Source organism: Micromys minutus (assembly GCF_963924665.1).
Source record: "Micromys minutus genome assembly, chromosome: 22".
In the NCBI taxonomy this organism is placed as follows: Eukaryota; Metazoa; Chordata; class Mammalia; order Rodentia; family Muridae; genus Micromys; species Micromys minutus.
In genome coordinates this window covers 7,469,862-7,579,657 of record NC_137957.1, presented here as the reverse complement: position 1 = coordinate 7,579,657, position 109,796 = coordinate 7,469,862, and the positions used below count along the sequence as shown (strand labels likewise).

Below are 109,796 nucleotides of genomic sequence, written 5' to 3'. Positions count from 1 at the left end.
TGGGCTGCAGGGCTTGAGGTTTTAGCTAAGGGAAGCATGGGGTGATGGGAGAAGGCAGAAGGGGGTGGAGGCCATGGCTCAGAAACTGGCCAGTGACTAGGGTCAGTTAGCCACTAAGGGCCAAGGGTGAGGGTGGTGGCCTAAACAAGCAATCCTTAACAGGCCAGACAGACCAGCTTTCGCCAGTCACACGCCTTGATTCTTAAGGGTACCAACAGAAAGGAGCCTAGAGATCATGGCCACAGAGGTGGAGGCTTGGGCAGAGGCCAGGGATGAGAATGGCCAGTTCCTAACTCAAGAACAGTACCCTCCGTCATTTGGCACTATTTCTGAAGGTTGCAGCATCTTTGCAAGCTCAGGAAATATACTAATATCCAGCTTCTAGAGGCAAGAAGGCAGCATCCTTAGCGGCTTCAAAACGACAGTCCATTCAGTGGGTCCATTCAGTGGGTCAGTGTGCACACAGCACTCCCAACAAGGCTTTTATACAGCTGCTGCAGCCAGTCTCTGGGTTTCTGTTGTTTTAACTTTTGAGCTCCATCTGGGGGAGGGGTTCTTACCCGCAGGCTAGCCTATTGCACTCTCCCTCCCTCAGCCTCCCAAGTGCTGGAAACAGTTGTGGGCACCACCATGGCTGACTTGAGAACTTCCTTTTATCCTGAGGGTGTCTTTTTATGTCTCTACTAACACATAGTAGGTTTTCTATTTGTTTCCCACCCCCAAAGCCCCCTCCTCCTTCTCTTCTTCTGTTCTTGTTTTGAGACAGCTGGAGATACAGAGAAATGCACCACCACTGCTTCTTCTGCTTCAAAAACGGGCCAGTGAGATGGCTCAGCAGGTGAGCAGGCTTGCCACACGCCTGAGCTTGAGCTGCAGGGCGCCCGTGGTGGGAAGAAACAGCAGGTGAACAACAGCTGTGCAGATGATCGCCACAGTCGTGTGTGCACACACACAACACACACCAAGAAACAAATTAAATTAAATTATTTAAATCGGGGTTTCTATTGTCATGCATTGACATAGGAAAGTAAGAAGGTGACCGCCAGAAAGATTTGTGGTTGATCTGGACACATATGTTTAATCCCAGCACTGAAAAGTGAGTTCCAGGCCACCCTGAACTACAGTTTGAGACCTGTGTAAATTTCTTCCTCCTAATTTCTGGGGAACTATTAATGAATTGATGATCATCATGGAGTGTTTAGTCAGACAGTGAGCCAGCACTTTTCTATTTAAGATGTCCAGATTATGGGGGGGGGGGGGGAAGCAAGAAGTAGAAATAGCACACTCTGATGAAACTTGTATTTCATATTATTATATGCATATCAGAAATATAATAAGAAGCATGCTTATAACAACAATTGTTAGTAATTTGCCTGAAATTAATTAATTAATTTTTAAATTTTTCTTTCTTTCTTTCATGTGTATGGGTGTGTTTGTTTGCAGGTGTATCTCCTGCCCTCAGAGTCCAGAAGAGGGCATCTGGTACTGGAGTTATAAATATATATCTGAGCCACTATGTGGATGCTATGGCTAGAACCCAGGTCCTTTGCAAGAGGACTCTGCTCTTAACCCCTTTTCCATTCTCTTTACATTTTAACTAAATCTTGCTGTTGTTCACAACGTGGAGAGCTGTGTGGTTTCATCTAGCAAACTTCTAGGTTATCTAAGGCAGGAATTATGAAACTCCTTTCATAGACTATTAAAAACGAAAGGAGATAAACTGTATTGCAATCGCTCCCTAACATTGTTATTGTCGCTCTCAGCCCAAGCCCCAGAAGAGCTGGACTACATATCCCACAATGCGAGGCGGCGTCTCTTCTCCATTACCTCATTCCCTGTCGCTCTCACCAATCCCAGCCTGTCCAGGGGTGTGGTAGCCGGCTATCCTCGCGACTTTTGAGGTCCCTCCTGCCGGCCTGCTTCTGTCGCGAGACTTCCTGCTCCTCCGCCGCTCCCCTCATCGTCGCCGAGCCGGGGACCCGGACCCAGCCTCTCCCCTATTCGGTCACCGGCCCCGGCTCCTCCGAGGCCTCAGTCCCCCAGCCCCGCCTTGCCGCCGCCATGGCGGACCCTAAATACGCCGACCTCCCCGGCATTGTGAGTACAGGGCCGGGCCCGGCTCCCCAGACCGCGCCCCCAACCTCTCGAGGACCCCCAACAGAAACCAGCCCTTGACCCTTCCCGCTGGCAGCCCCTTCGTCCCAAGGGTTCCCGCCGCTCGCCCTTCGACGGCCGCAGCACCTTCTGGACTCCAGACCCGACTGGGCCGGGCCGTTGGACTGCGTTGGCTCCCCTCTCAGGCAGTAGCCGGTTTCTCCGCGCAGAAATCGCCTCCGGGCGCTTACCACTTGTGCCCGAGTGTTTGTACCGTCCATGTCAACAGTGCCCTTGTCGCCCCCAAATTTCCCGATTGCCCGCTCCAGCATCCTTACTCCAGCCATTCTCACCAGGCCATTTGATGGCCTTCATCTTGCCAGGGAAGAGGTTACTGTTGCAGAGTCCTTGTGCCAGTAGGGAACTCTGCATTGTGAGCACCGGTACAGGTGCTTGCTCCTCGTACACAACGGGCATGTACCCTCCGTTTGTGCTGCCCTCTCTGTATTCTCAGGTTTGGGGGGAGGTGGCATACAGGACCTTGAGAACTAAGGTCCTGAGTCACTCTCAACCCTTGTACAGTGATATGCAGGGCCTAACCCAAGGATCCCCTACCAGATTAGGACAAAATAGTTACTAAAGACTTGCCTCTCAGCCATGTTCAGGGTAACGTCTTCTTTCACACTGGTCATTTTATCCCAGGTCCCAGTTTATACCTGTGATCATCCCACTGAGAGAAGGAAACTGACATACAGTTGACAGGGGAGGTGGAGGACGGAATCCTTGAGTTACAGCCTGGTTGTTTGACAGTACCTTGCTCAAAGGAAAGGGAGCAAGAGATGAATGCTGGGTAATGAGTCTGGGTGGTCACCACTTCTCTCTGCAGGCCAGGAACGAGCCAGACGTTTATGAAACCAGCGACCTACCTGAGGATGATCAAGCCGAGTTTGATGCGGTAAGACTGTGTGCTACCTCAGGACCCCTCTGGACTCTGGCCTTTCCCCCCAGATACAGGTCCTTTTCCTTCTCTGGCAAGCCACAATGTTAAGTGGGTATGCCAACCCCAGCCTGGGTGGTATATAGGTCCCAAGGCTTTCAAGGCCTTTTTAGCAGCTGGCAGCCACCAGAAAGGAGAGTCAAGTCAGTGAGATTACAGCTAACAAGACCTGTAGTTTTATTAAATACAACCGAGAAGCCTCAAAGCAGCTGCATTCTGGACTAGTGATTAGTTAGGCCCTTGGTTCTAATCCGTGCACTGAGTTATAAAGCTTGAACATAATAAATGGTTTAAGGGTAGAGTGGGCCTTTTTTATTTTCTAAGATATCTCATTAAAGTAAGTTCTCATTAGTACTTAGCAAGAACTTGAATTTGAACTGTAGTAGCCATTAGGGAAGGTGTAAGCAAATGACTTGGAAACTAAGAAAAAAAAATAACATGCCTGGTCAGACCAAGATAGTTTTGAGGAATAACATAAGTATCATTATCAGCACAGAAGAGACAATGGTAATATATTAAGTCTGCTCTGTGTGCTCTAAGGCGTCAGTGGCAGGGAGTGGGGGTAGGGGACGTACTTTAACCAGGGATTTATTATCACTTAAAAAAATACATTCATTCTGTTTTGATTTTTGCCCAGTGCAGAGGAAGAGATGAGCCCTTTATGTGACAGTAGTGTGTGTAGAGGAAATATAGGAGTTAGGATAAGTGTATGTAACATAAGAAAAAGCCCAAAGGGAATGAACAGAAAACAGGATAGTGCCTTGGGTCCAGATGGCCAAAGTCATGGGGACCTTGTCAGCAGGCCCAGTGTGTGTGTCTGTCAGTCCTGTGGCCATGTCTGTGGGGCTGGTTAGTTCTGGGGAATGTTGGCTGCTGCCTTACACTGGTATGGCTCGACGTGCTCACTTATTCCTTGTTCTCCCATGTGGAAGTGCTCCCTTCTCTCCACAGTGTGCTCCTTGTGGCTTCTGTACTCGCTGGCATGTCAGTCTGCCCATTGCTCTTCCCCCAAGCTTAAGTATTGATAATGCAGATGGTGTCATTGCCCACGTACCCGAGTGTTGCAGTAAATATTAAAAGAAACGTGGTCTTTCTCTCTGTCGGCCCGCGGTCTCATCTGCGGGCCCTGCACTCCATGAGGTGTCTCAGCTAAGTCTGTCAGTTGAGCAGGGGAATACAGATGAGGAGTTAACTCAGGGATGGCTCAGAGCCTCTGCCTATACAGTAACAAGCGCAGAGAGAGAATAATCCTGTCTGCTAGACACTGCTGGAGCCTGAGAGCTAAGTCACGTCTCTGGCCCCTACATGTCCCTGTGGGTTTAGGAAGGCCACGTTCGGGAAGTCAGCTGCATAATGGCTCTGCTGCTGCTCGTGATGCTGCCGTAAATGTGCAGCCTGAGAGGCATCGCCAACCCAGAAACACTGGCTCTGAGGCCCGATTGCCAACTGGACTCCCGTCCACTTCTGTTCTGTGGCTGAGCCATGAGGTCTTCAGTTGCTGTGGGACCTCCAGATTGTTTCAAATTAAATTGTACATTCATGAAAAACAAAACAAAACAAAAAAAAAAAAAACCCAAAACCCTTTTTAAGGCTGGGTTGTGAAAAGTTCCCTACTTTTGCCTGTCCCTCAGTTCTCTTCCGTGGGGACAACCAATATGGCCAAATTGTAAATAATTTTAGGGGTCTGCAAATGTTAATTTATTTTTTATTTTATTTTTGAAACAGGTTCTCATTGTATTGCCCTGTCTGGTCTCGACCTCCCCGTGTAGTTTTATGTAGCACAGGCTGGCCACATGCTAGGATTAAAGACATTTGCCACCACACCTGGCTTCCAGGTGTCAATCTAAAGGAGCATCAAGTAGAATATCCCAGTGGCCCTTCAGTATCTTTAATCTTCCTCTGATTTTTCTACTGCTGAGAAAATAAAAAAAATAAAGTTCCGTGGAAATAAATACTATTCTTTAGACCTTAATTGCTAGTTATGCTTAGACATTTAAGTACTATGATGCCCATAATGGGAAGGGTGGGACAGGAAAGAAGTAGATTTGGGATTTTTGGTTTTTCCAGATGAACCAAATTTTTATTCTATTTCTTAAAAATAATTTTAGCAGAAAGTAAAGTATTATATGACAGGAATGGGCTGGAACATAGCAGAAGCTAGCAGTCCTTCCCTTCACAGTATGGGAAGATCTGTATCAGTCACACCCTGGCTGGCCGAGACAATGGCTTCTCAGAGTGTCCCCTTTGGAAAACCACCTCCCAAATTGAATGCCCTCCCATGGCCCATAGCCTGCCTTGGGTCCTGAAGCACTCTGCTCCTGGCTTAAGAGAAAATTAAGGACACCTCAGTAGAACAGGACTCAGCTTCTCCCTCCCTGTATGATGTAACTACTCCTGAGGCTATGGAGAAGGAAGATTTCTGAGTCTACTTGGTGCCCCCCCTAATTGAGGCATACCCCGCCCCCACCCCAAATTAGACACCCGTCTGAGGTTTGCTCTCTGGAGGTTTAGAGTACCAGGTAACACAGTAAGCTGATTGTGTTCATTGATGTTGCTGCACTTTACTTACCGGAGTTTTTCCTAATGCTTCCCCCATCCTCCCTCCTCACCACCCTGCCTGGACACTAGTTTGCACAAGTAAGGCCATTCAATGCTTCTTCTCTGCATGTTTGTTCTTTTGCGGTCTTGCATGCAATGCTCTGCCACTTTGCAACTGTCGTAGCTAATTGTTTCAAATTCCAATGAGTCCCTGTGTGGGCCTTGCTGGCCTTATGTTTAAAGATCTTTAATCAAAGTTTGGAAACACAACTGTGTTGCACGAATCATTGTGATCATTGTCTCTTCACCTTGTGAGGTCTGCAGAATAAAACTGGAATGAAGGAGGGAGTCAAAATATGGAGGCCTTTACATGTAAGGGTGTAGCCTTGGAAGAAGTCGAAAAAAGGAATTTTTATGAGCTGGCTTTCAGCCATTGTAGACAAGGGTAGAGAGCAAAGGGGAAAGCCAGACCCCTGTTTCCACTTCCTTGTTTGTCAGTCACCTGACGAGAAAGACTCGTTTTGATATTCTCCGATGCTAAGCCTTTGACAAGAAGCAGGATGGGAGACGTGCTGTGTGCGACTTTAGGATAATATGGATTATCTGTGCTTCCGAGTCCGTGTTTCTGTATTCCTCTTCTAGAAATGATGAGTTGTCAGCATTATGCTGGCCTGTCCTAGACAGTTTTATTCTACAGCTCTCTCTGTGTTCCTTGTCACCATGATGCTGAAGGCCCCCTGGCTGATGTATTATTGCATAGAGCCTGAACAGCCTCAGCAGAGTGGCTGCCGTCCCTGTCTGGTTTAGAACCTCAGGTCTAATTTTCTGAGGCATGGCCACTTGGCCAAACAACCATTAATGAGCGGGAGTGGGAGCCATGGTCCAGGTGAGTGGGACCCAAGATCAGATCAGGGACTTAGACTTTTCTAATTTCCTGTTGTATATCAAATTTCTATGATAACTGTTTCTACTACATCTTATAGGAATTGTGTCCTAACCCTCATCATCCCTCAACTTCCTCGAAGATAGACTTGGTATAGACAGTGCACACCACTGCTCATCCCTATTGTGGTTTCTTTGCTGGATTGTTTTGGTTTTTGCCCCTTCCCTCTTGGTTTGAACTTCACTTTATGGCCCATGATCTCCCCCTTCTCCTTGAGTTTTTCCCTAGCTGTTTTTAGCTTGATGAAAGCAAGTCAGAAACAAGCATAGTATCTTGTGGTTCTATATGTGTGTGCCTGTGGGTGCTTATGCCCACTGTGTACAGACATCCTAGGACCTTGGAGTCACTGAACATGGGTAAAAGAGGCTAAAAGAAACAGAGCCGCAGCCAGGCTATATGACCAGTTAGGAAGGAAGTGCATGCTTGTCTCTCACGTGGGTTTTTCACACACCATGTCAACCAGCCCTCCACCTGCACACCCATCCATCAGCAGGGCTAGAGAGGCAGGGCACGCAGGTGGAGTTCCCTCCTATAGTACTGAGGCCTTCAGTCCTGCTGTCTCTGTGGCTTGCACTGAAGTAAGACTTGCTTGAACACCCATCCTTCCCCATGTCCTGCTCTGCGAACCTTGGGACAGGGCTTGGGAAAACATGTTCTGCCCATAGGCTAGTAGCTGCAGATCCTGGGCTCCTCTGGGGTCCTGTGCTGTCGAATAGTAGCAGAGGCTCCCATCACCATCCAGAGCTGTAGCAGAGAGACTTACCAACCATTCAACTAGAGAGTCCAGACTTTAGCCATGGGAACTACTAAGGGAGATCCTCAGCCATTATCAGGTTCCCAGAATCTATCTTCTCTGCATCACATCCTGCATCTCTGTAGCTTCCCCTCACCTGAGCCTTCTCTTCCTGCACTTTCTGTTCTGCACCAGCTTGTGACAGCTAACTTCTCCTCTCCAGCGCTCCCTCACGGCTGCTGCTAAACGGCAAAGCTCCATGGCATCCTCAGCACCAGAGAGGAAAGGGTCTCGAGGTCTTCCTTCTTTTGGGGCAGATTCTGACCTCAGCTAGAATTCTTGGCCTCCAAATTTTGCTAGGCTCTCCTGGGGCCCTGTGGTGCAGTGTTTGAAGACTCAAATAGTGCATGTGACAGTTTGCTAATAACAATTTTGTCTTTTTTTTCCCTCCCTCATCCCTCTCCCCCACACCCATTCCTTTTTAACTCTTGATTTTCTCACCTCTGGGGAAACCACAAGGAGCTGGTAAGAAGCCCAAACTTTCGTCTGCTTTTTAACGGGGTGTGCTGCAGTGGGCAGTTGTTCTCTGTCTTTACTAAACCTTTGACCTTCTGGTCAGTCCCACACTCAGCACCCTTTCCTGTCTCACAGACACTGTAGTGGCATGGCAGATGAGGTGCTGGTGGACTAGGCACCATTTGACACCAACATATGCAGCCCGCCTGGCCCAGGCTTTGCTTCTACAGCAAACTGCTGAGAACCACTGAGCCTCTCCTCAGTGTCGACCCTTTGGTGTTCCCAGCTTTCCCTACTTAAGAACAGAGGCTAGACTGTTCCTCACAGAGCACCTTCTGCAAGGGCTCTTGAGTGTGGCTGTGGTGTGACTTTCCTTTCCTTTCCCTTTTTCTTTTGTGTGTGTGGCAGCAGAGGTCCAGCTCAGGGCTTAAGCTTGCGAGGTTAGTACTCCAGCACTGAGTGACAGTCAGCCTTTCCTCACTGTTTCTTTGCTTCTTATTTATTTGTTTATTTTTTAAGATGGGGGTCTCATCGTATAGACTAGCTTGACCTGGAAGTCTGAGCAGCCCAGCCTGCTTCTGCCTCCTGGGTGCTGGATTAAAAGTGTGTGCTGCTTTGTCTGGCCATCTTTTAAAAGTTTTTTGTTGTTTTAGTTGATTTTTTTTTTGTTTTGTTTTGTTTTTTTTGTTTTTTTGTTTTTTGTTTTTTTTTGTTTTTTTTGCTATTTGGTTGTTTTTTTGAGTAGGGTCTTATCTTGTGACCCTAGATGGCCTGGAACTCATGGTGAAGATCAGGCGGTTTCAGACTTGCAGCTATCCTCCTGCCTCAGCCTCCCAAATACTGGGATTACACTGTGAGTCAGCAGGCCCAGCTTGCTGTACCATTAGCCTAGCTGGGATTACAAGCATGTGCTACCATGCCTGTCTGAAAAGGGGTCTCTGACTTGTTGACTTTTATGGAGAGAAACCATGTTTCTAAGAGCCAGCACCATAGACAGTACTTGCCTGTCTGGAGCTGGTGTTCTTAGGCATTTTAGAAACCAAAAACTTACACAGCTACTTGGCAAATGGGGATTCAGATGTCTCTTCTCTCCAAGACCTGCATACGGGTCACTGGGCCCTTTTCTTGTCCCTCTGCCCAGCAGCTGCTTGAAGTGGAGAGAGAAGCTGCTACTTTGTTCTCACCTTCTCTTCTGTCCTCAGCTTCTGAGGCTGCCACCCACCAGGTCCCTCCTGTGACTCAGTGGAGAGGGAAGGATGAGCCTCTTCTAGCCATTGCGTTCTCTCCTGTCCTGTCTCTCCTGCTTCCCACATACCCACACACAGTCAGAGGTTAACTCAGTACCTAAGACATGGGCCCAGGCCTGGTTTATTTCTTCCCCAGGAAGGAAGGTAGGTAGGAAGGAAGGAAGGAAGGAAGGAAGAAGGCTTTTCTAAGGGACTCTTAACATGCAACAACCAGATTGAGTGTCATTTCCTAGATTCAGGGAGATGTTAGCCCCTAACAAGAGCACTCCTAGGCACCTCCCTTCCTTTAGCACTGTAGTGACCTTCCCTGGTTGGAAGAGGGACATGCTGTTGTGATGTAATTGTTGAAGAGCATGTTGATATGTAAGGTCCTCAGCCTCAGTTCTAGGTTACAGTATTTCCCCTCTGCATGTGCCGGACTTGAATGTGTGGGTGTAGCAGAAGGATCTAGTAGCAGGGGCACGGGCCATACTTCTCTGTGCTGAGGGCCTAAGATGCTCTTGGGATACATGTAAAATGTCCCTTCAGAAACAACCCGCTGAGCCCTTGCTGCTTCTCCTCCTTATCCCCTGAGCTGTCCCCACAGTAGCCCAGAAACCAGGCTTTTAGGTACACCCTCTGCCAACAGTCCTCTTACATGTATGAGTTGTATCTTCCACAAGATTAAACCTGCCATTTTACATTCAGAACTTGCCTTCCCTCTTCCCGTCCAGCAAGGATGGGAAGTCAGCTCTAAATAGACTTGATCAGCCAGGAAAAATTTACTTTTGGGAGGGGAGAGGTTAGGAGAGGTGAAGTTTGTTTCTTACCCTGAGTGCATGATGTGTGCCGGATAAGAGGGAGGGGTGGAGGGAGAGGAGGCTTATGTACAGATTGGGTGGGGGAGGTTACACTGCTTCTGTTCCTAGCCAGATCAGAGTGTTAATATTTATACTGCTGAGGTCCCAGCTTCACCAGGAAGCTTCTCTTTCCCAGACTGAGCCTTCGTGGGTGGTTTGGAATGAAACCCACTCCCCTTCTTTTCCCTTGGTAAAACAGGGCACAGGGTCTTCTTAGTAGTTTGGGGGCTTTATGGGATAGAAGAAATGCTAAAGTGGAAATAAGGCTGCCCCTGGCCTGAACCCCTGTCTCCTCAGGAGGAGCTGAGCAGCACAAGTGTGGAACACATCATCGTCAACCCCAACGCTGCCTATGACAAGTTCAAGGATAAGAGAGTGGGGACAAAGGGTCTTGGTGAGCGGGGGCTCGAGGCTGGGGGGAGCGTATCCTGGAGAGTGAGCACGCTGCCTGAGCTTTCTGGAAAGACCCTCACAGTCACCTGGGTCTGGGCTTAGACCAGCCCGCTCAGTAACCTTCTTCTCTTGGCAGATTTTTCAGATCGCATTGGAAAGACCAAGAGGACAGGATATGAGTCTGGAGACTATGAAATGGTTTGTTGTGTGATAAGCATGGGCGGTGAGCCTAGAGCAGGCCTGCAGGGGGGTGGGCAGTGTTAAGTTGTGGGCTTTGTTTCTTTTTTTTTGTTTTGTTTTAATTTTTTCTTTTTATTTATTTATTTATTTATTTATTTATTTTGACTTTGGGGATTATTATAATTTTGTTGGTGTTTTGGTGTTTCAAGACAAGAGTTTCTCTGGATAGCTCTGACTGTCCTGGAACTTGTTCTAGACCAGGCTGGCTTCAGACTCAAAAGATCTGTCTCTGCCTCCTGGTGGGGATTAAAGTCATGTACCATCACACCTGGCCTTGGTTTTTAAATATTTATTTTTATTTTGTGCAAATGAGTGTTTATCTACAAGCAAGCATGTATATGTACCGTGTGTGCCTGGTGTCTGGAGACCAGAAGAGAGCGTTGGACCCTGTAGAACTAGGGTTACAGAGGGTTGTCACCCGCCATATGAGTGCTGGGACTGAAGGTCTTCTGTGAGGGTAGCCAGTGCCCTTGGCTGCTGAGCCTGAGGGCTATTATAGTCTTAGTCTGAGTTTGTCTGGGTGGCTTCCAAGCAGGGTGCACTGGGGAGTGTTTTGCTGTCTGCTATAGTTCTGGAGTCTCCAGACCTCTCTTCTGTACGAGGGCACTGAGGCTACAGGTGTTGGAGGGATACCTTATGACAGGTCCCCGGTTTGGATTAATTCCTAAGGCTCCCTCTAATGGGAGAGGTAACATCACCTTCCTCCTTGCTCTCTAGCTTGGAGAGGGTCTGGGAGTGAAGGAGACACCACAGCAGAAGTACCAACGACTCCTACATGAAGTCCAAGAGCTGACAACTGAGGTGGAAAAGATCAAGGTAACCGTCCATACACTGGCTTCTGAGTGCTTGGGCTGTGAGTTTTCCAGAATTGGGGATACAGTCTTTATTTAATGCCGTTAAGTTCAGGGTTGTTCTGCAGTGGTGGCTGGGAAGATTGAGAGCACTGGCTGCTCCTCTGGAGGACCCAAGTTTTATTCCCAGCACCCATTTAGGGCCTCAGCCATTTGTAACATCAGTCCCATGGGATCTGATGTCCCCTTCAGGCCTCTGTGGTCACTGCATGCATGTGGTACATAGACTGCATACATGCAGATATATAGGGTCAATGCAAATATATAAGGCTGTGGCTTCCTTTGAGGGTGTTGCTCTTTTTTCTCACTTTCCTGTCACTGCTGTCCCTTCCTCCATCAGACAACCGTGAAGGAGTCAGCCACTGAGGAGAAGCTCACCCCTGTGGTGCTGGCTAAACAGCTGGCAGCTCTGAAGCAGCAGCTGGTGGCTTCCCACCTGGAGAAGCTGCTGGGGCCTGATGCTGCAATCAACCTCGCTGACCCAGATGGAGCCCTAGCTAAGTGAGTGCCCTCTTACCCACTGCTGAGCGGGCTGTGGAGGACTGAGGCAGAGGAGATTTAAATAGCTCTCATCCTTTGGATCTCATAGTGTCACCTGTTCTTCCCCAGGCGCTTACTGCTGCAGCTGGAAGCAACAAAGACCAGCAAAGGCAGTTCAGGGGGGAAAGCCACAGGGGGGACCCCAGATAGCAGCCTTGTCACTTACGAACTCCACTCACGGCCTGAGCAGGACAAGTTCTCGCAAGCTGCCAAAGTAAGTCCGAATGTAGGCTGGGAGCCATGGAGGGAGAGCCAGGCCTGGGGACGGAGAGCTGGGAAAGCTCCTGGTCCTCTCCACATCTCGCTTTCTGTATCCTCGCATTTCTGTGTTTTGAGGTAGGTCTCATGTGGGCTACAATAGCTTTGAACTCAGGATGAACTCCAGATCCTCCTGTCTCTACCTACCTAGTGGTCCATCTACTTCAAATTTAAATTTAAGATTGTAGCTAGGGATGTGTTCCAAGAAAGGAGCCCTTGCAGGGATTGGAGGGTGGCAAAAATCACCTTCTTCTCTTCCTCCTCCTCCCCCATAGGTTGCAGAACTTGAGAAGCGCCTGACAGAGCTGGAGGCCACTGTCCGCTGCGATCAGGATGCTCAGGTCGGGTGCTCAGAGCCCTGAGTACTGATCCCTTAGTTCACAGTGTTCCAGAGTCTGGGAGAGGTCAGCTAGGGGGTTTACCAGCTAGACCCAGAAATTATCCTGTGGCCGTATGAAGACCACTGACTTTGTTCCTTGTTTTCCACAGAACCCCCTTTCTGCAGGTCTACAGGGAGCCTGCCTCATGGTGAGTGTGTAAGGAGCAGTGCTGTGGATTACAGAGGGTTTACAGTCCTATGTTAATTCCAGTGAGATGTTGCAGACCTTTTTATAGTTTGATTCTTTTGCTCATGACACTTGTCCAAACCCTTCCTTGACATAGGAAACGTTAGAGCTGTTGCAGGCCAAAGTGAGCGCCCTGGACCTGGCAGTTCTGGACCAAGTGGAGGCTCGGCTACAGGTATTAAGTAGAAAGCTAGTTGGGTTCTAAGTAGCTCAGGACTTGAGAAGCCCTGACAGGAGCCCTGTCACCTTTACCACCTGTGCTTTCAGAGTGTCCTGGGAAAGGTGAATGAGATTGCTAAGCACAAGGCATCTGTGGAGGACGCAGACACACAGAGCAAGGTCAGGAGCTGCTTCTCCATCTCTACCGCTGTGCTCCCCCCCCCCCCCCGCTGTGCTCCCCCCCTGCTGTGCTCCCCCCCTGCTGTGCCCCCCCCCGCTGTGCTCCCCCCCTGCTGTGCTCCCCCAGGCTCCTCCTCAGGTCTTATCCCTTCCCCAGCCTGTGATGTCAGTGTCCCCTCTGCACCCTGCACACTTCCAGGTGCACCAGCTCTATGAGACCATCCAGCGCTGGAGCCCGGTCGCCTCTACCCTCCCTGAGCTGGTACAGCGACTTGTCACCATCAAGCAGCTGCATGAGCAAGGTGTGGGCTGGGTCCTGGCCGAGGGCCGTTGGTTCCCCTCTCACCTCAGATCCTGCTCTTAGCCTTGCCTTTTTCGCTTCTGCAGCTATGCAGTTTGGTCAGCTCCTGACACACTTGGATACCACCCAGCAGATGATGGCGAGTTCCCTTAAGGACAATACCGCTCTCCTGACCCAGGTGTGTGGGTCTTTTTCCAACCCTACCGAGGGTTCTGTCTTAGGGCTTTGAATGTCAGTTCTGTCTTCATAGTTGCAGGACCTTTGTGCCCAGTGTGGTTAACCTTTTTTTTTTTTTTTTGGCAGAAATTGGGGGTGTCAGACAGAGTCATAGTGTATTGGACTGGCCTGAAACGTGTTATGTAGTCCAGGCTGGTCCCACATTTGTGGCTGTCCTCCTTTTCCTTCCTCCCAAGTGCTGGGATTACAAGAATGTGCTACCATGCTTGGGCCCCCCCTCCTTTTTTTTTCCTGAAACAGGTCTTGCTATGTACCTAGGTGTCCTGGTATTTGCCTGAGTGGCTCTCAAACTCACAACAAAACAAACCCTGCTACTTTAGGCTGGAGTTAGGCCTGAGCATGTCTTGTCTCTACTTTCTTATTAAATTTTAGTGTGAGTGTGTAATTATGTAAGAGAGTTATGTGTGTCAGTAGGAGTGTGTTCATGTGTGTGTAAGAATGTGTGCCTGTGTATGTGTACCTGTGTATGTGTTTGTGAATATCAGAAGCAACACATATTTTTGGAGCTTGACTTTATGTAGTTTTAGCTGCCTACAGTGGGTGCTGGAAACTTGAGTCTTCTGCAAAAGTGGTGTATGCTCATAACCCTCGAGATACCTCTTCAGGCCTTTAACCTTTCTGAGACAGTCTCGTACAGAAATTCCAGGGACTCATTGCTCTAACTAGATTTAGAGTTGCAGATCCCCTTGTAACGTACACATAGGAACATTGGAGTTGCAGACAAGCACCATTATGCCCACTCCTTCTTACATTTATTTTTATGTATATAGGTGTTTTATCACCATACATGAGCCTAGTGCCCACAGTAGCCAGAAGGGAGTGTTGGAATCTGTAGGGCTGGTGGTATAGACAGCTGAGAGCTGTTATGTGGGTGCTGGGAATTGAACTCAGGACCTCTGAAGAGCAGCCAGTGTTCTTAATCTCTGAGCCACTCCTCCAGACCCTGGCCCACATTTTTACATAGGTGCTAGATCTATATTCTGGTCCTGATGTTTGCAGGGAGTCATCCCCTGCCCTGTTACCCTCTTCCTCCTCCTCTTGCTGCTGCTGCTCCTTTCTAAAGATTTGATTTTATATGTATGAGTGGCTTTTCTCCATGCACACAGTGCATCATGTGTGTGCCTGATGCTTGTTCCCCTGAGAACTGAACTTACAGATGGTTGTGTGAGCCACCGTGTGGGTGCTAAGGACTGAACCTGGGTCTTCTGGAAAAGCAGCCAGTCCTCTTATCTGCTCAACACATAGCTAGTACTAAGTTTCTACTGGATGAACTACGTTACAAGCCATCATCAAAGAAAAGTGTGCTGGTACACACCTTTAGCCCTGAGAGGCAGAGACTGGGATTTCTTGAGTTTGAGGCCAGCCTGGTAACTATATTGAGTTACAGGTCAGTCATGGTTACATGATGAGACCTGGTCTCAAAATAAATGGAGAAAAGAACAGATGTGGTGTAGCACACACCTTTAATCTTAGCATTCAGGAGGCAAAGGAAGGGGGCGTCTTTGAGTTTAAAGCCAGCTTGTTCTACAGAGTGAGTTCCAGGACAAGGAAAGAAACCCTGTCTTGAAAAAAAAAAAAAAGACGTGTTTGGTATATTTTTCTTTCAAGCTTTCTAAAATTCTGAACCCATGAAGACTTAATTTCATCTAAGTCTTATTTGTCACCTGTCCTTTCATAAAATAAGTAACTAGCTCTGAAGGCGGGGTGGTCAGATTCTTACCATGCAGACCCTGACCTACAATTCTCATATATACCCCATGTGGGTGCTGAGAATTAAACTTGGGTCCTCTATAGAGTAGCCAGTGCTCTGAATTTCTGAGCCTTGCCCAAGTTGCCATCAAACTATGACCTTGTCTTTTTTTTTTTTAATTTCAAGATAAGGTCTTTTTGTGTAAACCCTGGCTACCCCAAGTCAGATTCTCAGAGCTCCATCTGCCTCTGCTTTCTAAGTGCTGGAATTAAAGGGCTTGCCACTATGCCTGTGGTGCATGTGATTTATGTGGGGCTAGGAACTGAACCCAGGGCTTTACGCTTGCTAGGCAAGCACTCTAGCAACTGAGATAGTTCTTAGCCACTCTATTTCTTTTTCTTAAGAGTTTCTTCTGGGTGTTACTCATCTCAGACAGCAGAGCCAAACAAAAATAAGACTTCTCTTCCCCTTTTGTAGGTCCAGACAACGATGCGTGAAAACTTGGCCACAGTTGAGGGGAACTTTGCCAGCATTGATGCTCGGATGAAGAGGCTGGGAAAGTGAGCGCCACTGGGAGTTGGGGAGCGGGGATAACCCTTGCCCCTGAGCTTTGTCAGACGCTTGCCCTAGACTGCCCTAGACATCGTAACTCAGTCCCATCCCACCTGACAAAGGCAAGGGTTCTTCTTGCATGTGGGGTGTGCACCCTCCCCTGACAAATAGAGTGGGAGTCGGGGGCTATTATCGAATGAGGCTGTGGGCCCAGCCACATGCCAGCTCATGTCCAGTAAGTGCTTGCCTGCTGTGGGAGAGGACTGATCCTGTCCTCGCACAGCTCTGTGGCTGATTCTAATACTGTACAACTGTCTGTGACCATTAAATGCTGTTGTACTGTGGAACCTCTGCTGTGTTTCCTGGATTTCCAAGAGGCAGCACTGACAGACGTGCATACCTAACAGTCTAAGCCACACTATTCTGAGACTAATCTGTTCTTACCAAAGAACTAAATAAAAGAGTACAGAGCCAGAACCAGAGTTTCAAAATATTCTCATCTGTTAAATTAAGAGTGTCTCCCATAGAAAAGCAGTGGAGGCCCCACAGGGCAAGTACAAAACAGAATTAAAACTCCCAAGGGTCTTGTCTTTACAAAAAAAAGGCAGGAGGCAGCCCCTGGACAGCTGGTCATGCTGGCCGCTCCGGTTGGACCACGCTGCATAATCCTCAGTGGCATCATCACAACGTCTCTGAGCGTTTGATGGGGAGAAGGGCCAGTGTAGTGTGTATGGGAGGAGAGATCCAAAGTCCTCTTGGCCCCCTTTCATATCCCAGAGGAAAGCGGAGGGAACCTGGCTACACTTTGAAATGAGGCTATGTGTTTCGATCCTGGGGATAGGGATGGGGATAAGAGGGGATCTGTGCTTTGAGCAACCTGAGCCAGAGGCAGAGGGGTGCTGGTGGGGAGGGAGATGCATGATGCTTATTGCTCTGTACCTTTCACTGGGAAGGAGGGCAGCAGCCAACAGTAGCTCACAGGTTTGTAAACTGAGCCTGCTGGCTTTAAGAAGGGAGGCAATGAAGTCGAATTAAATATAAAAGAGTCATTTGTGCAAAAATAACTTAAACAAATAAAAGACCTGGGGAAGGGGTGTTCCCCTTAGCGCCTGATGGGGAGAGGGCCATATACCACCCCCCCCCAGGCCTCTTCAGTGACATGGCTTTGGGGGGGAAGGGGGTGAGCTTCCCTACCCCCTGCAATGGCTCAGGATGGGATTTGTAGGGAAGGGGTTGCGTTTGTGCTCTGAGTGGGGAATAGTGCCCCACCCACTGTCCACAGGTGCACGTGGCTGGCGGGGCTCCCAAGGCTCAGCACTCAGCTCTCCCCAGTCAGGGTCAGACTCCAGCTCCAGGTATGGCTGCTATGGGGCCAGTTTCCTCCTCTTATTTTTGGCAGGACGTCCAGGGCGGGCCCGGGGAGGCAGAGGGACAGCCGCCTGTACAAAAGAAGTCAAAAGAAGTGATCAGTTAGCTAAGGTAACAGGAGTCTTCTCCCCACCACGCTAACCCTTCCATTCTTGGCTCACCTCTCCTTATGCCTCTAACCCCCACACCCATCCAAACCCACACTTACTCGGGTTGTAGGGCTGGGTTCCAAGGTAACGTCCTGGCGGGAGCTGCTGCTATTCCGGGCAGGGCTGCAATAAGGGCACAGATGATCAGGAACAGCTCCCAAGCACCAGGTGAATTTCAGAAGGCTGGGTGAGAGACTTTCTACATTTGGATAGTAAAGGCACAATGTCCTTATTCATATTCAAGTATCTGCCATTTTTGAAAAGTAAGCCACTATTTGGGGTCATATATGGTTCAGTGGTACAACACTTGGCTTAACATGCATAGGCCCTGGGTTTGATTCCCCAATACCACAAAAACAAGCAGCACTATGTAGACACTTTTCTAGTCCCAACAAATAGGTGGTGCAGGGTAGGCCTTACACTCACTTGTATTTTCTCCTCCGGCCACGACGAGACTTTCTGACTATCCCCGGGGGCACCTGAGGAAAGACCGAGTGTGTGTGGAAAAAGAGAGACACATGCACTAGAGCCCAGAGCCTGAACCTTACACTTCAACACCTACCTTAAGGTCCTCAGAATGGGGCCCAGGAAGGGGTGGGTCCTTGGGCTCAGCACCCCCTTCAGCTAGCTCCCCATTATGCTGCCAATGGTGAGTCCTTCTTGGGGACCGTTCCATTTGTCCATTGAAGCCACCACGTGTCCCCCACTTGAGTGCCAGCCGGCCAGGCTCTCGGCGGCTGCCCGGTTTTCGGCCTCTGCCAGGCCTGGTCTCACCGTTAATGCCCCTAAGTCCCCCTCCTCCCCTCCGGCCCCGTTTCCCTGACCCCCTCCCAGTGAGCAGCTCAGGGACTGGGGGGTCAGGAGAACTATGGGGTGGGGCTAAGGCACTGAGGGGAGGCCGGGCAGGCTCCGGTTCAAGGGCTGAGGCGGGGCTCTCAGGGGGCAGGCAGGGGGCGTCTGGCTGCTCTGGAGGGATCTGCTGGCAAAAACATCTCTATTTCAACCACAGTCCTCATACTCCGAGAACCTTCCCAGGGTTCTGACAGATCCAGCCATGTGCTTACCTGGAGACTCTGTAGCAGGCAGGCTAGGGGACTAGAAGCCTCTGATAGGGCGGGAGGCGCTCCCCCCCCAGGGAGGAGCTGCAGTCCTAACTGGCTGGAAAGAAGAGGGCCAGGAGGCTGCAGCAGGCTGGGGAGGGTTCCAGGGCTGCTGGTCAGTGAAGACAGATCACCTGTTGAGAAATTATAATCAGGGCCTCTCCCTGCAGACTGAGCTGACCCACATTCTCTCAGGCCTACCCAGTGGTCAGAGAGACTCTTGCCTGTCTCATGCCACTCACCCAGCAGGCTGGCACTCAGCAGAGGGCTAAGAAGTTGGGGGGGTCTCCCTGAGTTGGAGGGGGCCTTGCCCAGAGAGGAGGCCCCCGGGTCAGTAGTTGCCGTGGTGACACTGGAGGTAGGTGGTCCAGGTTGGGGGGCACTCAGGACACAGGGCTAAAAAGAAGAATGGTTATAGAGCATGGCGAAGTGTCAAGGCAGGCGCACAGTGCCTCCATATGCACTGACTGAGTCTTCAGGAGGAGCCATGCTCCCTCCTTCCCACCCCTACCCAGCCAAAACAGTCCTCAGGGAACAGGATTTAGTTCTTATTCTGCCCCACCAGCTCATACCCTGGGCCTTACCTGGGGGGGTGTCCCCGACGGGGCATCCAGGCTGGCAGCCAGCAGCGCAGAATTTAAAGCTATGAGGGTGGGTGGGGCTGAAAGTGGGGGGAATAGAAGGGGGGGCAGGTCTCCCAAACCTGAAAATGGCTCCCCATTTGGACCCCCAGCTCCCTCTGCAGATCCTTCCCCATCCCCAGCTGTGGGGCCCAGGGCCAACAGGGGCAGAAAAGAGGCAAGGAGGTTGCTAGAGGGTGCAGGAGGGGGAAGGAGGTCGGAAGGGGGTGGTGAAAGCAGAGAAGCCACCAAGAGTGAAGGCCCTTCGGGCTCGCCTGGGGCTAAGGGAGGGCCAGGTCCCCCTGGTGGGGGCAGCAGGGGCTCAGGAGGAGGCTGTCCTCCCCCAGCCAGCACACCAAATAAACTGTGACTAAGGAATGGAGAAGGTGGAGGCTGTCCCAGACTCAGAGGGAGAGGCAAGGCCCCCAGCATCCCCGAGAAGCCAGCTCCACTGAGAGCCAGGCCCTGCTCAGGGCTGGGGAAAGGGAAAGCCTCCCCACCAGCCAAGGGAGGCAGAGGGCAGGCTGGGCCTGCCCCCATCCCCAGCCCATCAGATGGGCTTTGAAGCACAGGGCTGGGGACTACAGGGGCTTTGGAGGCAGCTGGTGGGGCAGGGGCACCTGTAAAAAGAAAACAAATTCAGCCCCAACAAAGTCCTCTTTCTGGCACCCACAGAACCCAACCTCTGACACAAACCCAGAAACCCACCAGAGTGCTCTCTAAACTTCCCCCGTGCCCTGGATGGTTGTACAGCTAAGCTCAGAAACCCCGTAACATTCATACCTGGCACACTGCTGAGGCTGCCACTGGTGGTCCCAGGCAGAGAGGGCTGAATGGGGTGCCTGGGCTGGGGAGGGCTCCCTGAGGAGAGGGCTGGGGGAGGAGGAAGGTGTGCATCTGACCCCAAAAGGTTAAAGCTTCCATCTGAGTGGGAAGGGCCAGGGGTGGGGAGTCCCAGTAGGGACAGCACAGAGGGAAGAATAGGCTGAGACGGCTCTGGGAGAGGAAAGGGCTGAGGGGCAGGAGCAGGGCCCCGAGGACGGCTCCGTCTAGGGCTTTGAGGGCCTCCCCCTTCTAGCAACCGCAAGACAGTTGGGGGCCGGCGAGGACGCCGCTGAGAAGGACGGGGCGATGCATGGGAAGCTGAGGGTGCCTGGGCACGGGGCCTTCGGCCCTGTAAAGTGCTGGGAGGGGGCAGTGGGGGCTGCTGGGCCTTGGCTGCTGCAGAGAGCAGGCTGCTAGCAAGGAATGGGGGTGCCCCAGGCCCCTCCACTGAGGGGGCCCCTCCCAAGGATCCCAGGACCAAGGGCAGGTGCATAGTGGCTGAAGACACTGGTGGCTGAGTGGCAGGACCAGGGGGACCAGGGGGACCAGGGAGATTATTGCTTGGGGGCAGGGGAGGTGTTAAGGCATCACTACAGTGGAAGAGAGGAGAGTCTGAAGGTGGTGAAGAGGAGGCATGAGGGGCTGGAGGAGAGCCCAGGTCAGAGGGCACCAGGTTGGATCGGAGGGAAGCTCTCCAATTGTAGGAGGGGGCATTGAGGCTGATAGCAGGTGGAGGAGGTGGGGCTGGAGATGGAGCATTGCCTCTTGGGAGGAAACAAGGGCTGCTGCTGCCTGCAGAGGGAACTGGATCAGGAAGCCGGGGTGGTGGAAAGAGCCCTGCAGGGCCTGTTAGAGGGGGGAAGGCCTGGGGAACTGAAGGTGGTTCTTGGGGAATGGAGCCAGGACCCCCATTAAGTGGAGTTGTAGGAGGAACTCGACAAGGAGGGCGGACAGAGGGGGGCCCTGGGGACACAGTGTGGAACATTTGGGGGCTTGCTCCCTCTCCTGCAATAAATGAGAAGTGAAGGTCAGCTTGTGGGTCCCTGCCGAGAATGCCATCTTCTCCAGTCCCAACTCCCACAAGTCACCACCATGTCCCTTCTCACCAAGCTGTTCCCTACCGACTCCACCCTGGGCCTTCCTTCTCAGATCGCTCACCCACCATCCACCTTCCGGGCCCCAGGTTTCCCCTATTTTTCTGTAAAGTGGCAGAAAAACTCACCAGGAGAAGAGTGTGAGCAGGTGGTCTCCATGCTGCGGTACAGAGTTGCCATGGCAACAGCTTTCCGCCTGTGGTTGCACAGCTTGGTCATGTCCTCCTCTGATGCAGGCCCCACCCCAGCCCCACCCGGGGTCACCGGGGCCAGAGGGTCAAAGTTGAAAACCTGTAGGGCAGGAATTGTGGACACTGAGGGGCGGGATCTTGAGAAGGCATAGTGGTCAGTAATTGGCTTATGCATTGAGTCTCTGGCACCCCCACAGCTCTGACCTTGGGCACATTGAGTGGACACTCCAGACCGCACTTGCAGGTCCCATCGCTGAGGAGGTAGCTACGAGTTTGCTCCAAGGAAGACAGCTCTGTGCCACTTGGGCTGAACAAGAACAGGGTCACAGATAGGGGGTTAATTCCAACCAATCTGGAGATAGTTCCTAAAGGACAGTTAGATGCTTTCCTGGGAAGGGCAAGGCTTTAGGGTGTGAGAAGACACAAAGACTGAATGGACCCAGAGACCCAAAAATAAAGAGCAAAAGGCTGGGGGTGGGGAGGAAGAGGAGAGCACGAGGTGCCAGAAACCAACGCTCTGAGAGGAGGGGCAAGGGGACAAAACTCTGAAAAGCCTCACCTGATATAGTACACAGCACCTTCTCGCACACAGCGCTGCCACCCGATGGGGACAGAGGTGGCCGCAGGGCCCCCAGCTCTGTCTGCTGCGCTGCTTTCATTGCCTCCATTCATTGTGTGTGATCAGCTCCCTTGTGCCTGACAACACAGACATCCATGTGGGCAGGAGGATTAAACTGGGTTGGGTACCTGAGGGAGAGTTCCAGGAAGGCAAGGGAGTCCCTGAGAGCTGGGCAGGAGGATTCCTCTGTCATACCACCATGGCTACCTGAACATCTCTGCAAACATTGTGGGATCCAGTCTAAAGCCGGGGCCACCAGCTTAGCCCACACCTGCAACATAAGGAAAGAGAAGGGCCTCTCAATCTACCTAACTCAAACACCACACAGCCCAGAGCACTCAAGGAAAGCTCCGTAAATCACATGACGTAGTGCCTGCAAGGACCTTAGGGATCTGCTGGCCATGTCCACAACTGTCCCCTTCAAGCCCAGTCCCTAGAGACCAGAGGAGTTCAGCATCTCAACTCCCAAGAAACACAAAACCATACCCTAATTTCTTGATTTATGAAGGGCTAGTCCCCTTTGTCTAGGCACAGAAGACTTCAACAAGGAGTGTGGGCAAATTCCCATAATGCCAGGCCACTAGGAAGTTTCCCAGTGTCTGGCCACTGCTGTCCCCTCCTCCAGGAAGATCATATAAAAAGTACAGATTGCCCCACAGGTCACCAAGTAATTGCCCAACTGCCTGGCAGGGTGGCGCCAGCTGAAATCCCCCTATGCCCACTCCATCCAACAATCTCGGATCTAATTCATTTGGACCTCCAAACAGGCTGGAACCAGAGCTCTGACTTCCTCCAGGATCCTGAGAAGCTCCTGGTCCTCTCAAGCCGACGAAAAGGGGATTCATAATCCCCCACTGGCTTCCAATTAACAACAAGAAACATTCCCTGACATGTAGGGACGGCCCTTAGACCTGCAAGTACCCCTCACCAACCTCACCATCGCTCCCGCCGCACACTGACGGCTTCCAAACTTTCCCTCTCATAACAAGGCGCCCTGTCACCCAGACTGCTTCCTTCAGCTTGGGGAGGAGGGGAAGGCAGGCGCACGAAGTAGGAAGGAACTTGGGGAGAGGGCGGGTGGAGGGTGGGCGAAGCACTGAAGGGAGGGAGGTCAGGAAGGCAGAAGTCAGGCACTGAGGGGGAGAAACGGCGGGGGCAGGTGAGGGTGCGGGGCTGTGGATGGGGCCGGGGAAAGGGGCCGAAAGGACGCGGAGGGGGCAGAGGGTAGGGACAGAAGGGGAGGAGAGAGAAGGGAGGGGGAGGGGCGGGGGGGCCGGGCCCCGCACTCACCGCGGCCCATGGTTCGGCTGGCCCCGCCCTGCGCAGTCGCGGCCCAGAGGGTGAGTGGGAGGGGGTGGGAGGTGGGTCGGTGGAGCCCGAGCCTCCGGTACGGCCCCGGCCGGTCTTAGCAGGAAGCGCCGCCGCCGCCGCCGCCGCCGCGGATCACCGAGCGGCCTCCCGCGCATGCGCCATAGGGGCCAGGGGCAGCCCTGGGGATTCCGTTCCCAGAAGGCACCGCGCAGGCTGCTACCGCCGCCGCCGTCGCTGCCGCCGCCACCGCCGCAGCCGCCGCCGCCGCCGCTGCCCGGACGGGAGAGGGGCGGGGCCGGGCCCCCGCCCAGCGGACAGCAGCGAGCCAACAGGAGGGGACGCAGTGCGCATGCGGGAGCGCGCCTACCCCTCCCCCACAACCCCCCATTAATCCCCAAGAGAACAAACACCCCACGCGGACCCCCCCCCCGCCCTCCGCGGAAGGATCTGGGCCTCTTCCCAGGCCACTGGTGGCCAATCCCAATCCTCCCCCGGGAGGGGCCCCTTCCGAAGCCACAATCTGTTGGGGGAGTCAGGAATGTCAGGTCCGGGAGGGGCCAGCCCTAAAAGATGAAAGTCGCGACTTGCCCTGCCCCGCCCCAAAGGCTTCCCGGGTAGTGTGCAGAGACTTGACCCGCCTCTTTAGGTCAACATGTCACAACACGACCTCAGCCTGTCAAGTCACATGACCTCTGCCTGTCACTGACAACCTGGCCTGTCTTTAGGCCAGGAGAGACCATCTGGTTCAACCCACCCCCACCTCTACTAACAGAAGGGGAAATGAAGGTCTGGAGCGAAGGAGCAGTCTGGCCAAGGACCTGTCACTGTCGCACCATCCAATAGCAACCGGTCTTGGTTCAGTTTCTACTTAGACAAACTCTGGCTTGCCCGGAGTGTACGACAGACTGTAATAGGCCACCACATGGCCTCTGTTTTCGTGGCACAAAAAATACGTTTTGCAAGATGTTTTTACTTGTACTCAAGTTTTCTCCACAGTGCTGTTTTTACCGTCACCTATCGCTCTTTAATTTACAACTGAGTAAGGTAGAATCCTCGGGCAAATTAAACTAGAATCTGTTTCCTCTGATAACCCAGTCCAGAGTAATCATGCGCTCAAGTGCAAGCACGTCCCAGTCTCTGCTGTAGGTCATGAACCCAGACACCTCGAGGCATGAGGCCAGCTCCTCAGCAGGGAGTCACAGGACTTGCTATCTTGAAGGAAAAGGGTGGGTATTGGGCTTAGTGAGGGGGCATAAGAGCATCACACAAAGCAGGGGTGGAGTAAGTACGAGGCAGCAGCCTACACTCTACAAAGAACTTGAATTCGGGCACGCAATGGACGATTCTGAAACAAACGTGAAAGGTGCCCTTCTGAGAGGAGCGGGTGGACTTCCAAGTAAACGCCAGTACCTCAGTCTTTGGGAAGCGTCAGAAGGCTAAAAGAGGAGATCTCTTAAAATGTCAATCCAGGTGAACAAATTGGAAACTTTAAAGAGGTTTCAAGAGCCTCGGAGCCCATTAGCTGGGAGGGGCCAGGGAAAATGGAAGTCTTTTATGGAGGAGTAAGTTAAAGGTGATGGGAGGTGGGCAGACAAGTTCAGGAAGGACAGCCGTTGGGGCCGTTGGACACTGGGAGCTGGCGCTCCGCCTTCTTTCCTCTCTCCCTCATCCCCCACACCTCCCACCACCAGCGACGTCTCCTGCGCGTGCGCACGCGAACACCGCTTGCCAAACATTGCATCATCCCCGCCCCTCCCCCGTCATTCCCTCCCTCGCCGCGCTCTCCTCCGCGCGCGCGCATGACTCACTCACCTCCTCTGAGAGGCCTCGTGACCCAAAGCCACTTCCGGGTCCGAAACAACGTATCCTCTCGAGCCAGAGGGCGCGATGGGGGCGGGGCCCCGGGACTGCTGAGTGGCGGACGTGAGGGGTGGGGCGGGGCCAGTGCCAGCGTGCCGCTTTCTGGTTGGTAGGTTCCCGGACCCTGCCCCCCCCGGGGGGCCGGACAGCATAAAAGATACTCGCTCTCCGCTCCAGAGGTCAGTACATTGAGCCTAACACGTCGATCGTATCATGTTGAAGATGAGCGGGTGGCAGCGACAGAGCCAAAATAACAGCCGGAACCTGAGGAGAGAGGCGAGTACTGACTCCGTCGACCCCCTGTTTGCCCATCCTCGCCAGCATAGCTATTCCATAAAGTTGGAGGCAGCTGTTCCTGAGAGTGCAGCCCCACCCCTTCCACTGTGAGCTTGTAGACTGAGGGATGGGTGAAGGCGGGGAATCCCTGATTCAGGAATGGGGCTTACAGGCCCCTCTTTGGGCTGTGGCATTCCCGTCCCCTTGTCTGGAGTTGGCCCTCGATCTGTAGAGACTCCGGTTCCTTTCCGGAATTTGTCTCTACTGAGAACTGTGGGCCATCTTAGGCCTAGGCAGTTCGCAGGATGGCAGGGCAACAGGACACACCCCCAAAGTTGGGGACTCTGGCTGTTTCCATCTCTTCTCTCCAGCCGCATTTTCCCCCACTCTTTAAAGCTGAAGCGCCTCAGGGGCCAACATGGCCACTTCAGTAACTGACTCTAAAGTTCAAGAGAACTCGAAGACTGACAGATCTTTGCGAGTGGGGGTGCTGGTGGGAGGAGCATAGATGGGTTTTTCCCTTTTCCCCAGAGGTTTCTGGGTTTCCGTACAAGAGAGCAGCCTGGATCTCTTTAACTATGGGAAATTATTTGGTATCTCTCCAGGGTCTTCTGCTTTTCTCAGTCCTGTCTCCCAACTAATCTATGTAACCATTGCATCAGGCCAGCCCACTGTTTGTCTCTGCACCCTCAGGCCTGGGGCTCCTCTGCTGATGAAAGCCAGGTCCCACACACTGGAAGACCAAGGGAATTTTCCCTAGAGGACAAGCCTGAGAGAAACACTCAGGGCAATATTGCATCTGCAGTCCCCAGAGACAGCCAGCTCTGCTCTGCCTTGGGGCTCAGTTCTCTATAAGGAAAATTGGGGGAGAGGCTTTTTTCATTCATTCCTAACAAATGCCTAATAAGCATCCACTATGTGCCAGGCATTTGGGGACCCAGGGTATATTAGGAGCAAAAGGTAAAACTGTTCAATAAAGCTTACATTTCACTATAAAGCAAAAGGGAAAAAAACAAAAGCAGGGAAGGATAGTTCAGGATGGTGGCTAGAGGTTCTCTCATTCAGGGATTAAACCTTAGTGGGAGGGCGAGACCAAAAGAAGGCAATCCTTTGAGCCAAGCAGAAGAGTTAAGATAAGCTTGCCAGTATCTTTAGAAACAGGGCAGTGGGCTGGACCAGAGTAAACAGGAGAGGGTGGTGAATGGCAACCCAAGCAGCAGGTCCTGAGAGCCTTGCAAACATTCTCAGGATGCCAGTCTTCAACCATCGTGAGACAGGAAGCCATTGGGGAAACCTGAGCAGGGGAATGACCTAAATTAAAAGGCTTGGGGAAAGGCCCCTGGTCATAGCACATGCATTTAATTCCAGCACTCTGAGAGGCAGGGGCAGGCTCCAGGCCAGACAGGGCTATACAGTGAGACCCTGACTGAAAATAAATAAATACAAAACAAAGGGTAGAGTGTATAGCTCAGAAGTAGACTGCTTGCCTAGTTAATATGTAGAGGGCTCTGGGTCAACCAGAAGCCATGAAATAAAAAAGTAAAAGACAATAGAAACGGGAGATCTCAGCTGGACCTAGTAGCAACTGCCTTTAATCCCAGCACTTGAAAGGCAGGTAGATGAGTTCAAAGCCAGCTTGTTGGTCTACAAAACAAGCTCCAGGACAGCCAAAGCTACATAGTGAGATCCTGTGATTTCAAGGAGGCTTCCAAATAATCCAGGGAGTGAAATGTATAGTAAATTTACATCTGGAAATAATGAGAAATATTTAGGTTTTGATACTTTTAAAGAATGCATTAAAGTTGCTAGTGTTTTAGACTGAACTGTGTTATCTGAGAAAGAAGGAAATCAAGGAGACCAAGTTTTTGGCTTTATGCACCTAGAGTTTGCCATTTACTAAGAACTGTGCAACCTTGGTGGGAAAGGGCCTTTCATGTAAACTGAATGCCTGCTCAACATTCCAAAGGAGATGGAGATCCCAGGGCAGTTCTACACTGGAGGCTGCCAGTGTGGGAATGGAGCTTAAACAAGCTGCTGATTTTTCTCTTCCCTGAAGTTTAGTCCTCACTTTGGCAGATCTAAGGTCTATCTGGGATTTAGAGAAAACTTAGTTGGCTAGGACTTTGCTATTATGTAATCAAGATTACAAATGTCAGCAACTAAAAATAAAGTTAAGCATGCCTCTGTCCTTGGCTTCAGGGACACACAGACCTCGTGCGAGTGTGTGCGCGTGCGCGTGTGTGTGTGTGTGTGTGTGCGTGTTATAAGAAATACTGCCTGTTCTACAGAGTTGAGTTCCAGAATTTCAGGATGCCCAGGGCTATACAGAGAAACCATCTCAAAATCCCATGAAAGAAAGAAAAGAAGCAAGCTAGAGAAGGACCAGTAAGAGGTTAGAGATAAAGAACCTGTTTCTTCCTCTTTCTCCACAGTGTTCCAGAAGGAAGTGCATCTTCTTACATCACCACACCTGAAAGCAGGTAATGTCAGCCACCTCTCAGTCAGCTCCTAATGCAGCTCTGGGTAACTGCGCTGCTGAGGTAGAGTTAGACAAGCTTTTGCTGTCAGCCCCTGTGGTGCTGATTTAGAGTTGGCTCTCAGTCAGCCTTGACAGTGGCAATCGGTTTATTTTCCCACTTCTCAGTCCACAAAGGACCTTTTGCCCAAGCCACCTACACAAGAAAAAGGAGTACACATGGCTTGGTAATTGCCCCTGAAAATCAGCAGTAGTGCTCCCAATGAGTGAATACTTCGACTGTAATCCTGTAAGAAAAAATATATATACACACATACATACATAGCCAAGCACAGTGGCTCTTTCCTGTACCTCAGAACCTGAGAGGATCTGAGTTATCTGTAGTAAATCCTCAGTAAAGGGCATGTTGTCAGGTGTAGTGGTGCACACCTTCCATCCCAGCATGCAGGAGGCTCAGGGAGGTTGATCTCTGAGTTCAAGGCCAGCATTGAGTTCCGGGACAGGCAGGCTACACAGAGAGACCCTGTTTCAAACAACAAAAAGAGATTGACAATAGAGCCTGGGGAGAACTCTTGTCAGTTAGCCATGCTGCTGTTCCTGAGTCAGGTTTCCTGCAGCCACATGAGGTGGCTCTCACTGGAACTCCAGCTCCAAGAGAGCCAATGCCTCTGGCCCCCAGACACTGATTATGTATACACGTGAAACTTAAAGCTTTTAAAGAAACAAAATAGTAGAGGTTACTCAGTAATATTGACATTTACTGAATTATTTATTTGTTTGGGGGCTGCTGGCCATGGTGTACATGTGACAACTTCTGAGAGTTGGATCGGGTAGACTCAAACCCAGACTGCTGGGCTTGGGCAGCAGCCATCTCCCCATCCCGACAGGACCACCCCACCCTCTGCCAATGTGGCTTTCAGGAAGTGACTACTTGTGCCTTGCCTGCCTTGCAAGGCCAGTACATTTTAAATTCTACGTGTTAAGCAGGCATGAGATCAGCTCACCAACGGCAGTGAATGGAATGCATGTTCTTTTTCCAGAACCCAGTCCAACTATAGTCATGGCAGCTGAGTCCCTGCCTTTCACTTTTGAGATGGTGCCCAGCTGGGAGCTGGAAGCCTGGTATGAGGATCTGCAGGAGGTCCTGTCCTCAGATGAAATCGGGGGCACCTATGTCTCATCCCCAGGAAACGAAGAGGTGAGTGAGGACACTGGTCCTAGGATGGGCGAGCAGGTTGGGGAGCAGGTTGATGGCCTGGGCCCACAGCCCCAGAATTTGTCAAGTGCGAGAGCCTCAGTTCATGGCCAGCCTGAGCTAACCACACAATAATAAAATAATCCCAGGAAACTGGGGGTATGCGTGCCTCCCTGAAGTAACTAATATCCATCTCCCCTTCTTCATTTCCTTAAAGGAAGAATCAAAAACCTTCACTACTCTTGACCCTGCATCCCTGGCCTGGCTGACTGAGGAGCCAGGGCCAGCAGAGGTCGTCACAAGCACCTCCCAGAGCCCTCGCTCTCCAGATTCTAGTCAGAGTTCTATGGCTCAGGAGGAAGAGGAGGAAGATCAAGGAAGAAGTAGGAAACGGAAGCAGAGTGGTCAGTGCGCAGCCCGGGCTGGGAAGCAGCGCATGAAGGAGAAGGAGCAGGAGAACGAGAGGAAAGTGGCACAGCTGGCTGAGGAGAACGCGCGGCTCAAGCAGGAAATCGAACGCCTGACCAGGGAGGTAGAGACCACACGGAGGGCTCTGATCGACCGAATGGTCAGCCTGCACCAAGCATGAACAGTTGGGTCACCTCCTGTCTACACTGTGCTAGTGCCAAACATGTGGCCTTCCACTGCACATGCTGAGGAGGGGGACTGAGGGTAAAGGAGAAAGAGGGTCTCCGCTTGTACATACACACTGTACATTCTTTATTGTTGTCCATACCCAGTAAAGTGACTGTGAACATCCTCTCAACATCCTCTCACTCTCACTTTTTCTTCTTGCCTTTAGGAGTGTCAATGGGTTTCCCCTCAGCCAAAGCCAACTGTTTCTTTAGATCCAAGAGTTTAGCCACCTCTGCAGCAACCTGGTTCTTGTCTGCCTTCTGTGCTTTCAGTTCCCGGACTAGGTTGCCCTGAGAAAAGAATCGGGGTGAGGGGGAGACAGCAGTCCCATGACACGGACCTGTGTGGGTTCTGTACTTGCCTCCTCAGGGTCCAAGCTTCATACCTGTTTGGTCACCTCATCCATCAGCATTTGTATGTGCTGCGACCCTGCTGGTGTCACTGCCTCCACAACTGCTGGCTTGGGGGATCCTTTAGCCTGGGGAAGAGCAGCAGAATTATTATTTGCTGCCATAAATACCCTCTGGCCTCCAGTTTCACATAACATCTCAGAGGAAATGGTTACCTGTAACTCCAAGGACTCTTCTAGCTAAGACAGGAAAGAAAGAAAGTGAGGAGACAGCAAGGCGAAGGGTGGAAAGGGAGGAGTCGGGTACTTGGGGAGATTGGGTGGCACTGCAGGGCTTTGGGAGAAGACAGTAGCTCGCTCACCTGGCCCCCTCCAAAGCGCTGCCTCAAATTTTCAATCTGGTCATTTTCCAATTTTTGGAACAAAGGACTGACCTGTGGAAACAAATATCAGAATCAATCACTGATAATCTCCAGCACAGCACACAGCAAAGCTTCCCACCCTCCTTTCTGACATTTAGAGATCCCAGACGCTGCAGTAGAAACTGAGGTGTGACAGTTCACAAAGGCAGCAGTCACTGGAGTGACCGGACTCTCCAAGGCAGAAGGGGACACCAGTGTCAGAGCAGAGGGCTGTGAGCACCACCAGGTCATGGTGTTTCTTACATGACATCTATATTCTCTGCATGAACAGCAGGACAGACAGACAGCACTGCACTCACAGGCTGGAGTGTGAGTTAGGGAGGGCTGAGGTCAGCTGCAGAACCCACACCGAAGACACGTTTAGGGTGCTACTAACCTCTCCCCAATGGCAGCACTGTAAAAATAAGGATTTTAAGTGGCTGGTGCCGCCAACACTCAGGAGACCTACCGTGCCAATTCGGTGGCCTGCTGGTAAGGTGCAAATGAAACTTGTGGCCAGGATGCGGCAGGCTGCGAGTGGGAGCTGCAGCTGGGTCTGAATGGTGGAGCTGACTGTGGGCATGTACGGCTGGAGCATGACAGACAGCAAGGCAGCGATGTTCACTGCCATGCCTGTCACTGTGCCTGCCCGCTGCCTGTCCGTCTCACCGCCTTTAATCCGTTTCCAGGGCTCGTTCACTTGAATATACTGGTTACCGTGCCGAGATATGGTAAGGATACTGCGCAAGGCGTCCCGGATCCTGGGAAGGGAAGAGGCAAACTATGTGAGACTGAGAGCCATCCTATCACTGACTGGACGGGTTGGAAGTTACTTACCGAACCTTTTCCAACAGCTGGTGATAGCGCTGGAGTTCCCAGGAGACATGGGCCACCAGGCGTCTGTCATCGTGTGTTAGCACCATCTCAGGCACACAACCCCCAAAAAACTTAGACACAAACATGCCAGCTCTTGGGAAAAGGGGAAAAAAGACAAAGTTATTGCCCAGTTTTCATAGAGAAATTCCATCCATGAGTCTTCATGCTTGGGTCAGCCAGATGGCTCATGAGGTAGGTATGCCACCAAGCTCAATGACCAGAGTTCAATTCCTGGCATCTACTTGGTGGAGGGAAGAAGTGAGTCAGGTCATACACTGATGTTCACAGCACTTTATCAGTCACACCCCACACAAACCCTAAATAAACATTAAAAAATAACCAACCAACCAACCAAGCAAAAGAGAAAACAATCCCTGTGCCAAGCCTGTACAAGCCTGACAACCCCTGGCCCTGCAAACTGGAAGCAAGGTTAAACTCTACACGCTTTCTCCAGAGAGTGACTCTACAAATAGAGATGTAAAAATTAACAAGTGCTCACAAAATGCTAATGAAGCTGCCAAATGCGGTTAAGGGCTGAGCTAAGGGTCCAGAGCACTGGAGTCTTAAGTGCAAGAGGCACATGTCTGTGTGTGCTGAGGAGGAGACTCAGCTCTGAATGTGCTACACAAACACACTGGAGAACAGCTGCAAAGAGCAGAAACAGCAACAGCAGAGTGAGCCTACAGTACAGCTGACACCACATAACCTCTTTTCACGGAAACACGCTAGTGATCTGCAGTCTAACTTTGCTGTGAGTGTGCATCCCCAGTTCTAGAAAGACCTTTAATAAGAACACAGCATGAAGATTTGCTGTGACCAATTCCATCAAACCACCTGGCCACAGGTGGCTGGCCTCAAGAATGCGCAGCTCAGTGCGCCCCGCAGCCTCCTGCGCTGTGGACCTCTCCACTGGCTCCTCCTACCTGTTGATGAAGTTGCCCAGGTTGTTAAGCAGCTCGGAATTGTTTTTAATCAGCATGTCTGTCCAGGAGAAGGCACTGTCCTGGCCCTCGGGCCGAATGTATAGCAGATAGAAGCGCCAGATGTCTGCAGGGATCCCTGTATCTTGGGCCATGTCTCCAAACACTCCTACCCCCCGGCTCTTAGAGAACTTCCCATCCTCATAATTCAGGTATTCTGGACAAGAGAAAAGAACTCAAGTCATGCCCTACCCCAGCCCCACCTTTCCCTCAATATGCTTGTCCAAGGACAGCTCTTCTGGAGGAGCTTTACACGTCACACAGGCCGTTGTCTCTTTGCTTACACGCTTAGGTTAGCTTTAGATTTTGCTCTCCAGTTCTCATTTCCCCCTGTGGATGGCATTCTCAGGCTTTAACTATTTCCTGTCTCAACTCCTGAGAATCAGCATGTCTCCACTCTCTTCCAAGCATTACCTTGGGCCTCACGCCCTAGGAACATCCCACAGTGTTCTGCCAGGTCCTACCTGTAGCAATGAGGTGCTTGACTAAGGTGTAGTTGTCCTCAGCTCCTAAGGCTGAACAAGGAAAGACCAAGCCATGGAAGGGAACATTGTCTTTGGCCATGAACTGGTAAAGGTCCACCTAGGAAAAGACATTGGGAAACTGCCTGAGACTCTCTTCAAAGGAGCAAGCCCAGAACCTACCTAACACCTCTTACCCCACAGACAGGCTAACTGAAGCCAGCTTACTTGTTCTGGATTCTTCCACCATCTCTCCCATTGGTCTGTGTAATTGGCTGTTATGGACAGGTAGCCAATTGTAGCATCAAACCAGACATAAAATACCTGCAGGGAAACACACAGAACCAACCCAAAGTTTCAGGTTACAAGGAAATACCAATTTTTTAACCAGCTAGCCCATGAGCTCAATCCTGAAGCTGAGTGTTTTAAGCCATGACTAAAGGCTAAGGTATTTACCTTGTCCTCAAAACCTTCCAAAGGCACGGGAGTTCCCCATTTGAGGTCTCTAGTGATGCATCGTGGTTTGAGGCCATCTCGAAGCCAGGATCGAATAATGAACCTGGCATTGGGTGTCCAGTCACTGCCAGGCAGCGTCTTCCCCAGCCAGTCCTCCAAGCGCTTTTCCAACTGAGATGAAAACAGGACACAGGACTGTGTCAAACTGGATGGCACCAGGGTCAGTGAGTCAAATGTTGCACAGTTGAGTGGGTAGTACAGGGTAAAGTGAAAAGATTCAAGACTTCAGGGACATGTAAAAATTTATTAACTACTTTATTCAACAAAAACAATCCCAGCCCTTGAGAGGCAGAGGCTAGCCTGGTCTATAGAGCAAGTTCTGAAAAGTGAAGGCTACACAAAGAAACTCTGTCCTTAAAAAAATTCCCTGAGTCTTTAAGATGTATTCATAAAGACATGTTGTTTGTAAAAGCAAAAATATATTGACACTAGACTGAGTACGCTGACACAGTTTATAATTCTGGTTTCTCAGAGGCAGGGGCGAGAAAACTGGGTCTAGGATCTTGTGAGTGCTAGGCATATACCCTCTATGTCGAGGGAGATACAACTCAAGCCCCAGCATGTTTACGTATTTCACGTGCATCTGTGTGTATGAGTGTGTGCACGCCCACACACCCATGGAGTCACATCAGTTCTTTCCTACTGTGTGGAAACAGGGGTTGGTGGCAGATGTCTTTACCCAGTGAGCCATCTCTCTGAACACTGCTTTGTGCTTTTCAAGACAGGATGTCATTGATGTAGTTTCAAACTCACTATATAGAAGATGGAAGGAAGGCTTGAAATCCTGATCCTACCAGCTTTACTGCTCAGATCACTTATGGGACACCTAGTCCAGAAAGACATGTATGTATGTATGTATGTATGTGTGTGTGTGTGTGTATGTATGTATGTATGTATGTATAATGTATGTATGTATGTATGTATGATGTATGTATGTATGTATGTACGTATAAAAACAATAGAAGAAAAAGCCATGAGAGAGAACAGTTGGAGGAAAGAGGAAGTGATATAATTATATTTTAATTTTTAAATAAAGTTTAAACAGCTGGGCAGCGGTGGGCAGCATGCCTCTTTCTAATCCCAGCATTTGGGAGGCAGAGGCAGGCAGATCTCTGTAGGTCTGAAACCAGCCTTGTCTACAGAATGAGTTTTAGGAGAGCCAAGGCTACACAGAGAAACTCTGACTCAAAAAAACCAAAAACATTAAAAAAAAAAAATTCTCTCAGTTTAGATGAAATATGGTATTTGAAGTGTATGCATCCAATTAAGTATTACAAGGCCATCAAAACAAAAAAAAAAAAAACAAAAGAACAAAAAACTGATATTAGGGGACTGGAGAAAAAGCTCAGTGGTGATTAACAGAACTTGCTGCTCTCACCAAGGACCTGAGTTTAGTTCCCAGCCCCACATGGCAGCTCGTAGCCAACTCCAATTCAGTTCCTTGAAGACAGTGGTTCTCGACCTTCCTAATCCTGAAACCCTTTATACAGTTCCTCATGTTGTGACCTCCAACCATACAATTATTTCATTGTGACTTCATAACTATAATTTCCCAATTGTTATGAGCCATATGTAAACATCTGATCTGCAGCCCACAGGTTGGAAGTCTCAGCATTATTCTGCCCAAGCGCTCTGCTTCAGCGTCTTCAGTGCTGAGAATGCTGGGATTGAAAGAGGAGCCACCACACTGTGCTAGGCATAAGCCTTGCCCAGTACAGCTGCTGAATGTAGTGACTTGACACTAGGCACGAGGTCCACCATGAACTGTGTTCCCTCCTAAGCTATATAAATGACTACCGGAAACAAACACTCTTCAGAGGGTCCAAGTCCCGGCCCTAGTGCCATACTGGGTGGCTCACAGCTGCCCATAACTCCTGCTCCAGATCTGATGCCCTCTTCTATCCTCCTTGGGCACCTGCACAGCACACAGCACACAGGCTAACATGCATGTGCTCTCATGTACACACACACACACACCAAAAAGAGAAACAAAAAATAAAAATAAATAAAAATGCAGGGCATGCTGGCACACCTCTGGCTCCCAGTGTGTGTGGCTGTGGCACAGGGACACCTAACTTACCTTAGGTAAGTCTAGAAACAGGTGCTGTGAGGACTTGACCACAGGGCAGGAGCGGCAGACTTTGCACTGGGGTTTCTGTAAGGAGAAATTCCAGAGGGTGTGATCCTGGTGGGAGCACGCAGCATCAGGGCTGCAGAGGAGGAAGACTGTCCGGGACAATCAGCCTCACAAGTCAGAACAAGCACATCCCTCCATCTGTGTTTTCCTGTCGACAGAGACTTGTGTGCGCACTGCTGCAACCTCTGCTCCTAAGGGTCAGGCCTCCCACACTCAGTCTGTGGCAGCAGCAGGCACTCTGTACCGGTTGGCTGCAGAGCACCACACTGTACTACTCAGCTTGCTTCACAGTGGGGTGGGGGCTGGGCTGGTGCTGTTTTGATATATTTATTTTGTGTGTGAGTGTGACCATGTAGAGATGAAGTCTGTTTTCTCCTTCCACCATATGGGGTCTGGGTTTCTAGCAAGTGCTTTTCTCTGCACAGTCATCTTGCCAACCCCGACTTGAGGTATGAAGGTGAGATAGTGTCTCATAGCTCATCTGAAATACATATCCATTTGCAACTGCTTCTTTAGAAGTCTGTAGGCACCTCACACTTCACAAGGCAAACATTACCATTGCATCAGCTCTGAACCTTGCCTGTGTTCACAGATGGCACTAGCCACGCCCTGTCTTCCCTATTGTGTGTTTCTAGGGTTCAAAGCCAGAACCTGACTCATGTGAGCCACGTATTCTACCGCTGAGCTACATCTCCAGCATAAGCCAAAAAGACCTACTTGACTATGGCAGCACGACAGCCTTCCAGAGCTTTTCCCATTCCTCTGCACTAGTGACAGGGGCAGAGCGACCTTCCCACTGTTAGTATCCTAGCCTCCAGGGCTTTTCCTCGCTCCTTCTTCTAACCCATCAGTTTCCCACTCACTGTAGTGATCAACACAAGGTCTTAGCTACTAAACATTAAAGTGTGGTCAGGCAGAAGTGGTAGAAACTTTAATCCCAGGCAGAGGCAGGTGGATCTCTGTGAGCTCCCATCCTGCCCTGTCTACAGGATGAGTAAGTAAAGGCCCTGACAGTCTTCTGGGTGCAGCTGTTTGCTCTCTGGAGCCGCAGCTTTCCCTGTCTTCTCATAAATGACTGTTTCCTTTGGGCATCCCTGAGTTCCTTCTCTTACCTTGAGCTCAATGGCATTGATGAGCTTGCCACACTTGTCACACTGGTCACCTCGGGCCTCTTCATAGCCACAGAAGGGACACACTCCCTCCACAAACCGGTCAGCCAGGAAACGTGCACACTGCTCACAACGAAGCTGCTCTACGGTATCTTGCAGCACAAACCCTCGTGTCAGCAGCCTCTGGAAAATGTCCTGGGTGATTCTAGCAAGGCCAGCAAGCAAGGGATGAGAAAGAGCAGCCAGGTGAGTGCAGACCTTACCTCTGCTGCTCTAGCCAGAGACCTGACCTCACTCATTCAGGGAAGGCCTCCCATAGTGAAGGCCTATGTCTAGCTGGAACCCACTAGATGCGCCCATGGTGCTCTCCTGACTCCAACTGCCTGTATAAACTCTTCCCGGCTGAGAGCTGGCTTCTGCTTCCACCATTTACATGGTGCTTTGGTATTTCACTGGTCTGAGAAAGGTCTCACGAGGCCGACACTAACCACCACTCCAACCCTCAGTCCTCTGCCTCCACCGCCCAAATGCTGTGGTTACGAGTGGGTGACCATATCCAGTTGAGTCTTAAGTTTGTTTTCAGGTCTTCATTCTGCATAAGGGTACTTCAGGCAAGGAAAGCAGAAGTCTTTCCTCTTTCCCTTTGCTTCCTCGGGTGTCCTTCAGGCCCACCCTAGTCCCTGTTCAGCTCTCCACCCAGGATACGCTGTAGGCCAATGCTCGGAACCAAAGCTCATGAGGTTGCCTAGTCAGACTCTGCCATCTTTGTGGTATTCTCTTTACCCCAGCCTCCCCTTCAGTCCTTGTCTGCCTCCCCATCAGGAACCTACTTGGTCTGCAGAGGCGTGGTGGTACGGCCAAACGTATTGAAGGATATATTGAACCAGCGATAGATGTCCGCGTGGATGGCATGGTACTTGTCACAGATCTCCCGTGGGGTCAGGCCCTCTTCCATGGCCTTGGTCTCTGTTGCAGTGCCGTACTCATCTGTACCACACAGATAGAGGGTATTCCACTGGCGAAGGCGAGAGTACCTAGAAGGAGATGGTGGTCATGGGAGGACTTTCAGTCCCAACCTGTGAGGCATCCTTTTTCCTTGGGGCCCACTCAGCCCCCGGGGAGGACTCTTCTCCAGCAGTTGGCTCCACCTTGCAAAGACATCAGCACTGAGCACACAACCAATGATGTTTCCGAGGTGGGGGACATTGTTGACGTAAGGGAGGGCACTTGTGATGAGCACATTCCTCTCTCCTGGCACAGGCAACCTGGTAAAAAAGAAAAGAGAGACTAGTCCATAGCAGAGATGCAAATACCAGAACAAGTGTGCAGAGTACTGGCGGACTAAATCCAGCTGCCTCTCAGATCAGTCTTTCCTCACGGAGCCAGAGCTATGATCCTGGAGTTGCTGGAAAGGGCTCTGCTCAGCCAGCAGGCTTCAGGTACAGCCTTGTGTACTGCGCGTGCCCCATCACGGCTCCCATCTTTCACTGCCGGCACGCTAGCCCATTCTCAGCCTCAAACTACCCAGGCACCGACACCATGTCCCTGGAAGTGTGTTACTCATGTCCACACTGAACTCACACCTGAAACCATGACAGCTTGTCATCCCCACCCATGAACCAAAACAAATCCGTCTCTGTTCCGACTCTTCTCTTCCTAAGCCATTCTCTCCTGGCCTAAACCAAAACACACGTCTGTACGTTAAGGGCTGTATAAGCATGAACACTAGAGTTTGGATCCTCCAGGCTCAAGCTCAGCAGGTGCCGTGGGCTACCGATGATCTTAGCACTGTAGGGGCAGAGATACAGGATCCTGGGACAAGCTGGCTAGCTAGACTGGCCAGAATCAGAGGACTCCAGGGGAGCACAAGACCCTGCCTCAGTAAACAAAATGGGTAAGAATCAAGGAAGACAGCCTACATCAAACTCACACACAGACACCAGAGTAAGAAAACTTAATTTGCATATGATCTTTACTTTTGCCACACTGACTGAAGATTGAGCCTACATCCTCATGCATGCTAAGCAAAAGCTCTACCACTGACCCTGGACCTTTTTGCTTGATTAGTGGGTGGTTTTAAATAACAGAATTACTATATAGCCAAGGCTGGACTAACCTGCTGGGACTAACTTGCTTATGACACAAGTGGCTCAAAAACCATCATTTTACCTTTTAAAACAAGGTCTAAGTAAGTTGCCCAAGCTGTCTTGAGCTTGAAATTCTCCTGCCTCAGCCTCCCAAGTAGCTAGAATTACTTGCTAGGCCAAAGGCAGCTGGCTCCTCTTCTGCCTAGGTAAAACCTTAGCCAGAAGGAACATATAAAACAGTACATCCCTTGGTGACCATTAGCCAGTCCACACTTGCAACAGTGTGACCTGTTAGCCAGTATACACTTGAAACTGTGTATCTCCTGGTGACAGGTTAGCCAGTCCACACTTGAAACAGTGTGTCTCCTGGTGACAGGTTAGCCAGTCCACACTTGAAACAGTGTATCTCCTGGTGACAGGTTAGCCAGTCCACACTTGAAACTGTGTATCTCCTGGTGACAGGTTAGCCAGTCCACACTTGAAACAGTGTATCTCTTAATGGGCATGGTGGCACATATCTGGAATTCTAGCAGATTAAAGGCAGAGACTTGGAAGCAGAGACTAACAAGCTCTGTGAGTTCGAAAGCAATGTGGTCTACAGTGAGTTCCAGGTCAGCCAAGGCTAAAGTCTGTCTCAAAGATAGAAGTAGGGAGAGCTGTATAGATAGGTAAGGGGTGGCTGCTCTGGCAGAGGATTCTCAGTCTGATTCCCAGCACCCACATAATGGCTCATAACTATCTGTAACTCCATATGCCCTCTTCTGACTTCCATAGGAACAATGCATGCATGTAGTGCACATACACATATGCAGTCAAAACACTAGGACTGATGAGATAAAACAAACCCCATTATTTCTGGAGTGGGGCAAGAATGCCTCAGCACACACAGAGAGGTCAGAGGACAACCACAGGTGTCCATTTTCTCCTTCCACCTTTATGTGGGTTCCAGGCATCACAACTCAGGTTGACAGGCTTATGCAAAAAGTGCTTTACCCTGCAAGCCTTCCCACTCTAAACTAGTGACACTCTGTAAGAAAGGCTCAGCTAGTCTGATGGTACAGCTCAGTCATCCTAACACTCAGGGGACAGAGGCAAGAGAATAAAAGGTCATTTCAGCACAGTGAGTTTGGGGCAAGCCTAGGCTAAAAAAGATTTTTCAAAACAGAGAGGACTTCAGTCTCATGATTTATTTTTTCCTCATAGCATTCTATTCTTTTCCTTCATGGGTCTTAATTAAAATTCATAAATACAGACTCCAGAGATGGCTCTGTGGTTAAGAGCACTGACTGCTCTTCCAGAGGTCCTGGGTTCAATTCCCAATAACCACATGGTGGCTCACAACCATCTGTAATGAGATCTGATGCCTTCTTCTGGTGTGTCTGAATTCACATATATAAAATAAACAAATCTTTTAAAAAATTTTTAATTCATAAATACACAACTGTCAACTTTGTAAACATTTCTCCATCACACTGGAACCAACATTCCATGGGCAGAGAGGGTGAACCTGCTTTGTTACCTAGCAACGATTTCCAGTAATGAAACCAAACCTCACTCTTGGTGTCTACTCACACTGGATGCTGCTGGGCCTGCAGTGGAGGCAAACTTTCCAGGCCCTTCTCCCAAGCAGTAACAGCTGTGATGATGTCCTCCTCGGACAGGGTAGCCAGCTCCTCTTCCTATCAAGAATAAACATGAGGGGGCCACAGGGTAAACAAACTCACTTCTTGCTCTCTAACAACCACAATCAATATCTGCCCCCTAGATACCCTCTACCCAAGGCCCTAAGGCTCTGTGAGGATGTCCTGCCCGCCCAGTTCCAAACCTCAGGTTCATTGCTGACAGCTCTCCCCTCAGGAGGTGGGGGCTGTGGCTGTGGCTGTTTTTGGAGGTAGGGACGCAGTGCCAGGACACCCTGCTGTTTTAGCACAGTCTCTGCAGCTCGCTGACATGGCTCCTGGGTACTCAGTGTCTGGAACCAGCTTTGTAGGGCAGCCAACTCCTCTGTGGGTGTAACAAGAAAGAACAAACACAGGATCAAGACCGTGCAGGCAGAGGTGGACCTCCTCCCTCTGGAGGCTTCTCCATGCTTTCCCCAGTGACCTTGGCATATCCTGCTACAGTTTCTCTGTCAATCTGCACCCTGAAGGGAAAACTCAACACTCTACTGTTCTACAGCCCTGGACCAACCGCTCAGGTTTGGGGGTGAAATGGTATGTACAATTCTCACCAGGGATGTAAGTTGGGTCTTGCAGTAAAGGATAGAGCGCTCCCCACAGAACAATGTCAGCTAGAGACTCCGTGTCCTAGTTGGAGAAAGAGGAAAGCACAGAGGTGAGACAGTCACACAGTTCCTAATGGTAATTAGGAAGTTACAATCAGCTAATGTTCGCTGCTCCTCTTTTCTTTTTCCTTTGAAAGCCCTGGCTGTCCTTGCCAGTCTGACCTTACTTGCAGAGATGTGCCTGCCTCCGCCTCCAGAATACTGGGATTGAATGCCTCGCCGCACCGCGCCACCCCAGCTTTTCATTGAGCTCGAATGTGTGCCTGTTTTTTAAACACGGTGTCACATAGCTCCAGCTGGCCTTTAACCTCTACGTACCCAAGGATGACTTTGACCTTCTGATCCTTCTGTTTCTGCCTCCCAAAAGTCTGGAGTACAGGCGTGTACCACCACACAGAGTTCTTACTTTCTTTGTGCCAAGGACTAGGTGAGACAATGTGTGCTTTCTAACATAATCCTCACGACAACTCTAACTACGGCAGGAACTATCACTTCCATTTTACAAAGGAAAACAACAACAATGACAACAAAAAAACAAAAACAAGGACTAGTTGTGGCATAAGCCTTTGATCTTAGCACCTGGAAAGCAAAGACAACAGGCTGACTCTTGAGTTTTGGACCAGCCTGATCTACATAGTGAGTTCCAGGACAGCCAGGGCTAACAGAGAAGCCCTGCCTCAGAAAGCAAACAAACACACAACAAAAAATTAAGAATTAGTGTGTTTAAGTAATGTGTCAAGGTTACTGTGCCAATAATTAGTTGCTGGGGTCTGAATAGACTCTTCACACTGAGACCAAACCCCATTTCAAGCCAACTCACCCCTGCCAGGAAAGGACAGTTTTGACGACTCAAGCTGTGATCAATGTGAGTCAGGACTCTCCGAATCGGGCCAAGTACATCTTCCCCTTTCTTGCCTTGAACCACTAGACAGTGCAGGGCAGCAGACAGGACTGGCTAAAGTGCAGGGGAGACGGTCAAGAGGCTCATACAGAGGAAGGGCAGGCTACCCTCCCCTCCCCGGTACATGGACTCACCTGAAGCTCTGTTGCTTCCCACTCCAGCCATTGGTTGGTAAGATCATCTTGCTCCCAGCCACATAGCAGAAAAAAATATCTGTTTGGAGAGAGAAAATAAGTCGAAGGGTTTGTCTAGCTCATGTACGAACCTTCAGTGAAACAGTGTTTGCAAATAAGGTAGCAAAAGGATCAGTGAGGCCTGCTCTGGTCCAGCTACCTCCCCACACCAAGAACCAACACTGACCGGCAGATTGCAGTAGCAGAGAAGAGATAGTTGCCACTATCCAGCTGCAAGACAGGGACCTTAGGCCGGGTAAGGAACGGTACCACACACTCTGAGACAGAGAAAAATGGGTCAAAGTCAGGGGTAAGAAAATAATGATTTGGCGTTACATTTGTGTCCTGGGGGCTTGGGTTTTCAAGCTACAGTCTCCAAGGTAAGAACACTAACTAAAAGGGGTGGGGATGGGGTGGGCTTGGAATATGCTAGAGAGGCCAGCAAGTGTTCAGTTGAGACTGCCAACTGGAAACAACAGGTAGAGTCTACAGAGAGGCGCACAATAGTGCTGCGGCCAAGCGGCCACAGTGGGAGAACAGAACTGTTAGGAGTTGGGAGGATTTGACAAGAGAACTCTTGGAAAGTCACCCCCCAAATCGGCTGGGAATAGGCGATATACTTCAAGGACCGAGTTTGCACATGTCTGTATTGAGGTCCTGGAAGGAGAAAGGGGCTTCCGAAAAACGACACCGGGGTGAACGGAGGTTATCACGAGAGTGACCGGGTGGAGAGGGAGTTTTGCACGAAAGGTGGGAAGGAAGGTTAGAAGACAGTGGAGGGAGGCAGGAGGGAAGACTAGAAACGAGGCTTGAATAGTATAGTGAGGGCACATAACTAACGGAACTAACTTAACAAGGGTCATGGAAAGAAAATTAACTTTGAGTCGACTGAGGCTCAGGCACTGGAGCCTGGGCAGACAACTATGAGATGAACGCCCCTCACCCGCCGCCCATTAGCAGCCACTCCAGTACCTTCCGGGCCTACAGTGCTGATGAGCAGCTCCGCCCGTCCCCGGGCTCTCGCGGCCGCAGCCAGCACTGGCAGGCTCCCCGGGGAGCCTTCGCTCACGAACAGTCTCATCGCGCCTCCAAGCCCACGCTGATGAAACCGGAACCGGCCTCCAGCTTCTGGGTTAAGCTGCAAGGTATGTCGGGAAATGGAGTGCGGTGTCGACCGGACGTTCGCGGTTCACTCCCGGAAAGCACACTGTGTATCCCATCATGCACCATTACGAAACAGGAAATGGTTAACAAGAACCGGAAGTCGACGGTGCGGGCTGTCGCGGCACTCCGGGTCGGCCGCTCTGAGCAATCCCGCTGGTGTAAAGCAAGCTGAGGGCGGTGAAGCTAATGGTGGCATTTTCTGATTCTGCAGTGTTCGATAAAGTGGCGATCGCGATTGCCCGATACTCGCATTCACCGATTCAAGTTATGAAGGATCTGAATTTTTAATTGTTGTGTGCGGGGAGTCAGGAGCATGCTGTGGCGTGCGTGTCGGGATTGGAGAACGCATTGCAGGAGTCCTGATGTCTACTTTGTGGGCCCAGGAATTGAACTCATGTCATCAGGCTTGATGGCAGTGCATTTAATCCGCCTCCTCGGTGCCCGTAATCAGTGTTTTAAGACCTCAGGGGCACACACCTGTATACCTGGGCTCCTAGAGGACCTGTCTTTATAAATAATAATAATAAACCAAAAATCAGGCTTATAGTTGGGAAGTTATGAGCTAACTTTTAAGTGTGAACTTGGAAATTAATGCGGCTATTTATCAGCCACAAAGGATGTGGCTAGTGAAATTTTATTATTTAGGAATTGGGAATGTAGTTTAGTGTTTGCTTAGCATGTACAAACCACTGGGTTCACCCCATACACAACACTTTTGTGGTGCACCCACCCCTGTAATCACAGCGTTGAAGAGGTGGTGATAAAATTACCATAAACTCAACATTATCCTCTATTGCAAGCTAGCCTAAGCTACTAGAGATCTATCAGTAAATCAGTGAGGAGGCCTGGAAAGATGGCTCAGGAGGGAAGAACACAGGCCCATCTTCCCCTGAACTCTCCGTTGAGTGCCAGTTTGCACGGTTCACACTGTTAACTTCAGTCCTAGGGGGAATCAGACTCCCTCTTCTGGCCTTCATGATTACAGCATGCATGTGGTGCTGAGACCTGCCTGCATTCAAAACATCCATACAAATAAAATGAAAAGAAAAGGAGTTGGAGGTGGTGGGATACTCCCTTGATTCCAGGACTCAGAAGGCAAAGGCAGTTGGATCTCTTTGAGTTCAAAGCTAGCCTGGTCTTCAAAGACCTAGTCTCAACAAAACAAAAGGTGTATGGTTTTTGTTTTGTTTTTACTTAAAGGATTGAGAGATGGCTCAGGTTAAGGAACATTTGCTGCTCTTGCAGAGGGAGGACTGGGATCTAGCTCCAAGTACACATATGGCAGGCAGCTCACAACCTTCTGTAACACCAGTGCCTCTTTTGGCTGCCATAGGCATGCACAAAAATGGTACACTCAACTTGCAGGCAAAACTCTGATACACATTAAAAAAAAAAAAAAAAAAAAAAAAAAAAAAAAGCCCTGGAAAAGATCTAAAAGTGAAGTAGCACTGGCCTCCCCTTTACGTACAGCTAATCACAGCAAAGGGAGCTGCGGGTGTGTGTTACAAAAGGTCAAACTGAGGGGAAGTGAGAGATTTTGCAATAAAGCCAAATAAACACATGCAAAAGGGTGATCTTATCTTTTTAAAGAGTAAGTATGTGGCTCTCTGCCCCTTGATGTTCCAGAGGCAGTCACATCATCTGCAGTGCCAGTCTTGTCCCATAGACACAACGGTGAAGGTTGGTGTGAATAGATTTGGCCATATTGGGCACCTGGGGGCTGCCTTCTGCTCTGAACTTGGCAAAGTGGAGATTGTTGCCAACAACCACCCCTTCACTGACCTCAACTACATGGTCTACATATTCCAGTATGACTCTACCCATGGCAAATTCAATGGCACAGTCAAGGCTGAGAATGGGAAGTTTGTCAATGGGAAACCCATCCTCATCTTCCAGGAGCGAGATCCCACTAATATCAAATGGGGTGATACTGGTGCTGAGTTTGTCTGTTGGGAATACCACACTTCATCCCTGCTTCCACTGGTGCTGCCCAAGGCTGTAAGCAAGGTCATCCCAGTGCTGAACAGAAAGCTCACAGGCATGGCCTTCTATGTTTCTACTCCCAATGTATACCTCATGGATCTAAAATGCTGCCTGGAGAAATCTGCTAAATTGTGATGGTTTGTATATGCTTGGCCCAGGAGTGGCACTATTAGAAGGCACGGCCCTGTTGGAGTAGGTGTGTCACTGAGTGTGGGCAGCATTTTGTTAGCAGCCTTCAGATGAAGATAAAGAACTCTCAGCTCCTTCTATACCATACCTATCTGAACGCTGCCATGCTCCTGCCTTGATGACACTGAGCTGAACCTGTAAGCCAGCCCCAACTAAATGTTGTCCTTTATAAGACTTACCTTGGGGAGGAGGGAAGGGAGTGAAGGGAAAGGGTATAATATTTGAAATGTAAAAACAGGATATCCAATAAAATTGAAAAAAAAATAAGGATAAAAAAAAAGAAACAAACAAAAAAGACTTGCTTTGGTCATGGTGTCTATTCATAGCAGCAAAACCCTAACTGGGACAAGTATGAGGACATCAAGAAGATGGGGAAGCAGGCATCCAAGGGCCCACTAAAGGGCATCCTGGGCTACAATGAGGACCAGGTTGTCTCTAGTGACTTCAACAGCAACTCCCAGGCTGGAGAGATGGCTCAGCAATTAAGAGCACTGGCTGTTCTTTCAGAGGTCATAAGTTCAATTCCCAGCAACCACATGATGGCTCACAACCATCTGTAATGGGATCTAAGGCTCTCTTCTGGTATAACAACAGAAGCATGTTCATATACATAAAATAAATCTTTAAAAATATAACCATATGTAAAATTAAGAAAAAAATTTAAAACACAGTAATTCCCACTCCTCCACCAAAAATGATATAGGGTAGCTAGACGTCGTGGCACATATTTTTTTTAAGGTTTATTTATTATGTACACAGTGTTCTGACTACACACCAGAAGAGGGCGACTTCTGGGGGGGGCTGGGATTTTGTGTGTGTTTCTGAATCTCTGTGAGTTTGAGGCCAGTCTGGTCTACAGAGTAAGTTCCAGGACACTCAGTGCTACACAGAGGATCTCTGTGTCAAAAAACCAAAATTATAATATCCGGTAGACATGATCTCTCTCACACTAATAATCAGCATTCAGGAGACCAAGAGGGAAGATTGCTGAAGTTTAAGACCAGTTTAGAATGAGCTCAAAGGCTTAACCTGAGATACACAGTGAAACCTTGTCTCAACAGATCCCATCCAAACAATACAAACAGGTGCTTGTCCCAAGCAACAAGTCTGACATCCTGAATGCTTTCTCCTGACCTACACACACACACACACACACACACACACACACACACACACACACCAATGACCACACAAGCACACAGAGACAGACACATAATAAAAAAAATATTTTTAACTTTTCAAGATTCCAGCCTTTTGATGCTAGAGGATAAGACTTGGGGAGAGGAGTGCCTGACCTCGGGGTGCAGGCCTGTAGTCCCAGCACTAGAAGGCTGAGACAGAAGAATAAGTATGTCAGGGTCAGCCTCAGGCTATAAGGGAAGTACTTGGCCACCCAAGGATAGAAAGCAAGACCCTGTCTTAAAAAACAAACAAACAAACAAACAAACAACTAGATAAAACTATTCAGAGACCGGAACCATGGTTCAGTGGCTGAGAATGTTTGTTCTTGCAGAGAAGATTTAGGGTTTGCTTTCCAGCACAGTAATCATAGACACTCATCTAAATCTATGCAATTTCAAAAGCTAAGTACTATAGTGTAAGCCTATACTCCCAAATCTTCAGAAACAAAAGGATTAGAAGTTCAAGGTCATCCTCACCTACACAGTTCAAGGCCAGCTGGGGCCACATGAAACACTGTCTCAAAATAACATTTTTATCAAGATAATTTCTCTGTGTATAGATGTTTCGCTTGCATGCATGTGTGTACCACATGATTACTTGGTTCCCCATAGAGGTCAGAAGAGGGTGTTGGATTTCTGGAACTGGAGTTACAAAGGGTGGTGAAGAACCACTTGTAGGAACTGAACAGCCAGTGCTTTTAACTGCTGGGCCGTAAGAAGTGTCCTACCTTAGTCCTGAAACAAGTTTGTTTGCTTTTAGAAACAGGATGACAAGTTCCAGAGCTTGGTCCAGAACTTGGTCCAGAGCTTGGGACTAGCTAAGTTCCACAGCAGCCTGTGACACATAGTAAGACCCCTTCTAAAAATCCAAGGGCTATGCTGGTGTGGGATTTTCAACCCCAGCGTTCAGGAGGCATAGGTAGGCATAGGTTTCTGTGAGTCTGAGGCCAGTCTGCTCTACTGAGTGAGTTCTAGGTCAGCCTGGTCAGCATAGTGAGACCTTGTTTTTTTTTTGTTTTTTCTTTTTTAAGATTTATTTTTTTATTTATATGAGTACACTGTACCTATTTTCAGACACACCAGAAGAGGGCATCAGATCTCATTGCAGATGGTTGTGAGCCACCATGTGGTTGCTGGGAATTGACCTCAGGACCTCTGGAAGAGCAGACAGTGCTCTAACCACTGAGCAATCTCTCCAGCCCCAAGCCCCTGTCTTTAAAAACTTAAATAAATATAAGGAATAGAACTTGGCTGAGTAGGAAAAATCTTGTGTGCTATACAGAAGGCCTTGGGTTCAGTTGCCAGCAAATTGAGGGGAGGGGATTTGGAAAATACAAATTTCAGTATTTGATGATCAGTTGAATCACTGTGAGAGAAGAGGAAAAAGACAAGGAGCTGCTGGGCTTCTGCATGCACAACTAGGCACACGCCTTCCCCTCAGATGCTGGAACTGCCCCTACCACAGTGGTTCTTATCACACTGCACTTTAGTTGTGAGAGAGGAGTACCAGCCCCTATTTATCATCATAATCGGCATGGCTTTGCTTAGCATATGTATTAACAAAGGCTCAATAGATATTTATTAAATGTAAGTCTAACAGCTGAATACTGGCTCTGAAACTTATTTAGGGTTTTACTGCTGTGAACAGACACCATGACCAAGGCAACTCTTATAAGGACATTTAATTGGGGCTGGTTTACAGGGTCAGAGGTTCAGCCCATTATCATCAAGGCAGGAACATGGCAGCATCCAGGCAGGCATGGTGCAGGAGGAGCTGAGAGTTCTACGTCTTCATCTGAAGGCTGCTAGTGGAAGACTGACTTCCAGGCAGCTAGGATGAGGGTCTTAAAGCCCACACCCACAGTGACACACCCACTCCAACAAGGCCACACATCCAAACCATCACAGGAAAAGAAAGAGATTTGCAGGGAAGGTTGACATGTTCAATTTAGTGCAAACTGAATTTATGGTACCTGTGAAATACTTGTGGAGTTTTTCTTTTTTTTTTGTTTTTTTTTTTTTTGTTTTTTGTTTTTTATTTTTTTTTTGTTTTTTGTTTTTTTGTTTTTTGGTGGACAGCAAATAAGACCAGAGATCTAGAGAAAGATCTAAAGATCTGGACGGGAGAAACAGGATACAGAGGCCATTTGAGAGAGTACCCTCTCAGAGGAAACACAAAGGACACAGCGCAAATGGGGGGGGGGTGCGATAAGGAACAGGTGGGCGGGAGGAGGAAGTTTCTCCCTCGAGGTGCAGAGAAGCAGTGGCCAACTTTAAGGGGAACAGGAAAGGACAACAGCCGAGATCAGTTGGGCTGTGCCACTGAACAGCTTAAGGACTACAGTGTCTGTGCAGAGTGCAGGAGTCTCCCTGGAAAGGGGGCGAAGAGAAACAGTGAAGATCACTTGTGTAGGCAACTCCAAAAACTTAGAGGATGGCCAGAGAGCAGGGGGCGGAGGAGAGGCCGAGAGGCACTCTGCTTTGACTGTAGAGCTCAGACTGGCCTTCTCTCCCCCTCAGCCTCTCAAACACTAGGATTTATAGGTGTGAGTAGTCCCCACACTTGGCTACTTAAGAGCCTGGTAAAAGGACATTTGTATAAAGAGACAGAGGAGAGTTGAAAACTTTTCAAAGTGAATAAAAGTAGGGGCCGGGGCAGGAGAGATGGCTCAGCAGTTAAGAACTGGCCGCTCCTACAGAGGGCCCAGTTTTGGTTCCCAGCACCCATAGAGGCAGCTCTTAACCTCTGAGCCATCTTTCCAGCCTCCCCTGGTTTTTTTGTTTTTGAATTTTGCTTGTTTGTTTCTTTCCTTAGACAGGGTTTCCTTGTGTAGCTCTGGCTATCCTGGAACTCACAGAGATCCAGTTGTCTTTGGAGTAAAGGCATGTACCACCCCAGCCCTCCCCACAAAACCAATAAGGAGGTGCACACCTGCAGCGAGGTATTCAGGGCGCTGGAGCAATGGTTCGCTATGAATCTGAAGCCGGCTGGGCCATGCTGAGATTCCAGGTCAGCCCTGACTGAACAGTACTAGTGAATGGGTTTTTTGGGGGGAGGGGTTAATTTTGTCAGGCATGGTGGGTAGTTCATGCCTTGAACCCACCACTGGGAGACAGAGGCAGGTGGATCTCTGTGAGTTCGAGGCTAACCTGGTCTGCAGAGCTAGTTCCAGGACAGCCAGGGCTGTTCCATAGAGAGACTTTTTTTCTTGAAAAACAAACAAACAGAAAGATCATTTGAAATGTCTGAATGAACAAACAGGTAAAATTAGGCTTTGGAGGAGGGAAGGAAGAGATGGGGGCATGCTCTCCACACAGGGAAAGGGAAAGAACCTAAGGAGGAAGGCCCTAAAGGATGAGGACCAATTTGTCAGACCTCAGATTGTCAAGGGAGGAGAGCTGTCTGTCTGTCTCACTTACAAACAGAACCTGAAAACCTTACACCACACAATGGAGGAAAAGCAAAGAATTGAGTGATGTTGCTTTTGACTGCTGGCACTCCCAGGCTAGTCGTTCCCTCTGGCCTCTAGGGAGAGGGCAACATCATGTGACATAAGTCTCCAACCACCCCTCATCACATTTTTATTTATTTTGGAGACGGGAGTCTCACTATTTAGCTCTGGCTGTTCTGAAACTCACTGTGTGCGCTTTTTTTCTAAGATTTATTTATTCATCTAGTGTATTATGTACACACTGTCACTGTCTTCAGACACACCAGAAGAGGGCATCGGATCCCCCTCACAGATGGTCCTGAGTCACCATGTAGTTGCTGGGAATTGAACTCAGGACCTTGAGAAGAGCAGTCAGTGCTCTAACCACTGAGCAACCTCTCCAGTCCTAGAACTCGCTGCACCTACCTTTGCCTCCTGAATGCTGGGTTTAAGGCGTGAGCCACCAAGTGTGAGGACTGTACCGTGTGTGCACAGTCTCCAAATCAGTTGCGATTAGTAAACTTACTGTGTCATCAGTTAAGGTCTGTCCCTCTTGAGCTGCTCTCGGAGCCCACTCCGTTGTCCTTTGAGTTCTTGACAGCTCCTTCCACACAAGAGACAGTCCCCAGTCAGTTCTTGTTACGAATAGAAATAAAAGGGCTGAAAAGAAGGCTCGGCAGTTAAGAGCACTGGCTGCTCTTCCAGAGGACCCGGGTTCAATTCCCGGCACCCACATGACAGTTCACAACTGCCCATAACTCTAGATCCAAGGGATCGGACACCGTCTTCTGGCCTCTTCAAGCACAGGACATTTGGATGGTGCTCAGACATACACACAGACAAAACACTCACACATAAAACAAGAATGGGAACTGACAGGAGCCCCATAATAAACCTGGGACCCCTCCAAAAGGTTGATGCATAGATGGTGCCCCTTCACGTGTCCTAGATAGGGTTGAAGATGATATAAGTCCCTCTTTCTCTTTTCTTCTTGCTTGTTCTTAGTTTTTCTGGCTGTCTGTCTGCACCGGAAACACAGAGGTTTAAGTGTGAGGCAGTTTGTCACAGGAACACTGAGGTCATGACATAACCTTTCCTTCATCACTGTGACCTGTACTTTTCCTGTGTTCTTCTCTTGGCCTGGCTCCTCCTCTTCCTCATGGTCTATACCTCTGTTCAGCTCCTACCAGCATCCAGAACCAGGTTCTTCTGACCCTGGAACATCAGGTAATATCAAGGTACCTAAAGGAAAATTACCAAGCTAGGCCATCTTCTAGGATTCCCTGCCTCACTAGCTATGAGGGCTGCGGACCACATCCTCTCTCGCCTTATTTTTTTTCTCTCTCTCACCTTATTTATATACTTCCTCATCAGACACATCACACAGCAGTCCTGGGCCCCCAAACCTGTGCTGATCTCTCCCACCCATCCTCTCACTCCAAGGGTCCTGCACACACAGGCACACACACACACACACACACACACACTGGTCTTAGAACCATGTTCCTCTGTATGGAGGCACCCGCCTCTATTTCCTTCTGGAACCTCAGCACCCCCTTTGCCTCCCGGTGACAGTGCCAACCACCATGTTCTCAGGCCGGTGGTGGCCAAGTGTTGGAAGAAATCCAGGACTGAATCTACAAAGCCCTTCTCAGGGACCCCAGCTCTGTGCCCTCTATCCCTTCACTTATATCAGGGCAGATGGCCGGCAGGTATCTCTCTGGCTGAAGGTAACAGGTTCCTACTGCTTCAAAAGACCAACTCAGACTGGTGGTTGGCAAGGCGCCTGGGAGCACCCCCCCCCCCCAGCTCTCTGCCCATCTTTGTTCCAGCTTCATATATGGCAGAGGACTCAGTCTCCTGCCACAACCCAGCAGACACTACCCACAGCAGCTCCCTCTGGAGTCCTGGTAAGTAAGCATCGAGCCTTCCCCCTTCTCTCCCCCTTAGCTTCTGCTGATTCCTCTTGCTTTCCCTTGATGAGCCTAGTTCTCACCCACACCACGGTGGCGGTGTCCCCTTTACCCTCTTAGCTCCAAGTTGTCTAGGGCACAGGTCATTTCCCGGCAGCCTTGCCCCACATTCCTTGACAGTTCAGCCAAGGTCATACCTTGTCCTCACTTGCCACTTCTTCACGCCTCTCTTTCCAGGGACAAAGCAGCTTCGTGGCTCCCTAGGGGAGCTCTACCTGTCTCAGGAACCCCAGGTTGCATCTGGGCAGCCTTCTCACTGTCCCCACAACATGTGCAGAAGTGTCAGGATGGCCAATGTGAAGCCCTGCTCCCTGAAACCCTTCAAGGAAGGGCCAAGAGAAAGGCTTCTCTCCCAGGACTGCGGGATGACAGAAGCCAGCACTGCTGTGAGTTGTGGAGCTTCCTCAGAGGCTCCGAGCTCCACAGCAGGGACCACCTGTTCTGTGTGAAGTGGTGGACAGACAGACAGCCTCCCTCCCTTCCGTACTGAAGGTGGGAGAGAGGGACACAGACAACACCCTTCCCTGAAAGAACTGAGAGAAGGGGAGAGGGGACAGAGTAAATAAGAGGAGACAATCCTGCAGGAACAGGAAGGGTGGCCACAAGCAAAGTAGGGGACAAGAGAGAGTACAGCCAAGGTACACAGGCCCAGAGGGGAAAGGGTGTGGGCAAAGCAGAAGGAAAGTCAGCAGACAGCCTTTCTCCAGGCCTAACTCCTAGCCCAGGGCAAAGTTTGTCCTTTGTCCTGTTTTCAAGTCAGGACACCAGCAAGTTCCTTCTAAAACAAGAGCCTTGTGCAGCCCCTCCCCCTTTTTTGTCCGTTGCATATTGAGCCAGGGGTCTTACTCTGTCGTTGTAGGCCCAGCTGACCCGAACTCCTTACGTAGTCCAGGCTGACCTCAAACTCCAGTAGTTGTCCTGCCTCCGCCTCCCAGGCACAGGGATTACAAGCAAGCCTGGTGCACTCTCTCCCTTTCAACAGACCCTTCCTAGCTCTAGCGTGCTCTCTCACTTCTTGGTGTCCTCTTTTACTCTCTGTGGTGTGAGGAAGGGTCACTCTCTCCTTCGCCCCCCCCCAAAAAAAACCATGTTCCCCTTTCCTGCAGCTCTGGGGCGGGGTTGCGGGGGAGGAGGGAAGTTGGCAACAGGAAGTGAGGAGAGAGCAAAGACTGTGAGGGGAAGAATTTTTAAAAAGCAGCCCCGGGGACTGGGGTTTCTACCCGTGTACCAGGGGCCCCCTGGCCCAGAGCTGACCGTGAGTAAACGGGAGAGAGATTGGGAGGACCAGGGGCAGAATAAGTACCTCCACCTGCCCCTCGAGAAGCAGGCAGGATCCCAGCTCCCTGTGCACTTAATCTGGTGAGCCTTAACCTTCTCGGATGTCCAGGGTCCCTGTCCCAAAGACCTTGCATCCTCTCCTATTCTCCACACGGGGCTGGATGCCTGGGAGCAGCTCCCAACAGAATTCTAAAGAGAAAGGAAGAGAGTGAGCCTCTTCCGTCAGCTCTCAGACCATTGAGACATGGACCCTGAGGAATTAGAATTACCCACAAGAGTCTTTTGCTGGGGAAGAATGAGGCTGGGGTCCCGATGCCAGCCAGAAAAGGAACCTGTCTCCCAGGAAGACAGTTCACACAGTTCTGCTACCTAGTCAGTCCTTCCTGCATCAGAGACGAAGCTGGGACAAAGATGAGCAAGAGCCATACGTTAACTTACTCAGTTCATGGGCTCTCACTATGTTGCTCTTAGTTCTGACTGCCCTGAAACTCACTATGCAGACAAAGCTGGCCTTGAACTCACCGAGATCTGCCTGCCTCTGCCTCCCAAATGCTGAGATTGAAGGTGTGTGCCACCATGCCTGGATTTACGATTACCTCTGTTCAAACCTAATCCTTTGTTAGGACCCAAAAGCAGGGCTGGGGATCCTTGGATGTATTTATATGACTGAATCTGCTTCTCACTGTAGCCACATTTTATATGTATAGGTGTTTTGTTTACCTGTATGCTTTTCACAACATATGCATGTGGTGCCCTCAGAGGCCAAAAGAGGGTGTCAGACCTCCTGGAACTGGAGTAACAGCAAACTTTAGCCGTAATGAGGATGCTGAAAATCCGTCTAGTGCCTGCTCCACCCTGCTCCTTCCGTCCAGAAAGCAGCTCTTAATCAACAGAGCCATCTCTCCAACCCCACATGAATCTTTCTGTGTCCATAAACATTGCCTCTTCAATTGATTCCTGGGGGCTATTAACAGAGTTCCCAGGACATAGACTTAACAGGGCATCCTCACCTGGGGATGGCACCCCTGTGCCGCCCTCCCCTCCTGTTTCCATCTTTTCTCTGTTTCTCTCTGGAGGGTCTCAGAAAGTCAGAAGAAAGAAAACTGTGAGAAGTGTTGAGAGCTGTTAAGGTACCATCCAGATGTTGCTTTCTTTGTCTCCCCCTAAACTCAGAAACCTGGTTCCATGGAGCAGACGGAGACTTTGGTTAAGGACAGCAATGCCCTACAACCTCAGGAATGGCTCAATCCACAGGTGAGAACCCTCCCACCTCTCAGTCCCAAAAGTTAACTTATTATGACCTTTCCCCTATCCCTTCTACAGCCTAGGACAAGCTGGAGTGTCATCTCCCTGTTTCAATTTCCCATCCTTAGGGTTTACCAAGCCTCGGCCAAAGATTCCCAGGGCTGGATGCCTCAGAACAGTCAGAAGCCTTGAGACCCCGTTCATCTCTGCCACAGCTCCTGGATGACCCCCACGTGAGACTCTCCTGTCTTTGAATGCCAAGATCCTTTCTACATAACCCTGCAACACCTGCTCCTCGAACACATTTCCTTTCTGGGTGTTTGTGCTTTTCTGGTCTCCCCTGCCCTAGACTTTAACGGTCCCCACTTCTGGTAGATCCCTGAGAAACACTGGCGTCTGTGGGTGGCACAGGGTGGCTTACAGACAGTACTCCATACCCTTCCCAGGAGGAAAGGTCAGGCCTGCTGAACATGACCAAGATTGCACAAGGAGGGCGAAAACTCAGGTGAGAACTCAGAATAGGCCTGGGGTCTGGGCTGGTGGATTTCACAGGGCAGAGAGCCCTGGTAATGGTGTGGGGGGCTCAGGCACTGCAGGTGAAATTCTAAAAGGACCTTTTTAACTACCTCTACTCCTCCCCCACAGGAAGAACTGGGGCCCTGCTTGGGTGGTGTTAACTAGTAACAGCCTTGTGTTCTACCGAGAGCGGCCGTCGCAGTTTGTGCTCTCCCAAGGCTGGGTGAGTATCGGCCAGGGGGAGCTGCAAGGATTTGGGGTTACTGGTTTGTGCATCAGGCCGACTGAGGTGGGGGCGATGGGGAAGGAAATGGAGAGGATGGTCCAGGAAAGAGGAAGCAGCTCACCTCCCCGGAGAGGGAAGCGGTGAGGAAACAAAACTCTTAGCCTCAGTTTCTCTTAAAATTGCCAGGCTCCGGCTGGGAGCCGGCCGGAAAGTAGCGTGGACCTGCGCGGGGCGGCCCTGGCCAGCGGACGCCAGCTGTCCAGCCGCCGGAACGTCCTGCACGTGAGTGCCTTCCGGGCGTCCCCAGAGACAGGGTGACCCGAGGGCGCTCGTCCTCGAAGGCGTTTTGGGCTCTCCTCGCTAACCCAAGCCTTTCCCCGCCCGGCTCCCCCCCACCGCAGATCCGCACGGTCCCCGGCCATGAGTTCCTGCTGCAGTCAGACGAGGAGACCGAGCTGCGAGCCTGGCACCGCGCGCTGCGGGCGGTCATCGAGCGGCTGGTCAGAAGGGTGCAGACCCCGGAAGGCACCCGGGAGGCGAGACCCAGGAAGTGGGGGGGGGGACCCTGGGGAGAGCGAGGAGGCGCAAAGGGAATGGCTATGAATATCAGACGAGGCGGTCTCCCGGTGAAGCCCTGCTCTTGAATGTGGGGCTCTGGCATCGAGGTGAGGGTGCAGATGTTCTCCTGTCCAATCTCTCACCCCGGGCCGTCCGGATCTAGGATCGGGAGAACCCCCTGGAGCTGCGTCTGTCGGGCTCCGGACCCGCCGAGCTGGCAGAACTGAGCGCTGGTGAGGATGACGAATTGGAGTCGGAACCGGTGTCTAAGCCCCTGATGCGGCTTGGCAGCCGCAGAACTTCCAGTACGAAGCGGGCTGGAGCTGGCCGGGCTGGGGTGCAGGGATGGGTCCTCACCTCCAGCTCACTGTCCTGGGTTTTGCAGGCCGGTGTGCAGAGGGCACTGACCAGAAGAACCGCGTGCGGAACAAGTTAAAGCGGCTAATCGCCAAGAGACCAACCTTGCAGAGCCTTCAGGAGCGGGGCCTGTTCCGAGGTAGGGTGGGCTGGGCCCGCTGGGGCAGCTGTTTTACTAGTGTCTGTTTTGTGTAGATTTTGGTTTTCGGATTTTATTATTGTTAAAACAGGCTTTCAGTATCCAAAGAAGGGAGCGCCTCCTTGACCCCGGGTAGCCACCAATTCCTCACCTCACTCCCTTCCTCTGCAGACCAGGTTTTTGGCTGCCAGTTGGAGTCGCTGTGCCAGCGGGAAGGGGACACCGTGCCCAGCTTTGTCAGGCTTTGTGTTGAGGCTGTGGATAAAAAAGGTTACTTTTCCAAAGACACACTCCCCCAGAAATCTCCCCTTTCACGCCCCAGGCTCCTGTCGTCGTTCCCCCCACTTCCACCTTCCTCCTGATCCCTCTCCCTCAGAGCACACTTTAGAGTTGAGACTTCATTCTTGTCTCCTTAGGTCTAGATGTGGATGGCATTTACCGGGTGAGTGGGAACCTGGCCGTGGTTCAGAAACTCCGCTTCCTGGTAGACAGAGGTGAGACAACTTGGGAGGAAGTAAATGGATCTAAGAACCAAGAGTGGTTCTGAGAGGAGTTGGGACTGCATGCCTAAGCTACTGGTCTCTTCTCAACATGTTTCAGAGCGGGCAGTGACCTCCGATGGGAGATACATGTTCCCAGAACAACCAGGACAAGGTACCTTCGTGGGGAGCCCCAGACTCAGAAAAGCATCTTTGTACCCCATGTCCTGCCCCTACAAAGGCTGTCCCCACACCCTCCTTTACTGTCCTACTATGTCCTGCTGTGGATCACCACCATATTCTTATGACCTGCTTTGACTGTATTTCTCCAGAATTCCTGGCCTTTGAATCTGGAATTCTCTGACTCCTCTGAGCCTTCATCCCAAGGAACCTCTTTTTCCTTCTAGAAGGCAGATTAGATTTAGACAGTACTGAATGGGATGATATTCACGTGGTCACTGGAGCCTTGAAGCTTTTTTTCCGGGAGCTGCCACAGCCTCTGGTGCCTGCGCTGCTGCTGCCTCATTTTCGGGATGCCCTTGGTAAGGGTTGAGAGCTTCAGTTAACACTCCTGACACGGGCAAGCATGCAGTAAAGAATAGAACAGACGGTGTGTGTTGTGAGTGTTGGGATAGCATGCAAACCTGCAGAGTTTCTAGATCCAAGTCCCAGCAGCAAATGATGTGTTTTTAAAAAGATAAAAGATATTTCTCGGGTTTTGGCACCAATGTCATGAAAAAGACAAAGAGTGGAAGGATATGTTCTATGGAGATGTGGGGAGGTATGGGGGGAAGGGGTGCCTCTGGTGGGTCCATATTGGGCAACCCTTCCCCCTGAGAGACCAGCCACACGATGGTGCAGTATAGAATAGAGTTTATTCATGGCATGAGGAGGGCGGGGGAGGGGAGAAGAGAAGAGGTGTAGAGGAGAAGAGGTCGGCCATGAGTGTGGGGGGGAGGAATGGAAAGAGAAGGTACAAAGGGGTTAGAGCAAGAGAGGCAACAGGAGCAGAGAGCACACCTGGCTATTGCCAGGTAACTGGGGGGCGGAGTTTAGACAGAATCCTAACAGAGGGTCCCTTCTGTCCTTACTACAGGGATGGAAAGTAATTTGTCAACTCAGGTTGCTTTTGGAGGGAGGGAATTTGCGAGTGAATGTTCAGAGGGCTGAGCTGAGAAAGTTCTGAGGGCTGCTGTTGGGCTTCATGGAAGAGTGGAGGGCTTTGGCTCTGCAGTAAGATGGGCTTGCTGTGTGTAAGGTTGAATCTCTCGTCCCAGAGAGAGTGAGCGGACAAATGAGGCCATCCGTGGGCATGGGAAAGAGTGAGTTTACCCGCCCATTGGAGGCTTCTCCCTAACCTCACTCCCTGTCCTTGCCATTGCCTTCTCTAGAACTTTCTGAGCTGGAGGAATGCCTCTCTACAATCCAGAGATTAGTAGACTCGTTGCCGAGGCCCAACCATGACACCCTACGGTACATCCTGGAGCATCTGTGCAGGTCAGGGAGTCAGCAACCTTGTTTGTGCTGGTGAGGATGGAGCTGGGTGTTCGCTGGGAGCCCTGGTCAGGGATCTGCTGAAGGATACTCTTCCTTCCCTGGCCTTAGTCTCCCACAGGGCAGGGGTGCCTTCCTTAGCTGAGCTGTGCTTGGATACTTTTGAATGTGTGAACAGAGGACACTAGAGGCTGTCCCTACAGCTGAGAGATAGACACTTTAACCCCACTTGTGCCTCCAGACTGTATTCTGAAGATTTCCCCACTGGCCCATTCCTGCTCCCTGTTAGGTCTGTTCTTGGTTAGGCCAGCATGTGGAAGGATTCCAGAGTGACCTCTGACCTGCTCAAACCTGTCTTGGTCTGTAGTGGGTAGTTATTGCCTATCTCCCCTTCCCTTGGCTTTGCCCTCAGAGTGATAGCACACTCGGATAAGAATCGAATGACTGCCCACAACCTGGGAATTGTGTTTGGACCGACGCTGTTCCGACCTGAGCAGGAGGCCTCTGACATGGCCGCCCATGTGTTCTACCCTGGGCAGCTGATCCAGCTGATGCTTGACCACTTTGCTAGCCTCTTCACCTGACTCCAGTGAGAAAGAGGAAGGTGCTACCGGCGATTTGTCAGCTAACCTTTGGAGAGGGCTGGCAGGTTTTCTGTTCTGAAGATACCCTGTAAATGTCCTCCCAGAGGAGACTCTTTATTTCCCACCTGCCCGAGTCCCTTTGAGCTCTTGGCTGAGAGGAAGAGGAAGGTGTATGAGCTCCTCCTGCCCTCCCTGCATGGTGCAAGAGGCTTGTTCTCAGAATTCCTTTATTGTCAGGAAACTGTGTCATTATTAAAGGTTTTTCCTGGAACATACAGAGACTAAATACAGCCCCCAGCCCAAACCTCCCTTCCCTGGGCACCTCCTGTAGCCATTTAGGAAACATGATTTGGTAGGGGTTCCTTATCCTTTTAGGCACTAGAGTTGAGGAATTGTGTCTCTCCAGGAAGAGACCCCAGTAAGACACTCATGTTACCCACTGCCATGTTGGGGGGCCCAGAGGAAGGTGGGGTGTTTTTAGAGCTGTCCCCTTGCTCATGGGAAGGAGGAGGACTCAGCCCCTGGGCCTCATCTAGGATAGCCACAAAGTCCAGCTGAGTGTTGTCCAGGTCAAGAGAGTCCAGAGGGTTACACACCTGCCCTTCGGGGGGAGGGTACAAAGCAGGGCCTGCTCCTAACCTGCCCACTTCCGGATGCCCACAGCTGGGGTTGGTGTCCCCCACCTTGAGGGGCCCATAGCAAGGGGGCAGCGGGGGCAGAAGCCGGGGCGGTGCTGCTGGTCTTTGGGGAGGCCTGTTTACTCCCACGGTGAAAGTCTCATGGCACGGTGAAGGGGCAGGATAGGAGCTTGGCTTGTGATTAGCCAAAGCAGGTGCAAGGCCAGATCCATACATCGCCGCCGCCGGAGCCTTGGCAGGGCTCTGACTAACTTGGGAACCCCCCAGAAACTTGGGGCTCTGATATGGGAGTTCCTGGTTGGGGAGCCCTCCCCGGCTTCTGCCCTCCCACAACAATTCCTGCTGTGACTGAACATAATTGCACACAAGCTGAGCTTTAAGCTGCCCCGTGGAATGAGAGGGAGGGTTGAAGTTGAGGCCAGGCCTGGGTTCTGAGGAGAGATAGTCATGGGGAGGCTGAGAATAGGGAGCTGACTGGGGAAACTGAGGCGGAGGGAGCTGGGGCTGATGTGGAAACAGAGGCTGTGAACCTGGGGACCCTTCACTGGGGTGGGCACTGAGGCAGGGTGCCAGCCCAGTGGAGTCAGACCCCACTGGGCACCCTTGTTCCGGCTTCACTTGCACTTGTCCATAATGCTCAAGTCGAGGACACTGGCTATAGGCCACATCCGGAGCCTTAGTGCCAGGGTACACCCCAGCATGGGAAGAAAACTCACCCCATGTTTCTGTGGTGGGATCAGCATAGGAGACCTGCTGGGCACAGTGGCCAGGGCCATAGTTGGTTGGTGGACCAGGCCCAAGAGGCAGGGAACCTGGACCCCTAGCTCCATACGGCTCAGCCGCCATTCCCTCAGGTCCCTCGTATCCCAGAGTGTCAGCAGATGAAAAGTCCATGTATGGGTTCAGACCATTGCCCATCATGGAAGGTCCAGCCTCTGGCTCCTCCTGTAGCCCTCTAGTATCCATGGCAACATTTTCGGTGATGCTGGGGGGCTGTGGTGAATAGACAGAGGTCGGGAGGTGGGGATCGAAGTTCCGTCCCGTTGCCACACTAGGGGGCGTGTGGACACATCCCAAGCTCTTGAACCGTTGGACTCTGGCTGGAGCCGGGTGGTCAGCAGCCCGGGCTGGGTCACTGGCCCTCCGGGTGACCCCTGCATCGGGGTTGTATCCTGGGTACTCGGCTCGGCTTCTCCAAGGAGGTACAGGAAGACCCCCCATCCTATCCAGGCTGTGTGCTGCGGTGGGTGGGGTGCCGCTCCCCCTGGCTGAAGCATATCTTGCACGGAGCACGTAGTGCTGGGCAGGTGTGAGGCCAGGGAGTGACGATGCCCCATTCTCTGGTGGGGATCCCGGCGGGAACGGGGATGCCAGGGAGGACCGGCGGCTGACTGTGTAAGCTGAGCTAATGCTGCTGGAGCTGCTGCTACGGCGGTCAAGGGAGACTTGGGGGCCCAGACGTCGGGACACAGGTGCGCCTGCAAATGACAAGGAGAAAATGCAAGTGGTTGGGAGCCCATTGATTCTAACCCTGCCTTTCCCAGAGGATGGCCTGGGCCTGGAACTTTCGCCCTAGCTACTCTGTCTGTCTGTGTCGTGAACCCCCCATTTACTTCTGCTTCAGCAGGGATTCTAGGCTGTCCTTGTGTGTGCGCCGCCTCACAGTCACAGCTACGGTGGTGGGACTACTCCGGTGCGCCACCACGCCCATCAGTTTTCTGACTGGTGGAAGGAAAAATGTCTTCGGGAAAGGAGGATACTTTTCAACCGATAAAAAGATGCCAACGTGGTGGCTGGAGCCCTGACTGCTCTTCCAGAGGTCCTGAGTTCAATTCCCAGCAACCCTATTATATAAGGGGAATTGATGCCCTCTTCTGGCAGGCGGCTGTATATCCACACAGCAACTCATCGGCCTCAGGGCAGGTCCTCAGCTCAGTGCAGCAACACCTCCCACATCCGGGTCTCACCAGCGTGGGTTAGGCTGGGCAGTTTGAGACCCCGAGATCCTATTGGCCGGAGCTGATGCAGTTGATCCAGCCTGAGGTTCTCCAGGCGGCGAAGGGTGGAGAGTCCGGTGGCTGCAACACAAGGTCCTTCATCCAAGCTGCACAAGTCCTCAGTGCTGCCCCCTGCGTTGCCTGCCATCTCCACTCCACTGTCCGTGTTGGCCGCGCTGCCTGCCGGGGAGTGGTCACTGCTACAGGAGGACTGCGCTCCAGGGCTCTGCTGTGGCTGTGGGGAGGATGAGAACGGAGAGGTGGCAAGCGCCCCCAACTCCCTCTTAGTGAGTGGCTCAAGCCCAGTGATTGCAGGGGCTGAGGAAATGCATGTAAGGGCAAAAGGTTAGGGCAAACCGGGAGGAACCGACAGGACCCCGCTGGAGTACAGACTCCAGCGGCTCCATTCCTGAGTAGTCCTACAACCCTGGCAAGTTTCTTCCAGCCTGTTTCCTCTTGTTAAGAATACAGAAAATAGTGGGCTGGAGAAACAGCTCAGCGGTTTGCTCTTCCCGGGGTCCTGAGTTCAAACCCCAGCAACCACATGGTGGCTCACAACCATCTGTAATGGGATCCGATGCCCTCTTCTAGTGTGTCTGAAGACAGGGACAGTGTGCTCACATACAATAAATAAATAAATATTTTTTAAAAAATACATAAAATAGGGGGCTCAGCAGTTTAGAGCACTGACTGTTCTTCCCGAGGTCCTGAGTTCAATTCCCATTAACCACATCCTCACAACCATCTGTAATGGGATATGACGCCCTCTTCTGGTGTGTCTGAAGACAGGGACTCACACACATAAAATAAATAAATAAAACCTAAAAAAAAAAAATACACAAAGCACACCAAAGGCTTGGAACTACATAGTTAAGTGTTATCTGAGAGAGACTTCATAGGGCCTGAAGATTTATTTACTGGTGGAGCATCTGCCTGGTTTGTATCCCATTCAACAATTGATGATTATAACATCTTTAGATTTGGGGGGTCAGGTTTCCAATGGTTGGCTTACCATGGTACCCTCAGGAACAGTCAGTCTGCTCTCTTCCCTGCCGGATCCTCCTTCCCTTTCCCGCTTGGGCTCCACTGTGGAGAGGGACTGTGCCCGTGGCAAGGGGCCATCCCCTCGATGCCGTTTGGTCACGTGGGCATCCGGACCGTGCACTGTCTTGACATGTTTGCGGAGCGAGCTGGGATCCGTGTAGCGCTTGGTGCAGCCGGGGAGCTTGCACACGTATGGCTTCTGTTGAGTAGAGAGACAAGCTAGAAGGCCAGCGGACCAAAGCAGATGAACCCAAACAGAACCGGGGAGGAAAACTCTGAGACAAGTGAGTGAGGGCGGACACACAGGAAGTGAGGGGTGGAAAAAATCCTGAGAGGCTTATAGGAGGCTTAGGAAAACAAATAGAAGTGACCCTCAAGGCTGAGAGGCCGCCTAAATTCAGAAGCTGAAGGGGTCAGGGGTCTACTTTAGGCTGACTCTTCGGCTAGTTAGACCAAAGAGTGGCACCTGTGGAGAGAGCCCTGGGTTAAAGGGCGCTTTATGAGGGATACTTAGGTGGTAGCTCTCATGTACCCCCCCTGGGGGGGCATCTCAGTTTGAGCGCTCACCTCATTGGAGTGGGTCCTATTCTGGTGCTTGGCGCGGTCACTGGCATTGCTGAAAGCCTTGCTGCAACCTTCTTGCTCACACATGTAAGGCTTCTCACCCGTGTGCGACCGAAGGTGTGTCTTCAGGTTTTCAAGGCGTGAATAGGACTTCCGACAGCCTTCAAACTGCGGGATGTGAAGGGGCCCAGAGTGTTCTCAGACAGGACATGGAGGGTGAAGGCTTTACACCAGAGAATATTATTACAAATGGGAGAACACGGGGACCTCAGAAAATCCCAGGATTAGGGCACAAGGACAGGCAGAAGCTAAAGGCACAGAAAACTGGAAACAGCACAGGGTGAGGGATGGCTGTTAAGCAGTGAGCATCTTGGAGCAGGTCACGCTGCACAGGGCTTAGATGGTCCAGGAGTGGGGTCATCTGGAGACCAGCCCACTTTCACGAGTGTCTGTCATTGCTGTAGGACCTGTCCACTAGGCAATGAAGTAACAAGACCGCTAAGTGATTCAGAAGTGTTTTATTATTTATCATTTATTATTTTGTGTATGTGACTATGCTGTAGCTGTCGTCAGACACACCAGAAGAGGGCATCGGATCCCATTACAGATGGTTGTGAGCCACCATGTGCTTGCTGGGAACTCAGGACCTCTGGAAGAGCAGTCAGTGCTCTTAACTGCTGAGCCATCTCTCCAGCCCCTATTATTATTTTTTTGAGACAGGGTCTCACTGTGTAGTTTTGCTAGCCTTGAACTCACTATGTAAACCAGGCTAGCCTCAAACTCACAGAGATATGCTTGCCTCTGCTTTCCAAGTGCTGGGACTACAGATGTGCAGCACCGTGCCCCACACTTTTCCATTTCTTTTAGAATCAAAAACTGGGCAGTGGTGGCACTCACCTTTGGTCCCAGTGGTTGGGAGGCAGAGACAGGCAAAAATCTCTTGAGTTCAAAGCCAGCTTGGTCTACACAGCAAGTTCCAGGACAGCCAGGACTACACGAAGAGGTTATGCTTTTTGATCTAAAACTTTATTTTGTTTAGTTGCTTATTTACTTATGAGATCAAGTCTCACTGTGGCTAGCCTGGACCTCATCATGTAGACCAGGCTGGCCTTAGATTCACAAAGATCTGCCTGCCTTTGCCTCCTAAATGCTGGGATTAAGGGTGTGTGCCACCAGGCCTGGCTCGTTTTCTGTTTGGTTGTTTGTTTTGTTTTTGAAGATTCAATTATCTTTTATTTATGAGTGCTCTATCTGCATATGCATCTACAAGCCAGAAGAGGGCATCAGATTATGTGGTCATGAGCTACCCTGTAGTTGCTGGAGATTGAACTAGGGACCTCTGGAAGAGAAGACAATGCTCTTGACTGCGGAGCCATCTCTCCAGCACCTTGTTTTTGTTTTTTGAGACCCAGCCTCAAACTCTTGCTCTTCCTGCCTCAGCTTCACAAGTGCTAGGGTTACAGGTGTGTACCACCACACCAAAAACATATCTGAGGGCCAGCAAGATGGCTCAGTGAGTAAAGGTGTCTGCGGCCAAGCCTGACAACTGCGTTTGATCTCTAGGACCCACATGGTGTAAGGAGACAACTGAGTCCTACAAATTGCCCTCTGACCTCCACACATACACCTTGGAAAGTGAGTCCCACCCCATAAAATGTAACACAGCAATTTAATACATATCAGTACGTTCATCTTCCTATTGGTACGGTCGTCTTTCAACATTTGCTTATGAAGGAAGGGACTTTGAAGGCAAGTCAACTAGGACCTACCTTATATACCAATATGGGGAGGGATGGGGGCCTTACTGTGCACTTGTGTGGCTTCTCGCCCGTGTGTCTGCGCATGTGCACCACCAGCATGTACTGGGCCTTGAAGGGCCTCAGCTCCCTGGAGCAACCTCCCCAATGGCACACGAACTCCTTCCGTTCCCCGTGGATATGCTCACTGTTGATGTGCTGAAGAGGAAGACAGAGAGGCTCTCCGAAGTCCCAGACACCACCCAGGCCCAGAACATACTTCTTCCAGACCTGTGCGCATCATCCTCAGCTCCTCAATGCAGTCTGCCCAAGCCTCAGGTCGTCCTGGGTACCCTTGAACCTCCCACCCTTAGCTAGACCTCAAAGCTCCGTTTAGTCTCCTTCAGTCTCCTACCAACCCTCCGTTATCCCCTGGGGCTCACGTGCACCAGCTGCTCCTGGGAATCGAACTCCTGGCTGCAACCATCCCAGCGGCAGTCCGTCTCATACACAGACTCTGGCTCAGGTTTCTCCTCTCTCTCCAGGTCCTCCCGGCCATCCAGCATCCCCAGCAGGTGATCCTAGGGCAAGAGAGACAATCCTTAGGGTCATTTGTGTGGCAAGTTTTGTTTCACTCAGGTCCCAGGGGGGGAAAGCCCTGCCCTTCCCTTACCTGTGTGCCTGTGGAGTTGGGGCTAGACATGTCCCCTTCCAAAGGCTCCTCTGGGCACTTGCCAACCATCATGTCCAGCTCTGACTTCAGCTTCCCCAAGGGAAGAGGTGAGGGTATTGAGGGTGGAATAGAAGGGGAGGCATGCCAGGTCTTCCTGCCCTACAGACCCCCCCACCCAAACAGCAGGACCCTGTGAGTGTGAGGACCCCTCCTCAGCCTGCACCGGTGAATGGGATGAACAGAGGAGTGCTCTCCTCTGGAAGAGTCTGGGTCCATGTTCCTAGTACCAACCGCCTTTGTACCTTTGTCTTCCTTCACCTGCCCCTCCTAAGTCCTACCCCACTTATCCTGAGCTGGAGAAGGCAACGTCGAGGTCCCCACCTGGCAGGTTGCACGTGGTCCCCGGGACTGGGGGTGAAGCATCACTGAGCCCTGAGTAGAGTCATGCGGAACACAGGGCTGAACTCCATAGGGAGGTGAAGTTCCTTTTTGGTGACTCATCGGAGGTGGGAATCCTAAAGAAGGGCTAGGTGAAGAGGAGGCTGTTAGCATTGAGAGACAGTCATCAGGAGCCCAGTGCTCTGTTCTGCAGGTTTCTGGAAGGCTTGGCGGAAGAATCCCCCGGGGAGGTCCTGAATGGGGTTCCGATGCTTTGGGAGGGGAAGAACTAGAGTTAGGCTGGAGGTTTGAAGGGACTGAGCCCTCTAATGGGTTTCGGGGCACATCTTAGGGGTCTCTTAGTTTGAGGCTGCCAGCACCTCATGGTGCCAATGGAGAGGTGGCCGTAGGAGCCGCCTGGAGATGTACAGCGGGAGTTGATGAAGGCCACCAGGGAGCTGGGCGAAGTGCGGATCACGGTCTGCAGGTCGAGGCTGGCGTCAGAGAGGGGTGAGATGGAAAGAGCTCGCTTCTTCGACAATTTGACTGAGCTCCGAGGAGGGAAGAGTGACCCTGGGGCAGGAGACAGGAGTTACGACAGTAAAGGGGGCTGGACAGACAGCTCTGTGGTTCAGAGCACTTGCTGTTCTTCCAAAGGATCTGAGTATGATTTCTAGCACCCATGTCAGGCGGGTCACAAGCACCTCTAATTCCATCTCCGGGAATGGTCCCACGCCTTTATACTCACAGGCACAAACACATACATTGTCACAAAAATACAGTTAAAATGAGGGCGGAAGATACTGTAAAGGTATATGTGTCCTGCACTTGCGGGGTTGTAAGACAACCACACAACTTTTGCCTTGCTCCGCCTAGGACCTCTCCCCTGTCTCTGGATGTTTCTTCCCTTGAGTTCAGCCCTTGCTCCTCTACCTTCTGCACAGGAAGTCCCACAGGGGCAGAGTTGGGGGGGGGGGTTGTCCGGGTTCTCACCCTCAGTGCAGCTGCTGGTCTCTCTGGCAGACCCATAACCCTGAGATCCTGACATGAAGTTGGCTTGGTGGCAAAAGGGCAGACCAGAAAGTCCTAGAAAAGAGAGGTAGCTGGAGCTGGGCGTTTGAATGGAGTGCAGGGCCTAACCTTGAGACCTACATAAGATGTGATCCCAGAATCCAAACATACATGCCATGGGGGTTCCTATGCTCCGGGAGGGGTGGGGTTGAGAGGGATTCTGGAGCTAGACTTGCCAAGTCCTCCAGTCCCAGGGACTGGTAAATGTATTACCTTCTGTCCCCATGCTGGGGAGCCCTTGGCTGGGGAGGGGTCGGAGACAGCATGGCTCACCGTAGCTATTGACTTGTGGAGTCATTGGATTGAACATGGTGTCTCAGCGAAGGATGAGAGGCCCTGCAGACAGGAATGTAGACCTGCCAGTTATAAAGATGGAGAAGACAGGAAGTGAATGACAATTTCAGGCACAAATCCCTGGCCAGCATGTCCCTTGTGCCTCTAACCCCCATCTCAGAGACTGGTCAATAACGTCTTTAAGAAGAAACATCCCAAAGAGTGGGCAGAAGCAGCTGGGCAGTCGTGGGATGTCTTTTGGGAGAATTGGGTAGGAGTTTCACAGTCTCTGTGTGCACACATGAATGTTAGGGAATAATTTATCCAACCTAAGTCCTAGGTGATTTTAATGCCATGAGCTGTCTACTTGCTTTTCTTTTTTCTTTTCCCTCTACCGTTTCTTGTTCTGGCCATGGGCCAGCTTTGAGGTGTGTGGTGGTGGAACACACGGAAGGTCTGACTTCATGCCCAGGGTTGCCCAAGAGCGCATATGCAATCTCTCCAGTGTCCAGTAGAGGGAGACCTCGCTTCAGTCCAGATTGACTGGTGGGGCCAGAAGAGAACACAAATGGTCTGTCCTCTCAGACAGAGAAGTGTGTGTGGGAGGGAATAGGGCTTCAGAGCAGAGCGTCTCCCAGTCTGTTGAGTAAAAAGGATGGGAGCTAAAGTCATTCTGAAGCGGTCTGAATCTGGGTCTAACTATCGCTTTTGGTTTTGGCGGGGAACTGGAGAGGGACTGTCAGGAAAGGCTTAATGGGAATGAGAAAAACGAAGTCTTCTATTGAAAGGCGTTAGAGAGGAGCTGGTGCGAGGTCCGCGGCTCCTCCTCAACAAGTTTTCACTCCACTCCAGGTTTTTCGGTCTTCCGGGAGCGGAGGGTGGGGTGGGGCGGGGTGGGGTGGAGAACCACCGGGAGCGGGCCGGCCGGCGCGGTGGGTGATCCCGGGATGCTGGGATTTAGGGTGAGGGCGGGGTAAAATGGGGAACGGAACCCGGACCCTACGACCCAGCCTAAGTGCTCTAGCCTGGGCTACCTTTGCTAACTCCTCCTTTTCCAGCCGAGACCCAGGTCCCGCATCCAAGACCTCCCAGCTCGACATTGGCACTAACGTTGGGGGTGGGGGGCACAGCTGGCTGGCAGCTGGATGAGGGGGCACGACTCCCGCCCCTCTCCTTCCGTGACTCATTCAAGGGAAGGGGCGGACTTGCAAAGGACCCCCAGACTAGATGTTCCCTCAAAGTTGTCATTCTCTTCCTGCCCCGTTGCCCGACCGCTCCAAGAGACAGGATGGAAACGGGGCGACAGCCCCCCTCGCCCACGCGAGCCACCGCCCACACTCACGCCTCCCCCCTCATACTACTAAAGACGTCGCTAACTTTTCCAGTTTTCAGTAGAGATTTTCTGGGCGGGATGGGAGCGCGAGAACTAGCCTTCCAGAGACCCGAATCGTCTTCGGTCTCTATTTTCTCGAGTCCCCTACGTACCCCTTCTCCCCAACTCCCTGGAGCCGGCCCCACCCCCTTCTCCCGGTCCCGCCTTCCCCGCCCCCGTGCCTTCTCGGCCCACCCAAGTCGCCGCCGCAGGCTCTGGCTGCAGACGGCTCAGCTTCCCCGCCCGCCTGGGGAGCCCAGAAAAGCGAGGGGGGGGGTGAAGGGTGGAACATTCTTCCCTCTCTCAGCGCATCCTGCAAGCAGGCAGTGGCGCGGGGGGGGGCATTATTGGAAAGTGGGGTCCCCATAGTGGAGTGGGAAAGGAGAAACGAGAAAATGAGAAAGAAGTGCCAGCGTAAATAAGGTGTTCGCGGAGAGGACACCTTGGATTCCTGGGTATCTCCGCCGGCTTCCTAAGGGTTAACCCCTATAGACCCCCGGGAACCCCCTAGTGACGTCAAGAGCGAGTTGGAGACGTCTGTCCGGCGGGGATGCCCAGGGAGATAATGGAGGGGGGTCCTTCTGAACCCCGCCCCCCTAGGGAAAAATCACCCGCGTTCACGAACTTTTCTCCTAGAAAACTGCCCATCGTCTCTCCCCCGTACTGGAAGGAAAGACCTAAGTCCCCGGTTCACCAGATGCCCCCAAACCCTCGGTCTCCTTCCTTTCCTTGATGCTGTTCCCAAAGCTAACTGTCCTGGCTTGATTGTTTCAGGGTCATGGGGCCTGAAAGAGGATTCAGAGCGGGGAGCAAGGGCAGGCAGGGTGGTCTGAGCCAGAGGAGGGGCCTCGGTCCCCAGCTCCCGCTTGGGCGGGGGGCCAACCGGGACACACAAGCTGGTAGCGGCCAGTGGTCCCGCTCTGTCCCAGTAGGGGTCTCCTGGCGCCTGGCTTCAGCTGCCCCGGTGGTCCTGAGGTCAGAGGGTCAAAACAAGGTCTCCCCAGCTCTTGCTCTTCCTCAGGGCCCTGCCACAGTCTTTGGGACTCAGAAGTCCACAATTCCTAGGGAGTTTTTCTACGGCCTACACCGCAGGTTAGGAAACCCACCCAGCCTCCTTCCGAGTCCAAACCCACTGCTTTGCCCTCAAACCCCATGTGCACGTCTGTCACAGCCACAGGTCAGGAGTCCCATCCCAGCCCGGCCCTCGGGGGTCTCATTGCCTGCCTACTCCCATCCCACTGAGCGCTCCCTTCTTTTGCGGTGGGTCGCGTCTTAGAAACACGGACGTCTTCCAACGGCGCTCAGAGACGCACCTGGAGTCCCCTCTACCACGCAGACCTCCAGCTGGCCGTCCCAACTGCCTCTTCATCCCAACCTCAAGAAAGGGAGAGATTTCTAAAATGTGGGAGAGGCGCGGACAAAGAGACCTGAGACAGACACAGACTGTCAGAAAGAAGAAGGAGGTGCAGAGAAAAGGAGGCTCAAATTAAAGCAAAACAAGAAGACACCCAAACTTCCTAATAGTTAGCCCCAAACTCTCCCACCCCATATTGCCTCTGCGCCCCAGGTCTCCTTCTGGGATAGGGTGAGTCCCTAGGCGTCAGAGCATCTCCTCAGCTCCCTCCCCCATCGCTCCCAGGTGGTCTCCCGCCTGCCCCCCTCTCACCTCTGTCGGGGCGCAGGGCTCAGGATGCGTGGTCCAGGGCTGGAAACTGGTTTTTTTGGGGGGGAGGTGTGTGGCGGGCGGGGGGGTCATAGGGCCACTGCAGCACAGCTTCAGTGCCACCCCACCCCCCCAACCTGGCCCCCAGCCCTCCCGCCGGCCCAGCCCGCCGGGCCGCGAGCCGGGACCACCCGCGAGAAGCGCAAACTTTTTTTTTCCCCCTTTGCAAAAACTTTTCTCGCTCTTGCCACCCGCACGCCGCCGCCCTTCCCGCTCACTTCCCTCGTATATCCTTCCTTCGGAGGATGAGCTGGGGTGGTAGAAGCTAGAGAGGGGGTGCCGGGCTTATGGCACCCCCAGGACCCCCAGGATCCTCCCCCTCCCTTGAGGGACCCTATACTGCCTACTACCCCCCCCCCGCCCGAACACGCTGCTCTTGGTGGACAGTAAATCCCGGCGCGGATCCCTGGATCGGCTGTCCACGAAGAGGCTCTGAACCAGAGCCAGGAAAACATTGAGGAAAATATTGCGCGGCGGGAGAAGGAGGGGAGAAAGCTCACCCAGAAAGTTAACATTGAAGGTCCGGCCGTCGGCTTTCATTGGTCGTAAATGAGCATTCTGCATTTCGTGGTCTGTAGGCCGGCCTCATTCTTTGGATGGAACGTGGAGGATTTGGAGAGTTGGGATTTGGGCGGAAAGAGTTGGGGTTGGCTGTGGTAGGGGAGGGGAAGGGGTGCGACCTGTGGAACATTAAAGAAGAACACGGGCTGGAGTTCTAAGTGCAGGATGTGCGTTCACAGATCTCTGAAGTGGCCTCTGTCTAGAGGACATCTCTGGAGAAACTCCGTTCTCCATCTCCAAATTCTGGACGCAGTTGCCACCTCCGCACCTCTCTCTTTAAGGCTTTTCGCGCCCTCTGCTGGTCGTCTTGGCACATGGCACTCCTCGGAATCGAAATGATCGCTCTGGCGAGCGTAAGGAAATTTGACAGGTTCCCGTGGAAGCCCAGTTAGATGCCCAGGGAGCTGCAGTGAGCACAGACACAGAGGGCACACCGTAGTGCCTGACAGGGGAGCATCCTGTCTCTTTGAATTTGTGCTACCATGGTGACCGGACAAGAGAGAGGGCCACTATTTCAGTTTCCCACCTGAGAAAGAAGCAACAGCGTGGCGGGGGTGGGGGGGGGTGGGAAGGGCTCAAACAGATCTCTCGTGTCCCAGAGCTGTTTTAAACCACCTTCTTGGGTCTTCAAGGTAAGTGTGTTTCTTAAAAAATTAAGATGAAGAGAGGGACATGTATGAGACTTTGCAAGTGGCAGCAGTAATCATCAGGGTGGGAACTGAAAAGGAACAAACCTGCCACCCCATATGACTCACAAAGGACCCACAGCCAGGGCAGACCAGGAACCCCAAAGAAAGAGGTCCACACATGCTGTGTGACTCACTTGGCGCAGCTGGACAATTTTGAAGCCTTTTGGTTTCAAGACCCCTCTGCGGCCTTCTGATCTCTGTGGGAAGGGAACTGCTTTTGTGTTTTGAAGACAGACTGTTACTCTGTAGTCCAGGCTGACCTCAGACTCACAGCCATCTGGGCCTCAGCCTCCCCAACGCCACAGTGACAAACACAAATCCCACACTCGCTTTCTCCTGTTTTACTTGAAAGATTGTTTTATAACCAGTGGTGGCTCATGCCTTTAACCCCAGCACCTGAGAGGCAGAGGCAGGCACATCTCCTGAGTCCAATTGGCCTATAGAGTGAGTTCCAGGACAGCCAGGGCTACACAGAGAAACCCTGTTTTGAAATAAATGTAATTTTTATAACATTGGTTTTTAATATGCATTTATTTAGTGTGTAGGAATGTCTTGTGTGCATGTGCGCTGTGTGCATTTTTGGTGTCTGAAGAGGTTAGAGGGGGTGTCAAAACCTGTGAAAGTGGAGATATGAAAGATGTGGGTGCTGGGATTTGAACTCAGGACCTCTGGGAGAGGAGTCAGTGCTCTTAATCACTGAGCCATCTCTCCAGCCCCTGATTGGGTGGTTGATTGATGATTGATTGATTTTGAGACACAGTTTCTCCATGTTAGCCCTGATTAACCTGGAACTCTCTATGTATGACCAGGCTGGCCTTGAACTTACAAAGATTCCTCTGTCTACCCAGTGCTGGGACTAAAGGCATAACATACTATGCCCATCTTCCTACCTTACTTAAAGTTCTCATTCATTTTCTTTATTTCATATACCTGTGGCAAAGGGTGGACTTAGGCACTGTTCTATTATTGTGACCATAGCAATTCTTATAAGAGAAAACGTTCGGGGAAGGGCGGCTTACAGTCTCAGAAGCTGGTTATCATCACGGCAGGGAATATGGCGGCAAGCATGGTGGCGGAGAAGTACCCGAGAGCTACTTCCTGATCCTCTGACAGACAGACCCTGGGCTTAGAATGGGCTTTAGGAACTGTTAGGACCACCCCCAGTGACACTCTTTCTCTGACAAGGTCACACCTCCTAATCTTTATAATTCTTTCAAATAGTGCCAGTCTTTGGTGACGTAAGTATTCAAGTGTGGGAGTCTGTAAGGGCCAATCTTATTCAAACCACCACACTCGCCCTAGTGTGTGGAGGCCAGGGGACACTTGCAGGACTCAGTCCTCTTAGGCAACCATCTTAGTCACTGTCTGTTGCTGTGTTTAATACAGTATAGCCAAGGCAGCTTATAACAGAAAGTGTTTATTAGGGGCGTATAGTCCCAGAGACCAAGTCCATGACCATCATGGTGGGAACACGTTAACAGGGCAGTCAGTAGATAGGAGCTTACACCCTGAGACACAGCCAGGAGGCAGAGAGGAAGAGAGAATTGGGAAGAAAAAACATGTGCTTTTGAAACCTGAAGGCCTGTCCCAGTGACACACTTCTTCAACAAGGACACACCTTCTCATCCTTCCCAAACAGTTCCACCAGCTGGGACCAAGTGTTCATATAGATGAGCCTTTGGGGTCTTTCTCATCCAAACCAACACAACTGCTGGTGGGAGTTGGGCCCCTCCTTCCAACACGTGTTTCTTAGAGATTGAACATGCTTCACAGCTTGCCTTAACCCACAGAGTTATCTCATCAGCTCCCCGTTAGGGTCACAGATGTGCATACCCTGGGATGTCACACTGGTATTAAGGAACCAAGCACGGGTTGTGCTTGTGTGTCGGGTACCTCACCTGTTGAGCTGAGCTCCTAGCCTTTAACTCAAACATTTTATAGATGTTGTGATGGCTATTCCTGGTTGTCAACTTGACTACATCTGGAGTGAACACTTGTGTAAGCAGATCTCTGAGGTCAAGGTCAATCCACAGAGCAAGTTTCAGGACAGCTAAGCTTAGGCAGTGAAGGAGTTGGAAAACAGAAAGCTGGTAATGATGTAATAGGACAAGGGGGCCATGGTCCAGCTTAAGTAAGCAACAGAATTCAGCAGCTTTGGCCATGTGGCTCTGGCTTTAGAGTCCAGACTAGAAGGGACTACTGGGAAAATTGATAGTGGTTAGCTGGAGCCAAGAAATCAGTGGTGATTAAGAAGAGACCAGCATCACTGAGGTGAAATCTTCTGGTAAGTGTTTTCTGAGAGGACAAAGAATCTGTGTTCCAGAGATAGCCAAGGTTGTACCTCATGCTGCAGCTGAACTTGTTAATGTATAAGAGTCACCCAGATGGTGCTGGTTTTGAAGGAATGAATGGGTCATAGAGAGCAGCTGAGGTTTGGCACTGTGAGAGGCCAGGGGAGGCCATTGGTGAAGGGTACAGCCTCAATTTCAGTTGATGGCTCAGGACTGAAGGGGTCATGCAATGAAGTCAAGGCTTGGCACCATGAAGAAAACCTGTGAGAGGCTGTTGGTGAAGCCTAGTTGCAGCCGAAGCTAGTGTATTGGAGATGCCAGTACCACAGGTCGATCACCAAGAACAGCAGTGGGGTGGATCAACCTGAGCTTAGAGTGCTACAGAGGGCAGAGCTGGAGAAGTGACACCAGCCCTTTGGAGGAGCCCAGAAGATCATGTGTGGATCCCAGACATTAGAACAAGATCCCAAAATGTTAGAAATGCCAGAGCTGTGGGATGCCTACTGAAGAAAGCTGCTAACAGGGAGTGGCACAGGGAGCCCAAGGAAAGAAGTTTGTTGCAGTCAACACAGCTGAAAGGAGTTGGAGATCTGAAGACATCTTTGACATCAGACATGGAGACGCAGAATTAGGAGTTTGCCCAGCTGGTTTCCTGTCTTGCTTTGGAGTTAAGTGATTGAATGAATCTCAGAAGAGACTTTGAACTTTTAATATTGTTGAAACTGTTATAGACTATGGGAGTTTTGAAGTTAGACTAAATGTATTTTTCATTTTGATTTGGGTAGGTATAGGCTCATGTGTTTGAGTAAGCCTATGGGGCCTAGGATAGTGTGGCCGTTTGAAGATGCTTGGCCGACAGAATGGAACTGTTGGGAGGTGTGGCTTTATTGAAGGAAGTGTGTCACTGTGGGAGTGGGCTTTAAGACCCTCATCCTAGCTGTCTGGAAGACAGCCTGTTCCTGTTTGCCTTGGATAATAGATAATAGAACTCCCAGCTCCTCCTGCACCATGCCTGCCTGGATGCTGCCATGTTCCCACCTTAATGATAATGGACTGAACCTCTGAACCTGTGAGCCAGCTCCAATTAAATGTTGTCCTTTGTAAGAGTTGCTGTGGTCATGGTGTTCGTTTGCAGCAGTAAAACCCTGACTAAGACAGATGTATTCATTTGACTTTATGTGCATGAATGTTTTTCCTGCATTCACGTATACACACCACATTCATGCCTGATGCCTGTGGAGGTCAGAAGAGATGTCAGTCTCCCTGAGACTGGAGTAATGGATGGATGAGCCACCATGTGGACTCTGGGAACCAGTTCTTCACAAGCAACAGGCTCTCTTAAAGCACCAAGTCAACACACCAGCTTTTTATTTTTAGTTGTGGGTTATGTGTATGTGAGTGTGTGTGCCCTCAAAGGGAAGAGGCATTGGATGCCCTGGAGCTGGGGTTACAGGTAGTTGTGAGCCACCGAACCTAGGAACTAAGTTGAACTCAGACCCAGTAGGAACTCTGAACCACTGAGCTAACTTTCCGGTACTTCCTTAATACTTAAGAAAACAATAAACAGACGACATGCCTTTTTAAGCGTGACTTCTGCATATCAGCATTGTGTTAGAAACAAGAAGTGGAAAGCACAATAACAAAAGGACACGTATCTAGGTGTGATGGTTTATGCCTTTAATTTCAGGTCAGGAGGGGCTGAGGCAGGAAGACTGAGAGTTCCAGGTTAGCTTGGGCTGTTTCAAAACAAAACAAAGGGTGTGTGTGTGTGTGTGTGTGTGTGTGTGTGTGTGTCTGTCTGTCTGTCTGTCTGTCTCAGGTGGAGAAATGGCTCAGCCAATAGGAACGCTTGTTTCTCTTTCCAAGGACCTGAGTTCTGTTAACCAGCCCCCACAGGCAGCTCACACTTTAGTTCTGGGAATCTAGCGCCCTCTTCTGACCCCCACGGGCACTGCAAGCCAATGCTATGTTTACATGCAAGCAAAAAAAAAAAAAAAAAAAAAAAAAGACTCATACATAGTAACATAAAAATAAATACAATTGTTTAAAGGAGAGAAAGGAAAAGACTGTGTGAGCAATGATGTAATTGAAGACTCAGATGCCATGAAGACACACTGTACTTTTTTGGTTATTTGTTTGGTTCTTTTTTTTTTTCTTTTGCTTTGAGACAGGATCTCACTCCATAGCTCAGGCTAGCCCAGCATTCACTATGAAGTCTGGTCTTGAACTCACGGTGATGCTCCTGTCTCAGCCTCCTGAGGCTGTAGTTATAAGTGTAAACCACCACACCTTAATATAAAGGTAATGATAGGAAATGACAAATAACATGTCAGTGTGGTTATGAAAATAGTTTTGAAAACCCCTGAGAAGGCCCCGGACTGCACTTTGCTTCTGGCCCATTTTAACAACCCCTCACACACTGTTGCTTTTCTTTCTCGTTTTTATTAAGAAAATATAAATGGATGTCATCCACGTGGGTCCTGTCCTCGAGGGGAAGCCAGAGAAGTTCAGCACCCTTTTTTTTTTTTTTTTTTTTTTTTTTTTTTTAACTGACTCTCAATCCCAGGGCCTCCTAACCACCCTCCCACCTCAGTGCCTGCGCATCTTCCTCTGGACCTTGCTCAAAGCAGGCAACAGTCCCTGCTCTTAGCCTGTGTATCTTTCCCCTCTACTTCCTCCTTCTTTACTTGAGGAACTTTTTTCTCGGGAGAGACTAGCTAGTTCTCCCTGCATTCTTCTTTCCCTCCCACGGCATCCCCCTGCTGTCCTGGAACAGGGCTTGATGTAGGAAATGGTGCTGGCCCGGCAGTCCCTTGAAAGGAAACGCTTTACCCATCTGTCCACATTTGAAACAGCCCGAAATAGGCCAGAATCTGGGACAAGAAAATGCCCATTTAAGTTCCCTAGGGGTCGAACCCAGGCATACTGCTACACAGCCTGTTGGCTGTCAGTGTGGATCTGGAACTTCCAGACACTTTTGCTTGGGAACCCCGAACTTGAACCCTGAACTTTACTCAGAACCGTCAGGTCCTCTTGCTAGCTGCAGCCACAGGCCTCGACTACCATGTCTGGCACATCGGTCTTGACCACGTTGCCATTATGGTCAAGGTAGAGGAGGGAGAGCGGCCTTCGCGCGGTGGGGACGCAGCAGGAAGAACCCGCAGGCCAAGGGTTGTTGGCTTTGAGGAGGCTGAAGACAGCGGAATGGAAGGAGGCTGCAATGCCAGGGCTGCCAGCCAGGTGGGGCGGGCACTGCCCACTGCAGTAGTTCAGCTGGTATCCCTCCGGCTGCAGGATCCAGTCTCGCCACCCCAGCTCCTGGAAATCGACATAGTGGTCTCGCCTACAACATAAGGGGGTCTCAGGCTCACAGGTGGGCGTCCTCCTCTTGGCCCGGCCTGCTCCAGGTTCATTAGCTCGGATCTTGAGCTCCAAGAAGGGCCGCTGCTGTCCCACAGTGTCCAAGAGCAGCCGTGGCCGTCCGAGAGCGGTGCTGTTAGGGTCCTGGGGTCTGAATTCCAGTAGGAGTTTCAGGACTCCAGATTCCTCACTCCGCAAGCCGCTAGAGGGCAGAGTCAGGGCGTGCCAGCCAGAGGAAGTGGTTTGGTGCTCAGCTAGGAACGTGCGGTATCCTCGGCACCTCGTGGTACCGCAACGGAAGATCCTCAGATACAGAGTGCCCGGAAAAGAGGAAGGCACATGCAGCCAGAGGCGGGCATGGTGCAGGTGGCGGGAATAAAGAGGGGACAGTTGGAAGGTGAGCATGGAGCGGTAGGTTGACGTGGATTTGTCTGTTCAAACGACAAAAATAAATAAAACAAACAAACAAACAAACAAATAAATAAAGCAAAGAAAAAAACGTGAACAGAGACAAAGCTTCTCTCTGACACACAGCCACCCTTCCCAACCTTCTCTCACACAGACCTCTGCAAAGAGCCCGGACTGCCTTAGCCCTTCTTTCTCTTGCCACACCCCACTCCTCCTGCCTCCCTTGCAGGCCTCTCCTGGCTTTTCTTCGTCTCTTTCCCCTCACCCACCTATGCTGGTAGCAAAGCTGATGACTTTCTCTCGGTTGCCAGGGACCAGGCTCCTGGGCTGCAGTCTCCGGAGGGCTCTGCTCAGTGCTGCCTGGGGCAGAGGGCGAGTTATTCTGGGACGGCTGGTAAGGTGCAGCCCCTCCAGGATTTGCTGCTTGGCAAGCTCTAGGACCAGAGCACGTTCTTTTTGGGGTGCCAGTGTTGGGCCCCCACAGGACGGGCACGCAGATCTTGTACTCGGCACCCACACCAGTGCCCACAGCAGTATTGGCCAGAGCCGGCCATTTGAAAGCACCATGCTCCAGGTAGATGGCTCTGAGTTGAGAGCCTCGGATGGGACAACCTCTTCCTGCTTGTCCCTGATAGCTTGAGACTCAGGAAGACTGAGAGTAGATCATCTGGACGGGAGCTATGTTTGACCCTCACAGTTCATGACTGACTACTGAGCAGGGCCTCTTTAGAGCCAGCTGCTTGGGTTCCCTCACCTAGCGGTCAGCCAGCAGACCTACCCTCTGAACCTTAGGATTGGCCAGCTTTGCTGCCCATCAGGCCCCTGCAGGGGGTGGAGGGCTCCCCTCGCGCTGGAGTTTCACCACCTGGGTGTGGTGGCTTGGGGTAAGGGTATGGGGTGTGTGTGTGTGTGCGACGTGGACATGCATGATGCAAGAAAGAGGATGATTTCACACGACCGGTTCCCAAGGTCTGGGGCTCAGATGAGGGAGTCCATAGCAGCCGGCTGGGGAGGGGTGGCTTCTCAATATGCCCTGCCTTCCTAGCTGGAAAACTGAAACCGTTTTTCGAGGCTGTTCTCCGGGTTCTCCATTGCAGAAGAAAAATTCTGATCTCTGTTCCTAGCATACGGGCTGGGTAAGGTTTTAGAAAGGGTGCTTAAAAGAAATGGGACCCTTTCGCTCAGGCCAAGGTGACAGTGCCACGGGACACAGAAGTTACCTTTGACCCTGCCTGTGCTGGCTGCGCAGAGTCCACCTGGGGGATGGCCAGAACAAGGGGTGAGGACATGCTTCTGTGATGTCTGGGGAAACCCGGAGAGGTGGCATGGTAGTGATGCAACCTTACAGCAGGGCAGAGCCCGTCAAGGTTGGCAGGAGGGCATGCACCTTTGGAGCACCTGTGCCCGGGAACCACTTGTCTTTAGGGCACTGTTGGAGTCGGCCAAGTGTGAGGCATTCCAGGGTTGGTGCCAGACTTCTGACAATGTAGAGAACGGAAGTTTACGGGACCTAGGGAACAAAGCAGGAAGAACACAGCAGCCTTAGCTTCTCCTGGTCATCCTAGGCCTCTGGTCTTCATGGACTTTATTTTAGTTTTGCTTGTTTGTTTGTTAGATTTATTTTATGTGGGTACACTGAGCTGTCTTCAGACACACCAGCAGAGGGCATCAGGTCCCATTACAGATGGTTGTGAGCCACCATGTGGCTGTTGAGAATTGAACTCAGGACCTCTGGAAGAGCAGTCAGTGCGCTTAACCTCTGAGCCATCTCTCCAGACCCCATATTTTGTTTGTTAGTTTTGTTTTTAAAAATGTATTACCCTCCACAACTCCCATGGACTGAAACACCAACCATTGAGCACACATGGAGAGACCCATGGCTCCAGTTGCATATGTAGCAGAGAATAGCAGAGTCTGGTATCAACGTGAGAAGAGACCTTTATTCCAGTGAGGCCGAGTTTTCCCAATGTAGGGCAATGCCAAGGTACTGAGGTGGAGAGGAAGCACCTTCATGAAGACAAGTTGAGAGGGAGGGGGGAATGGGAGCAGTGGGGGGAGGGGATAACATTTGAAATGTAAATACAGAGAGTATCCAATAAAATAATTTTTAAAAGATGTATTATTTGCTTTATGTATATGGTGTTTTGCCTGCAAATATGCAAGTAAACTTCATCCACACAGTGTCCCTCAGAGCCCGGAAGAGAGTGATGCTGTCCCGGAACTGGAATGACTCCTGTGAGCTGCCATGTGGGTGCTCGGAACTGAACTCGGTTTTCTGCATGAGCAGCCAGTGCTTAGCCCTCTGTAGGCAAGAATACCTTTTCCGTTCTCTGTGTTGTTAAGGGTGACCTTCAATTCCTGTTTTTGGGTGCTGGGATGAAAGGCACACACTCACCCATTATATCTGGATTTTATTCGGTGCTCAGGATCAAACCCAGGGCTTTGCACACGTTAGGCTAGTACCTGACCACTGGCCTACATAGCCAGCCCTGAGATGCATGGCCTTAAATAGAAGTGACCTCTGATATAAAAGGATAGTTTCAGGCTAGCCTTTCTCCATGGGAGCCAGGTTTGCTAAGAACATGGGTGGCATTAAGGAATAAGCTATGGGCAAAGAGGGTATGAGTTAGGGGCCCCAACCACTCAGCTTTACCCTTCTTTAGTTGGCTGTACCTTCCGAGTTCCAGGTCGAGGGAAAGGGATAGTTTGAGAGCTGAGCCTCAGTACCGTCAGTGTCCACCATGGGGCAGTGCCTTGTCACTGGACAGCAGCTGACCAGAGAATCCTGGGGACAGGGATGAAGCAGCTGGAGAGTGGAAAGATGGGGGCTATGCCTCATGGGCTCCCTTAGGATTCTGCCCCCCTCACAAGCAGTGGAGGGGAGGTGGCTCCCCTGCTCTTTTGACTCACTACTGCCAGAGGGCAGAGGAGGCCCCAAGGACTACACCCCTCCGCCCGTGGCAATGGAGCCAGGTGTCAGAGGCCAGACGTCCAGAAACTCAGCACCATGGGGTGGAGAAAAGGGAGAAAGGGTTAGGAGACACTTCTACACACCTGCATTTCTCCTCAGCCCCCAGTTTTGGCTACTGCTCCCCAGAGCTCTCAGATCCCCCTCTGTTGGTTGCTGCAGGTGAGTGGTAGCCCATTGGCCCCTGGAGTATGGCCCATGGGACTACAAGTGCTCATCCCTTGTGGTGTCTGGGAGGAGGCCTTGTGCCAGGGGAAACAGGAAACAGGCTCAGGGGAAGTCACCGATGCCACCTTCCCCAACCCCTCTGTCTGGTACCCATGGCTCCTACCCCTTCCCACCCTCTTTGCTGCTGCGCCTGGCCCGGTCCTACCTCCCCACTGACACTTACGTCAGAACTTAGCTATAAATACAGCCTTAGAATCTTAGTCACTTTCCCCAAGAAGTGCTTCCAGGTTATAAATACCCAGGCATCTGCCACACTGCCCGCCTGCCTTGCTGCCAGGCTGGGGACTGGGGGTGGCGCCGGGCTTGAGAGGGGGGAAGGAAACAGAAGAAGCAGGATCACTTTTTCGCCCAAATGAGAACACCCTGAAGGATTCTGGAGGTCGGGGTTCAGGGAGAGGATGTGTAGAAAATGACAGAGCCTTCCTTTTTTTTTTTTTTCCTTTCTCCTTTTTCTTTCTTTTTAAGCAAAAAGCAGAGCCAAAAAAGAGAGTGAATACACGGTGCATGTGTATTTTTAAATATGCTATTTTGTTCCTTTGCAGCATCCACTCTGAACATCTTTCACTAAAATCCCGGTTTCCTCCACTGATGACTCGTTTGCCCCCACTTTAAAATTCTGCCTGTCCGGTGAGCATCTCACTTTGCCCTGGTCTTGGTCCTGTCACCGAAACTGTCAGTACAAGGGAATAAATTGGATCTGAGAGGGGAATAAAAGGGGACACTGGCAGAAGGGAGAGAAAGAGACACCATGGAACCTCTAGATGGAGGACAGACAAGTCAAGGGTGGGAAACCCCGTAGCTCCGCCGCGCAGCTCCCCAGAAGATCCCTCGAGGGGTTTCTCTTCTGCATTTCCATTTCAGGGACCTCTTACCTGGTAGGAGGGAGAATACGCTGAGCAAACACAGACATCACATTTCCCAAAGGACACATGGGTTTTGCGCAAAGCTGGCCTTGGGCTGCAGACGGTATCGACCCCGTTGCTGTCCAGCCAAGAGGTGGTGAGGAAAGAAAGGCAAAGGTCAAAGAGCACCATATCTCCAATAAATGCTGCTCTCTCATTCTCTGAGGTCTTCCTCTTCTTGGCCCTCTCAAGCTTCCTGGCAGGACTCATGGTAGAGCTCTAAGAGGGTGCGGAAGGGAGGCAGAGTTCCAGCAACCAGCTCTGAGAATGCGTCTGCCCCCAAACCCCCAGCCTGTGGCCAGTGCTGGCTTGCTGGATACCTGATTATTGATCTGGCTCATCTCTTGGAGTGAGTACAGAGGCAGATGCGATCCAGGCAAAGGCTAGTTCATTATTAGCCATGAAGCCACTGGAAGGTAGTTCTGAATGGAGGATGGAGGGAGACAAGGGAGAAGGGGCAGCCTGGAGGAGGAAGAGGCAAGAGGTATGGGACAGATGACACAAGCTGGCTGGAGAGCCGTGTGCAGAAAGCTCCAATGATCTGGTGTATCCGGGCACATCCCAGTAGGAGACAGGGACCCTTTGAGCTATGTCAGGAGGACTTGGTGAGAAAGTTACAGAGTCATCGTTGGGGTTAAGGGGTCCAACAGAAATGATGCTCAAAGCTAGGTGTGGTGCTAAAGACCATTGATCCTAGCAGAAGAAGGTGGACCTCTGTGAGTTTCAGGTAAGCCTGCTCTACATAGTGAACTGGAAAAAAAGAAAAAAAAAAGATGTTCAAGCACCAAGGACTAGAGAGTGGAGATGCCATCAGGACTACTTAGTGTCAAAACAGTGGTGACATGGAGCCACAGCATAGCCCAGGCTAGCCCAGGCTAGCCCAGGGCTTTTAGGTAGAGCTCCTGCCCCAGTCTCGAGCACAGTTCTGGAATTACACATGTGAATCACTATGCCCGATGGCGCTTTATCCTAGGCTTTAGTTTCCAATGGAGCCTCCCTTTGGTCAAGTTCAGCTGGAAGACAGAGAACAGGAGAGTTCAGAGGCTTGTGATGTTGCCCACAAGGACAGAGGACGCTGGGAGCTGTGCAAACAGTATTTAGTAGCACATCTGGGTGAGGGTCTACTTGAGAGATGAACCTTGTTTTCGAAGACAGCAGTATAATCTCTGGTGAGCCCGAGGAAGGAGATCTTCGGAGAGCCATCGGGGAGACACCGAGGCCTGTCATGGCGGAGTAGGAGCCTCGGGTAGCGAGTCAGGGAGGCAGAGTAGATTATATAGTTGACTAAGGGCGAGTTAAGGGTGTGTCTGCTGGGAATGAAATGATACAGCTTGTGGTTGGCCATGGATTAGCCCTTGGCCTAAGGCTGAGGATGTGGATGTACTGGGTGGACCATGTCCAGGGAGAAAGGCTGTTGATTATGAGGGACTCTCTTTAGAGGTCAACAGAGGGACGTATGCATGCTTAGAAGGAAGGTGCTTACATTCTGGACAGAAGCGGGAAGAGTCACCCCTTCCTGAGGAAGGCCACTCTGCCTATATCAGACATAAAGCTAACTGCACCCACAGGCCTCCACCACCATATCCGGTATGTCTGTCTTGACAATGTTGCTGTCCCTGTCATAGTAGAGCAAAGACAGAGGGCGCCGAGATGTAGGCACGCAGCACGAGCCCCCGCCAGTGGTGCCGGTAGCTGTGTTGGCTTTGAGCAGATTCAGCACTGCAGTGTGGAAGGAGGCAGAGACGCCGGGCATGCTTGCCACATGTAGTGGGCACTGCCCGGTGCAGAAGTTCATGGCATAGCCTTCGGGCTGGATGATCCAGTCATGCCAGCCAATCTCACGGAAGTCCACGAAGAACTCTTGTCGACAGCACATTCTGGACGCCCCCTGGCAGTCGACACCTCGCCGGCGTACCCGATGCTTGCCCTCAACTCTTACCTGGGCTGCCACAAAAGGCCTGTGGGAAAACGCATCCAGGATCAAGGAACTGTGGGCCACCGGGTTTTCTGGTACCAGCTCCAGCGTAAGGTGCCCCTGGCTGCAAGCAGCTTCAGCTTCAGGTCCCAGGAGAAGCTGGTGCCAGCCGGTGGCATCTGCCTGCAGCATGTACTGGTTTGTCAAGGTGAGGTTGGTGTCATATGGTCTTGGCACAAGAACTCTTATATTCATGGTCTGGGTGGCATTGGGAGGGAGCCGCACAAAGAGCATGAAACGGGTTTGCAGGACCTCTGCACTGCCAGCAGTTCTGTCAGAGAAATGGAACTCCAGACGGGTCTGGTTGATGCTGGAGAGGCCTGTAAACACCAGAAGCCACAGTGAGGTCATAGCAGTCTTCGGAGTCAGCTCTACCGGCCGCCTCTATCTCTGCATGCATTTCTTCTCCATTCTGAGGTGATGGCTCGTGCAGCCCCAGCTAGCCTTAGACTCAATATGCAGACAAGAACAACCTTGAATTGATGGTTCCCCTGCCTCTGCTTCCAGAATGCTAGGGTTACAGGCTTACACACACACACACACACACACACACACACACACACACACACACACACAATCACAGAGACACATCCACAAATGCATACACACAGACACACACATATATATACACAGATGCATATGCACAGACACACACACAGATGCATACACACACAGACACACATCTACACACATCCACACACAGATGCATACACATGGACACACACATACACACAGAAACATAGATGCATACTCAAAGAGACACACACAGAGACACACACACCTACACACACAGCCACACACAGAGAGACACACACATAGAGACGCACATAGAAACATGCATACACAAACAACACACACACAGAGATGCACTCACACACACAGACACACACACACATAGGCACACCACCACATAGCACATACACATACGTACACAAACACACCACTGAGTAACATCACTATGACCAGTTTTGTTTTACTCTTTAGTTTTAACTGGTTATTTTATGTGCTTGTGTGTATGTATATGTGTGTGGGAGCCGGAGCACACATATGACAGCATACCTGTAACAGAACGAGTTACAGATGACGATGAACCATCATGTGGGTGCTGAGAATCAAACCCAGTCCTCTGGAAAAGCCCTTAACCACCGAGCCATCTCTCCATTTCCTGTATTTATTTATATTGGTTTTGGAGACAGGGTCCAATATATCTCTGGCTGGCCTAACTTTCCACGTAACCAAGGCTAGCCTTGAACTTCTAATCCTCCTGTCTCTATCTTCTAAGCTCTAGGGTTATAGGTGTGTGACACCACACCTGTTTTCCTTTAATGGTATAGATGAGTGTGTGCCCATGTGTGTGTGTGTGTACTCTGTGTGTGTGTGTGTAAGTGCCTGCAGAGTCCAGAAGAGGTGTTGGATCCACTGGAACCGGAGTTAAAGGTTGTTGGGACACCAGATATGATACAAGGCTTTTCTCAGTATGTAGCCCAGGCTTTCCTGGAACTCAGAGATCCACCTGCCTCTGCGTCCCAAGGGCGGAGATGAACAGCTTGGTTGTCTCCGGCTCTGAGGAGACAGTGTGCTAACAAATGCCACAAATCCAGTGAAACCGAGTGCAAGAGGAAAGAATTTGGAGAAGCAGGTGAAAGAATAGCCTAGATCTTTGTCAAAATGGAGGGCAGTTCTGATAAGGGATCCAAAATGGAGAATTATCAAGAGGCAGAGGCAGAGACAGGCAGGTTTGAACTCTCTGAGTTCAAAACCAACACAGAACATAGCAAGTTTCAGGCTGACCAGAGCTGCTCAGTAAGACCCTGTTTGTTCGTTTCTTCCCTCCTCCTCTTTCTTCTTCTTCTCTTTCCTCTCCTTCCTTCTTCCAGACTCTGCCTCTGGAATGCTGAGGCTAAAGGCATATGCCACCATGTCCAGCCATAAGACCCTGTTCCAAAAACCAAACCAAACATCAACAACAACAACAACAAAAGCGGAGAATCATAAAGTCTGATGCCTCTTAGAGATGAGTTAAGAGGCTGTACCCACAGCAGTAATAGAAGAGACTGGAAAGATGGCTCAGAGTTTAAGAGCAGTGACTGCTCTTCCAGAGCACCTGGGTTCAATTCCCAGCAACCACATGGCAGCTCATAATCATCTATAACTTCAGTGGGAATCCAGTGCCTCTTCTGGCCTCCAAGAGCACCAAACATGTATGTGGTGCACAGACATACATGCAGGCAAGATACCTACATAGGTAAAACCTTTAAATTTGGTGGTGGAGCCAGGCACGGGGGCCTATGTTTATGATCAACCCCAGCACATGAGAAGCTGAGGAGAGAGACTGTTGTGGACAATCAAATGAGACCTTTTCCCAGGGTGGGGTGGGGTGGGGAAATGTTAGTAGAAATGGGGACTTAAAAGAATTCTGTTAAAACCTCAGATGGAAACAGGAATGTCTGATGTCTTACTGGAAACTGGGATAAAGCCCATTTTGTTACAAAGGAGCCGTTAGCTTGGCTGAATGGTCATAGGGTTTATGAGGAACAGAACTGAAGGGAGATGAATTTGGATCATGAATTTAGCTGGGACCAAGTGGATAAGAGGTAAGTGCAGTCGTCACCTGGAGGAGGGGGGCGTATGTCACAATCTTTCTGTTTTAGTTTTGCTATCTTTCGAGACATGGTCTCATGTGGTCTCGAACTCACTGTGTATCAGTGATAACACTGATCTTCTGGCCTCTGCTGCCTGAGTGTTGGGGTGCCAGGCCTGTGCTGGGTCACTGCTGGGGAGGGAGTTCAGGGCCCATTGTGTGCTAGGCAAGCATTCCTCTGCTGAGATGCACCTACACTCGGAGTACTTGCCGGCCGGCTTTCCTTCCAGGATTTTCTTTGTTCCTTCAGAGGGAAGCTTCATTAAGCTCTCCGAGGTCTTCCACCTTCCTGTGAGTGATTCTCATATCTCCAGGTCAGGTCAGTTCGCATACGGTGACTGGACCTACAGATTCAGGTCCACCGAATTCCCACCTACACTTACAACTGCTTAACGGTGGCACATGGATGTCCTACCAGCACATCACAGCCCAGCTGCTCTAACTGGAGGGCCACTGTTTCTCTTTCCATTCATCGCTCTTTTCTGTGTGTGAGTCTCACTAGTGGGATGACTCCTTACCTTCTTGCCTCTACAAACCCTGCGATTGCTCCTTCCCACATCTGGTCCCTCACCAGAATGATTCTAAAGGGTAGTAACACTATCATCTTATTTATTTTTTTTTTAGGGGTTAGATTTTGATACAGGCTCTTACCTATGTAGACAAAGATGGCCTTTGAAATCTTCCAGTAGCCCAGGCCTTGAATTCATGATGCCACCTCTAGGGTTACAGAGGGTGTGAGCTACCACACCTGCCTGGACCTGCCTTATTTTTCCATTATGACATTATCTCTCACCGTTCCTACTGAGTGAGGTATCTTTTTCTCAAATGAAGGAACCTCTGCCTGCTTAGGGCTGCTATTACAGTTGTGTGGCATAGCGCCTAGCTTTTGTTGGTCTTTGTAGTGCTGGAAGTGGATGGCTAAGTTCTACTGATGGAGTGTTTGCCCAACACGTACAAAGCCTGGGGTTTTATTCTTAGCAATGAATAAAACAAGATGAGGTGTTGTACATCCATAAAATCCCATCACTAGGGAGGTGGAGGGGACAGGAGGATCAGATCTTCAGGGTCATCCTCAGGTATACAGGGAGTTCAAGGCCAACATGGGGTACGTGAGACATTGTGGCAAAAACAGAAATATGGGCTGGAGAGATTGCTCAGTGGTTAGAGCACTGACTGCTCTTCCATAGGTCCTGAGTTCAATTCCCAGCAACCACACGTGGCTCACAACCATCTGTAATGACATCGGATGTCCTCTTCTGGTGTCTTTAAGGACAGCTACAGTGTACTTATGTATAATAAATAAGTAAATCTTTAAAAAATGAAATCTAACAAGTAATGGAATAATGCTGAAGGACATCATTCGTTCCCAACGGTACCTTCAAACATTTGTGACTTTATGTAGTGCTTTTTAAAGATTTATTTATGTCATGTATGAGTACACCTTAGCTGTCTTCAGACAGTACCAGAAGAGGGCATTGGATCCCATCACAGACAATTGTGAGCCACCATGTGGTTGCTGGGAATTGAACTCAGGACCTCAGGAAGGGCAGTCAGTGCTCTTAACCTCTGAGCCATGTCTCCAGCCCTGTAATGCCTTTTTAAAATAGGTTCTGGACTTACAGTAGGTTAGCCAGTGAGACATTAACAAGCAATTTGATAACAGTTTATCCACCAAGATCTTGGGCTCTTGGGAGCCAGAGACGGTGTTTTAAATGATGAGACACCTTCAGAAAGAGAACCTGGAGGGAGGATCAGGGACCATCACAGACATTCAGGTCCCATTTGGCCTTCAGCTGCATAGAGTGACTTTAGTGGCCTCAGTTATACCCGCTGGCTTATAAAAACTGTCCAGTCAAACTAAGTGAAGACAAAAATCACAAGAAAAACGAACTGCTGTAAGGCAATCTGGTAAACCAAGTGCCTTATTCCTTGTAGTTTGGAAGCTGAAGTAGGAGGATTGTTGGAAAGTCAGGGTTAGCTTCACCCTACAGAGTGAGATTCTGAAAAAAAAACCAAACTAAGACAAAACTAAACATAAAAAAAAAAAAAGTTGGCATGTTAAGGCTGGAGTGTAGTTTAAGTATCAGAGCTGTTGCCCAGTGTGTGTGTGTGTGTGTGTGTGTGTGTGTGTGTGTGTGTGTGTGTGTGTGTGTGTGGTGAATGGGACTTACTGCCAGAACCACAAAGGGACAAAACCCCCAGGCAGCAGCAGCAGCAGGCAGGCAGGCAGACTGTTTCATGTTGGTATATAATATTAATAATTCACAGAAATAGGACTCTGTATCAGAAGTGGGGTGCTACCACCATAACCTTTTCTTGTTCACCTTAGGACTCAGGGGCATGCAAGTTAGGAAGAAAGAGGAGAGCCTGTTAGCAAAGACAGGGGAAATAAGAAGGCTGCCGTGGAACTTGGACACAGAGGAACTCAAGTTTTCGGTTGTCTATCACCTGTAATAACTTTGAAGCCAGAAACCATTTCTAACTAAGTTGTGACTTTAGCTAGAGAGATTTCCTGGCAGAATGCTGAAGTCGTCTTATTTTATCTTCCTGTGATGAGGCATTTCAGGATACATGTGCTGGAGGTAGGGATGGAGGAGGGTAGAGGTGGGGGAATGGGGGAGGATGGGGTGGATGTGCAGGGAGCCAGGAGTAGTGGCTCACATCTGTAATTCCTGTAGCATTTAGGAGGCTGAGGCAGGAGGACTGCTGTGAGTTTGAGGCCAACCTGGGCTACTTAGTGAGTTCTAGGACAGCCTGGACCTCCTTTACAGAAACAATATTTTTTTTGTTTATTTTTTTATTTTTATTTTTTATAGAAACAAAATGTAACAATCACACACACACACATACACACACACACACACACACACACACACACACACCTACTCAGTTTCCCAGCAGAATTTAGAGAAAATATTCCTGAAAGGACTTGCAAGATTAAAAAATAAAATCCCTTTTTCTTCCTTTTGGGCTGACTCCATGATTATTAAGAGCCTATACTCTTGCAGAGGACCTGGGTTAAATTCCCAGCACACATATCCAGTGTCTCACAGCTGACTATAACCCCGATTCCAAGAGATCTGATACCCTCTGACCACTATGTAGTTAGAATACATAAACTTATGCAGGCACACACACATACACATAATAAGTAGATAAATAAATCTTTTAAAAAGCTATTTGTCCCTCCCTCCCTCCCTTCCTCCCTCCCTCTTTCTCTTTCTTTTTTTCTTTCTTTCTTTCTTTCTTTCTTTCTTTCTTTCTTTCATTCTCTCTTTCATTCTTTCACAGGGTTTCTCTGTGTAGCCATGGCTGTCCTGGAACTCACTCTGTAGACCAGATTGACCTCAAACACAGGGATCCACCTGCCTCTGCCTCTCAGGTGCTGAGATTAAAGGCATGTGCCACCTTGCCAGGGCAAAAACCTCAGGACAAAAAAAAAAAAAAAAAAAAAAAAGTCCTGTTGGCTATGAGTGGCTAGATTGGTAAGTTCAAGTCCAGCCTGGTCTATATAGGGAGTTTCAGGTCAGTCAGAGCTACATAGTGAGACCCTGTCTGTTATGGTTTGAATAGGAATGTCCCCATAGACTCATGTGTTTGAATGCTTGGCCCATAGGAAGTGGCATTATTAGGAGGTTCAAACTTGTTGGAGTGGGTGTGGCCTCGTTGGAGGAGGTGTGTCATTTTAGGGTTTTATATGCTCAAGCTGTGCACAACAGGACAGTCTTCTGCTGTCTTTGGATCAAGATGTAGATAGAACTCTCAGCTCCTTCTCCAGCACCATGTCTGCCTGGATGCTGCCATGCTTCCTGCAATGGACTAAACTGAAACTGTAAGCCAGCCCCAATGAAGTGTTTTCCTTTATAAGACTTGCTAGGTTGGAGAGGTGGCTCAGTGGTTAAGAGCACTGACTGTTCTTCCAGAGGTCCTGAGTTCAATTCCCAGCAACCACATGGTAGCTCTTGTTATATCTGATTGAATGGACTATACTATATTATTTAGAGTTCCTGGAGTGTTTTTTAAAATTTAGTTTATTTTTCAATCTTTAATTTATTGATTGGTTAATTGGTTGGTTTTTTGAGACAGGGTTTTTCTGTGTAACAAAGCCCTGACTGTCCTGGAACTCACTCTATAGATTAGGCTATCTTTGAACTCACTGAGACCCACCTGCCTCTGTCTCCTGAGTGCTGAGATTAAAAGCCACCACTGCCCAGCTCATTTAGTTTATTAAGAAAAGATTTTTTAATATAGATTCAAGCATGAGCATCTGAGGCAGGGGAGCATAGACAAGTTTGGTACCCTGAGACTGTCATTTTCGTTTTAGTTATACACACACCCTTAGGACCCCCTGGCCCCTTATTTGCACTGGACAACGTGTTCTCCCATTCTTGAACAATGGTGTGAGTTCCCCTGATCCTGATAACAATCAAGTTCAGAGAGTTTTCATTCAAATATATTCCCAACATATTCAGGTATGAAGAAAGGAAGGAAGGGCTGATGGGGGTGAACTGGTTTGGGGGCACACACGGTAGGGCAAGTCTGTTCTCTATCTAACAATAGTGACCTTTTTTTTTTTTTTTTATAGAGAATCTTCTATTTTCCATCTGATGCCTGTGCATAATCGGGTGCGCTTATGGTTAAAATCTGATGCATTATGGGAAGGGGAATGGATGATAGGAACGTGAAGGTATGGTTGAATGTAGTAATTAAGATAGTGAACTTATAGACAACGTCTCTTAGGAATGCACTTCTCCCTTTGAACCTCACAAAAGGAAGCCCCAAACAATAGCTGGAGCCTGAATGTCCTGGGTCAGTCATCTTGGGGTTTTACCGCTGTGAGCAGACACCATGACCAAGGCAACTCTCATAAGGACAACATTTCATTGGGGCTGGCTTACAGGGTCAAAAGTTCAGTCCATGAAGTCAGGAGTATGGCAGCATCCAGGCAGGCATGGTGCAGGAGATGCTGAGAGTTCTACGTCTTCATCCAAAGGCCACTAGCAGAAGACTGACTTCCAGGCAGCTAGGATCAGGGTCTTACAGTCCACACCCACAGCGACACACCCACTACAACAAGGCCACACCGTTTAATAGTGCCACACTCCCTGGGCCAAAGACACACAAACCATCACATCATGTGATCCTGTTATTCCCATTTAATCTGTGCTACTGATTTGCCCCCAAATAAATGATCTTAGTTCTTCTGCAAATCCATGTGAGCCTTTATTTTTAATCACTTGGATAAGAACCTGGAAACACCTGGCTCAAACCCCAGCCTCCAGTAACACATTGAAAGTGAGACCCGGGCTTAAGGAAAGACAGTATGTAGAATGGTGGTAGTGGTGGTACACACTTGTAGTCCTAGGGTTGGGGGTGGGGTGGGGGCAGAGGTGGGCGTGGTCTACAGAGTGAGCTCCAGGACAGAGAAAGCCTGTCTCAAAAAACAAAAAACAAAACATAACAACAACAACAAAAAAGCCAAGCAAAGCAAAACAAAACAAAAGGGAACGTAGGCTCAGCTTTTTTCAAGAGAAAGCTGCTGAGCCCTGGGTCTTAAAGAAAAATGTAATAGTCAGGGCGCACCAGTCGGGACTGAAAGGGATGTAGATTATTGAAAAGAGAGCCCTAAGGGCATCAGTCAGAAGAGTGCCTGTCCTTGGCACTGCAAAGGTAACAGGAAAGGGCCTGGGCTGGCACCTTCGATCTCAGCACCGGGAGGCAGAGCAGGTGGATCTGTATGTGTTACACACCAGCCCGGTCTACAGAGTGAGTTCCAAGCTAGCCAAGGGCTACAGAGTGAGACCCTATCTCAACTAACTAACTAACTAACTAACTAACTAACTAACTAACTAACTAACTACTAATGAACTAACTAACTAACTAACTAACTAACTAACAGCTAACTTAGGTAGGTAGGTAGCACAGAGGGCTGTGCCCTCACTCACAAACACAGCCCATATCATGTTCAAAAGTAAAGACATTTCTGAAGCAGAGAGCTGAGCCGTGACTGTCCGTCTATGAGCCAGAAGCTCCGCACAAAGCGGAATCAGGACTAACCAAGGAAATTATCTTTGTAGACCAAGATATGTGCTAGGCAGGAACTCAGGACTCTTATGGGTTTGGTGGCCTACACTCTCCCAGCATTTAGACAAGAGGATCCTGAGACTGAAGCCATTAAGGCGGTCAGAGAGGAAGTGTTTATACGTCAAGTCTGGGCTCCCGTCCCCAAACCTCTGAAGGAGAATGCTTCAGTTACCATGCCTGTCTTAGCCTCAGCGTAGTGTTAGGAGAGAGGAAAAGATGACCTGTTTATAGGACATAGGCAGTGGTGTGCTAGCAGATATTTAACAGCGGGTCTGGGGGGGGCATAAAGTCCCGATTTGGAGTAATTTCTCTACTATAAATTATTCTGTGGGGTCCAAATTCAAGGTTTGGATGTGGCATAAGTGTGTGTCCACCATCAGCTGTCCTAAGTCCCATGAGCCTTTTTTAGGATGCCACTGGAAATCCCTAGACCTGGGGGGAGGGGGAGCGCCAGAGAAGCCGAATGATTTAGCCTCTGATTTAGGCGATGAGACCAAACCTGATGCTCATGGAGTAATGGATGGGGATGTGACACAGAAGGATCCCAAGGGGGTGACTGTATTTTGTATATTGTGTTGTTGGCTGCCCCCAGGGAACACATCTTCTGGTCTGCACGGTTTTACCCATTTCCTTCCACCCTGATTCTAGACTTAGCCACAGCGACAGGCTTTGTCAACGGGACAAAGGTAAACAAAGCACACGTAGAAGCTGGACAATCGTTTACACTGAAATTGCTTCCTCGGATTCCAGCCCCCATGTTTTAAAGGCTGGGCGAGAATGATCAGAGGTTTCATGGGAAAAGCATGCTATGGATTTTACTATTGTTATTTATTCGTTCATTTATTTTTGCTTGCGTCGAGATTCGCTTGCTGAAGCTGGGCATGCGTCTGTCTGTAATCCCAGCGTTTGGGATGCTAAGGCAGGAAGATTCTACGTGGTCGGCCAATCTGAGCTACACTATGAGTTTCAGGACAGCTTGGGCTATGTAAGGAGACCCTGTCTCAAAAAAGAAAAAAAAATCATGTTGAAGTCAGAATCCCAAAGTGACAGCATCAGGAAGTGGAAGGCCACTAGGTCACGAGTGCGGAGTCCTGGAGAGGGGGTTCCTGTCCTGTTAAAAGATACTTCAGAGAGTTCTCTGCGTCTGTCTGCCTTGTGAAGAGTCACAGGGATGTCTTCCTGGACAGAGCTGACCCTCTCTCTTTCCTGCTCCTTCCTAGTTCTTACCGTTCTAAAGACTTCATATTATAGAACCATTTAAGTCTCTAAGCTAGCCTCTCATTATTCTCGTTTACGAGTGAGGAAGCCGACGATTAACTACCCAGGTCACTCAGCTAATAAGTGGCTCTGAAAGAATGAGAGCCCAGGCTCAATGGCTGCATAATTTGTCCTGGGTCTTGAAGGGAAAAGAGAGTCCGCGCTAATCAGGGGAAAGCGACTCGGAGCGTAGGAGAAGCGTGGTGAGGAGCGGGTGAGCTTGCAGCAGCTTCTAAGATTTCTAACATTTTCTCATCTTCTCTCCGCCTCTCTTTGCTATGGAACTAATTCTTTCCTTTACCTTTTATCCGTTGTTTGCTTTCTAGACAGAATCTCTCTGTGTGGCCGTGCCTGTCCTGGAACTTGCTCTGTAGACCAGGCTGGCCTTGAACTCAGAGAGCAGCCCAGCATTACGGGTGCGCTCCACCTCTCAGCTGAAGTCAGAAGTGAACTGGGGAGGAGACTTTCTCCTTCCTAGGGTCAGGTTTGGGGGCACAGCTGCAGACCATGGACCTACCTGTGTCAGCAAAGCTGATGATCTCATATTCTTGACTCTGGTCATGCTCCAACTGGGTTTCCCGTCGAGGCTCACGGAGGCGCCGCAGCGCGGTCTTGAGAGCACCCCCGGACACGGGCCGATTGAGTGTGGGGCGCTGGCTGAGGTGCAGCTTGTCCAAGATACTTTTCTTAGCGAAATCGAGAAGCAGCTCCCGCTGGCTCTGCAGGTCAAAGGTGGCAGCCCAACAAGCTGGACACGGACCATCAATTTTGAGGTTCATTACTGTGGCTGGAGTCAGGAACAGAAGAGCCAGGAGGAAGGAGGAGGCCATTGCTGGAGGATTCCGAAAAGGACACGAAGCCTTCGCTCAGGGTCTTAACGGGAGTGGCTTCAACTCTGTCCTGGCCACCAGGGACCCTGGGAGGAGTGTGCCTCCGGCTGGCATGACTCGTTTTTGTCAGAGATACAGCGGCCAAACACCTGGCTTGAAAAATGAAGCCAGTACAGGTGGAACTTGGCAGTGTGTTCGTGTAGCCAGTGAAAGTACAGAGGGGGGATGTGTGGACTGTTTGAGAAAGAAATGTCTGCCTCCTGCTACGTTGGGAGATTGTTAGCCAAGAGAGCTGCCAGGCTAGGGGACAAAGGTTAGAGCCTTGCTGTGAAGCCTGGGGAGAAAGGTGTTTTGAGCAGAGGTTTTAAGATACTGTTAAATTGTCTGAGGGCCTGAGGTGGGACAATCACCAGAAGCCAGGATTTAACAGTCTTTAAAAAAAAAGTGACTTTTTGTGTGCGCATGGTGTGTGGTTGAATCAGATTCTCACTTAGCTTGGGCTTTCTTTGAACTTGTTATATAGTGGAGGCTAGTTTTGAACTCCTGTGTCCGGGTCTCACAGGCATGGACTACCACGTCCACTTAAGAGGCTGACTCACACCAGAAGAGGGCATCAGATCCCATTACAGATGGTTGTGAGCCACCATGTGGTTGCTGGGAATTGAACTCAGGACCTCTGGAAGAGCAGTCAGTGTTCTAACCACTGAGCCATCTCTCCAGCCCTGTTTGTTCATTTTTTTTGAGACAGGATCTCATGGTGTAGCCCTGGCTGGCCTGGAACTGGCTATGTAGACCCTCCTAGCCTTGAGCTCACAGAGATCTATCTGCCTATCTCTGTTTTGCAAGTGTTGGGAATAAAGGTATGTGACACCACACCTTCTTAAAGGGAGATTCAAAACAAAACAACACCAACAACAAAAAACCCAAAACAGAGGCACTTCAAAGTTGCTTCTTCCTTCTCTCTTCTTCCCCCCTCCCTCTTCTTCCTCTTCTTTCTGTTTCTTTTTTGTTTTTTGAGACAGGGCTTCCCTATGTAGCCCTGGAACTAGCTCTACAGACCAGGCCACTGCCTCCCAACTGCTGGGATTAAAGGCATGGGCCACTATACCCTGGCTCTTCTCTGTTTCTTCAAGTCCACCCACCTCCATCTTCCCTCCTTGGGGCTCTCAGCTCAACCTTCCTTAGTTCTGGTTGCATTTTTCCCACCAAGTCACAGTTACCATCTGAAAGTTAAGGAAAGCAGAGAGAAATGTCTAAACCAGATGTTCTTAGTATGTGCTCAGAAACAGGTGGGTGTGTCAGAGTCATTGAGAGAACAAAACATTTGCCAGAGTCAGTTTCTTTGGTTGCATTTACCAAGTGACCCTAGTTTCCCGTGCAAGGCTGTTGGTAATCAACAGTCTCTTTTGAAGAGCCTGATTGAATACAGAGGCCAAGAGCTGACATAGATACAAAGAGCAGCTGTGGGTGGTTACACATTAATAACTCAGCTGAAGAGCTGCCGGAGACCAGGAAAGCCTAGGGTTGAGCTAGAAGACACAGGACTGCAGGAAAGCCAGGGGTAGGACTATCTGGAAAAATGGATGGATAGAAGAAAATATGGACAGACGGCTGGCTGGACAAGCAGGGACTGTGCTGAGTTGATGTGCAGACATTCAGGAATTCTCTGCCTATTGGTCATTTGATGGTGACAAGTTATCAAGTGTTAGGGTCTGTGTCAGTGTGGGTGTGTGGAGCTCCAACCCTCCTTCCATAGAGCGCTATGCTCATCAAGTTCATGGGCCGGATCTTTCTAATGAAAACGTTTTAAAACAATTTGTCTAGCGTGTGCCTGCCCCCCCACCCCGTGTATGTGTGTGTTTTCTGTGCACGTGGTGCCACAGGGATTCCATAGAGATCTGTGAACAACTTACAGAACTTGTTTCTCTCCATTTACCACGTGTGTACCAGGGATCCAATCCTCACCATTAGGCTTGGAAGCCCATACCTTTACCTGCCAAGCCATCTCCCCTGCCCTCTAATGTTTTTTGTTTTGTTTGTTTTGCTTGTTTGTTTGTTTTCTGCCTTCTGAGTGTTAGGATTAAAGTTTAGTTATATGTGTTGCTTACATGTATATCTGTGGACCTCAAATTTATGGCCTCTTTAAATAAATATGTTTTTATTAAATATATAAATTTAAATTTATATAACATTATATAATTATATATATTTATTATATACATTACATTGTATATTACTGTATATTATGTAATCTATATATCTAATAATAAGTATAATATTAAGTATAGTATATCTTATGTAAATATATCAATATATGATACACATTATATATTGATATACATTATATAGTCTATAATATATGGGTTGAGGTCGAGAGAGCTTCCCCTCCCGTTCTAACATGACAATTGCTGTCATCGCTGTTCAGGGCTTTTAGGCAGCTATGTCGATGAGACTTATGGATTCAATAAACTTCTACACATAATTCCAAAGCAGTGAAGCTTCATACTGGATTTTACATTTTCATTCTCAAATATTTTTATGAGTCTCATTTTTTTTTTTTTTTTACTTAAAAAAACTTTTAAGACAGGGTCTCATATATCCCAGGCTAGCCTGGAACTAGTTGAGGATAAACTTGAATTCTTGATTTTCCTGCCTTGACCTTCCAAGTGCTAGGATCACAAGTGTTTCAGTTACACTTCCAGTGCTGTGATAAGACACCAGGACCAAGGCAACTTATAAAAGAACGTGTTTAATTTGGGGGGCTCACCATTTCAGAGAGTTAAAGAGTCCATTACCATCATGGTGGGAAGCAGTAGCTGAGAGCTTAGATCTTGATGCACAAGCCAGTGAGAGGGAGAGAGAGGGAGGAGGGGAAAAGGGAGGAGGAGGGGGAGAAGGTTAGAGTGTATGTGTATAGGCTTTTAAAACCTCAAAGCCCACCCCTAGCTATATACCTCCTCCAGCAAGGCCACACCTCCTAATCCTTCCCAAACAGTTCCACCAACTGGGAACCAAGCATTGAAATGCAGGAGCCTATGGAGACCATTCTTATTGAATCCACAATAGGCAAGGGCAGCCACACTGAGTTTATAACTTTATTCATTAAGAAATACCAGTTTAAGATGGACTGTGGGTCCAGGTCCTTAAACTCAGCACTCAGGAGGCAGAGGCTGATAGAGTTACAAGCTGACCTGGTGTGTGTGAATACAGTGAGTTCAAGGGTTAGCCAGAGCTAGTAGTGAACACACACTTCCCCCTCTCAAAAAAAAAAAAAAAAAAAAAAAAAAAGACCGTGACTATAACTGTGATAAAAGCTCTTGACTGATATGTAGGTTCAAATCCTATTAACTCCCCTTGTCCCCTACTACACACCTTTTATTTTTACTTCTGGCTATTTTAAATACACAGGGTATTGCAATTTTGACCAGGCCACCATTGAACTTCAGGGATTTACCAGTACTGTGTGCACAGCTTCCTGAATGGTGTAGCCTGTGCGTGCCTGATTCCATGCCTGGCTTCTTCCCTGTCCAATGGAAGGACAAACCTCTATTTGGATTTTTTAAGGCTAGCTGAATGTTTGCCTGTAGTTTATCAGAAGCTTGGTGGGTTTTCACCTTGAAGAACTAATTGTTCTTTCTTTTTTCCACAGCACACCAATAACCACTTACAGTGGGCTGTAATTAGCACCCTCCCCCATTGTTCTTGCAACTGTTTAGTGAGTTAAGAATCCCACTGAGTTAAGACTACATTTAAAAAAAGGTTTTATTTATTTGTAAGGGTGTTCAGACTCTATGCATGTATGTGCATTGCCCTGTGGGTGCTGAGAACCAACCCATTTCTCATGAGCAACTGCTTAAGCAGGGTCTCCGGCCCCTTACCCTGATTCCTTAAGGGTTGTAAACCAACACAAAGTATTTATCACACAGCCACTAAGTACATTGATTGTACCTACAATAGACAAAATGTGAGAGTTGGGTTGAAATTTTTATTTATTTATTTTAAATAACCCTGGCTGTCCCAGAACTTGCTTTGCAGAGTGCATTTAGAGGTTAGAAATTTAAGATGACGGTTCCAAATAAAAGGACTGCACCTTTGAAAGGGCATAAGAACGTGATTCTCTGACGGATGAGGCAGAGGCAGGAGGATCTCGTGAGTTCGAGGCCAGCCTGGACTACAAACATAGTTCATTCCAATACAGCGAGGACTACATAGAGATGCCTCAAGACGAAGACAAAAAAACGATGAGCTTTATTTTGGGTGCAGGAGTTGCAGTCCTAGCTAGCGGTGGGGGGCAAGGAGACTGAGGAGAAAGGTGGGTGGGGGCTCGCCTGGGCTACGTAGCCAGCCCTCCTCTCCCCCCTGCCCCTCCCAAGTTACCGCCCTAATTAAAGTCCTTGAAGTGCTGTGCACAGGCAGGCCTCGGCCAGGAGCGAGAGTCTCCGAGAGCGACACCCGCAGGACTTCCGGGCCCTGAGGGAACGCGGGAGCGCGTGCGCGGCGAGGCGGGGAAGGCGCGCGCCGACGAGGGCGCACCCGCGGGCCCGGGGAGGCGCACACAGGAAGCAGGGACGCGAGCGGCGCGGGACGCGCTGACGACCACGCCGGACGTGGTGACGTAGCGCGCAGGCCGCAGCGGGGGGCGGACTCCGGGGCCTTTCTTCCCCTTCTGCTTCTCCCCCTCCCCCCTTTTCTCCCTCTCCGGGTTTGGGCCCCTTCTCTTCCCCTCTCCCCCCTCCTTCCCCTCCCCCGCCCCACTCCCCTGCCTCCCCGCCCCGGGCCCGGGGAGACCCCCCTCCGAGGAGAGCCCGCCCCCAGAAGCGCGCCGCCGCCGCCGCCGCCGCCGCCGCCGGCCGTCGGGGCCGAGCCGCAGCCGAGCGGCCGTGGGCCCGGGCGGCGGGCGGACACCGGGCGCCCTCCCCGCGCTGGCCCCCGTGAGGTGAGGCCACCTCGGGCCGGGGGGCGGGCGGCGCGCGGGCAGGGGGCGTGGCGGCCGCGGGCCGGGTGCGGGCCGTGCCGCGGCGCCCGGGAAGGGTCGGGCCGCGGGAGCGCGCGGAGCGGGGGCCGCGGGCCGCGGGGAGGGGGCGGCGCCACCTGTGGCCGAGCGAGGGGCCGGGCGGTGCGGCGGCCCTGTGGCTGCGCCGAGGGCGGCGGCGCCGAGCGCTCGTCCCTGTCCGTTTGCGGCGGAGCCCGTGTTGGAGGATCGGAGTTCGGAGCTTGGCCGCAGCTTTGAGTTGGCACATGCTGGCAGATGTTCTGGAGCTCCGAGAAGTTGGGCCTGTGCTAAGCTCAAACTCGTGCTTTCCCGTAGGGCTAAACAGTCTTCAACGTTTGTCACCATTGGCCTAGTAACCGGGGAGAATTGTAACTCGAAGTCAATGTTTTTTTTTTGTTTTTTTTTGTTTTTTTTTTTTTTTTTTTGCATAATGGTGAGGAATGACCCAATCACACACTCAAAACTTATTAAAACCGAGGGAAGGAGTGGCCTTGTATCCACCCCCACCTCCACCCCTCCAAGTCGCTGCCCTAGCTGATGTTTGTAGGCAACTTGAAGGCTCTGGGGATGTGACAAGTACCACATACCATCACAGATTCCTAGCATTTTATTGTATTTTCAGATAGTTAAATTGACAGGTTAGTCATTTGCAGCCTCTCTTCCAAATGCATCTTTCCTCTCTTCAGTAAAGCCCCTATCCCACAAGACTCGGGCGTTAAGATAAGCCTTGAAGTAGATGTGGACAGTCCTGAACTAGGTTACTTCATTTCACTTATTTTATCTTTCTCTTCCCCAGTAGCTATTTTCCACAGTGATTTTTAGAACAGAGAATCCTGCTGACGAAATGTCAGCAAAAATTATGATTTTAAGACTTGGCAGTTCCATCCAGGTGATGGTGCACTCCTTTAATCCTTTAATGGAGGCTGGAGGATCTCTGCTTTTGAGGCCAACCTGATCTACCATCCGAGTTCCAGGACGCCCAGCCAGGGATCACAGTACCAGGGATCCTGAGTTTGAGGCCAACCAGGAGTATAGGGTAGAGCCCAAGGTTAACTTGGGTTCTAAAACAGTATCCTGTCTCAAAAATAACAAATCAACAACAGCAAAATCGATAAATAAGTGGATAAATGTGATTAAAAACAGTATGCCTTGGGCTCAGATTATAACTGGAATGGCAGAATGCTTACCTAGCATGCACAAAGCCCTGGGCTTCACTTCCTGGCAGTGTGTAAGACCAGGAGGGTACTGTGCTAACTACTCAGGAGGTGGAGGCAGGGGGACCAGAAATTTAAGATGGTTCTCCACTACAGACAGAATTTGAGGACAGCCTGCAATACAAGGGACCCTGTCTCAGAAAAACCAAAACAACAACCAAAACAAAACAGTAAATTTTTTTAATGGAAAGGAATCTGAAGAGGGCATGGCTTCCTGATTCAGAGTTAACCTGGTTCTCCTAGTCTTTGTTAAATTAGTAACTGAGACAGAGGCTTGCTCTAGCTCCAGCTGGTGTCAAACTCCCCTCAGTCTTCCTGTCTCACTGTCTGGAGCTCTGGGATTACACATTATGCCCTACCGAAAACTGGGTCTTTATATTTGCCTGTAACACTGCGGTTTTGCAACACTAATGTCCCCTAAAGTATACACTGACCTCCTGGTTATTGCTAAAACACTCTAGCACACTTTTGCCCAGAGACTGCTTTTGCTTTGTGTTCTTGGAGCATCTTGCCCTTATAAGGCTGCATACCCTGTCCTCTCACCTCTACCAGTGGTTCCTCCAGGGGCCCTAACTCAGATATTTCCATAGCTGTCTGCATTGCAAAGGACTCGGGTGATTCCTACTAATTTTTCTGCTGCCCTCTTGTCACCTGGCCACTTTCTTTGAGCTTTAGTCTTTTCTGTAAAAATGAAAGCTTCGGAAGGACTGGTTTCTTGTTTTGCTAATTGCTGTGTCTTTGTCACTTGGGCACATTTGGTGTGCATCGCCACCCAACATTGAGTGCTTACTACTGACGAGGTAAGAGGGTGTGCTGGTGCCTAGTGTGCCCAGGAACACTTAGGCTCCATTGCGCCTCCTCTTCCAGCCTCCCAAACAGCTGAGGTACAGGCAAGGACTACTCCACCTGGCTGTATTCTTGAGCTCTTTCCTGGTAGTGAACTAATGGTAGGATTCTGTAAGGTATTCATTGGAAGATCTCCCCCATTCCCCAATCATTTCCTGGGATATTTTCTGTGGAGAAGGGAATGGAAGACCTTTTGTGTGGTTAGTCTTTTTTTTTTTTTTTTTTTTTAAACAGGTTTATTTTATTTTATATGCATGTATTTGTGCCATTATATGCCTGGTGCCTGCTGAGGCCATGAGGGTATAGGACCACCTGGAACTGAAGTTGAGGCAGTTATGAGTTGTCACGTGGGTGCTGAGAACCAAACCCAGTCCTCTTGGAGAGCCTCAAGTGCGCTTACTGTCTCAAGGCGTTGTGCGTGGTCTTAGATCTGTGAGATTCATTCATAGCATGCCGAGACTCAGTCAGTGAGCAGGCTGCTCTTAGGAGTATTCAGTAGGTGGGAAGTGCTGGTCCTCTGCCTCTGTAGGTAACAGTTGAGCTGAAAACTGTAAAAGTAACTTCCTTTAACAGTGGAGGATTTGGTCTTAGAGAACATTTGATCCTCCACCCCTTCATTAAGTTTGAGGAGAAAGAAGCAGGCTTTTAAGTGCTTTGGGGTATGCCCTATTTTTTTCCTTTCCTTCTTGGTTACCTTCTCTGGCCTGGCTGGAGTGGTCTGGGTGAGATTCCTCTCTGGCAGTCTTGACTGCTCTTCCGGAAGGTAAAGGATGAGGCATATTTTACACAGCACTTTGTAGGAATGTAATGGCAAAGGTTTTGGCTTAAATGTTTGCCAGGAAATTGAAAGCTGTCCTGCCCATGAGAGAGCCGCTTGTCCGAGGTAAGAGAATTGGGGCTCTCCTAAACATTTGACTAGATCTGCCTCCAGTATTAATGTACAGGAAGTAGTATGGTAGGAAAAGACTTTCTGGCTTATGTTTAGCACTTGTGAGATGAAGGGTGTGAAATCAGGGTTCAGAGTTACCTTTGTGTAGTGACTCCTGGTCCAGTCTGGGCTGTTTAACAGGGTGACACCTTGTGTGTGTGTGTGTGGGGGGGGCGGTGATGGAGGCTGGAGGCATTACATCCCTCCATTAGAGGAATTAGAGCTGTCTGTCAGCAGTTATGAGCTGCCCAGCATGACATACATACATACTCTGGTCTTTATAAGATCAGCACATGCTCTTAACCACCTAGGCATCGCTTCAGTCCCCACCATGTTCTGTTCTGTTTTGTTTTTGTCTTCTGAGTGTCCTTATGTAGCTCTGGCTGTCTTGGAACTCCCACAGAGCCCCTTCCTCTGGCTCTCTTAGTGATGCATTAACAGGTGTGGACTCCAGGCCCTGCCTTTTTTTAAATAAATGATTTCTAATAATTTAGGCAAATTGGTAACAGTGCCTTCCAAAGTTCTGTTTCACCCTTTTAGGTCTGTTCACAGCACCATTTCTAGTAAGTTTTCTTCAGTTTCAGAAACACTTAAACATTTCTGTGTCTTGTGTGAAAGCAATGATAATGTTTCGTACAGTTAGCTTCAGGACGAGCGTGCCGGGTCTCCTCATGCGTGCACAAGGAAAGTGTTCAGGATAAATGTAAAAAAATTATGTTTCTTACATGTATATGTATGTATGTATGTATGTGTGTATGTGTGTATGTGTGTGTGTATGTATGTATGTATGTATGTGTGTGTGTGTGTGTGTGTGTGTGTGTGTACACGTATGTATGTATGTACACACCGAACAGCCTTCTGTGGAGTGGGTTCCCTCCTGCCAGGTTAAATGAGGTCGGGGTGGAATCAGCTGTTAGACAGGAGCCTATGCCTCTTGCCATCTCACTGGCTCAAGAAAAGCTAGATTTTTTTCCCCCTAAGAAAAGGTGTCGTGTTTTGGTTGTGTTCTGGAAAGTCCAAAGGAGAGAATTTTGTTACTTTTTGAGACAGTTCTCAACTATGTTGCCCAAGCTGACCAGTCTGGGCTGGCCTGGAACTGAGAAGAGATCTGCCTGCCTTTGCCTCCTGAGTGCAGAAATTTACGTTATTGCACCATCCTTCCCGGCCAGAGACTTGATTTTATTTAGTAAGTGTGTGTGTGTGTGTGTGTGTGTGTGTGTGTGTGTGTGTGTGTGTGTGTGAGAGCATGGCCTGTGCTTGCTTGTTTGCTCGCTTATGTTTGTGTGCAAGTACCTGTGGAGGCTAGGAGAGGGCATCCATGCCCTGGAGCTGGAGTTGCCCAAGGTGAGTGCTGGGAATTCAGGTTGGAAGGCAGCAAAGCCCTTTCCCCTTTGGCTACTGAGCCCTTCTTGTGTTGCTTTTTACAGATGAGTTAAGAAGGCAGATATGAGGGCAGATGCGAGTCTACCATCCTAGCTCAGGGGCAGAGCTGGTCAAGCTATCCTTGGTGGGCTACAGTGTTGTGTCCCAGTCTCAAAAAATCAAAAGAGAAAGGAGAATGAGTCTGAAGAATTTTTGTCCTTCATGGAATGTGTTGTCAACTTAGGAGAAGGAAAAACAACCAGATTCATGGCATCAAGATGTGCACATGAATCCAGTTGGTGGTTCTAATTTTAGACCTTCATCTCCAGTGGCTGAGTACTTACCTTGAGCTGGATCCTCTCATCCTCGGTAGAAAACGTCCCACTCGATGCTCAGTTGAATGGACCGGACTGGTTGCTGTTTTAGTAGCGGAGCACTTGCCTCTGTCCATTCCTTCTATGCTCTGAGACTTTATTCTTACAAGCAAATATGAAATTTTCTTAATTTGGTCTTTTCTTTTGAGATTCCTTAGCATATTTTCTCTTATGCTTAAAGAAAGTCAGATGGTGTTGAAATCTGTTAATTATGGAACTAGTAATGTAACTCAGATTTGTTTGTTTTTGAAAAAGTCTCTCTGTATACCCAGACTAGCCTTGGTCCCTTTTCCTCAGCTTCCTGGGTGCTGGGATTATGCTTTTGTGCCGTCATATTTGACTAGTTCTAATTATTAAATACAATAAGCTGTCTTGTCTTCACTAACTGGCTTGGTTGTGCCATTTTGGGTACATTGGTATATTTCATGTCATACATCATTTCTGCTGTTATACATATTATTTATTGTTTATATTATTTTATTGTATGTATAAGGTGTGTGTGGTGTGCCATGTTTGTGTGCTAATTAGAGAATAACTGGGGTGTTGGTTAGTAATCCTTCTTTATGTGGGTTCTGAGAACTCAACTAGGACTGTCAAATGCATTTACTGCTAAGTCATCTTGCTGGTCTCCATTATTATTCCATTTGAAACAGTATATCCTGTAACCCAGAAAACCTCAAATTTGCTATGTAGCCAGGATAACCTTCAGCCTGCATCTACTTCTCAAGTACTGATGTTACAGCTTGTGCTACTGTGCCCTTTCCATCTTCCTTCTTCCTTTCTTTTCTAATGTGATTCTTGGCCTTGAACTTAGGGCTTCAAGTATGCTAGGAAAGAGCTCTGCCAACTCACCTGAAATTTATTCTTAGCAATAATCAAAACCTGCATTTCATAATCTTCAAAGCACCTTTGTCTTTTCTAAAAGCTTGATTAGGGCAAGCAAGTTGGCCCATTAGGTAAAGGCACTTGCTACTGCTACTCAAGCCTGGGGACCTGAGTTTGATTCCTGAATCCACCTAATGGTAAAGAAAGGTGATTCTAAGGCATTGTACATCCATCTTCCTCCTCCCCATAAACTGTTGAAAAGCCAAAACAAAACCAGGAACCAAAAACAAAACAAAACTCCATGAGCTTTATTGTTAAAAAGAGTGAGTTTGGGGCAGCCATGACATGCCTTTAATACCAGCAGTTGGGAGACAGAGGCAGTAAGATGTCTGAGTTCCAGGCCAGCCTGGTCTACAGACACAGGGAGGCCCAGTTTAATAACAAAACAAAAAGGACTGTTTTTCAGCCAAGCATTTTGTGCTCTTGTTGGGATTGCCTCACAGGTGCCGACTCGTGAGGGCTTTGCATCAGTGCATCAGTGTTGCCTCAAGTAACCCTCCGGCCAGGAAGGGTGGTTCAGACATAGGGAAGCTTTCACAGAATGGAAAGGCTTAATTAATAATTAGGAGGGAAGCAATTGAGAGGGAGTTTCAATACAAATTCAATGTAGTTACAATCCCAGGGTGGCTTGAAGCTCACTGTGTAGCCCAGACTGACCTTAGACTTACAGGAATATATGTGCCACAGCTTCCTAACAGCTTGTTTGATTTCTTTCTGTAATCTTACTTACACCAACACCCTAATACCTATAAGAACTGGTATTTATGTATTTTATGAACTACTATATCCCTCATGTCCAAAATTGTTCTTCATACACACTGACTAGATAGATATATGTGTGCATGGATGGAGGAAGGAATGCACACATGCTGGGAATTTGACTCTTTAAAAAAAGATTTATTTATGTATATGGATGTGTCTTGTTTGCATGTACATCTGTGTACTGGAAGAGGGTGTCAGCCATTATAGAAGGTTGTGAGCCACCAAGTGGGTGCTGGGAATTGAACTCAGGACCTCTGGAAGAGCAGCCAGTACTTTTAACTGCTGAGCCATCTCTTTAGCCCTGCAATTAGAGTCTTACTGAGTAGATTTGTATTTTGGCTTAGTATATAACCAGTAATTTGTAGTTTAGCAAAGTTCCACGTGTTTCTGATGTCTCTGGTTAGTTAGATGACATTTCAGAAGCAGCTCCATGCAGTGGGACAGTTCCACTGGTCCGATGACTTTACTAAGCAACTGTTATGATAAGCTGATATTCTGTGTCTTTTCTTCAGTTCTGAGGAATCACCTGAGCTCTAGGCTCCTATACTCCCTGGTGTTCTGAACATCTCCATTAAACAGAGAGCACTGGGGAAGCATCGGTTTGACTCCCGAGTCATGTGAACAAAATGAACAGTAAAATAGGGTAATAATTTTTGCTGGGTGGTGGTGTGACGTATGCTTTTAATCCCAACACTCTGGAGGCAGATGTAAAAAAAAAAACATTAAAAAAACAAAACAAAACCCTGACTTATTTGATAGAGCTTGGCATGCATGAGGTCTGGTATGATGTCTCAGGCACCACTGGGTGAATGGCAGGGGGGTGGGGGAGTGGAGATTTGTTCCCAAGGCAGGTAGTTTCTGGTAGTAGCATGTTTGGCATCTTTGAGGAAAGAGCAAAGGTAAGCTGTGGAGCTTTCCTCATGATCTCACTCACTCTTAAATATGTCAGCTCTCCGGGATCTGTGACAGTGGGAAATTTATTGGTACAGCTCTCATATAAAATAATTTAAGGTTTTTGCTTGTTTAAGACTGGTTCTTGGTGTGTAGGCTTGAGTGACCTGGCTGGAGCCCTCTCTATAGACTAGGTTGGTTCAGAGCTCCTCAGTGCTGTGGGTAAAGGCATGTGTCCTCTTTCTGCACTCAGCTAGATCTTTCTTGTTTTTGTTATTGTATATAGGCACATCTTTTTTTCTTCTAGAAATTAAGAAACATTCTTCATAAGCTGGGGACTGTGGCACATACCTGTAGCTCCCACAAGTTAGGATTTAAGAGCAGCTTGGGCAACAGATTGGTTGGAATGAAGCAAGGAAGGGAGGGGAAAGGGAGATGTGGGGATCATTTTATTTTTATTCCTTCTTCCCTTTCACCTTCCCTTCCTTTCTTTTTTTTGGGGAGGGGTTGTGGAGGTAGGGTCAGGATTTCAAAAAATTTATCCCTGGCTGTTCTGGAACTCTCAGGTTTAAACCAGGCTGGCCTTGAACTAGGCAAGTTTTCTGCCTCTGCCTTTCCTGTGCCAGGATTAAAACACCACGCCTGAACTGCTTGCTTATCATGAACTGCATGCTTATTTTCCTAACAGGTTCTTGTAGCCCGGGGCTGGCTTGGAACTTGATGTGTGTTGGAGGATGACCTTGAATTTAGGTCCTCCTGCCTTTCAGCCTTTGGAGCGGTGGGATTATAGGCATGCACTCCCACCATTTCCTCTCTAGTGCAAAGGGGCAGCCTGGGCTACTAAACACAATAGCCAGAGGTGGTGGCTCACATAGGAAATTCTATTGGGGAGGAGGATAGATCTGAGTAGGTAAGTAGGAGCTAGCAATATAGTTCAGTCAGGATAGTTTACCTGAAATATTGTAATCCTAGCTCTTATTCATTCATTTTCTTTCTCAGTAGAATTTTACTGTGTAAGCCACCCTATTGGCTATTTAAATTGGTGATTTCAAAATGTTGATTTTCAGGCTCATTCTTTTTTCATTTACTGGCTAGAATTGTTTTATAGAACACCCTTTCTCTGTTTTGTTTGGTGAGCACTATACAGTTGATATTTTACTTTTCTTTTTTTACTCTGTAGTATATGGTGTGTGTGCAAGTGTATATATGAGAGACTGTGACTAAAAAAGAGCCAGGACCAATGGCTACATACCCAGGGTTGTTCTCTAGGCCTCCATACATAGTTGCACACACGTGTGTAACCACCAACTGCATACACATATTAGTGTATGCAGACACTTTACTCCCTTCCCAAATTCAGTACTTTATAGTCACTAGTTGTCAGAATTAAAAGTAGAGACAGTATTGACTATTAGAAATAATAACATTTGGAGCTGAAGAGTTGGCTTATCAGTTAAGAATGAACATTCAGGGCTGGTGAGATGGCTTAATGGCTAAGAGCACTGGCTGCTTTTGCAGTAGACCCAGGTTCAATTCCCAGCACCTACATGACAGCTCACAACTGTCTGTAACTTCAGTTCCAGAGGATCTGGCATCTTCACATAGCATGCAGGCACCAGTACCAGAACACATAAAAAGAAATCTTTTTTAAAAGGATGAGAGTGTTAACATCTCAGTTGCTGTTACCTTTGTACTTTATTGCCCAGGGCCTGAAAGAGTCCGGACCCTATAGTGAGGCATAGTGCCTTCACGGGGAGATTGCTTCCTTCCTAATTACAAATGCTGCAGCTCTGTAGCTCTGGCTATTTATGTATTTCACTTACATTGGTGTTTTTTCTGCATGTACGTCTGTTCGAGGGTGTCACGTCCTTTGGAACTGGAGTTACAGTCATGAGCCACCATGTGGGTGCTGGGAATTGAGCCTGGGATCTCTGGAAGAACAGCCAGTGCTCTTAACCACTGACCATCTCTTCACCCCCTACTTCTTATTCTTTCTTTCTTTCTTTTTTCTTTTTTTTTTTGGCAGTTTTTGTGTGTAGTTTTATTTGAACACAAAGCACGTACACAAGCCATCTACTCATTTTCTTCACTGTGTAGCCTGGCGTTGGGATTGGTGACTCTGATGGCCAGCTGTGCTGCTCTTTCTGCGATGGATTTTCGGTTCGTAGAGGACACATTGTGAGCGATCTCAGCACAGTAAGATTTGTTGCACATCAGCAGCACTTCCAGCTCCTTGACATTGTGGACCAGAAACTTCCGGAAGCCGCTGGGCAGCACGTGCTTGGTTTTCTTGTTACTCCCGTAACCAATGTTGGGCATCAGGATCTGGCCCTTGAATCTTCTCCACACCCTGTTGTCGACGCCTCTGGGTTTGCGCCAGTTTCGCTTGATTTTCACATATCGGTCTGACTGGTGCCTGATGAACTTCTTGGTCCTCTTTTTGACGATCTTGGGTTTCACCAGAGGCTGGAGGGCAGCCATGATGCCGCAAAATAGATGGCAGCCACCTCCTACTTCTTATTCTTAACTGCTCATCTATTCTAACTAGTTTCATTTGATAAACTTTTTTTTTTTTTTTTTTGGTGTGTGTGGGATGGATCTCAGAACTGTGTATGTTCCCAGATGTCCTTAGACAATACAGTATCTAGACTAAATTCCTTCATCGGAGGACATGAGTTCCAGGGAGTGCTGATGACTTACTTGGGGGATGAGCTGTATAGGGCAAAGGGCTGGCCTTGTAGTGTTTTCCCATAAGTGGCTTTTGGCCATGGTGTTTTGTCACAGCAAGAGAAAGTGCCCAGTACTTGTGTTTTGGTGGTGACTTTAAAGGTAGACACAAAGTACCATGTTCCAGTTCTTGGGTTTTTGAGACAGAGGCTGTCCTAAAACTCCTTATAGACCAGGCTGGCCTTGAACTCAGAGGTCAGCCTGCCCCTGCCTCCTAAGTGCTGGGATTAAAGGTGAGCACCATCTGACTGTAAATACCTTTTTTTTCAGGTTTTACTTTAGCTTTATGTGTATGGGTGTTGTCTGTGCACCACTTGTGTGCCTGGTCCCTATGGAGACTAGAAAGCATGTTAGATGACCTGAAGCTAGAGCTGTGGATGGTTGTGAGCGGCCATGTGAGGAGTAGGAGTCAGATCTGGACCCTCTGGAAGAGGAGCATCTGACCCATCTCTCCAGCCCCCTTTTAAGTTTCTTTTGGGACAGACT

The 109,796-nt window shown here is 49.8% G+C and overlaps 11 protein-coding genes across 28 annotated transcripts in view; 5 read left to right on the top strand and 6 right to left on the bottom strand.

Moving 5' to 3' along the window:
• The first annotated feature begins 1,866 nt into the window (after positions 1-1,866).
• DCTN2 (dynactin subunit 2) lies at positions 1,867-16,344 on the top strand. Its single transcript, XM_080935749.1, has 14 exons — positions 1,867-2,097; positions 2,981-3,049; positions 10,205-10,301; positions 10,437-10,498; positions 11,258-11,356; positions 11,732-11,892; positions 12,001-12,145; positions 12,465-12,530; positions 12,679-12,717; positions 12,853-12,930; positions 13,023-13,094; positions 13,294-13,396; positions 13,482-13,573; positions 15,800-16,344. Exons 1-14 carry the CDS (start codon positions 2,062-2,064, stop codon positions 15,884-15,886), a joined length of 1,206 nt encoding a protein of 401 aa, XP_080791875.1. The 5' UTR covers positions 1,867-2,061; the 3' UTR covers positions 15,887-16,344.
• Positions 16,345-16,500: 156 nt separating this feature from the next.
• MBD6 (methyl-CpG binding domain protein 6) lies at positions 16,501-23,388 on the bottom strand. Of its 3 annotated transcripts, none has more exons than XM_080935742.1 (13): positions 23,131-23,388; positions 22,048-22,111; positions 21,781-21,917; positions 21,426-21,528; positions 21,159-21,321; positions 19,895-20,941; positions 19,076-19,731; positions 18,734-18,887; positions 18,456-18,625; positions 17,954-18,370; positions 17,818-17,870; positions 17,451-17,514; positions 16,501-17,313 (listed from the first exon to the last, which is right to left on the bottom strand). In XM_080935742.1, the coding sequence occupies exons 3-13, from the start codon at positions 21,891-21,893 to the stop codon at positions 17,239-17,241; spliced, it is 3,015 nt and encodes a 1,004-aa protein (XP_080791868.1). In that variant the 5' UTR covers positions 21,894-21,917; positions 22,048-22,111; positions 23,131-23,388; the 3' UTR covers positions 16,501-17,238. The 3 variants fall into 3 exon arrangements, with proteins under 3 accessions (XP_080791868.1, XP_080791869.1, XP_080791870.1); XM_080935743.1 differs by having other exon boundaries at positions 17,954-18,367; XM_080935744.1 differs by lacking the exon at positions 16,501-17,313 and having other exon boundaries at positions 17,475-17,590.
• LOC308435133 (DDIT3 upstream open reading frame protein) lies at positions 22,947-27,761 on the top strand (the record flags this gene model as incomplete). Of its 2 annotated transcripts, XM_080935752.1 has the most annotated exons (3): positions 22,947-22,999; positions 25,125-25,287; positions 27,720-27,761. In XM_080935752.1, the coding sequence occupies exons 2-3, from the start codon at positions 25,225-25,227 to the stop codon at positions 27,759-27,761; spliced, it is 105 nt and encodes a 34-aa protein (XP_080791878.1). In that variant the 5' UTR covers positions 22,947-22,999; positions 25,125-25,224. The 2 variants fall into 2 exon arrangements, with proteins under 2 accessions (XP_080791878.1, XP_080791877.1); XM_080935751.1 differs by lacking the exon at positions 22,947-22,999 and having other exon boundaries at positions 25,002-25,287.
• Positions 27,762-27,791: 30 nt separating this feature from the next.
• On the bottom strand, positions 27,792-42,993 carry MARS1 (methionyl-tRNA synthetase 1). Of its 4 annotated transcripts, XM_080935747.1 has the most exons (22): positions 42,841-42,993; positions 42,056-42,146; positions 41,830-41,908; positions 41,615-41,749; positions 40,741-40,816; positions 40,336-40,514; positions 40,083-40,189; positions 37,572-37,688; positions 37,254-37,457; positions 36,427-36,628; positions 35,258-35,332; positions 33,118-33,288; positions 32,890-32,985; positions 32,665-32,782; positions 32,144-32,357; positions 31,182-31,313; positions 30,814-31,105; positions 30,306-30,377; positions 30,160-30,183; positions 29,980-30,072; positions 29,695-29,884; positions 27,792-28,286 (listed from the first exon to the last, which is right to left on the bottom strand). In XM_080935747.1, exons 1-21 carry the CDS (start codon positions 42,947-42,949, stop codon positions 29,738-29,740), a joined length of 2,733 nt encoding a protein of 910 aa, XP_080791873.1. In that variant the 5' UTR covers positions 42,950-42,993; the 3' UTR covers positions 27,792-28,286; positions 29,695-29,737. The 4 variants fall into 4 exon arrangements, 3 of the variants coding, with proteins under 3 accessions (XP_080791873.1, XP_080791874.1, XP_080791872.1); XM_080935746.1 differs by lacking the exon at positions 27,792-28,286 and having other exon boundaries at positions 29,609-29,884; XR_013975497.1 differs by lacking the exon at positions 27,792-28,286 and having other exon boundaries at positions 29,749-29,884; positions 30,160-30,179.
• DDIT3 (DNA damage inducible transcript 3) lies at positions 28,824-29,551 on the top strand (the record flags this gene model as incomplete). The annotated part of the gene is made up of 2 exons (XM_080935750.1): positions 28,824-28,961; positions 29,176-29,551. 2 exons carry the CDS (start codon positions 28,824-28,826, stop codon positions 29,545-29,547), a joined length of 510 nt encoding a protein of 169 aa, XP_080791876.1. The 3' UTR covers positions 29,548-29,551.
• Positions 42,994-51,402: 8,409 nt separating the features above from the next.
• ARHGAP9 (Rho GTPase activating protein 9) lies at positions 51,403-58,793 on the top strand (the record flags this gene model as incomplete). The annotated part of the gene is given in 17 exon segments (XM_080935995.1): positions 51,403-51,531; positions 51,534-51,726; positions 51,967-52,175; positions 54,241-54,321; positions 54,441-54,545; positions 54,759-54,817; positions 54,958-55,051; positions 55,241-55,336; positions 55,456-55,554; positions 55,776-55,917; positions 55,998-56,108; positions 56,280-56,378; positions 56,525-56,602; positions 56,709-56,762; positions 56,995-57,129; positions 57,979-58,084; positions 58,494-58,793. Coding segments are annotated over 17 exon segments (1,962 nt in total). The 3' UTR covers positions 58,666-58,793.
• A 243-nt stretch (positions 58,794-59,036) lies between these two features.
• On the bottom strand, positions 59,037-69,808 carry GLI1 (GLI family zinc finger 1; the record flags this gene model as incomplete). The annotated part of the gene is made up of 12 exons (XM_080935074.1): positions 69,725-69,808; positions 66,980-67,122; positions 66,689-66,781; positions 66,076-66,268; positions 65,699-65,843; positions 65,318-65,407; positions 65,088-65,225; positions 64,714-64,863; positions 62,912-63,076; positions 62,313-62,543; positions 61,271-61,535; positions 59,037-60,781 (listed from the first exon to the last, which is right to left on the bottom strand). The coding sequence occupies exons 2-12, from the start codon at positions 67,074-67,076 to the stop codon at positions 59,037-59,039; spliced, it is 3,312 nt and encodes a 1,103-aa protein (XP_080791200.1). The 5' UTR covers positions 67,077-67,122; positions 69,725-69,808.
• A 6,903-nt stretch (positions 69,809-76,711) lies between these two features.
• Positions 76,712-78,010, bottom strand: INHBE (inhibin subunit beta E; the record flags this gene model as incomplete). The annotated part of the gene is made up of 2 exons (XM_080934971.1): positions 76,712-77,466; positions 77,713-78,010. 2 exons carry the CDS (start codon positions 78,008-78,010, stop codon positions 76,712-76,714), a joined length of 1,053 nt encoding a protein of 350 aa, XP_080791097.1.
• A 5,083-nt stretch (positions 78,011-83,093) lies between these two features.
• INHBC (inhibin subunit beta C) lies at positions 83,094-94,328 on the bottom strand (the record flags this gene model as incomplete). Its single annotated transcript, XM_080934970.1, has 2 exons — positions 83,094-83,836; positions 94,016-94,328. The coding sequence occupies 2 exons, from the start codon at positions 94,326-94,328 to the stop codon at positions 83,094-83,096; spliced, it is 1,056 nt and encodes a 351-aa protein (XP_080791096.1).
• Positions 94,329-99,086: 4,758 nt separating this feature from the next.
• The window catches only part of R3HDM2 (R3H domain containing 2), a 114,487-nt gene continuing 103,777 nt past the window's right edge, over positions 99,087-109,796 (top strand). For 10 of the 12 annotated variants that reach the window (XM_080935229.1, XM_080935237.1, XM_080935228.1 and 7 more), the window contains exon 1: positions 99,087-99,264. The gene's annotated coding sequence lies outside the window, so the exon portion shown is untranslated. Of the gene's footprint in view, positions 99,265-108,680; positions 108,780-109,796 lie in introns of all 12 variants that reach the window. The other 2 variants (XM_080935231.1, XM_080935230.1) reach the window with 2 other exon arrangements.
• On the bottom strand, positions 108,657-109,088 carry LOC308434810 (large ribosomal subunit protein eL32-like; the record flags this gene model as incomplete). Its single annotated transcript, XM_080935238.1, has 1 exon — positions 108,657-109,088. The coding sequence occupies exon 1, from the start codon at positions 109,062-109,064 to the stop codon at positions 108,657-108,659; it is 408 nt and encodes a 135-aa protein (XP_080791364.1). The 5' UTR covers positions 109,065-109,088.

What these genes read in the sequence shown, in the direction of transcription:
- DCTN2 (XM_080935749.1), top strand. Translation starts at nt 2,062, where the DNA reads ATGGCGGACCCTAAATACGCCGACCTCCCCGGCATT. An exon ending in TACAGGGAGCCTGCCTCATG is followed by an intron (nt 12,718 to 12,852) that starts GTGAGTGTGTAA and finishes TCCTTGACATAG; the next exon opens with GAAACGTTAGAGCTGTTGCA. An exon ending in ACGCAGACACACAGAGCAAG is followed by an intron (nt 13,095 to 13,293) that starts GTCAGGAGCTGC and finishes GCACACTTCCAG; the next exon opens with GTGCACCAGCTCTATGAGAC.
- MBD6 (XM_080935742.1), bottom strand. Translation starts at nt 21,893, where the DNA reads ATGAATGGAGGCAATGAAAGCAGCGCAGCAGACAGAGCTGGGGGCCCT. An exon ending in GCTGAGTGCCAGCCTGCTGG is followed by an intron (nt 18,626 to 18,733) that starts GTGAGTGGCATG and finishes ATTTCTCAACAG; the next exon opens with GTGATCTGTCTTCACTGACC. An exon ending in AACCCAGCCCTACAACCCGA is followed by an intron (nt 17,314 to 17,450) that starts GTAAGTGTGGGT and finishes TCTTTTGTACAG; the next exon opens with GCGGCTGTCCCTCTGCCTCC.
- MARS1 (XM_080935747.1), bottom strand. Translation starts at nt 42,949, where the DNA reads ATGAGACTGTTCGTGAGCGAAGGCTCCCCGGGGAGCCTGCCAGTGCTG. An exon ending in CAAGCACCTCATTGCTACAG is followed by an intron (nt 32,358 to 32,664) that starts GTAGGACCTGGC and finishes TCTCTTGTCCAG; the next exon opens with AATACCTGAATTATGAGGAT. An exon ending in CAGGCCACCGAATTGGCACG is followed by an intron (nt 30,378 to 30,813) that starts GTAGGTCTCCTG and finishes TTGTTTCCACAG; the next exon opens with GTCAGTCCTTTGTTCCAAAA.